Source organism: Haliotis rubra, unplaced genomic scaffold (genome assembly GCF_003918875.1).
Source record: "Haliotis rubra isolate DU_JTF1 unplaced genomic scaffold, ASM391887v1 Scf1, whole genome shotgun sequence".
NCBI classification, from domain to species: domain Eukaryota; kingdom Metazoa; phylum Mollusca; class Gastropoda; order Lepetellida; family Haliotidae; genus Haliotis; species Haliotis rubra.
In genome coordinates this window covers 10138957-10283135 of record NW_025764891.1, presented here as the reverse complement: position 1 = coordinate 10283135, position 144179 = coordinate 10138957, and the positions used below count along the sequence as shown (strand labels likewise).

At 41.2% G+C, this 144179-nt stretch overlaps 4 protein-coding genes and 1 long non-coding RNA gene across 7 annotated transcripts; 4 read left to right on the top strand and 1 right to left on the bottom strand.

Annotated features, from left to right (window-relative positions):
* Window positions 1-32835: 32835 nt before the first annotated feature.
* On the bottom strand, window positions 32836-51231 carry LOC124283487 (alpha-N-acetylgalactosaminidase-like). 3 transcript variants are annotated; one of them, XM_046719604.1, is made up of 8 exons: window positions 51126-51231; window positions 48143-48312; window positions 46122-46296; window positions 44123-44297; window positions 42750-42841; window positions 38387-38548; window positions 36912-37109; window positions 32836-35481 (listed from the first exon to the last, which is right to left on the bottom strand). In XM_046719604.1, exons 2-8 carry the CDS (start codon window positions 48304-48306, stop codon window positions 35197-35199), a joined length of 1251 nt encoding a protein of 416 aa, XP_046575560.1. In that variant the 5' UTR covers window positions 48307-48312; window positions 51126-51231; the 3' UTR covers window positions 32836-35196. The 3 variants fall into 3 exon arrangements, with proteins under 3 accessions (XP_046575560.1, XP_046575631.1, XP_046575522.1); XM_046719675.1 differs by having other exon boundaries at window positions 48143-48307; window positions 51126-51228; XM_046719566.1 differs by lacking the exon at window positions 51126-51231 and adding an exon at window positions 51041-51105.
* An 84-nt stretch (window positions 51232-51315) lies between these two features.
* Window positions 51316-97158, top strand: LOC124283728 (oral-facial-digital syndrome 1 protein-like). The gene is given in 31 exon segments (XM_046719784.1): window positions 51316-51578; window positions 52873-53073; window positions 53822-53890; window positions 54106-54136; window positions 54452-54559; window positions 55290-55432; window positions 55955-56044; window positions 63196-63279; window positions 64982-65088; window positions 66143-66262; window positions 66486-66559; window positions 66851-66942; window positions 69485-69562; window positions 69808-69875; window positions 71695-71738; window positions 73235-73386; window positions 75649-75760; window positions 76662-76710; window positions 77219-77495; window positions 77905-78007; window positions 78668-78781; window positions 79110-79215; window positions 80548-80588; window positions 80591-80668; window positions 81302-81415; window positions 82131-82258; window positions 83293-83427; window positions 85189-85200; window positions 93865-93906; window positions 94141-94202; window positions 95280-97158. Coding segments are annotated over 31 exon segments (2964 nt in total). The 5' UTR covers window positions 51316-51482; the 3' UTR covers window positions 95314-97158.
* Window positions 97159-99811: 2653 nt separating this feature from the next.
* On the top strand, window positions 99812-105525 carry LOC124286114 (beta-N-acetyl-D-glucosaminide beta-1,4-N-acetylglucosaminyl-transferase-like). The gene is made up of 7 exons (XM_046722491.1): window positions 99812-100048; window positions 101201-101430; window positions 102049-102236; window positions 102720-102839; window positions 104160-104264; window positions 104400-104537; window positions 105384-105525. Exons 2-7 carry the CDS (start codon window positions 101206-101208, stop codon window positions 105427-105429), a joined length of 822 nt encoding a protein of 273 aa, XP_046578447.1. The 5' UTR covers window positions 99812-100048; window positions 101201-101205; the 3' UTR covers window positions 105430-105525.
* A 1126-nt stretch (window positions 105526-106651) lies between these two features.
* Window positions 106652-112292, top strand: LOC124252644 (beta-N-acetyl-D-glucosaminide beta-1,4-N-acetylglucosaminyl-transferase-like). The gene is made up of 5 exons (XM_046689668.1): window positions 106652-106703; window positions 108368-108594; window positions 109607-109797; window positions 110815-110934; window positions 112154-112292. The coding sequence occupies exons 1-5, from the start codon at window positions 106652-106654 to the stop codon at window positions 112290-112292; spliced, it is 729 nt and encodes a 242-aa protein (XP_046545624.1).
* Window positions 112293-118660: 6368 nt separating this feature from the next.
* On the top strand, window positions 118661-128123 carry LOC124286058. The gene is made up of 2 exons (XR_006900946.1): window positions 118661-118892; window positions 126675-128123. It is a non-coding gene; the product is annotated as an uncharacterized LOC124286058 (long non-coding RNA).
* The last annotated feature ends 16056 nt before the right edge of the window (window positions 128124-144179 follow it).

The following is a 144179-nucleotide window of genomic DNA, read 5'->3' as shown; positions in this document are numbered from 1 at the left end:
GCTATCTGGGGGGCAGCGGTTAAGGCGTTCGCTCGTCACGCTGAAGACCCTGGTTCAATTCCCCACATGGGCACAATGTGTGAAGCCCATTTCTGGTGTCCCCGCCTTGATATTGCTGAATATCGCCAATAGCGGCAAAAAACCAAACTCACTCACTCACTCCAGCTATCTGGAAATACACACACAAAAAACATTAAATAACAGTTCAGTATAAGGTGATCTTATACCCATTGAGCGTTTAAAAACTCAGGAATTAAGTTATCCTCACCGGAAAATTTAGAACAAATTAATTTAGAGATTTCCTCTTTAGTGACTGGTGAGACTAAAATATTACAAGTCATTTCATCAATAACAAACTTAAAATCATCACCAGACAGTTCATCAGAAAGATCATCAGTAGTGTCACAATTTTCGAACAAATTGTTAAAATGAGAAAACACTCATGTGAGGGTAAAAGTTTTTCATGTGTTTTAACGACGATATACTTCTTAAACGTATTCCAGAAAAATATTTCGCAATCTAATATATTTCTTAATTAATTCACTGTTGATGAAAATGTTATAAAGTCTTTGCTTTCGCGTAATCAACATATAAATCAAGTGACGCACCGTCCTTCATTTTTATAAGTACTTTAAACAATCGCAGTTAATAATTAAACTGTTAGAGTGAAATTATCAGATAATCATTATTGGGTAAACATACACTGCTTTAATAATGAATTTACTCTCTTCTCTATCTGTGTGTGAATACAATATATCAATTCACTAATTACTGTAACTGTTTGCATGTGATGATATATAAATACAGCTGGAAATATTTAAAACCATACCAGGTGGGCTGAATTGGATCAAAGGGTTTGCTGTTTAACGCGGAACAGGATCAAAGGGAGGTACCTTGATCTGGAGAAGTAGCAGGAAGGTTTTGGGGAAACTCAGATAATTGTAAGTATAAGAAAATACATTCCCAACAAATATATTCAGATTTTGGATAAGGATGCATTAATGATGTTTTAAGAAATAAGGATTCATATAAATTACATTTGTAAACACATAATGAAGTATACCAAATTTCACGGATTGAAAAATGAAAAATGCCAAAAATTTACGTTCGTGGATTGATAGGTGGGTGTGAACAATTGGGCTTTTTAAAATCATATTTATTGTTTAAGTTCATTATTCATGCATATATAACAGGCATCACTCATAGTAAAGCTTAATTATTTTTTAACATTTAACAGTTAATCAATTATTCCTTATTCACGATGGACCCGTGAAGATCCGGGTTAGAGTTTGTCTTCAGTAACCCATGCTTGTCGTAAGAAGTGACTAACGGGATCGGGTGGTCAGGCTCGCTGACTTTACTGACACATGTCATGATCATCGTATCCCAATTGCGTAGATTGATGTTCATGCTCTTGACCACTGGATTGTCGGCGCAGTGGGGTAGCCTAGTGGTTAAAGCGTTCGCTCGTCATACCGCAGACGGGTTCGATTTCCCTCATGGGTACAATATGTGAAGCCCTTTGCTGGTGTCCCCCGCCGTGATATTGCTGGAATATTGCTAAAAGCGGCGTACAACCATACTCACTCACTCACTCACTGAATAGCAGCATTTCAGCTATATGACGGCGGTCTGTAAAAATTCGAGTCTGGACCAGACAATCAAGTGAATCAACAGCACTATGCAGTAATTATGTCCAGTTAGCCCCTCAACATATACAAGTATCTGAATTCATGCCCAGATCATATCATTATACCAATATCTTTATAAAATAATACTGGATATATCTTCGCATATCAAAATAAATCACAATAGCAACCTATGAACAAACATAGTAATGCAAATGCGGCATAATGTCCAGTCAGTCCCCAAGACTATACACTAGTATCTAAAATCATGTCAAGATAATATACCCAAATTCTTAAAATCGGTTTGTTCATATTCTACATCAAATAAAACCTAACTCAGTATTCCAGGGGTATTGCTACTATTTTGTGAACCTTTAGTAGTATCTGAGAAAGGACAGCATTATCTACAAACAATAAATAATGTAGTCTTTCGGGATGCAGCAGAATACATCCGTCTTATGAGGTTAATATTGTGTGCTTAAAAACACATGTCGCAATCCATTCCATATTCACGAGAGAGCTCTGCAAAATCTGGAGTCAATTGTTTAAAGGTCACATGCAACGTAAAACACAACTTTGCAGATTCTGATACCTTTCGGTATGGACTTACCGAAACAAAGCGTCAAAAAATGCAAATTCAACTTATAAAGTTGAAAAATAACGCGATGAAAAAAAACGCGCGAAATCGGAGTTCAAACGTTTCACTAAATTTCCCCAGAGTTTTCTGGGGAAAATGGGTTTCAACAGCTGGGCTGCGCTTATAGCATGTGCGCAGTGAAATAGGTTCGCGCAGGTTGGAAGCGGGTTGTCCGGTGAATACTCGGTGAAGGCTTTGGTGTGAGCTATTTTTCTAATGTTTTGTTGATATCTCACAGGCGCGAGCTTTTTTATATGTTATGACAGTAAATTAACTGTTGATATAATTTCATTTGTCTATTTCACCACACGTTCTTCTTACCGAGTCACTTTCTCAGTTCGATACTTAAAAGCAATGTCATTATTTAGCGTTGACAGAATTTCTAACTGTGATATAGATATGTCGTTGTCACAGACAAAACTCAATGTCTTGTTTTATAGACACCTGTGTGTCTGCCTGCCTGTCTGCTAATGACAATATTCAATACACAGCTGCTATCACTGACCACATGCAATTTGAACTTAACACCAATCAGGCTATACACCATAAACAAAACGCATTGATTTATGGCCCGAGTTCGGTCTCTGTCACATTATGTAATTACACAGACAGGCAGGTGTGATACTTGAACACATGACATGTTATGATGTCTGTTGATTGCAAAATGTTATACACAAAAAATGAGCATGTATTTACAAAACCCAACATCTCTATATATACACACACAATGAGCATCTGCAAATGAACCAGCCGTTACACTTGAGTGCACACCCACCCGCTCTGACTGGGTTCGGTATCCCGGCTGCTTCGTTTCTTGGGAAGTAAACCGAAGTACACAATATTGCACTTTTGATTTGCGATTGTACGCTTATAATTTTGTTTATATGTTTTTTCATAACCAGCAATGTATATTATATGTCATGAATAAGTGATAATTGTGTTTTAATTATGTTTGATTTTTTGGTTGCATGTGACCTTTAATGGGCGAACTGTTTGCTCCGAGGGGCGACAACTTTCCTTTTGAAATGATGTAAGCGAGAGTCCGGGTTACACAAATCCAAATGTCTTCCCATAGACTTCTATAGTAACGTTATATATTTTTCATATCATCCAGGCTGTCAACAGCCATTCCATGTACACACTGGTATTTTCCGAGCACAGGAAGCGGAACACATCAACCACAGTTACGCAGCAAATGTCACCTACTTGAAAATATATTTGCACACATTCAGCATAAGTCATCGTGTTAAAACAAGGCAGCACTAGATTTTTAAAATGTGGTCAGTTTTAATTACTGGATGGATGTACATTTAAAAACCATAATAATTTTACACAATATCATCCAATCACAGCTGTCAAATGCCTCCATCAGAACTTAAGTTTACTTTACTACATACTCGCTCAGGGAAAATCTGATATTTATTTAGTGCAGCAGAATCTCTATCTGCTCGCTTCCTGTCTGGTTCCCGACTCAATGTGCGCTGCGACAACCTTCGACATGTAAAGAGAAGACCAAGCTCAAGCGTTGCTCTGCTGTACCTCATTGAGAAACTTTCAACGAATACCATTAAGTGACACGTGATCCGGTGATTGTCAGTTCAGAACAGCATCGTTCGTTTAATCTCCAAGTGCAACACGAACTGACACAATGGTAGATAACGGGAAAATGCCATGAAAATTCGTTATATTGTCACGGCATTTCCAGCTTCGGAACACGAAGGCGGTGTAAGCCTTGAGTAATATAGCACCGATGAAATAATGAAAACTCACTTGATACATCAGCCCTTATATTACTGGTGCATTCAAATGTAACATGGCTCACATACTACCTTTGACCTCAATGTAATAAAGACCCGTGAAGATTCGGGTTAGAATTGATCTTCAGTAACCCATGCTCGTCGTAAGAGGCGACTAACGGGATTGGGTGGTCAGCCTCGCTGACATGTCATTGGTTCACAATTGCGTAGATCGATGCTCATGCTGTTGATCACTGGATTGTCTGGTCCAGACTCGATTATTTACAGACTGCCGCCATATAGTTGGAATATTTGAGTGCGGCGTAAAACTAAACTCACTCACTTGATCGGAGACACGCCTACATCTGCAGACAACAGATATCCTCTTTTTTGGCAGGCCTTTATTGCCAATTTATAATTATTATACATCCGTGACTTTACTTATAATTGAAAAACCGTGCAGAATTAAACAGTTGATTATACATATAAATGTTACGTTTTGATAAGCAGTTCCTCACACATCTGATTTTTCATTTTGCTTTTAAATTCTGAAACTATATTTTCAAAGTATACCTAATGTACCATATCATCTAAGCAGTTAGTGGTTTGCAGCAGAGATACCAGTCATCATAGATTGAAATGTAAGATTTACCCACAACATTCTATCTATCCCTTATAAAATGTGTCCATCAGTCAGTGCTATGAGTCGCTATATATGTTAATTTATAGTGCTGAATTTGTGTGCTAGGGCATATTAACTATTGAAATGGATCGAATGAAATATTTTCAGTTTATATAAATGATCAAATATAATATAATACACACCATGAGTCATTTAATGGAAAAATTTGAACAACTTAAATGACTCAAAAGCGATTATTGCATCTCATCAAACTGTTTATCTATGGCACTCTTAATGTCACAGTTTAACATGGGCGTGGCCATTTTGAATGCCAGTGAGCATAACAGGAAGGCCGTGTTGGATGATAACATAGTTTATGGGTTAGTTTATGGGACCGGGACAAATGAAGCTGAACTATTCTTGCAGTCATGATATCCAGCACTCAAGTTTACAGGTTAGTCTAACGCTTACACTCTGAATATTTCTAAATTTGATAGTAACAAAAAATCCCGTTTTCATTTCAGCTCCATTAAGTTGAGAGAATCAAAACCTGATGGAATCTAGACTTGCTTCATTAAGGGCTTTAGCATCGCAGAAAGGGCTGGGCGTAAGGGACAATAATGTGGTTCAGGGACTGTGAAACATACTAGTTTGCAGGTTTACATGATGTTTACTGACTTATTGATAATAACTTGAAATGGCAATGTTGTTGTGATGTTTCAGGCTTAACTGGATCATCATAAGGTATGAACACGCTTATTTTCACATATTTAAGGTGTACATAAATTATCTGACTGGTGTGCCCTATGGCCACCGTAACAAAATTTGCATTTCTATCCCTGCATTTATAGTTCTTAAAATAAGTAGCAAATTACAGACATTTGTCTCAACTAACAACAGACCCCACTGACTACCCAGGAGGATGTATATGATACTAACAGAATTATATGACATATTTATCTTCTTGCTTTGGTAATGTTATGTTGACAATATATTTTCCCTTACATGCATCTACTATCTAGCTGTAGCTTTATATCCTGATCTTCATTCAACTGTACTTAAAGGCAACTGTAGCATTATGTATGTTTGTTATGAATCAGTATGGGAAAGAAAATTTGTTTAAATCAAATATTGTTATGATGACATGAATTCGAATTTTACCCAATTATTGTTATGATGACATGAATTCGAATTTTACCCAAATATTGTTATGATGACATGAATTCGAATTTTACCCAAATATTGTTATGATGACATGAATTCGAATTTTACCCAAATATTGTTATGATGACATGAATTCGAATTTTACCCAAATATTGTTATGATGACATGACTTCGACATGATGATTCGAATTTTACCCAAATATTGTTATGATGACATGAATTCGAATTTTACCCAAATATTGTTATGATGACATGAATTCGAATTTTACCCAAATATTGTTATGATGACATGAATTCGAATTTTACCCAATTATTGTTATGATGACATGAATTCGAATTTTACCCAAATATTGTTATGATGACATGAATTCGAATTTTACCCAAATATTGTTATGATGACATGAATTCGAATTTAACCCCTTCGTCATTCCATGTAGATATGTGTTAACATTTATTTATATTTTGCAACTTATACAACAGATCATACTTATGTTTAATGACTGGCAAAAGTCATACCTGTGCAATGTAATATTAAAGTACACAGTCTACAATGCAGATATCTATTGATGTAAAGAGCGAAATATGGTCGACAATATTTCTTTTTGTGTTTGTGAGAAAACAATGATTGTCATTAATTATTATTTGTGTGTGAGAAAAATATATTTAAAAACTGAAATATGAGCTTTGTCATGAATATTATAATCTTTTGATCATTGTTGAGGGGAATGTAGACACTGCAAGTCAGTAAAATGTAAACTATTTGATATTTGTAGCACCTGACAGTGTCATAATAGAGATTGAAATTTAGTATGAATATATTGTTTTTGATTTATAAGATGAAAAATGGAAGCTGGAAAGTACCCTTAAATATGTAGTTAAACTAGTATAGCCTCTTTTGTCTCAAAATATATCATTGTCTTCTATTCAATTTCTTTAAAATGTCATTTTGATATATAATCTAAACTAAAATGCAGTCATTGTAGAACTTTGCAACATATCTCCACCAGTCATCTTTTCAACCATTTTATACGCCATAAACCCTTACACATACCAAAAAGATTTCAGTGATCACCACTCCATTTTTGAATAGTATGTGAGCTGAACATTGTATTATGATATGTAGGTGATGATTGACATACTTCCTCCATGAGTGTTTGTTTTACAATTACTTGTACATTGTTTCTCACTTCTCTCAGTTATAGGGGCGGTGGGGTAGCCTAGTGGTTAAGGCGTTCGCTCGTCACGCCGAAGACCCGGGTTCGATTCCCCACATGGGTACAATGTGTTAAGCCCATTTCTGGTGTCCCCCGCCGTGATATTGCTGGAATATTGCTAAAAGCGGCGTAAAACCAAACTCACTCACTCACTCTCTCAGTTATATACCTGCTTGATACTTGTGTTGTCAAAAAATCCAAATAGTAACAGGGCGACGAAATGGAAACGTTGCATACAAGACCTTCACATTTCGTGTACCGCATCAGCTACCCGCCGTACTGAATTGCATGCATATAGCCTCATCAGCCATAATGTTTTACAATTAGTTTGTTTTTGCAAATAAATTCTTCATGTTGCCGAGTTTGATGGAACTGAATTTGGTGTCCATCGTGGGTTTAAACATTAGCTGTCTCTCTACAGCTAAGAGTGAGTGAGTGAGTTTAGTTTTACGCCGCACTCAGCAATATTCCAGCTATATGGCGGCGGTCTGTAAATAATCGAGTCTGGACCAGACAATCCAGTGATCAACAGCATGAGCATCGATCTGCGCAATTTGGAACCGATGGCACGTGTTAACCAAGTCAGCGAACCTGACCACCCGATCCCGTTAGTCGCCTCTTACGACAAGCATGGGTTACTGAAGATCAATATTCTAACCCGGACCTTCACGGGTATCTACAACTAAGACTAACGTGCGCTAGCCTTTGCGTGTGTTTAAGCCAAGGATGGGGCAGGATACGCTGACATTTTTGCGAACACTGGCATCACTATTTCATAGTGATAAATAAACACACGCTCTGTCATTGTATTTGATAGAGCCTCTCACTTGATTGTCTGGTCCAGACTCGATTGTTTACAGACCACGTCGTACAGCTGTAATACTGCTGAATGCGGTGTCAAACAAACACTGGCTCATGATATAGCCAGAAGTGTACAATCGATTCTGCTTTTAGCAGAGTGAGTGAGTGAGTTTAGTTTTACGCCGCTTTTAGCAATATTCCAGCAATATCACGGCGGGGGACACCAGAAATGGGCTTCACATATTGTACCCATGTGGGGAATCGAACCCGGGTCTTCGGCGTGACGAACGAACGCTTTAACCACTACGCTACACCACCACCCCGCTTTTAGCAGAGACTTCTTACAGATGTGGATTCTTTGTTTGTCGTTTCTATTGTATGGAACAAAACACATCCTGTTACATATCTGTAACGCGTATGACAAATACAGTAATCAATAGTGTGTGAAGAACATCACAACGGTTGGTTATCTTTCGAAACTTTGATGTAATATCCTTAAAAATAGCACATTGATTGAGGATGATAAACCCGTCTGTGTTAGAATATCATAGTCTGTAACACAGGTGATGGTGAGTAGGTTATTCCTTTTACATGGTTGTCACGAGAGGCTTTTTGGAACATGAACATTGGACACACAAACGGATGTAATTGCCAATTTTCTGCTCAGGGGTTTAACCGTTGTAATTTCTTATCCTGTCAAAACCATATAGAATTAATTATGTTAATGCTAGCCCCAGTGTTCATGCTGTCAGCTGTTGATTGTTTTCATGTTTGTAGTTATTTAAGATACAAAGATGGCGCGTGTGGCTTTTGGCATCGCGTCAGTGGATCTTCTAGAATCAAATTATGATCGCTCCAAACACATGCTTCTAGTTCTCACCGGAATTCACTGCGGCCTCAAAATCCGGGTTAGACTTGATCTTCATCACCTCATGTTTGTAGTAAGAGGCGACTAACGGGATCGGGTGGTCAGGCTCGCTTGGTTTACATTGTATCTCAATCGATGCGTAGGTCGTTGCTCGTGTTGTTGATATCTGGATTGTCTGGTCCAGATTTGATTATTTACAGACCGTCACCATATAGCTGGAATATTGCTGAGTGTAGCGTTAATCAACAAACAAACAAACAAACAAACACACTGCGTCCTCAAGGTTTACGTTTACGTGGAAAAAACACACTGCGATATAACACATTTACACCATTCCAAACAGCGTTAAGGGGCGGTGAGGTAGCCTAGTGGTTAAAGCGTTCGCTCGTCACGCCGAAGGCCCGGGTTCGATTCCCCACATGGGTACAACTTGTGAAGCCCATTTCTGGTGTCCCCCGCCGTGATATTGCTGGAATATTGCTAAAAACGGCGCAAAACCATACTCAGCCAGTCAGCCAGCCAAACAGCGTTAAGCTAACAAAGTGAATTAAGTCTGATTATAACGATTCTATTTATCGACAGATACATAATTGTTACCAAGATGTTTCTGATACAACTGATGAAAAATGTTTTCAGCATATGAAAATGAATAAATTTCGCCATACTATTCTAACCAAATACAAATTAAATAGACATGGACATGTTGCAACTGATTTTTGTTAATGCTATACCTCCCTGTCTAATATCAAACAAGACCAGTGTTAATGTACAGTGAAGTTATACACGTAACGGTTTAAGAATGTCAAGCGATTGTTTGGCTGGTCAAGGCAGGCCACCATAGCCCTTATTTGGCTTATGCCAGGCTGCGTCACTAAATTAAAAAAAAATATTACTGTTAACACTTGATGAAAGATTTCGTTCGATCCTTTTTTGCTGCTGGAAAAAATCAAAGTTGTTTGGAAAACTGTGTCTACAACATCATTAATTGAATCAGTCTAAATATTATCGATTTCCAAGCATGTCGTCTTCAGTCACTATGTATACTGAAAATTCGATGAGTTCATATTGGTCTTTATACTTTGTTTAAATACTTTCCTTATTAATTCTATACTCGTTATCAGAAGATCCAAACCTTTGATATTTCGAAAATAGTTTGAACGTTTACTTTGTATACACAGTAGCACCTGTTCCGGTCTTGATAAATCACGGTTTTTTACAGGACATGTTCTGAACAAATCAATGCCGAAGAAAATATCTCGAGGAATCAAACAATTTGTCTTGCATTTTCTTCAGACGCAAAAAATCAGCTGTTAAGCACGTGGAAGGACTGAAAGTTAAGAACCCTTCAACCGTATCATTTCAATATACTTCCATAACGAGAGAATAATGCTCACGGGCGATATAATGTGATGTGTTTTAAGACGGAAATATAAGCAAACAATCTTAAACGCAAATTTGTAAACTTGGACCATCAATAACTCAGTACTTTTAACTCCTAAGTAATTGACACATGCGACGCACGCACAGGCACGAACACAACATACGCAAGCACACACGCACACGCACGCACACACACACACTTATAGTGTATAACATATGAAAAAGCAACTGCTTTATCCAAAGACAGCCATGACGTAACAAACACGAACATTGTGTACTGGTCTGACCTAAAACACATGCCGTTTTTTCCCATGCTTCTAGTATTTGTCTTTCGCGAAGGACGCTGAAAGAGTCATCTCAGTGATAGATTGTTGGAGTAATACCACCACTTATTCGAACGGAGGGATGTTGACACGCTATTTCAGTCTGTGAACGTCGCATTCTGGGAGAGTAATAATTTACTGCTTCCGACACGAATCTCTAATAGGGTGACGGCTTTGGTACCATTGATTGAAATGGAATGAGCCAGACAGTATATATTGCCAGCATTGCCTTCACAGGATCTTTGAGGGTATCTTACCTAGTGGATATATACTCTAAAAAAGTAGGGAAACTTTATTTTTAATCTACGGTTGAAACAATTGGGAGATATACAGGTGTCAGTCAATGTTGATATGATAACAATGAATGTTTGGAGAGAATGTTTGAGAGTTGTTTGTACAGTAATCGCTCTTTAAAGATGATCGGTGTATGACGTGAAATTTTCATGTGTACGATTTTCATTTTCAAACAAATAAAAACCGGCGAGAAACAAACACTAAGTACTGTGTGATGCAAGATGATTGTCAAAATTAATGGTCTACAGTGATTTATCGACCTTCTTGAAAACCGTCAAAATCAATACTGCGTTGTGCACGTGCATCCCATGCGTTGTGCTTAGGGGTGTTGATAAAGAGGAATAATGGTGCGTTCATAAATGTCTGTCTTTGAAAAGTTTGTTAACGCTTATACTTCCTATCCAAATTGAAAGTTCAGGATCCTCTAGTTTGTTTTCAAGAGTATATATTACTGATTGTCTTAAACAGGATACCAATCAAAGACCTGCATGATCAGAAGAACTGTAGAAAATAACACAATCCTGATAGCTGCAATAAAGTAATGTACTTGATGCCATACGACCAACTAATCCCATTTACTGCAACATAGGAAATATGCATTATTCATAGGGTAAAGTTTGTTGTAAAACGCCGCATTCTGAAATATTCCATCAACATGACAGTGGTCCTAAAACAATAGTGTCTTGATCAGACAATCTAGTGAGTGATATTGTGAGGAGCGATCACGCCGACGCACGATCCACCGAGTTACCCAGCCTGACCAACCGTTCCACATGGTAACCTTTTCACAACCTTCCACAACAAGCAAAGGTTGCTGAGACCTATTCAAACCCGGAATTACATCAAGGCAGACTCGTTCAGTGAAAGCGGCCATCGTCCTTCTGCAATTAGTGAGTTTAGTTTTACGCCGCACTTAACAATATTCCAGCTATATGGCGGCGGTCGGTAGATAATCGGGTCTGGACCAAACGGTTATATTGAGGTATGATGTTATGCAGTCAGATATTTAAAAAAATATTCAACATTGACACAGACACTCATTCACACTAAGATTCACTCACAGATGCAATTCTTTATGGGGTACTGGTAAAGCGAAATGTTCATGTTTGTCCGGGTGCGTGGCCGAATGGCAATCACTTTGATCTGTGAACACATAGACTGCCAAATGACAATTTAAATCTTCTAGCAAAGGGACAACCCATGATTGGATCACTATTATCTTATCGTCTGCTACAAACTGTTCAATCCCATTAAATGAGTAACCATAATCAGATCTGGATCATAACATTAACTGATAGAATCACAGTTCTGTTTGGGCGTGCTCGCTATTATCTTCATTCCATTTTGCTACCCTGGACCAATCTGCACAAAGCGATCTTAGTGATCCGATTATCGAACGTCTCTGCTAATGTATCGGAACAACGATCAACGTAGCACTGTAATTAGGCCAGTAGAAACTGCACTGAACCTAGACATTTCTGATAACAGGCCAAATTTGTGTTTAACCTGACCAGAAGGGTGTTATTGGTCACCATAAAAAAACCAAAGAAAATCAAGGTTGGGGAAATATATTTTTTGTGCATGAATTTGGGGGTGGGGTCTGTTGTCTTTTGACCCACATTTCAGCAGGAATGCACTTGTCATGGCTACATAGTTCATAACAAACTTCTGGTTTATTTCATACTGGTTTGTATTTTCATTTATAAAGAAGTCTACTTTTAATCAAAATTTTAAATATTTAAATTATTCACTGATGTCGGCCATCTTGAATTCAAGATGGCCGCCATTTTGAATTCAAGATGACCGCCATATCTAATTCAAGAGGATCAGTTTCTATTGACTCTACTGTATATACTGAGGTCATGAATCTCAAGGTTTATGGTTTCATTTTTTTCTATTTTATTTCATGAACTTGCTCTTTTTATTGCCTCACTTCAATAAGAAACATTCATTGTCTTTTGCAATGTCGAATGAGTTTTGGATCAAAACTCTAAATGAAGGAAATGGAATGAGGTGCAAAAACTGTTTGCCTCTCTTGACATCAGTTTGCCTCTGGTTAAACTTGTCTCACTACAATGTTATGCCTGACTGATGCTATGGGCAATATCAAAATATACTGAATATTTTTTGCCAGTATCATTCTATATAATAAGTAATAACCTCAAAATGTGAATTTTTGTGAATTTCTGAACTCTATCTAACAAACTCTTAAAAATGTAAATTTGTGTTTTAATGCTGTACACTTGGGAACATTCCTACAGTAAATCTTTTTCATAGCATCAGAACATGCATAGTCATCAGAACATGCATACTAGCAATTGAAGATATACAGAGATGAAATAACAAAACAGCAATGCAAAATCTATGCAAGCGTCCAAGGCAGTCCATATTAATCTCAACACAAGGCAGTGGTGTTGGTTTTCTTAGCAGTAACCCTTACACTTGCAATGAACGCTACAGGGAATCCCCTTCTTAGAACAACTGCAGTTGGTACATAGTCTTGAAGTTGAGCAATCACAACTAATGTCCTTGAGAAGATTGTCAGGAGCAGCAGGCTTATCTGTGATTGTTGCAACGATGGTGCCATTCACAGTTTGGAATCCATATTCATGCATGTCCAATACACTTTTCAGGTGAATCCATGTAGACACCTGGTGATAAACACGAAGAGAGTGGAAGTAACATGCTCTGCCCGTTGGTGGCATTCTCTCCACAGGTACACATTTCTGGGCCGCAGAGACAAACAACTACAGACTGTCCACAACCTCTACATACTCAATCTGGCTATAGCAGATCTCTTCCTTGGAGCCATCAGCATGATCTTCTATGCGGATTTTATGCTCAAATCCTGGAATTGGGTGTTTGGTCGAGTGTTCTGCAAGATATGGTGCCTTAACGATTATACTATGTGCTTGATGTCTGTGCTGCTAATTCTCCTTCTGAGTCTTGACAGAGTCATCCTTCTTAGAAATGGAGCAGAGTATATTGCCAAAGAAACCAAGAAGGTGGCAATGGTGAAGATAAGTATTGCCTGGGTCATAGCTTTTGGGATATATGGACCTTGTGTGATCTTCTGGGACATCGCAAGAGGGCACAGTATCGTTGAAGATGGATTCTGTGAAGCCGAGTTCTTCGAAGATATCTACTTCAGTGCCATCTCGACTGTGTGCGAGCTTGTTATCCCCTTTATTACACTCTGCGCACTAAACATTCTAGTGTTTCTTGCAATTAGAAAAAGACTGAAGTTATTTGACAAGAGCAAAAAGGCTAAAGTAGCCCCTATCAACGAAACCAAAGGGGTCAAAAAAGAAGTCACCACCATTTCAACAACAGAGTTAGAAAGGTCAGCACTTCAAGAATCGCCCCACATGGAACCAAAAATCTCCGGACACAGAAAGGAAAATAAGCTGCCTCATGCTAAACATACGTCTGATAGAAAGGACATTAAAGCAGCTAAGTCTTTGGCGGTTTTGGTTGCAGCGTTCCTTCTAACTTGGGCCCCATACACAATAGCTAATTTCATCTCCTCCCAGTGTGACGACTGTATCAACGATCATCTGTACGAGTTCTTCACCTGGCTCTTGTGGGCAAAGTCCTCCATCAATCCATTTCTGTATGCTTCGCAGAGTAGGCGGTTCAAGGACAACTTCTACAAGATCCTACCTTTCCTCAAATTTTGCAGCAAGAGAAAATAGAATGTGCAGGGGAAAAATCAGTATGTGTTGCAGGGTTTTACACGACGGGCAAATGTGTGTCCAGTACACATACATGTAGAGAATGGACGCAGAAAAATAATTCACTGCGTTCAGAGGGACACACAATGTTATTCACTGTACCACAACACATCTTTAACTTAGTGTTTGGTTGTTTCTCTCAGAGCAGTTACGTGCATCATTTCACCCATCAGGTCACACGATCAATGATTCATTCCAAACATACAGTATTCCAAACAGACATTATCAAAACATACAGTTCTCTACACTGTTAGTTCACAGGACCCTCGTAATGCCTGCAAGGACCCTTAAAACCTGTAATTAGGGATCCCGGTTTGTGAGTCGAGGTAATCACATAATGACATAATCTACAGTTAATATACTGATGGAATATAGAAGGTCAATGCAAAGGATACCCAGTCCTGACTATCCTCAGAAGCAAATTCCGTTTGGTGCAGAGGTGAAAATAGTTATTTCTTTCACAGGTGACCTGCATGGTTACATGTAACATTTGGATGAGGCGCTTTGTGGTCCAGTTTGCCACGTGTTTTACCCATGATGTTTTCGAATCACGAATTCCAATAGACTCTGATGAGTCTTTCAAAATATGTTACATATATACGTTAGTGCAAACGAATACGCAGTACTGACTGTCATTAGAATCAAATTCTGTTTGATATAAAGGAAAAAATAGGTATGAAAATTACATGAATGGATCATGAATAACCTTGATGACACCAGGTGTTTCTGAAAAGGGTCAGCATGTCCTTCCCTACCGGTAGCATACCTACCAACTACCTACAAAACTGTCCGTGAACGTGGGTAGTACAGCAGCTTAATTAGCAATTCTGAAGTGGGTATCTCTCGCATGAATACTGTCTATATCGAACTTCACCATTATGACGTCACACCGATCATTGTGCCATCACAAAACATATGTGACTTAGTACAGTCAGACAGAGAAAAGCACAAATTTCAGACACGCTTCCAGTAGCCCCTGAAACTTAACACACTATGTTATTCGATTCTTATCACGTGTTTCTTGGCCCAAAATGTATTGGTACATGTAAATGTAACCACAAATGACAGTGGTCATTTTTCCAGTGTTCATAGCGAACAGCAAATACTAAAAGCATCGGAAAACATTCGTTATGCTATCATCACATGATAAGTGTTTTAACTCTGAACAAATACAACGTTATATTTTGAAAACCAACGTGGTTCATTTACAAATATGCAATCTATATTATCTCACGCGTTACACTGTGTGCATCCATTGTATTTAGTGGTTATCTTCGTTTACTGTATACATTATCTGTTGTATATCGCATGTGGGGGGGATTAACGTTATGTGTGTTCAGTATACCACTAGGTAATCTGATTGAATTTAGTCGATTTGTTGGAATATGTGTTTGATTCCAGGAACACCGATAATAATCTTTAAGGAATAATGACGCTTTATGTCCTTGAATAATATTTCTGTCAGTAAGCTTTCCTCTCATACATGCAAAGTGTGTAGCAAAGCTAATTGCCAATTAGAGAGGAAGCGAGACTTGGTTCTACACACATCGCAGAAATAGTTGATGTAACAGCAGCTGTAGAAAAACACACACTTAGTGTCGGCTGTCTCTGACCAAAAATTCCAGTACACGCTCTTAATTGTCACGCGGGTTGTTCCCGTATCACACATACCTTGAAAAGCTCAGTAACCAAACATGTCCGTTTAATAGCCTATCCAAATTTTAATGGATACAACTAAGTACTTTATAATGCCTAACTACCAGTGACTGCGTCTCAGTTTTTTTCTATAAATATATATTGGCCATATTGACTCTGATACTTATTAAAGACCAATCAGAACCGCTTACAAAACAGCAATGATGGTATTGACAGAAAGGGTATTTGTTTTCATGACATATATCACACGTTCGGGTAAATGTCCGATCGGAATCGCGTGATTTTAAAATTGACAATACAGCTAATATCAATTAATTAATTTGAGTAAATCGATAAAAAGGGGATCAGTAGATGGGAAGTACATTTTCTCGTCATTTTTATTTATTGATTATGACTGACAATGACCTTTGGTACTGAAAGGAGAATGTGCAAGAAAACACTTATACATTTCAGTCAATCCTTTGGAAAATGTGTCAATACGTTTCGTGGGTGGTGTTTGATCACTTCTTGTTGATGCCTCGAGTGAAAATGAAAATAAACAGAATCAAGCCAAGGAATACAGTCCTTTCTTGCTTTGTTTTATTTCTAACGAAACAATTACAGAGCAATTTCTGAACACATTGGACACACGACGGGATGTAGTTTACCAACTTTTGGAAATAGAAAATGATCATTTCAATACTTGTGATCTTTTGAGGCAGAAAATTGTATATTTGATCACTCAGGAGATAAACCTTGTACTTTCTATATTTTGAGGTGGTTAATCGCCGATAATATAATGCTAGTTATAATGACTAAAATGACTTTTTTCCAGCGCACGTACTCAGTGTTCAGTGATCTGGTCAAAATCGGTCTTCGTTCATTCGACCATGGCATCGAAGAATGCTTGATTCCCATTGTCCAAATCTGTTATCTAACCTGATTTAACCATGCCGTTGGGTGTGTGTTTTAAACAACTGGTACAACAGCTGTGCAAAGCTACTGATTTTTTCTAAAGGGGAACAAGTTTCAAGCATCTCACAATAGCAAGACGCTTGAAACGAAAGGATACGACCTCCAAACAAACAATTTTATTGATTACGGAAACCCGTATCCAAATATATATCACGGTAGACCGTTGTTTAGCAAAGCATTCTCTTGCGTTACAAATGATCCTCATCAAACAACGACACCCTGCCATAATAGCACAACCTGATGCATTACCTGCGTGACGTAAAAAATGCCAGGCGGCTGATATCTGCCCACGTCAATCACCTGAAGCCGTATAACTGACTCAGCATCTAAACGCTACACAAGGACGCATGTGTGTACATGTTATAAGCGTGTAACCCCACTTGGTGTCACAGACCAGGAATTGTGAGAGATGAAAGCTGGTTCTCATTCTTATAGACAACGAAACCACGGTGATCGGAAAGGCTGAGTGAATATTGTCTAACGCCGCAATGATCGGATAGGAACAATCATCCAGGGAAGAGCGAGGAGCGATTTTGGTATTTACTTTTCTTCCATTTCTAACTTTATTTTACCTCTCTTACTTCAGAGAGTGGGGGAATGTTGTTTCGGTCAAATGTATATCGCAACGGTCTGTTAGGTCATTCATAGATATTTGTGTGTTTCATATCTCTATCCTCGACCAGCAATAGAGCGGGTTGGCGATAATATTTCAAATTATATAAAGGAAACACTATCAAGGAAAGACTTTCTCGATAATCACAGAAATTGTTTGAGACAAGCGGAATTAATACCATGTGGTTTCTCAAAAACTCAAAAGATTAGCTTACATTTTTAGAATCTCAGAAACGGACCGAGTTCCGTTCTGTCAAAACATTTATTTTTCAAAATTGTATACCACTCTCCCACATAACAAACTTAAGGATAAACTTTATTCCTTGATCAATGGGGCTCTTGTAAACAAACGCGGTGAACAAAGATATACCTACATATCTATCTTCAGAGGTTCAGGACAATTTGTCAACAATGAAAGCAAATGTCATTTGAACTTCATCGAGAAAACAATATGTGCAATGCTGGACTTTATCAGTGATAACATCTTTGTGAAATTTTTAGTAAAACATTTCGCCAAGAAGTAGGCATCACCATGGGCACCAGGTGTGCTCCCCTCCTTGCAGATCTGTTTCTGTATGTATATGAATCAGGATTTGTGCATGGGTTGGGAAAATCAAAACAAGGTAATTTGGCCAAGACGTTTAACTTAAGCTTCCGATACATTGATGATTAAATATCGTTCAATAACCATCAAATCGCCAATTACCTTCAACCGATTTACCGACCTGAACTTGGAATTAAGAAAGAGTCAAGTGAGACCGCCTCAACTGTTTCACATTTAGATATATGTATAAAGATACAGGGTGACAACAAACTCTCCACTTGGTTGCATGACACAAAGGATGATTTCAACATTCCAATAGTCAACTTCCCTTTCATGTCGAGCAATATTCCAACAGCTCCAGCCTTTGGTGTTAACATTTCACAACTTTTGAGGTACAGTCGAACGTGCTCTTTTTATCAGGATTTCAAAGCGCGTCGTGCCATTCTTGCTCAGAAGTTGTTTGATCAAGGTTACAACATTCAAGGCCTCAGTAAAGCTTTCAAGAAGTTTTATGGTAGACATGTGGAGGGAATTTCCCAATTTGATGCATCAGCGACAAAAGTCATGTCCGATGCAATTCCCTATTTTGGCTTAGACCATACGTTCCCGAATTATTTCAGGTGAACAAATGACTAGACTTAGCATATGTTTATGACGGGTACCACCGGTGTGGCTGGATACGCTCATCTTTTCGCGAACACCTGGTATCATCACTATTCCATAAAGACATGCTCTGTCATCGTATCGCTGGATTGTCTGGTTCAGACCCAATTTGTTTACAAACAACATCATACAGCTGTACCTTCGAAGGAGAACCAAGTACGCCCTTCCTACCAAAACTTGAACTCGATTGCGACTCTTGCTAAACATTGGGTTGATCAAGGTTACAAAATTGACAGCTTGAACGGAGCCATCAAAGAGAATTTCTGTGACATGTGATGGACATTACTAAAGTTGGTCCATCGACGCCCAAATTTACGACCGATCAATTCCTTATTTTCAAGTGCAAGTATTTGTGATGGTGCCACGAGAGGTATACTCTCGGCACTGTTTTATAGTGATTCATAAACTTTCATTAACATAAACATTAAAATCGCTACGCCCTTTGATTATGCCAAATGATATTAAAATGTGTTTAAATGGCAATACAGAAGAGTGAGTGAGTTCAAAATTCATCGTTGCATCAGCTTTATTTTATCCACATAGCGACTTCAGTCTTCATGTAAACTCTGTGGGTTATATAATTATATAAATGCACATGGTCTTAAGAATGTAACATATTGTTATATTTTAGTTTGCAAAATATTTGAGGGAACGTAATTCTAACTCTTTTGGGGAGTCCCACGTGGGACAATGTTAGAGTTAACAGAAGCAACAAAACCCTTTCCACATTCAAAAGAAATCTCTGCCAAAAGTAGAGTCAATTGTACAATTGAAAGTCATTCCTCTTGTCATGGTATTGTAGGTGTTTTTCTTTTATACTGAACTAATACTGTACATAATAAATTAATCTCTTTTTCCGACTTCATTCATGTTCAGAGGAACGGAAGTGGCCAGTTAAGATAATATAAGATCATCGACTAGATGCTTAAGTTAAACTGGTTAGCCAAACTGCATTATTTACATTAACAAATTCACTAGTATATTTCAGAAATAGCTGAACTAATGATTCCTGTATCCCGAGTCCCTGCTTATATGTATTAAAATCAACAGTATTGGATGATTCGACAAAATTCTTTGATAACCACCTACTCTAAATCCTCCCTTCACGATAGATATAAACGTCTGGAATCGGTAACATTTCAGGCTTTCGCACGATATTAAAGGGGCACGTGGTGACAAAACGGGAACATTGGTCAAGGCGGTTGTAACCCTTTTACGCTCTTGACTGCAGAATAAAGTTATTTGTTTTGATGTCGAACACCTTGACACCATTATGTATCTAGTTTGGTCCAATGATTACCTGTCGCGCGTGCTAGGTATACAATGAAAGTCACTTGAAATGGATATTGGGTGACAAGGGCAAAACACTCTAATGTGGCCCCAAACCACAATCCTGTTATTTTCTTTGCAGCTCAATGGAAATCTATACTGTACAAACAGAAGCCAAGGTTATGTATTCCTAACAAGTGGAAATCCATCACTACTTATGATAATCAATAAATTGTATTGATGAAGCGGGTGTAACGGGTACTATGCATTAAGAGGTAGCATTATGTGGGATACTGTTACATCAGAGTGTTTACCTTTGATAGATAGTATCTCTCCGGATGCGTGTCTCTCCGGATGCTTTAGTGAGCTAGGCCCTTCCGAACAGTAAGGTAAGATTTCTATTTGGGTTTTATGTTTGAGATTCACCAACCTGGGACATTGTTAAAAATGTCGCTTGACAACGGACGTTATGACATAGTGTGGTTTCGTATTTCGACATTACAACAACATACTAAAAGTAAACATTGACATATGATCGGTCATATATTCATTGCATCTTGTGTTTAAGTTCGTATCTTGCTTTACAGCATTTCTTTTTAATTTCCAAGTTAAATTTTCTACCAGTATAAACAGAATTTGCTTATATATTCCTGTTTAAAAGTAGTAAAATGCCGGCATTCCGTTATCTTTGGACTACTCAGTTTTGTATCATTCAAAAGTTTGCATTTTTAAAATTACAATTTCACCCGAAAAGGATCAAAGGAAATTTTGAAAACTCTCTATTTCACAGCATATCTTTTATGTGCAGCTTTATACACATACCTGAGGCATAAATGGGGTGGTGGTGTAGCCTAGTGGTTTTTTTAAAGCTTCGCTAGTCACGCTGAAGATCCGGGTTCGATTCCCCACATGGGCATAATGTGTGAAGCTCATTTCTGGTGTCCCCGAGCAGTGATATTGCTGGAATATTGCTATGAGCGGCGTAAAACTAAACTCACGCGGTATGTCACTGTTGGATCATGTCGTGCCCTTTGAAAATCCCTCAGCCATACCTCCCCAACACGTATCTGCTTCGTTTATGTACGTCAGGATTATAAAGTGTTAAAAGTGGGTCTCAACACACACAGAACATTTGTTTGTTAGTGTGAAGCAATTATTACATTTTGAAAATAATATGTTTTGCAGGCAAAACCACATGCATCTAACCTTTTTTTTATTTGCTAAGGGATTTGTTGTAGTCTCGAGTTAGGCAAAGCCGCATCAGAATTCCAAAATCTCCAGTATATGATCAGGGTGTACGTGACAACATCACGGAGATTTCTTCTGTAGCGAGCAAGGAGCCAAGAAAGAAATCTTTGTTCTAATCACTGCCTACTATTACATTTCACAAGCGTCGAATACAATGCAGCCGTTACTGGCAAAACTACAGAAGACCGACGGACACATTCATTTTCTCAGATGCAATTTTCAAGTAACATAGGCAATGCCTGTCTAATGTGAATCGTGACCTTTCAACTGTACCAGGAACAATTCTGTCATGAGTCCTAACTAATGTGTGTGATAATATCAGTGTTCTGGTTTCCCATGTTATCTCATAGCATATTAGAAACCATTTCCCGTGTCCTTTGGGAATAACAGACATTATATTAACAAACCTTTAGCACACGGAAAATGCATCTTGATATCTTTAAACAGTGAAGTATGTTCTATCGTTCTGTTATTGCATTTATTAATTTATTTAAGCTGTCATTTTCATCAAATAATATATACGAAAAACTTGGCTTTAGCTGCTGTGTTCAGAAAACAAGTGAACGATTGCCATTCAAACCGGCAATTTATTTCTTAATGCATGCATGATGCACGTGCATCTCGATTTCAATCATGTGTTTGTGCGAACTCTTCCCTTTCCCCAAACAAAAACATTTCAAACCTCAATCTCACACAATACAATGTACGCCATTGGGCAATACAGGCTATACGACCACGATTCATGCTTTCCTCAAACTTGACTTCCGGTGTATATTTAACAACAAATAGGTTCAAATACTCCATTGATATTTAAATGTCATTTCCAGTATTACGACGTTTCCTTTGCCTTTTAGTATATAAGTAACTCAAACCTAACTGCTGAATACGGATTAATTCAAATTTCACGCCACAGCCAGTAACATTCATAATAAGGAATTTCGAATATATTAGGTGTTTTCATATGTGCTGATTGTTTTTCTTCCTCTTCAAGGATTACTTTGGTTAAATTATTGCCCGAGGAACCTTTAAAGATCATCATGACAATGCCTCAAGCGTTCTCCACTCCAGACAATCCCAGCATAGCGACATCAACTGAAGCTACTGTTGGTGAAGATAATGAATGGTACATCCCTCTCTGGGCACTTGGAGTAGGGGGAGTTGGAATGTGTGTTCTGATACTGCTTGCTGTGGTTGGCAACCTCCTCGTCATCATCTCCTACTTCAGAGACAAACAACTACAGACTGTCCACAACCTCTACATACTCAATCTGGCTATAGCAGATCTCTTCCTTGGAGCCATCAGCATGATCTTCTATGCGGATTTCACGCTCAAATCCTGGAATTGGGTGTTTGGACGAGTGTTCTGCAAGATATGGTGCCTTAACGATTATTCTATGTGCTTGATGTCTGTGCTGCTAATTCTCCTACTGAGTCTTGACAGAGTCATCCTTCTTAGAAATGGAGCAGAGTATATTGCCAAAGAAACCAAGAAGGTGGCAATGGTGAAGATAAGTATTGCCTGGGTCATAGCGTTTGGGATATATGGACCTTGTGTGATCTTCTGGGACATCGTGACCGGATACAGTGTCATTGAAGATGGAGATTGTGAAGCTGAGTTCATTCTGAATGTCAATTTTACTCTTATCACGGCAGTATTCGAACTGACTCTTCCTTTCATTGCTCTAAGCTGCCTCAATTTATTGGTGTTTCTAGCTATAAGAAAAAGGCTACAAATCTTCCCCAAAGGGAATCGTTCCATGGATGTACACGCAAATCATTTGCACGACAGTGAATCATCAACGAATCAAAATACAAATATTCCTAGTGAAAAGCTAAATGAAGGGGAACTTTCTCCGCATTCAGAAAAAAGAGGATCCGTCAGTGTGATCTGTGTACCCAATGAACAAATAGGTTTTAAAGTTCAACACGAAACAAAAAAGAATGCAATCACATCGAAACAAACGACAGCCAGAAAGGATCTGAAGGCAGCTAAGTCTTTATCAGTTCTGGTCATCACCTTCTTCATCTGTTGGGCACCATATACCATCGCTACGGTCGTACTCGCACAATGTGACGACTGTCTAAACAAGCACGTGTATGAATTCTTCACTTGGCTCTTGTGGGCTAAATCGTCTATCAACCCCTTTCTTTATGCGTCCCAGAGTAAGAAATTTCAGAAGAATTTCATCCGACTTTTCCCCTTTCTGAAAATCTGTGTCAAAAATGACCCTGAATGACTGCACTTCGGGCTAAAATATGTGCTTCAGAAACGGAGACCTGACATGGTAAATATAAGCGACAGAATTATTACCATAATCTAGAGAATCTATAAGCAGTCCATTGTCCGATTTCAACTTTATCAGACTCGCCGGCCTCCGTTACAAACACAATCAAAGGCAATGCTGTGTACACAATTCTTTGGGTTTTTTTCTACAAAAGGAATTATTTGTTTATTTTATTCATTGTACATTGTTGTCTTTTGTAAATACAAGCTTCTCTCGACAATATTCAAGTATATTGATGACGGCCTATACATAATCGAATCTGGACCAGATAATCCAGTGATAGACATCATGAGGTTCGATCTACGGAATTGGTAGAAACCAAATCGGTGATCCAGCCCACCCGATCTTGTTGCAGGTATAGGTGTAATATACCTCATTTATATGCATCAGTAGACACATCGATGGGGAAGTGTTTCGTTTACTATCCCAGATGAAGGTGAAACATTGCATGTTATTGTCAAACGAATACGATTTTTGCATCTTCCTTGCTGGCACATTCTCCCTCACTGTCGTACACAGCGTCGTACTTTGTGAATTATTGTAATGTAGCTTTAAACTTAACACGTTGATGAAAACTAAGAGCAAGGATTTGGTGCTGCTAAACCAAACCACTCTTGACCCGTGAAGATCTGGGATAGAATTGGTCTTCAGCAAACCATGTTTGTCGTAAGAGACGACTAACCTAATTGGGTGGTCAGATTCGCTGACTTGGTTGACACATGTCATCGTATCCAAATCGCGTAGATCGATGCTCATGATGTTGAGCACTGGATGGTCTGGTCCAGATTTGATTATTTACAGACCGCCGCCATATAACTGGAATATTGTTGAGTGCGGCGTTAAACAACAACAAAACAAACGTAAAACAACACTCTTAGTCATTGCGTTTGTCATTTTGTCACTAACGTCGTATGATTGTCTTAGTGTGCATGTATTTAGATATCAGTGACTTATTACACCACATGGAAGTGTCTTCTGTCTTCTGTCACACAATAATTATGTTTCTTGGATTGTATTTGGAAAATCAGGTTGTTTCGACATTTGTTTTGAACATTGACAGTTTGCAATGGAGGTGTCACATATCGTGTTACTTGTGAGTGAATCAGTTGCAATTAAGCAACGTTGGGCGCGGAGTGTCCTTTAGTCGGTCTCACAGTCCCTGAACCACATTATTTTCCCTACTGCCAAGCCCCATCTGCAGTGCTAAAGCCCTAAATAAAGCAAGGCTAGATTTCCCCAGGTTCTGAATCTCTGGTCTCCCTGGGGCTCCTTTTCAACTTAAATGGGCTTGTATATTACTATCAAAACTGTATATATCCAGACACTAAGAGTTAGTCTAAGGGTCCTTGGATGGGTGACTGTGTTTGGCAGCTTCATTCCTGAGAGTTTCTAGTCCTGCCCAACAACGAAGCACATCTGATACATGTTGTCTCACCTTAGGCAAGTGAGTTTGTTCAAAATTGCCTCTGTTCACCAAGCAGAAGATGGGTACCCGATGGGATAAGTCATGTAACTATTAACCTTCTAGCGCCTCACAGGCTGCTTGGCTTATCAGGGGCAATAATTACAGTGCTTCTGACCAGTGCTACATTGGAAATAAGCGCTATAAAAATGAATAGCATTACATAACATTACATTTACCCGTGACGATCCGGGTTAGAACTGGTCTTCAGTAACCCATGCTTGTCGTAAGAGGCGACTAACGGGATCGGGTGGTCAGGCTCGCTGACTTGGTTGACACATGTCATCGTGACCCAATTGTAAATTTATGCTCATGATGTTGTACAGCGCTAAACATCAAACAAAAACTTACAAAATGAGACATTACACTGTTAGCTAGAAACACAAATAAAGACAGTTGTCTTCTCGCCCGCGAAAAAGATGAATTGACCCATTTCAAAATTTCGCCATCATGGAAATATCAACTTTTCTCTCCCTCTCTCCTTTTCTCTCTTCCCACTTTCGCTACCTCTGTGCCCCCTTCCCTGTCTCTCTGCAATGATGAATATGTCCTTGAATGCAATAGTACACCATGAATGTCTGAATTGCTCACAAGCAAAGATTGATTATTTAGTTTGCGTGCTTGACAATATCCTACAAGCTCGTCAAAATAAACTTCAAAAGAGCATCGCGTTGAATTTGTTGAGTGAATACACATTGATGTACTTAAGCGAATGAAATTATTCTCTGAGTGCATACCCATGTCAGTTTCCTTACATTTGTGCCTGCTTTCACTGTTAATCTGCCACAACGATGTGTCTTAATCCATAAAGAGATCATATACGAAGAGCATTCGAAGTAAGAGGCAAATACACAACATTTGTTGGTACACAGAGCGGTGTTTACATTACTTTAAAACAAACAAAACATCGAGTCTTCCAAATGATTTCCGCTCTTTAGACGTGTCATATCACTGATACAAGGTCCAGGTACGAGGAACATTATACGAGTCGTATATACTCAAACTCAAAAGTAGCTGCTCATAAGGTGAGTCAGTGAGTTTGGTTTTACGCCATTTTTAGCAATATTCCAGCAATATGACGTAGGGGCACACCAGAAATGGGCTTCACACATTGTACCTATGTGGGGAATCGGAGGTGGGTCTTCGGTTTGACGAGCGAGTGAGTGAGTGAGTATGGTTTTACGCCGCTTTTAGCAATATTCCAGCAATATGGACGCTTTAACCACCAGGCTACCCCACCGCCCCGTTTGACGAGCGAACGCATTAACCACTAAGTCAGGCTCGCTGACTTGGTCGACACATGTCATTGTATCCAAATTGCGAAGATCGAATCTCATGATGTTGATCACTAGATTGTCTGCTCCAGACTCGATTATTTACACACCGCCGCCATATGACTGGGATATTGCTGAGTGCGGCGTAAAAATAAACTCAATCACTCATTACACCAAAATGTCGCTCTATGCAACAAAGAAGTTGTTATCCATAAAGTCGTATGCTTTATTATTGACTCACCAACTTCTAGAATATGACGATCAAATAAGTACTAGGGCAGGATGAGATTGTCTTGAATGGAAACGCTTGAAAATCTTCAATAAACAGTAGTTTAGAATGAATCATGTTCATCTAAAAATTCAGCTAAACTATACTTAAGTTTAGACTCACTTAAAACACTCACTATATGTAAATAAGTGACTTCTTCAGGTGTATAAGCAATAAATATATAAAATGTGAGTCCGGATATTTATTCTTGCCAAATCTCCTTTATATCAGGATATGTATTATATATATATCTGAATTGCACGAGGATCATGCATCAAATTGCTGAAAAGCATATGCAAATATAGTGCATGTGAACAGCGGCGTTTTGGTGTAAAGTTTAGTTAAGAATTCGCCAATTTTCACTGATAATTATCATTTATTGAACGCATTACATACTCTTTTCAACGTTACGAATGTATTTTACAATACATCAGTTTCAAACAGTATGGAATATTTTGCAAAATTTAGTTTAGAACTGTTGCCTGAAGTAAGTGGCTATATTTACACTAGTGATTCTAAACCTTTCAATAGAAGTATATATCATGATCATAACATTTTTTGGTTTTTGAGTATATATCTTGATGGGTAAAAGAAAGTTCATACTTGAAACATTGACCAAAACATCATAAACGTTGTCAAAACGTTACTATCAGACAACGGTCGCGGAACCACCTCAAACTTCACTCCAAGTCATAACGACACTAACCAAATCAAATACAAAACCGCCCAAAAACATTTCTCCTTTGTTTCATGTTCTTGACACCTTGAAACTTGAGTGTGGCCCTCCTTTTGCCGGGCACTTTATTTATCGGCCGGACAATTGGGTTTTATATTTTCTTATTAAAGACACGCTCACGTTGACCTCAAACATGATTGATATACTTACGACAGGTTGGTTGGTTGGTTGGTTTAACGCCGCACTCAGCAATATATATGGCAGCGCTCTGTAAATAATCGAGTCTGGACCAGACAACCCAGTGATCAACAGCATGAGCATTGATCTACGCAATTGGGATACGATGACATGTGTCAACCAGGTCCAGTTAGTCGACAAGAATGGGTTACTGAAGACCAATTTTAACCCGGATCCTCACGGGGACTTACGACAGATGATTCATGAGGCATTTATCAAGACTCCAACAGTCAGTGCAAACAGTAACTAAGAAAAATGTCTATGACGCAGATTGCTTTTGTGGCATCAAGTGACTCAGAGTCACAGTTAATCGATATATTCACCATATAGTCGTGCTAGTTCTGGTCTTAAATCTTCGTCTCAGCGATAAAAATATTTCTTTTTTCAAGAACTGTGGGACTCTAGAAGGATGCAGATTGTCTGGTCAAGACTCCATTATTTACAGACCATCATCATGCAGATGTTATATTGCTAGGTGCGGCGTTCAACAACAAACAAACACGGGTTTATGTCCGAGGGGCATTATGTTTCAGAGGAAGGTAGAAACTGACGGTAAATAGAAGAGAATAGTTGGACACATTTCAACAATAAAAAGAAATGTAAGTCCACAGTGACGGGAAGGGTCTGCAGCCTGGTAACAGTACTGAAAACAGAAAGAAATGCCAGCAATACGTAAAACCAATATGGATTACCGGCGTAAGGCAGCCATATTCTGACGTCGTCATGGTAATAAAAACATGCAACCGTATTGATTTTGTAAAAAGGCTTTATATTGGAAATAAGAAATAATAAAGATAAATATTTCACAGAAAGACAGCATTTACTGGGCCAGATGATGACGCTCAGTCGGATGTTTTGTACGTCTACTTAAGGGTACAAAGAACAAGGACGTGTTATTTTGCTTAGCTAATGGCCCAAGATGTATGTGTACAGTTCTAAGTTGTTTGAGTATCCGTGCGCTGCTGATTCGATATTTCAAAACTCGGTGTTGATCTCAAGCTGTCGTTCACATTACGTCAACATTCTGTTTGTATTCCAGAAAATTCCTCATAGTTTTTTTTTGGTTTATATTAACAGTGTCTGGGTTTGTTTGACACGAAACTCAAGTCAGTCAGTGTATCTCTAAAAGTATGCCTCATGGTATGACAAATTAAACACGTTAATCCACTTGAGAGTGAGTTGGGTTTTACGCCGCTTTTAGCAATATTCCAGCAACATCACGGCGGGGGACACCAGAATGGGCTTCACACATTGTACCCATGGGGGCAATCGAACCAGGGTCTTCGGCGTGACGAGCGAACGCTTTAACAACTAGGCTAACAACCCCCACCCACCCCACACACACAATACACACACTAAAGGGACTTATAGACTTTGATAGAGTGAGTGAGGTAGATTCGCCTTTACTGCTGAACTCCACACTCGACAATATCGCAAATGTAATACGACGTTAAGCACTTGGTGACCATGGGCGTGAACAATGCTGGAAAGCATAAAACGTCTTTGTTGTTTCTCTGGAATATTCCCGTTCTGTGACGGCAGTGTGTAAATAATCTGGACCAGACATTTTTATATCATTTGGCGAATTCAAACGGCGCAACGTACTCAATATAAGTGACAATAAAGAATTGCATCAGACATACAGTTTCGCTTTGATGCATCAAATTCCAACTATTTATAAATAATCTGTACCAGACCATCCAGCGTGTGACCTCATGAGTGAGTGAGTGGGTGAGTTTAGTTTCACGCCACTTTCAGCAATATTCCAGTTATATGGCGGCGCTGTTAATAATCGAGTCTTGACCTGACAATCCAGTGATCAACAACATAAGCAACGATCAACGCAATTGTTAGTCGCCTCTTACGACAAGCATGGGTTACATAAGATCAATTCTAACCCGGATCTTCACGGGTCTGTGACCTCATGAGGTGAGGTGAGGTGAAATTGGGTTTAACGTCGTGCTTGAGAATATTTCGCTCATACACTCTCTCAAAAAAAAGAAACGCAACCCCTATCTAAATATCTGACATCATTTCTAGAATAAAGATGGTGAATTTAAATTAGAATTTTCTTCAAATACTGTTAATACGTTCCCATCTGATCAGTATAAGCTCCCAAACGGAACCATTTTCACACATGATGACCTTTGTATCTGTGTTATTTGAGAAAGTGCGAAATTGTCATGTACAAAATGCTAAAAGCCTGTTGCACGTGCAAATCGTTGAAAACACAGTTCATGTAGAGGGTTTTAAAAGCACGCGTAGTTTGTAATTTTTCTCTCATAATTTGCTCTGCAAATCAAGTTCGAAAATGCCCCGTTTGAGTACAGCAAATCGAAATATTGCCATTGGTCGCATTGAGGCCGGGGAAAGCTTTGGAACAGTTGCCCGTCATCTAAACGTACACAAAACAACAATCTCACGACTTTGGAATCGTTACACACAGTTCCATGCAATTGAAGATCGTCCCAGGAGCGGTAGACCTAGGATCACCACACCGGCTCAGGATCGCTTTATTCGACTCAGCCACCTACGTAATCGGCATGCCACACCCACCATCACTGCAACACAGGTGCCAGGTTTGAGGAGAGTATCGGCCCAAACCATCAGGAACCGTTTACATGAGGCAAATTTACGTGCAAGAAGACCAGTTGTTGGGCCCGTCTTGAAACGCCAACATCGACGCCAACGTCTCAGGTGGTGTACTAACGTAAGGAGATGGACCCTCAGAAACTGGAGAAGAGTCTGGTTTAGTGACGAGTCTCGTTTTCTTCTTCAACGACGTGACGGTAGACAACGTGTCTATAGACGAGCAAATGAACGTTTTGCACCGAACTGCGTTCGACAGGTCGACAGATTTGGAGGAGGAAGCATCATGGTATGGGGAGCCATGTCTTACAACCAACGGTCAGACTTGGTCATCATTCGTGGCAATTTGACGGCACAACGGTACATTGATGACGTCTTACAGCCACATCTTCTGCCGATAATCGACCAACAGAGGGAGTTGTTTCAACATGACAATGCCCGCCCTCATACAGCTCGTGCAACAGTGGCATTCCTACAGAATTCAAACGTCAACGTGATGCCGTGGCCCTCCAGATCGCCAGACATCAATCCTATCGAACATCTGTGGGACCAGCTGGATCGTCGTGTTCGTGCACGTACACCACAACCGCACACGTTGGTTGAACTGGCCGCAGCACTCCAGGAAGAGTGGAGAGCAATCCCCCAGGAAAACATCCGCCGTCTGATTCGTTCTGTTCCGAGGAGGTGCACTGCTGTGATTAGAGCTCGTGGCTCTACAACGAGATACTGAAGACAACGCCCCCCCTAGCCGAAATTGAGAGTTCGATACTGACCTGCATTAACTGTTACCTTATACCGTGCTGACCTAAGGTTCACCATGTCAAATTTCATGGCATTATCTTTAAAAATACAAATGTAATAACCAGTTAAAATTGATATAAACATTACAAAATAAAACAGGGGTTGCGTTTCTTTTTTGAGAGAGTGTATGACGACGTGCATGCGTGTGTATGTGTATGTGCGGCTGCTTGTACTAGCCCACACTTAAGCTGGTTTTATAGTGCTAGTCCACTGAGATACCAGGCCGCAGTGAAGCATGAATACCCCACTCAGACACATTATACTGACTCCGAGCCGACCAGTCCTTGTTGTACCCATTAATGCCGAGCGCCAGGCAGACACCAACAAGTACCATATTTTAACGTCTTTTGGTATGACGCGGTCGGGGACCGAACCCGCGACCTTCCGCTCTCCGGGCGGACGCTCTAACCACTACACCACGGAGGCGGGCGTGACCTCATGAGCATCTATCTACGCCAATTAGGATACGATGGCATCTATGACCACCCGATCCCAAACGGGTCCATAACGACAACTGTATATTAGATATGTACTGGCGTGTTAGTTTAATGTTGGAGAATATCCCAAAGAGTTGATATAGCCATTTTACTTTGGTCAAACCTACGTGTACATACATGCATGATGCTGACGAACACTGAAACGAAATAAGATCGAATCTGGGACTTCGACCCACGATCTCAGGATCCTGGTATGTTAAAGGGACACAATTATCAGTGCGCTAATTCATAATGACAACTGTTAGGTAAACGCATTAGAAAATATGTTGAGTGAATTTTTAATCCTGCAGTGAGAAACTTTAATCAAAGCTAGCATTAATCTTGTATGGGTCTGACAAACAAGGGGTTTATTGCATGAGCCAAGATTCAGTCCCCCACATGTTGTGACCAGTTGATTCTCAGTCCAGTCAGCTCTTACGATTCCCATAGGGAACCTTTGTACATATTCTGCCCAAGATTTTTCAAGGCAGTGGGTCCCATTTACACATACAGCACTATTGCATATGGAAATACAAAACATGGGATTCAGCAATTTCTATAGATTATGGGAATCATATCATATCACCATCCCCCCAAAAAACCAAACCAACCATTTTTTGTTTGTTTCATTTTCTTCCCACCTTAAAACTTGAGTGTGGCCCTCCTTTGGCCTGGCATACAATTGGGTTTTATATTTTCCAAGGTCTCACTGAAGACATGTCCAAGTTGACCTCAAACATGATTGGTATATTTACTACCGATAATTAGTGAGGCATATCTATAGTGCAAACAGTAGCCAAGGACGATGTCCATGGCGCAGATTGATTTTGTGGCATCAAGTGACTCAGAGTCTCAGTTAATCGATATATTCACTAGTTCTGGTCGTAAGTCTTCGTCTCAACTATAAAAGCAGAACCTGGGCGCTTTGAATGGCTACTGAGCACCTTCATTACCCGACCACCATTAGGTGAGGTGAGGTGAAATTGGGTTTAACGTTGCGCTGGAGAATATTTCGCTCATATGACGTGTGTGTATGTGCGGCAGCTTGTACTAGCCCAGACTTAAGCTGGTTTTATAGTGCTAACCCACTGAGATACCATGCCGCAGTGAAGCATGAATACCCCACTCAGACACATTATACTGATTCCAAGCCGACCAGTCCTTGTTGTACCCATTAATGCCGAACGCCAGGCAGGGACCAAGTACCATATTTTAACGTCTTTTGGTATGACGCGGTCGGGGATTGAACCCGCGATCTTCCGCTCTCCGGGCGGACGCTCTAACCACTACACCACGGAGGCGCCCTGACCACCATTAAATTTCATAACAGTTGGTTAACATACATCAAAGTGGCCATTCAGTTTGAAGATGCTGACTCTTTTCCACATTTAAAAAAAATGACAATAACGATGAATAAAGATATATTTCACACATTTATTTACGAAAGATACCCACCCCAGCAGATGTAGTAAAAGAGTTCACAGTATAAATTCTGCTAGGCAAGTGTGAGTCAGGTTTAATGCCATATATATTCTTTGAGTGAGTTTAGTTTTACCTGCTTTTACCAATATTCCAGCAATATCATGGCAGTGTACACCAGAAATTGGCTTCACATACTCTACCCATGTGGGGAATCGAACCCAGGTCTTCGAGTAATGCGTGAACACTTTAAACACTAGGCTACCCCTATATTCTTTGTAGAGTTGAGCAGAATAATGAGGTATGTTAGACAGATCATTTTGCCCTTGCATCCACACATATATCAGTTTCCATACATAAGGCCTTGAACCAAGCAATTGTCATGTTGATCTCGATGCAATGTGGTCTTGGAGTTATTCTACTAAGAGATATGACTGAACATCTAATCATGTCATGTATGTATGTCAATTTGCATAACTTTAACATTAAATAAATAAAAAAACAAAAACTAACAACCCCCAAAATGTGGTCTTGGAGTTATTCTACTAAGAGATATGACTGAACATCTGATCATGTCATGTATGTCAATTTGCATAACTTTAACATTAAATAAATATAAAAACAAAAACTAACAACCCCCAAAATGTGGTCTTGGAGTTATTCTACTAAGAGATATGACTGAACATCTGATCATGTCATGTGTGTGTGTCAATGTGCATTACTTGGGATGGAATGGTTCAGGTTTGTGGGCTGTCCTGTGTTTACAGTTTGTCAAGACTTCAGAATTTAGGACCATGAGGTGTCTGAAAATCCATCTTTCATTCTGTCGCATACAGGTACCCCATTAATGATTAAGTACAACTGTGCTAAAACTGTAGTGAGTAAGTGGGTTTAGTTCTACGCCGAACTCAGCAATATTACAGCTATATGGCGGCGGTCTGTAAATAACTGAGTCTGGAACAGACAATCCAGTCATCAACAGCATGAGCATCGCTCTGCGCAATTGGGAACCGATGACATGTGTCAACCAAGTCAGCGAGCCTGACCACGTGATCCTGTTAGTCGCCTCTTACGACAAGCATGGGTTACTGAAGATCAATATTCTAACCCGGACCTTCACGGGTCTGCTAAAACTGTACCAGCCAAAGAATACAAAAAATGTCCAAAAGTTTCAAACATAAACATTCCATTCCATATGTTTCAGGTATTCTTTGTCATGTCGTATGCATAAAGTATCGCATGACAAGTGCCTGAATTGGCACATATTGCAATTTGCAATACAATTTACTTGCCAGTACATAGCCCCTATCATCTAGGAAGTATAATTTAAACTGGTCCTCAGTCTACAGCAGTAGCTCTCTTGGATAAGTAGTCAATAGCTTAAAATATCACCAGACAGCCACGGATCAAAAGATGCCGTCTGCTGTTATTCAAATATTTACAGCATAAAAAGTACCCCTGACTGACATGAACAAGGTGTGACGACATGATAAGGAGACAAGTACAAGCTCAGCTCCCTCAATTGGGAAATTTTGGAGGTCAGAGAGACAAATATTCATTTTGGGAAAATATGCAGTTAAAAGATGAAAATATCACAAATAATAGTAGATATAAGATGAGGCCTCCACTGACGACACATTCACCAAGTCATTACATTGTTAACATAAATGACTGAGTATTGGCATTAAAGGGACTCAAACCTCCTGAACAAGAAAACATGTTTCCTATTTAAAATTTCAACTTCATTGGTCCAGTGGTTTCAAATGAGAAGATGGCGGATGGATGACAAGCATGACGAAAGGTTACTTGCCGTTTAGTCGGGTGATCAGAAAATGCCTCAGTACTAACCCATTACTGGCAAACAAGGATATGTTGGACCGGCGCAGCGAACGCGTTTATGAGAAGTAGGCGCTGCATGGCAAATGAGCAAACTCAAAGGTAGACTGACTGACTGACTGAGTTTGGTTTTATGCCGCTTTTAGCAATATTTCAGCAACATCACGGCGGGGGACACCAGAAATGGGCTTCAGACATTGTACCCATGTGGGGATTCGAACCCGGGTCTTCAGCGTGACGAGCCAACGCTTTAACCACTAGGCTACCCCACCACCGCTGTGAAAGGTAGAGCAGATGTAGGCTAGTGCACTAGTCACACTACACTTGATCGCAGACATCTTGGGTCCCCTTCGCTAACATTGGCAGGCGCCAGTGGGCGGCACTCATACATGCTAATATGGGTCATTTGTCAGGTCGGTGCTCAACTTATCCTTGTTTGCCAGTAATAACTATCCCTAACTAACTATCCACAACGTTACTCCAGATGATCTATCCAATCACAGTCGATGGGTGAAGCATACTTTGTTCATGGATACTCCACATCTTTCTTAGACACAGGGACAGCAACAGCTAAGAAAATTCCAGTTGGATTTATCATAACTTGCAGTTTGTCTTTTGCTGCGAATGTTCCGAGAGGCTTCCCATCAAATGCTTCCGTGACATTGTAAGCAGAGACTCCATTGAAGTCGAACTTGGTTTCTCCAAATGTCACATTTACTTCTGAAGGTGTTCCCCTAAAGTTTCCGTTAAGCACTGCAAGAGCGTATGATTTGTTCTGCAAGGGCCTTGTCCACACATCAATTTTGTTAAGCTGTAGAATAAAGGAAACTGATGAGATAAACTTCAAAGATTGTTATGTGCGATGAAAAATAATTTGGTCCATTTCTTGAAATGCACAGTAAATAAGTCCTTGTAATAAATGGGGACACACTACCCAAGTCAATAAACTATTGTGTGATTTCTGGAGTGTCTGTAATGTGTTGAGCCTGGAGGGTCTGGAATGTGTCTGTGGTGTCTAGAGGGCCTGAAGTGTGTCTAGAGGGTCTGGAATGTGTCTGTTGAGTCTGGAATGTGTCTGTAGTGTCTAGAGGGTCTGAAATGTGTCTGTAGTGTCTGGAATGTGTCTGTAGTGTCTGGAATGTGTCTGTAGGGTCTCGAATGTGTCTGTAGTGTCTGGAATGTGTCTGTAGTGTCTGGAATGTGTCTGTAGTGTCTGGAATGTGTCTGGAGGGTCTCGAATGTGTCTGTAGTGTCTGGAATGTGTCTGTTGAGTCTGGAATGTGTCTGTAGTGTCTGTAGAGGGTGTGTCTGTTGAGTGTGTCTGTAGTGTCTAGAGGGTGTGTCTGTAGTGTCTGGAATGTGTCTGTTGAGTCTGGAATGTGTCTAGTGTCTGGAATGTGTCTGTAGTGTCTGGAATGTCTCTGGAGGGTCTCGAATGTGTCTGGAGGGTCTCGAATGTGTCTGTTGAGTCTGGAATGTGTCTGTAGTGTCTAGAGGGTTTAGAATGTGTCTGTAGTGTCTGGAATGTGTCTAGAGGGTCTGGAATGTGCCTGTTGAGTCTGGAGGGTGTCTGTTGAGTCTGGAATGTGCCTGTTGAGTCTGGAGGGTGTCTGTTGAGTCTGGAATGTGTCTGTAGTGTCTAGAGGGTGTGGAATGTGTCTGTAGTGTCTGGAATGTGTCTGGGGGGTCTGGAATATGTCTAGAGGGTCTGGAATGTGTCTGTTGAGTCTGGAATGTGTCTGTTGAGTCTGGAATGTGTCTGTAGTGTCTAGAGGGTGTAGAATGTGTCTGTAGTGTCTGGAATGTGTCTAGAGGGTCTGGAATGTGCCTGTTGAGTCTGGAGGGTGTGGAATGTGCCTGTAGTGTCTGGAATGTGTCTGTAGAGTCTGGAATGTGCCTGTTGAGTCCGGAGTGTGTCTGTAGTGTCTAGAGGGTCCAAAATGTGTCTGGAGTGTCTAGAATGTGTCTACAGGGTCTGAAATGTGTTTGTTGAGTTTGGAGGGTCTGGAATAAATCTGGAATGTCTAGAGGGTCTGGAATGTGTCTACAGGGTCTGAAATGTGTTTGTTGAGTTTGGAGGGTCTGGAATAAGTCTGGAATGTTTCTGGAGTGTCTATATGTGTGTGTATATTGTGTATAATGTCTGTAATGTGAATCTGTAACGTTTGTCTGGAATGTGTGCTTGGTTAGTAGTATCCGTAATGTTTGGAGAGTCTGTGTAGTCACTCTATTGTATCTCACCTGATATAACCTACTGCCCTGTATACCGAGGGGATCCTGGTTGATGGCGATGACACGCTTGTTGAGCAGCAGGCCCCGGGACTCGGGATTGATGGTGCGCAGGTCAACAGACATGAAGAGGGGGGAAGCCATAATAGCCCACATCCCCATCTGAACACGTTGCTGTTCCCAGCTCAGTCCAAAGTCGCCGATAATCAACTAGAAAAATTACAACATCAGACCTTGTATTTTCTTGTTACAAAGAACTTTGAAAAAATGAAGAAAAAGAATTCAAACAAACTAAACATCAAACTTTACGTTGCTTATTGAAAACAATATGACAGGGTGTAAAATAATTGCAGCATAATTCAGCTATTACTGTAAACGTATTATATTTCGCGCAGGTTTTATTTTTGCGCTTTTTGCTCAAAACATTTTAGCGCGAAAATTTATACACCGCGAATAAACCTGTCATTCATTCAGTCTTGCCACGCTCGCCCCTGAGTTGTTACCATCATACATCAAGTTTGAAGACAGAAATCTACGGGAATCTTAAAATGACGACTGATAGTAGCATAACGAATCATACTTAACTGTCGCTGTAATGGATTTCCCAAAACATAATTAAATAATGCGCCAAATCCCATTGCCGAATTAGCGAAAACAGCAATGTGTGTTGTGGCCGCCATGGAAATTGGTCACATGTTCTATTTCGGCCAATCGTAGTGACAGATGGTTTGATACAAAACAGATTACCATGAAACGACTCGGGGGTAGGTGCTTTCTTTAACCACATTCGCAATGCCATCGTCAGATCGTCAGAATTCGGAACATAAGACTGATGAGTTTTTCATCTCTTTATATACTGGTACTTGCATCACGATATCTCACTTCCTAAGCACTTAATACTTCCGTGAGTAAACGGATTACTGTGTACTAGTATATCGCACAGATAGGGATTTCCTGTGAGTAAGCAATAAACGCTGCCTGACAGGTTAAGCCACTCTGTTTGTTTTCACTGCTATAAGTGGCGGCCACAGAGACAGCTGGCAGTTCCGGCAATTACTGATTGCACGAATAATTGACCGTGCGATGTAGTCTAAACTGTCAATTCCGCAAAAATTGCACCACGTGAAAATAAGTACGTTTACAGTATTAGTTTCCATTCAGAACTGCATGACCATGTCTGTCCACAACATAGAGAAATCGGTTATGCTGCAACTAATGCTTACTTGCTTCATCACTAGAAACTTCACCTAACATCACATAATTCCTGTAATGTGTTTGTCTGATAAAATAAGTGGCAGTGGGGTAGCCTAGTGGTTAAAACGTTTGCTCTTCATGCCAAAGACCCTGTTTAATTCTGTCCAATGTGTGAAGCCCATTTCTGGTGTCCCCAACGTGATACTGCTGGAATATTGCTAAAAGCGGTGTAAAACGACACTCACTCACTGATTATCAAATATTTCCCATTAAGTCACACAGCAATATTCTACCTGATCAGGATCATTCCAGTTGCCAGGTCCAGCCACAGCGGCGAAGTTGTCGGGGTTTTTGCCGTAGTACTGTATAATACTATAGATACTGTCCCAGGAGTCTTCCACATCATCAAAGTTCCGCCACATGTTGCAGTTCTTGGCGATCAGCTTGTAGTCAGTCTACATGGAGAGAAGAGGCTGTAAAATCTACACCTTACATCCATAACACATTCTGACAAATTTCCCTTCATAGCCTCGAAGTAAATAGCTTCGACCCATCATTTCAATGTGTTCAAAACCACAGGGGCTTGTAATGCATAAAACTGGCATCAAGGTATATAATTATCACTGACGAGTTCTTTGTACAATGCCAGTTGTTTTTGTTATGACAGGGATGGAAATAACTTTAAAATTGCTAATGTACTCCGGTACAGTGGCACATGTGAAATCACTTGCCCTGATAATTTTTCCACTATACCGACCGTTTTCTTGTAGGATTTTTTAAATAAACAACATAATTAACATTGGAAAGTCAACTGGATGCCGGTACAGTGTGATATACAAATTTGCTTGCCCGACAGAAAAAACACTGGACTCGGACGTCGGGCAATGGGTTATTTCCAACCCTGTATGAGTCCCTGGGTTTAAAACAGTCCAAGTAACAAGAATTCCATAATATGATATTGACCTGTCTGGGTGTTCCTTGGCAAACCAGTGGATGACTGCATGAGCAGCAAGCCATGTCATCAGGTACAAGGACACACAACCAACTGACCCCCATAGTCGGTTGTAACACAAAGCATGGGATCCTGGGGATCTACTCTTTCCAGAATTCACATCCAGGTGCTCTTTTTACATTTCCATGACATTTAATCACATCACAAATGCAAACTGTCCTCTGGAATTCATTTTGAAAGTTCTTATTAATATCTTTCAAAACAAAAATGAGTTGACATCAACGTAATATCAATGTGTTTTCTTATCCCACTACAGCACTATACCTCGTGTCTCTATATGGTGGTCATCTGACATCCCCATACTACAGCAGTGTATGAAATAAGCCAAAACCCCAGACAGAAATCAGGGCGGGTAACTTCAAAATGTTACCTGTCCAAAATAGATTTAACCAGACCAGACTCTAAGATATGACTCGGATGTATATAACATCTCAGTTTTTTAACATACCATCGGGCTGGCTTGCTGTAAATCTAGACTGTCTGTCTGAAATCTAACCCGTCTCGGGTGGTTGGACGGACCTTATATTCATACACTGACTACAGCACCAGATCTGGGTGCCATGACCTTTGTATGCCAGCCAACTTATACCCCTCTACTACAGCACCAGATCTGGGTGCCATGACCTTTGTATGCCAGCCAACCTATACCCCTACACTACAGCACCAGATCTGGGTGACATGACCTTTGTATGCCAGCCAACTTATACCTCTATACTACAGCACCAGATCTGGGTGCCATGACCTTTGTATGCCAGCCAACTTATACCTCTACACTACAGCACCAGATCTGGGTGCCATGACCTTTGTATGCCAGCCAACCTATACCCCTATACTACAGCACCAGATCTGGGTGCCATGACCTTTGTATGCCAGCCAACCTCTATACCTCTACACTACAGCACCAGATCTGGGTGCCATGACCTTTGTATGCCAGCCAACTTATACCTCTATACTACAGCACCAGATCTGGGTGCCATGACCTTTGTATGCCAGCCAACTTATATCCCTATACTACAGCACCAGATCTGGGTGCCATGACCTTTGTATGCCAGCCAACTTATACCTCTACACTACAGCACCAGATCTGGGTGCCATGACCTTTGTATGCCAGCCAACCTTATACCCTATACTACAGCACCAGATCTGGGTGCCATGACCTTTGTATGCCAGCCAACTTATACCCCTATACTACAGCACCAGATCTGGGTGCCATGACCTTTGTATGCCAGCCAACTTATACCTCTATACTACAGCACCAGATCTGCTGAGGTGCCATGACCTTTGTATGCCAGCCAACCTATACCCCTATACTACAGCACCAGATCTGGGCCATGACCTTTGTGACCTTTGTATGCCAGCCAACTTATACATGGCCTTGCCATGACCTGCCAGCCAACTTATACCTCTACACTACAGCACCAGATCTGGGTGCCATGACCTTTGTATGCCAGCCAACCTATACCCCTATACTACAGCACCAGATCTGGGTGCCATGACCTTTGTATGCCAGCCAACTTATACCACCAGATCTATACTACAGCACCAGATCTGGGTGCCATGACCTTTGTATGCCAGCCAACTTATACCTCTATACTACAGCACCAGATCTGGTTGCCATGACCTTTGTATGCCAGCCAACTTATACCTTTGTATCCCTATACTACAGCACCAGATCTGGGTGCCATGACCTTTGTATGCCAGCCAACTTATACCCCTATGCCAGCCACAGCACCAGATCTGGGTGCCATGACCTTTGTATGCCAGCCAACCTTATATACCCCAGATCTGGGTGCCATGACTTTGTACAGCCACCAGATCCTGGGTACAGCACCAGATCTGCCATGACCTTTGTATGCCAGCCAACTTATACCTCTACACTACAGCACCAGATCTGGGTGCCATGACCTTTGTATGCCAGCCAACCTATACCTCTATACTACAGCACCAGATCTGGGTGCCATGACCTTTGTATGCCAGCCAACTTATACCTCTATACTACAGCAGCAGATCAGATCTGGGTGCCATGACCTTTGTATGCCAGCCAACCAATATACCCTATACTACAGCACCAGATCTGGGTGCCATGACCTTTGTATGCCAGCCAACTTATACCCCTATACTACAGCACCAGATCTGGGTGCCATGACCTTTGTATGCCAGCCAACTTATACCTCTACACTACAGCACCAGATCTGGGTGCCATGACCTTTATGCCAGCCATGCCAGCCAACTGGGTGCCATGACCCTAACACCAGATCTGGGTGCCGCTCTACTACAGCACCAGATCTGGGTGCCATGACCTTTGTATGCCAGCCAACTTATACCCTATACTACAGCACTACTGGGTGCAGCACCAGATCTGGGTGCCATGACCTTTGTATGCCAGCCAACTTATACCTCTATACTACAGCACCAGATCTGGGTGCCATGACCTTTGTATGCCAGCCAACTTATACCTCTACTACTACAGCACCAGATCTGGGTGCCTTTATTATGACCAACTTGTATGCCAGCCAATCTGGGTATACCTTTATGCTATGCCAACTACCTTAGCACCAGATCTGGTATGCCATGACCTTTGTATGCCAGCCAACTTATACCCAACTATACTACAGCACCAGATCTGGGTTTGCCATGACCTTTGTATGCCAGCCAACTTATACCCTATGACTACAGCACCAGATCTGGTTGCCATGACCTTTGTATGCCAGCCCAACTTTGCTACTGCAGGCGCCAGATCTGCCAATGGTGCCATGAACTTGCCATATGCCCTACTACGGCACCAGATCTGGGTGCCATGACCTTTAATGCCAGCCAACTTATACCCTATACTACAGCACCAGATCTGGTTGCCAACTTACCTTTGTATGCCAGCCAACTTATATCCCTATACTATACACAGCACCAGATCTGGTTGCCATGACCTTTATTATGCCAGCCAACTTATACCTATACTACAGCACCAGATCTGGGTAGCATGAACTTATACCCCTATACTACAGCACCAGATCTGGGTGCCATGACCTTTGTATGCCAGCCAACTTATACCCCTATACTACAGCACCAGATCTGGGTGCCATGACCTTTGTATGCCAGCCAACCTATACCCCTATACTACAGCACCAGATCTGGGTGCCATGACCTTTGTATGCCAGCCAACTTATACCCTCTATACTACAGCACCAGATCTGGGTGCCATGACCTTTGTATGCCAGCCAACTTATACCCAACTATACTACAGCACCAGATCTGGGTGCCATGACCTTTGTATGCCAGCCAACCTATACCCTATACTACAGCACCAGATCTGGGTGCCATGACCTTTGTATGCCAGCCAACTTATACCCCTATACTACAGCACCAGATCTGGGTGCCATGACCTTTGTATGCCAGCCAACTTATATCCCTATACTACAGCACCAGATCTGGGTGCCATGACCTTTGTATGCCAGCCAACTTATACCCCTCTACTACAGCACCAGATCTGGGTGCCATGACCTTTGTATGCCAGCCAACTTATACCCCTATACTACAGCAGTTGAGATGTATCCCAGCCACCCTATACCATGGCACTGTAACTTAGTGCCTAAGGGTGAGTATACCAACCAACCAACTCCTAAAACATGCCTACAACAGTACTGTACCTTGTTTCCAGAGCCTGTGTATGCAGGCCAGCTGCATGAGTAAAGCATTGGTCGTCCTGTCTTGTTTAAGAAAAATCCCATGGTTGGATAACCTGAAAAATGTCATGAATGAGGTTGAATGAACCAATGTCTATTGATGACAAGGTAAATGTCAGCTGACAAAAAGATACATCAGGATTACATACACCTGAACAATAGCCAGTGTGTGAGTGAGTGAAGTTTACACACAACTGCTCTCACTACAGTCAGCAATATGACAGTGGGGAACACCAAGACCATTCACGGCACTTATACCCTCAGTGGGATTAAACCCAAGTGACAGGCAGCAACCTTTTCCTCTGGGGAATCCCATCTTTGCAAACAGTTATGGTTCTTTGCCAAATTGTTTGGACCATATTTGGTAATGAGTTTTGATTAGTTTCTGCTTAGGCCAGACCAATTTTATTTTATTTCTTGTTTTACGGATCTGCCGGTCGTATTTTATCAAGAATAAGAAAAAACATAAAAATAAATTTTCCCTGATGTAAAAATAAAATCCTAATGTTTTTATTGGCGAAAAATGTAAACTCACAACAACAACAAAATTTTGATTGTTTTTTGCCCCATATTCACTTCATAAAATGCCAAAAGTAAAACACTCTTAGTATTTAAAAGTAATATTACTTTGACTGGTGATTTTTATTTTTATTTTTTTCCCTCCTGCCTCTAGGTTTTCTGAGGACAAAAATCCATAAAACAAGAAATTAAATTGGTCTGGCCTTACTAAGAAAGGAAATCATAGACAAAACTACATCATCAACTGTGATAGTCTTGCCAGGTGATCAGACATGCCAGTACTGAGAACTACGGTTGTAACAAACTCTGTAATAAAATACTGCAGAACAGACATCCTGCTAAATGCATGATTCCAAACTTGGAGGCCTGGGTTGGCAAAGAACAAAAACAGTAATGATGTAGTTCAAATTCTAAATTCTCACTCTCTCGAACTCTTCTCACGAAAACATTCAATAAAAACTCAGTCACTTCAGTTCACTACTGTTGTCAGTGAAATGCTGGACACTTCTACAAAATCATATTACCTGAAAAACAGTCTAAATTCCAAAATTACACAATTTGGGGGAATTTTTAACTGACATTTGCAGCAGATGTGGGAACAAATATTGGCCTCTAAAAACATGTAGATAAATTCCTGCAAAAGCCAAACTTGTGCATAGATTTTAGTCTTAAAAGCATAAGATCTAACAAGTTAAAGAAATAAATTGTCACTAAAATATCTTCAATCAATGGAGTAGATAGCAACTAAATATTTATTTGCCATTCCAAATCCAGATTTTGCTGTTGTTTCTCACTCTACACGTTTTGAGTATACATACCGATGCTCATATCAGCTCGGTCGGCATGGCAACCATCAAGCTTCAACATGTCCACGCCCCAGTCAGCAAATGTCTGGGCATCATCGGACAAGTAGAACTCGCTGCCTGGGTAACCACCACAGGTTTCTGTTCCGAAGTCTTCATAGATACCTAACAACAGGCTTTTGTTGTGCATCTGCAACAGATATTCAGAGTGCATAAAACATTACAATCCATACCATGTAAAAACTTCGTTGCATACGCTCATGTTGTTACAATTTGTGTTCATTTTCATATCAGTCATGGCTTTAGAGACATATATGTGTATTTGCACAAACATACCAAAAATATATAGGTCACTAAAGTGAAAATGTGAATGTTTAAAATTCTTGTATTGGCTGTTTGCCTACGGGTGGCAGTGATGTGGCAGTGATGATATCAGTATGATAACCATGGTGTATACCCTGGGAAGGAGCTTGCTCCTGTTGTGTCAAGGGAGGTAATCATTTCTGCAATACATAAATTGGCACACTCTAGATTCAATGACCGTTACAGCTACTGCTACATGCGTTACAGTCTGATAGAGAAACTTAATGTCAATTCACACAACTTTCATACCATATCGGGGAGGTGATGTAGCCTAGTGGTAAAAGCGTTCGCTCGACCCCGGTTCGATTCCCCACATGGGTACAATATGTGAAGCCAATTTCGTGTGTCCCCGCCATGATATTGCTGGAATATTGCTAAAAGCGGCGTAAAGACATACTCACTCATACCCTCTCAGAAATTTCAGACTTCCCTAACTTAATGGATCTGCACAGTGTTATCCATTGTGTAACTATCTTCCAAGTATAATATTTTGTATAAGGGGCTGTTCATAATTTATGGCTGGGGGGATGGGGTGTGTGATGATGATTATTATGGAGAAGAAAGTACAATGTGAATGACCCCCCCCAAAAAAATGTATGTACAAAGTAAGTGACCCCCTCCCTGCATGTCATGTACAAATTCAATGACACCCCTCCTCTCATATATTTTTCATATTTTTATGCACAAAATTGCTGACACCCCTCCCCCAGTACATGTGTACAAAATTGATCACCCCCCCACACACCTAACTCCCAAGAACAAAATGGGTGAAACACCCCCACCCCCCACCCCTTAAAATCATCATCATCCGTCCTAGCAATAAATTTGGATTACGAACGGTCCCTAAGTGGCTAATCAGCAATCCAAGCCAGTGTGCTATAGTGAGACTTGTGCTATATTTGGATGTGTAATAGATTGAGGGAACTAAAACCCTATGGTTTTGTGCCTTTTTCTTTTGTATATAAGGGGAGCTAGCTTTGCCCTTCATCACACATGACATCACACATGGCATCTCAAGTTACTAGAAGACCCGCATTGTGTGTGATGCTCATTACACCGTGGTTGGTTGGTTTGTTGTTTAACGCCGCACTCAGCAATATTCCAGTATATGGTAGAGGCCTATAAAAATCGAGTCCTTACCAGACACTCCAGTGATCAACATCATAAGCATCGATCTATGCAATTGGGATATGATGACATGTGTCAACCAAGTCAGCGAGCCTGATCACCCAATCAAGTTAGTCGCCTCTTACGACAAGCATGGGTCACTAAAGACCAATTCTAACCAGGATCTTCATAGGTCCATTATACCCTGGTAACAATGCATAGGAAAGTTGGCCGACTATTGCTGATAGGAGAATATTACATCACTGTCTTCTTTACTATACTCACTGCTCTTATACTTGTACTGCCACATTTTTGCCTTCTTGTCACATATGGACATACAGTATATGGCTCATGACATTGTTATCTCTTTCTTGGTTCTTGATTGAAAATTCAAAGCTACAAGCTCAGGAGAAAACTTTAAGCCTTGGTCTTATCCCTGCACAAGGTTTTACATTTTCAATGAAAATCGAGCAGGACTCCTTATCTTTACTAACAAACACACACACTAACCATGAACATCTTTGCTGATTAGAGCCCAACTTACATAATCTGCCAGGAATTTGATCCCTCTTGGGAAGCGGTCCGGATCGGCTTGCAGTTTCCCATTAGCATCTCTCTGTTTGGCCATCCAGCAGTCGTCGATAGACACGTAACGGTATCCTACGTCACGGTAACCATCAGCAGCCAATCGGTCAGCAGTGTCCATCAACAGTTTCTCTCTGAAGATAACACACCCAAACTAAAACAACAATGAGTGAGTGAGTTTGGTTTTACGCAGCTTTTAGCAATTTTCCTGCAATATCACGGTGGGGGACTCCCGAATTGGCTTCACACATTGTACCCATGTGGGGAACACAACACGAGTCTTCGGCCTGACAAGCGAATGCTTTAAGTTTAACCACTAGGCTACCCCGACGTCCCAGTACAAAAATGAGTGAGTGCCGTTTTTACCAATATTCCAGCAATATCACAGCAGAGGACACCAGAAATGGGCTTCACACATTGTACCCATGTGAGGAATTGAACCAGTGTATTCAGCATGATGAGAGGACGCTTTAACCACTAGGCTACTCCGTCACTCATATACAACAAACAACAAACTGAGGTGAGGTGAGGTGAAATTGGGTTTAACGTGGTGCTTGAGAATATTTCGCTCATATGACGACGTGCATGCGTGTGTATGTGTATGTGCGGCTGCTTGTACTAGCCCAGACTTAAGCTGGTTTTATAGTGCTAGCTCACTGAGATACCATGCCGCAGTGAAGCATGAATACCCCACTCAGACACATTATACTGACTCCAAGCCGACCAGTCCTTGTTGTACCCATTAATGCCGAGCTCCAGGCAGGGACCAACAAGTACCATATTTTTTAACGGCTTTCGGTATGACGAGTCGGGATCGAACCATTCCATCTCGGTGGGCGGCTCTAACCACTACACCATGGAGGCGGTCCACTACATACTAAAGACTATATTCATGGTCTCCACACATCGCAAATAACGTGATAACAAGAAGACAAAGTCATCAATATCCCCCGCAATGGCAAAAAACTCTTCATGATTATGTCTACGAGTTATGATTATGTCAAATATTTAGGTGTGTATATAGAAAAGTGGAAGGAGAGTATTGAAAGGTTTTTAAAGTTCTGCTCCAGAAAGCAGCAGCACTACATACAATTTCAGCTAAAAAGAGCAAACTTTCAGGCTAAGTCAAACTTGCCATGGAAACACCAAAAACATTTTATTCAGAATTCCAAAACTACCAAAAGGCACCAGTACACCACCAGATCTATCTATGTGCCAAGTTTGGTGAAGAAATAGTGAACAGTTTTAGAGTTCTGCTCCGGAAAAGAGCACTACCACCTATTTCAGGCTAAGTCAAACTTGTTGCCATGGAAAAGTCAAAAATATTTAATTCAGAATTCCAAAACTACCAAAAGGCACCAGTACACCACCAGATCCATGTATGTGCCAAGTTTGGTGAAGAAATATTGAACGGTTTTAGAGTTCTGCTCCGGAAAAGACAAATGTGCACGGACGGACGGACGCACGCACGCACGGACGGAGTCCATTTTAATACCCCCCGCAAAACGCGTTGCGGGGGATAATTAGGGAAGGTTGACAGCTACAAAGTTAGTTGTTTAACGCTGTATTCAGAATTATACTAGCATTATGATGGTGGTCGGTGAATAATAAAGTCTAGACCAGACAATCCAGTGATTAACATCATGAGTATCAATCTCTGCAACTGGGACATAATGACATGTGTCAACCAAGTCAGCCTGATGACCTGATCCAGTTAGTCAACAAGCATGGGTTGCTGAAGACAAAGTCTGGATCTTCACCAGTCAGCAGCTAAATGAGTATACAGAATATATATGAGTATATGTTCAGTCAACTTCAGACTATGCATGACCAGATTTTTTCATACATGTATTTTAATAGATTTTGTCAGGTAAAACAATTCCCATATAACAGACATTTTGCACCCAATTCAAGATCTGCAGTAGTTGCCAAGGTAGGAAGCCATATCAGTCAAGCTGGTAACATAATCGGCCAACTTACCCAATGCAGTTATCTGGGTCATTCTTGCAGTCAATGTTACACCGGAACCTCTCCCAGTCCATCCAGCCCATTGGGGGTGTCCTTGCAAGGCCATTGTCCAGACTGTGGACCACCCCTAGCAGCATACAGCTGACCAGCCATATCAGATTACTTGCATGAAGCATCCTGTTCTAGAAAACATCAACAGTTGTCTGAGTTTTATCTTTACCTGTGAAATTACTTATCCAGAGGACCTACAATCACTATTTCAAAGGTCCTTCATGGAAATATGAGAATACTGTAAAATAATGAAATGGTGTAGATTGCTGTTAGGTTTGATAAACTTTAATTGCAGGAATAAAGAAATGTAAGTAAAGACAGTGAGTGAGTGAGTGAGTGAGTGAGTTTAGTTTTATGCTGCACTCAGCAATATTCCAGTTATGTGGTGGCGGTCTGTAAATAATCGAGTCTGGACCAGATAATCCAGTGATCAACAGCATGAGCATCAATCTGCGCAATTGGAAACCGATGACATGTGTCAACTAGTCAGCGAGCCTGACCACCCGATCCCGTTAGTCGCCTCTTACAACAAGCATGGGTTACTGAAGGCACATTCTAACCCGGATCTTCATGGGTCGAGTAAAGACAGAAGAATAAAGGAAAAAGAGTGTAGACAGGAATAAGATGGGTAAAGACAGGAGTAAAGAGAAATCAGTCAACTGCTCTTGTGTAAAAATTACTGTTGACAATTTCTGTTGATCCCTGCCCTTTTAAGATGGATAAATCGTATAATTACTTTGCCAGTAGTTTGGATCCTTGTTTATCAAAATCCTAGATCCACTTGTATTTCAAAAAGTATATGACATGTAAATGGTTTTAAACTAAGTTCTTCTAAGCTTATTTCAGTAGCCACACATCAAACATCTTTATCCACATTTATTTAATATACTAAATAACAACATACTTTCTTGGCATGTTGAATTTTTATATGGGTTGCCATTTTAAAAACAGGTAAAAAAAATTCACATTTAACGTCTTGCTGCTGAGAATGAAATATTGACAATAATTCTTGTACCAGGGCTCGAAAATTTCAAAAATCTGCACTCGCCCTATACAGCGAATAATATGAACTTTCCACTCGTCCTTCTAAACTTGTACTTTCCCTATAGATCATGCATCACAATGATTATAAATTTATTTTATTTCAAAATGTTTGCTTGGAATAAAACTACAATAAACATTACTTACTTTGCCTTCTGTACAAAATCTTTGACAAAATTGAATTCGTTCACCATTTAAGATAGCTGAAGGAAAAAGAAAAATCTTACTTTTGGGTCAGAAAACATACTCATCCTCTAGGACGAACAAATTATGTTTTTCAATTGCCCCGAAACAAATTTTACTCATCAATTCGAGCGGACGAGTGGAATGTTCGAGCCCTGATTGTAGTACAGAGTGAAGATCTTGACCTTGGCAAGAGAATACCACCAGTATTGATCGTCATGATAAGACACTAATAGTGAGTGACATCTGTTATTTGTGTCAGGTCTGAGTAATCACCTTCACTTTGACTGCAGGAGATAAAATAGTTTTATCAGCAAAATGTCAGCGAGTAAAAACGGCAACAATTTGCAAACATGTAACCTCTCACAGAGCAAAAATGGCTGCTCTTGCCACGTGAAAACTTTACTTGTTTTACATTGGTTTCTTAACACAGGAAATAACTAAAATTAATTAACACAGATTCATATACAAACACAAATAAAAGTGAGATTTTAATCGACTTTAAAGGCATTTCCATTAGAAATAATTTAGCATCTTTTCAAATTTACTTCCATGACACAGATTGTGAGGCGCAAGTAAAAGTACACTACATACTTTAAAGTTGAGGTATCTGTGCACAATTTAACTCAATTGTTTTATTGTGTTGTATTTAAGATACATGACAGGGTGCTGTCAGATCCCAATTCTTCACTATAGATGTGGTGTATGCATTTGTGAGTACAAATGACATTACAACAGATGACTAAACCACAAAATGAAACAATCATTTTAACCTAAGTTAAGCTAAATATACTTCCTCAATAGCAGAATGCACCAGTTCTGCACTTGCCTGATACAAATTTAAAGACAAAATTCCTGAACACCTGCAGGAACCAGTGTATGCCTGGCGTACATACAAAGTTGCATGATGAGGAAATGAAAAGTTAATGAGTTATGCTCCAGAAAGGAAACCTGAGGGATAAACCCTGTTTCAACATTTCCTGGAAAAAAGTTTGGGCCGGGCGGGTCTGAAAAAAACACCTTTAGTTAATGCGTACATGTAAGTATTTTCATAAGTATACATCAGATGACAGTGATGTATTATTTTTGCAACTATGAAGTTCTGTTCATATTGAATATTCTCAAAACAGGAACCTGACATAATTTTTGGGCAATAAAGTTTCGGTTTCATATTCCTTGTCCATGTTTGGTGTTATGAACCTACACCTGTCGCTGACATTGACTCAGTTAATGAATTTGCAGCTGCTAATATGTCATCATGCCATAATTGCTGTTAGAGAGTTTGGTTGAAACCCGAGTTTACTACCCCTCAATTTTTTTTTAAGCTCTCCCTCGCTAAACCAATGAGCTGCTATTTATTATGGTCTCTGGTTTCAGCGTTGTAAAGAGTGTGTAGCATTGTGACAAAGAAACATGACACGGAGAACACCAAACCAATGGATAAAGCACTCCAGATAGTGAGACAAATATCACATTGATATCAGTGGATAATCAAACATGACAATGATAGGAAATGGAACGCAAACGAATGAATAAATCGCGATGCAGGTCATGTCTTGATCTACAAATTACAATATCAGTTTTGAATGCCGTTATAATCAGTTTGAAGTGCCGTGAAAGGGGTGCCATTTTCACCAGATGAAACTGGTGACGTTTTGCTGTGGTTCCGTTTAATGCCACATCCATATAACTGACTATGATCACAAGAAGATTAACAAACCTCCAAAATCACGCCTCTTCCACCGTACAAAGTTTGGTCACATGATGTTCCACATCACGTGACGATCGATGGGCTACAAAAATAAATAAGAGACTGATATTATATGCATAACCTTTATGATTTGTTTATTTTGGACAAACATCTTTTTAAGAACCATTAATATTGACAACACATAATGGGGAAATATATTTGCTGCGGATTCACCCCGCGACTTTCAACTATGGCCGCTTCCGGAAAAAATGTTCGTAAAATGTAAACAAAAGGAAATATTCAACGAAAAATGCTCAACCCTCTTGTGTTTATCAGCTCTGTGTAATGGATACATAAGTGGAAGGGAAGTTAAACATCTATAACACAATGGAAGCTGCACCAACCGAATATCTCTCAGCGGAAGAGCTTCGCAACAGACTATATCACAGTTTACGGAATCGTGGACTTGTTGATTCTGTCAAGGTATTTTTATACGTCTTAATTGTGCAATTGATGTGAAGTAACCGATTTCATGAAACCATCTTTGCAAATTCATGACAGATTGTCAAATGCTATCCTTTGTTTTCCATTAAACGTGGTAATTTGCCGTTTCTTTCCATGAGTTTTATTTTGAATAACATGTCAGCACATGTTTTCTATGTAAGAATGTTTACGAACCAGATGGAATGGCTTATATCACATATATGGACGTTTTTACACTGCAGTTAGTGACTTATAATACCAACATTGGCAGTATAATTTTACTTGATAACCTGCCATTCTGTCCCTTTGATCCAATTTGATAACGTTAACTTTACTTTGAGTCAATTTAATTGACTTTTTGATGTAGTAGTAGTAGTACTAGTAAGGGATCGTTCATAATTTATGGCTGAGGGGTGGGGGTGATGATGATGTTAAGGCGGGTGATGTGGGGGTGGAGGAGATGGGGGGTGGTGGGTTGTCACCCATTTTGTTTTGGGGAGGCTGTCCACTTCAGATCAGAAGGTCCGTGGTTCAAATCCCAGCATGCAGAATTTTATGGCCACTACATTCACATATACTATTAGAGCGTCCGCCCGGAGAGCGGAAGGTCGCGGGTTCTATCCCTGACCGGGTCATACAAAAGACGTTAAAATATGGTACTTGTTGGTCCCTGCCTGGCTCTCGGCATTAATGGGTACAACAAGGACTGGTCGGCTTGGAGTCAGTATAATGTGTCTGAGTGGGGTATTCATGCTTCACTGCGGCATGGTATCTCAGTGGACTAGCACTTTAAAACCAGCTTCAGTCTGGGCTAGTACAAGCAGCAGCACATACACACGCATGCACGTCGTCATATGAGCGTAATATTCTCAAGCGCAACGTTAAACCCAATTTCACCTCACCTCACACATATACTAGGGAAGGTCATCAATTTTGTACATGACACGCAGGGTGGGGGGTGTAACTTACCTTATGCATAAATTGTAAGGGGGGGGAGTCATTCACATTGTACACGCTTCTCCATACAAATCATCATCATCACCCAACTGACTAGTTGCATCATCATCATGACCAGTTGCATTATGTCAATCTCCGAGGATTATAGCTGATTACAATGAAGTCATTCATGGATAAAATGTTTACTGATAGCACTGAAGAGTTTTTGAAATCACACACGTCAAGATGCTCAAAACAAACCAATACTTAAGCATGTAGATAATTGCAAGAAGAGCTTCCAATTCAGTATTCATTCAATATATCATCTTGATTATTTACTTTTGAATTTATTTTACAGTCTCAGTTGAGGAACAGTATTGTAACAGAGCTACAGACTTCCTTGCGAGGACAGCTTTCACTGCGGGACCTGAATGTACCAGATGAAGGCACTCTTATCCATCGTGCAGCTAACAGTCTTGTTGCTGATCATTTTAAGGCCTGTCAGTATGACTACTCTCTCAGTGTGTTTCTGCCTGAAAGTGGCCTCTCCCAAGACAAGGTAATGATTTTTGTATCTGTTTCCTAAGGTTTTCATCATGTTCATTGTGTTCTTAAGAGTAAAAGTGACAGGGCTCCAGATAATTTTTCAACATCAGTCGTATATACTCCTTACTTATTCAATACAGGAGCACTGGAAAACCTTAAGAGTACATTTAGAGTACTGAATGGAATTTAATAGCGTACCAGTAATCTTGTATTCTATTTCATATAAGCACCACAACATTGCTACTCTTGTGTAAACAGGCCAATAATAAATAAAACAATACTTTAGAGAAATACGTCTGTAAATGATTCTAAGACCGTACACCATTGTTGTGGCGTCGTATCTGCTACGTTTTCTACATTTTTTCCTACCATATCGTGCATATTTTTTATCCGTACGCCAATACGGCCCTTATCTGGAGCCCTGAGTGAATATGATATTTTGAAAATTACATCATAGTCCATGCTTGTTGTAAAAAGTGACTAACAGGATCGTGTGGTCAGACTCGCTGACTTGACACATGTCATCATATCCCAATTGCATAGATCGATGTTCATGGTGTTGATCACTGGATTGTCTGGTCCAGACTCGATTATTTACAGACCTCCACCATGTAGCTGTAATATTGCTGAGTGTGGTGTTAAACATCCATCTATCCATCCATCCATCCAGTAATCCATCCAGTAGTCCAGTAATCCATCCATCCATCCATCCAGTAATGTCAGTGACCCTTGTATAGTGTTCATGTGGACTCTTCTTGCAGGTGTTCAGCATCCCAGACATCCTCCAGCTGCTCCACATCAGCCCTCAGTCCAGACTCTACACCAGACTGGTACGTTGGCAGCTGTCTCATCCAGTGATACACTTATCTTATTCACATGATTACACTGGATCAAGTGGTGATCATGATAAACTAACTGTATTTTGTGCAGTTCAAAATGTCCAACTTAACAGAACCTTTAATAAAACAAACCTTGTATGTCACTTTCGAGCATGCCTGTGATATGCTATTTGTAATTAATAATGTCCTAACTTTGTTTTTTGCAGACCTCCGCCATGAACTCAAGGTCATCAAAAGGTATTATTCAACATGAAATCTTGAATTTGCAGGATTAAATGATCAATGTCCTAGTATCCTAGTAATCAAACATAATCAATCACATATAACAAGTATAAATGCCTGAGCTGACAAAGGAGGGTGGGTGGCCCATCTTGTCAGGCTGAAGCCTGGATCTCTTCTCTCTACATGGCTTCCATGACTGAAGCCTAGCTTTGGTGTCTCCCTGTTGTGCTATTGCTGGAACAGCTAAAAGTGGCATAAAATCCCAACTCCCTTGTATTTTCAGTTTCTAAAAATATTTCATTTGAAATCAAATGCATGTTGTTTTTGAAGGGTTCTTGTGGCAGTTCCTGAATGAGATGTCAGCTCTTCACGCTGGTGCTACACATGAGTTTGGGGTTCAGACTGATCTGATCAGAGTTGGTCCTCTAACTTCATTGGGTAAGTCATCATCAACTGATCCTCCATCATCTACTGTGTCAACTTCAGTGAAATATATATTCATTCTTGTTCAAGGTGCATCATGTATGTATGGTAGTCTGCCTGTGATGTTGAAGGTTCTCCTTTGAGTGAAACATTTGTGACCTGATGTAAAATGAGAATGAACTCTCTTTTTGCCTGCGTGATACATATGGGTTGTATCTGTCAAACAACCAGTTTGGTTTCTTGATACTCTTTGACTTTTAGGCTATGATTTGTTGCTTTAGTGTATATATTGGCAATAGGTATACTTAAGACATGTTGTTAAAGACTTCCTGATCCAAGATAGTTGCGGAGGGTTGTGGAAGCTGCAGTAGTTGAGGTGGCTAGGCAGCTTATTTTGTGTGCTGGCGATTAGGTGATTGACTCTTAGGGTGTGGGTTCGAATCTCAGATAGGACTCAACCCAACAAAAGTACTAGAATCATTTATTTACTGAGAAAGTGTAATCTCAAATATAACGTGTTACATTTGACCACTTTCTAAATGGCATTGTGTATTCATAGGATTATAAGATGTTTTTTGAAAAGGACCTTTTCTGCTTCTTGATGCCTAAAATGTTTACGAATGATCTCAACGTAAGCAAGATATGTGATGTCATATCTGTTAATTGGACATAACTCAGTTCTACTAGGTTCAGTTTCATTGTTTAATGCTGTTTATTTTCAATACTACTGTGTTACTTGGTGTAGATGACAAGCTGCAGAGCCTAGAGGACCTGTATTCCTCTCGTCGAGATGAACACATGCGGACTGGTGTGGTGGCGGTGGAAGACAGGCTCTTGTCCTATCAGAGGCAGCTGGAAGACAGATACAACTCTGAGCTTAAACGGGAGGTAAGAACTACCAGTGTTTGAACTTTTTGTGTGAAGTCAATCTTCCTCTTATTAACCCAATGCTAACAGTAAGAGATATTGGAGGTTCCAAGATTTAAACAGTAAAGGATCAAATCTCAAGGAGCGCGGGAGGCCCATTAATCTTGTATACTGATTAGTAAGAATCTTAATTAGACTGTTGTACAGTCTGTTTTAATCTCACATCCAGTTTATCAAGTGCTGTATACATCTTGTTACAAAATGTTTTTGGCCTGTCTGATTGTATACATGAAAACAGGAGGTGGTTAGTGTGTGGCATGGGATGCTGGACATGTTGAAGGCGAGATTGAATTGTCCATGTGAGAACAATGTGTGAAGGCCATTTCTTGGTATTCTCTGAGAGGGGTGTTAAAGTCACTCATGCTTCCATGAACCAGAACTTCCATGAACTTGAATAAGTCCCTCCTTACATACTCTGTAAAGTGGTCTCTGAACCAGCATAGGATGTTTCAGTCATAGGCATATGTTGTTGTTGCTATTCAGCTTGCCAGGATGAAGGACACAGAGATAGCCCGGATACGGCTTGAGGAGAAGGAAGAATGTCGACGCCAGATGGACCAGCAGCGCAGAGAGGTATATTGAAAACAAATAAATGGGGCTGAGTAGGGAAGTATCACAAAGGGGCCTCCAAACCATAAACTTTGCAGACTGAAATTAACTTTGGTGGTATTGGTGGTCACAATTGCAGGCAGCCAACTGCCTTTAAAGGAAACAGTGAGTGAGTGAGTTTATTCTTTCATTTTAAAAGCCTACGACAGTTTTAACAATATTTCAATAAAATATTTTACCAAACAAAAAACTCGTTATGTGTGGTGAGACCACCCCTACAGGGCCCCGTAGAGGGCCCCCTAGAGCCAAGAGCAGGTAACTCTGGCTGTGTAGCTCGTACCTCACTTTTCATGCTGTCGTCGGCCGTGTAGGAAAAAGGGAATAAGAGAGCGATGAGTGAGATAGAGTCAAATCCTGTATGTATGGTTCCTTTTTATCGCACGGGCGCTAGTTGGAATCCTTGTATGACTTTTTTCATTCATGATTTGTTGTAACCTTACCGGCGTGTTCGCTGTCTCCAACCACGTGGCAGGCAAGATGGCGGACCGCGGGGTCCCGTTTCCGTTCCTTCTCCTGGTTTTAGAAAGCCTTGTAGCCTTGTTTCATTTTGTGGATTATACTTGCCTTAATTCCTTTTTTGCAGGTTTTAGGTAAGTTTTGCTTGAGTGATTTCGTGACGCGTTTACGTGTCGCTCACACATGTTGCTCTTTGTCACCTATGTACGCAATTACGCTTCGCTATTATGGCCTTGCGCTAGTATTTAATAGCTTTGCTGTAGCAGTTAAAATATCGCCCATGCGTTGTATTTTGTTCTGTTGTTGTGTGCATATTATATTATATTATGTCATACAGTCCTTGCTATTATCATAGCGTGGTTCTGTTTTTTGCAGCCCAAGGGGTGTGTTACCTGTAGCGGCAGTTTGTCGCCTCAGGATCGGCACCTTGTTTGCTTGCGTTGTTTGACGGAGGAAGCCCATGACGAACAAGGTTGTTCTATGTGTCAGGCTTTCTCCCCCCGCACCATCAAGTCCAGACGTGCAGATTTCATGTTCTACACGTCCTTACTTCAGGTGGGGGGGGGACATTTGGGGTCAGGAGCCTCCTAAAGATAGCAAAGATAAAAAAACAAAGAAAAAGAAGGCTTCGGCTTCTTCTCTTTTGGGGGATGCTGCTCCTAAACGGGCGAAGGGTGCGGGTCCTTCGGCTCCTTCACCTTCCATCCCCTCCACATCACAGGCACCTTCCCCCCCTCATGTCCCGGTTTCTAACCAGCTAACAATTGAATTACTTTCTGATTTATTGCAGAAGCAGATGGATTCGGTCCACACTCTAGTGTCTGATGCGATGGCTGGCCTCCGTCAGGAGATTGGCGTCCGGCCAGGTACGGGGGGATGTTCCGGATCTATGACGGGCAGTACTCCCTACCATAGCTTAGGCTCTGGTGTGGGGGTTTCTGTCGGGGGTGTGTCGGCTCCGAGTCTTGTCTCGGTTGCTGGCCATCCCTCCGCTGTAGTAACTACTACCAGCCCGAGCCATGGCTCTGGGTCTGGTTCAGTAGTTCGTGCCGGGTTTGCAGGCTCAGTCCCTGTAGTTGCCGCTACTTCGCATTTGGTCCCACCGCTTGCGCCAGCGTTGCCGGGCCATTCGGTGTCGGGATCAGTTTGCCTACCATTGAGGAATCCCAGCACGGGCTCTTCCTCGTCACGCTGCCACGACTCAGTGTCGAGTCTTGGGTCAGGTGTGCCGGGTAACTCTGCTCTGCTCGAGCCTTTGTCCCCTCGGATGATCCCTCAGAGCTCTCTCTGGTAGATACAGAGACCTCACTCATTGAGGATCGATTCGAGGAGGCTATGGAGGAGAAATAGGGTCGGGAGGAGTTGGGTATGCCTTTGGTGTCGCTCGGTGCGTCCCTGAGGCAGGTACGTGAGCGTATTGCGTCTGTCCTACCCCAGGTAGTGGTCAGTACTGGCGCACCCGACCCTCAGGAGTTTCGCCTCCCAGGGGAGGCTTTTGCTCCCACCAAGGTGGGTGACACAAGGCTGCGTATATTACCCTCTGTCTTGTCTGAGGTAATCAACCCCCTCCTCTGTGGTACCAGGTCCAGGTTCGATTTGCCAGAACTTGACCATCGGTACCTCATGGGGGAGGCTTGCCTTTATAATCCCCCAGTGGTTGACGATTGTGTTTACGGATCCGTCGCCCTGGGGGGTTCGTCGGGTAGCTCTTTGGCTTCAGCCAAGCAAGGTCGCCGGCTTCCGCCGTTCACGACTAACGCTACAGCGCTTAAATCCGCCTATCGGTCCTTTGAAGAGCAATACCGCAATGCGGTTCAATGCCTCAAAGTGACGATCCATTTCGCCTACATCTCAGTGTTGCAGAGGCAACTACTGGATGTGGGTGGGGTGGAGGAAGATTCGTCTCCCTCCACCTTGGCTAAGCAATTAGCGGAGGTACAGTCACATCTGGCGCTAGCGATTCTATCAGGTCGTCGGCTTGCCAAATGATGTCGGGCGGTGATGGGCCTCCGTAAGCCTGTGGCTTTCCGTGGCGAGGTATTAAGCCTGCCACGCAACAGGCTCTGCTGGCTGCCATTCGGATGGGTTCTACCCTGTTCCCCGGGGCAGCTACAGTAGTCTGGGAGGCCGCGGAGGCTGTCTCAACCTTCAAGGACTCTAAGCCCTTGCTGGAACAGCCTCACACGTCTCAAGCGCGACCTCCGGTTGCCTCCTCCGCATATCCTTCTGCCACGGCGAAGGAATCTGTTAAATGGGCTCAGCCCTTGCAGTCGCGGAGGGGTAAGGGCAGAGGCAGGGGCAAGGACAAGGCCACGGCGCCCCACCAGCCTTTTCAGAGGCAGGGGAAGTCAGCCCCGGCTTCCCAGCTATAATTCCTCCGGAGCCCTTGTTGGTACCAGACCAAGCAGTCGATTACTGCGAAGTCAGGTATTCAATGTCTCCGCCACATATCCCTGTGGGTGGCCGACTTTCACTCTTCCTGCCGGAATGGGAAAAAGTCACGTCCAATCCCTGGGTCCTGTCCACGCTCAGGGAAGGCCACATGCCACAGTGGAAGCGAGACCCGCCTCCCTTCTCCGGGATCCGTTGCACTGCAGTGCCGGTTGCCCTAGAGAAGGCGGAAGTGCTCGATGCGTCGAGGTCTAGTCGATTTGCTGGACAAGGCAGCCATAGAGGTGGTTCCTGTGGGACAAGAAATGTTGGGTTTTTACTCAACTTATTTCCTTGTCACCAAAAAGGACGGAGGGTTCAGACCTATTCTTAACCTCAAAGGTCTGAACGACATGTTAGAGGCACCATCCTTCAAGATGGAAACACTGCGTTCGGTGATTTCGTCTGTGGAGAAGGGAGATTGGCTCACGTCAATCGACCTCAAAGACAGCGTACTTCCATGTCCCTATGCACCGCGAAGTTCAGGAAATACCTAAGGTTTTCCTTCGGACGGGAGGTGCTATCAGTTCGGTACTCCCCTTGGCATCTCCACAGCCACGGTGTTCACCAAACTCATGCTAATTCCAGCTCAGGTAGCCAGGTCACAGGGCAGGTGCTGTCACCTGTACCTAGGCGATTGGCTCCTTCATGCGCTGCAGCTCACTTGAGTCGAAGTTCGCGACACTTTCTGTGATGAGTATTCTCACCAAGTTGGGTTGGATTATCAACCTCAAGAAATCAGAACTGGTTCCCCACCCAGGATCTGGTGTTCTTGGGAGCGAGATTCGAGACAGCGAGGGATAGTCTCCCTGTCTCCGGACCGCGTCACCAAAGTCCAGAGAGTTGTGTTACAATTTCTCGAGTTCCCCAGGGCCTCAGCTCGGACTTGGCTCCAGTTGCTAGGCAACATGGCGGCAACGGTGGATATCGTTTGGCGAGTGCGGTTGAGGATGCGTCCCATTCAGCAGGCTTTAGCTCAAATGTGGGTCCACACCCAGGGTTACGAGTTGATTCTCCACACTCCAGGGTGGCTAATTCCTCATTTACGGTGGTGGACACTGGCAGGGAATTTATCCAGGGGGCTCCCTTTGGACATCCTATCGCCAGATCTCTCAATTCAGACAGACGCTTCCCTTGTTTGTTTGTTTTAAACATATTTTATTCATGAGAAAAGGATTGGGTACAAGTTATACAACTTAGAACACCCTCTCCGTAGTATTTACATAGTATTATTTACATTCATTCTACAAGATGGACAGAGAAGAACAGAGCAGAAATATGGGAAAAAGAGGAACAATTGCAACAATTAAGAAAATCGTTTTGAATGACAAATATATGTTTGAACAATTTTAAATATGTTTTGATTTATGTGAACAGTCAGATCTGCATTGCCATGTAATAGTAACTCATAGGTTATATCCACATTTGTAATACTGCGTAAATTAGTCATCATGATAGTTCTCTGTACTGTATATAATTGACAGTCAAATAAGTAATGATAAGAATTTTCACAAACATTTCCACAAGAACAACTTGGGTTATCTCTTAAACCAGCACGGAATAGATCATAATTCAACTGACTACAGATGTAACGTATTTTTGTAAGGATGATGTTAGTGATTCTCGGTCCAGAATCAAAGTATCGAGGAGCAGTTTTATGTTTTATAACAATATTCACAGGGTGGGGGGGCGTGCTGGGCGCCCTGTCGGTCTCAGGCCTGTGGTCACAGAGCGAGGCGCAACTGCACATCAATGTGCTAGAATTGAGAGCAATCAGGTTGGTGTTCAAACGACTTCGGGAGCAGGTTCAAGGCCGTGTGGTCCGTCTCGAGATGGACAACCAGACGGCAATGACCTATATCCTGAAGCAGGGCGGTACGGTTTCCCCGTCTCTTCTGCAGGAGACATGGCAGTTTCTGCTCTGGTGCGACCGGTTCGACATACGGGTAATGCCTGTTTATCTCCCCAGGGGCGGACAAGCGTTCGAGCAGATGCACTCTCTGTCAGTCCTGGCCCCACACGAGTGGATGCTCCATCGGGGATATTCGGGGCTATCTCCCAGTTGTTGAGGTCGTTCCAGGTGGATCTGTTTGCATCTGGGGGACGAACCAGATTCGGTGTTTTGCTCGGATACGGATCGAGAACCATCGCCCAGGGCGCTTCCAGCTCGATTGGACGGACAGGGTTCTGTGGGTTTCCGCCACTACCCCTGATTCCCAAAGTCCTCTCGAAGCTGGCCACCCAACCAGCTCGACTTCTTGTGCTCCTTGCACCCCTTTGAGTCGGCTCAAAGCTGGTTTCGGTACTACTCAGGTTTCTGGCTCAGCCTCCTGTACTATTACCCTTTCGACCGGACTTACTATCCCAGAGCGGGCCGCACCCGAATCCCAGGATTCAGTGGGTGGCCTGGCCTCTGTCGGAATCGCCTCCACGCTGGCCCGGAATTCCTGCACCAGTTGCAGACACAATTCTGGCTTAATTGCTGAGGGATTCGACAAGCGTTCAGTATGAGGATAGATGGGCCTGTTATGCGCGGCGCTGGTGTGTCGGCAGAGGGATTCTTGATCCCTTTTCTTCAACTGTAATTGAAGTACTGGAGTTCTTGCAGTCTTGGTTAGGAGCGGTTTAGCAGCGTCTACTATCGGGGCTACTCCGCGGCAATCTCTGCCTTCCATATCCCCTGCCGACGGTGCTCTCTTGGGGCAGCACCCTCTAGTACAGCACTTTTAGCAGGCGTGGACAGAATCCGTCCGACTGTCCGGGCGGATTAGTCCCCGTGGGACTTGTCAATCGTTCTTGATTGGATGTCGGGTCCTCTTTTCACGATCTGTCGTCTCTTTCACTCCAGCTGTTAAGTTGGAAGGCTGCCTTTCTTGTGGCGGTAACGTCTGGCAGGCTGGTGGCGATAGCCATCGCGATGTCAGCGGATCCTGCTCTGACTGTCTTTCACAAAGACAGAGTCAGTATTCGGTTGCCAGACTCTTACCGTCCCATCAAGATAGTCGAAGCCTTTCATATAGCGGCGCTGTCGAACTCGCCAGCTTTCCTCAGCCTCCATCGTCCGGTTACTCTCTTCGGTGCTCCGCGTCTTAGATGTCCGTAAGACTCTCAGGCTTATATCAAGCGGACAGTTGCTGTCAGGAAAGATAAGCAGCTGTTCTGTTGTTATGGCGGTGGCAAGGCTGGTCTTCGGCGAACAAGCAGACCATATCTAGGTGGCTTGTCTCTGCCATTTGTAATGAGTTACTCTTCCAAAGGATTAACCATCCCTCAGGATTGAAGGCTCATTCGATTAGGGCAGTGGCTGACATCAAAGCATCGCGCGGCACTGCCCATTGAGGAGATCTGCTCAGCGGCTATCTGGAGCCGACCCGAGTCACGTTCATCCGCCACTATCAGCTGGACAAACACTCACCGGGGGCGTGCTCGGTTTGGCCAGACAGTTCTCACCAGTGGGCAGTGTCGTGATTCTCTAACCGATTGAGCCTTAGAAAACACGTTTGCTTTTCTCATGGTGTAGGTGTTAATAAATTCCTCAATTTTTATCGGTGGTGGTATCACATTGGTGGTGGTTTTTTCCGTACGTAGCGATTATCACTTTCGCTACAGTCACTGTTTCACCCTGCACCAGCAGCTGGTTTGGGTTGCTGAGGAATATATATTGGACTCGCCCATACTTTCCCTCCCATTTTGATGGTTGGGGGGTGGGACTTCGTCGGCTTTACAAATTACACCAATAGCCTATCGGCTCCTTTTCCCCACCTTTGCCCGCCTGATTGACATCAGCGGTCAGGTGACTATATTTTATTGCCGCACTCAGCAATATTCGAAAATGTTATATATGGCGGTGATCTGTAAATAATCGAGCCTGGATCAGAATATTCGGAGTTATCCAGTGATCAACAGCATGAGCATCGATTTATTGATATTGGGAACCGATGACATGTGTCAATCAAGTTAGCAAGACTGACCACCTGATCCTGTAAGTCGCCTCTTACGACAAGCATGGGTTACTGAAGATAAATTCTAACATGGATCTTCACGGTTCTGATTGTGGATGTAATTCTGACACTCATCCCCATGATGATCCTTGGTTACATATTTAAAAATTGGTGGGGATTATGTTGTTGGTAGTCTGACATGTGCATCATATATATCAATTTCGTCAATATGAATAAATGGAAGATTATTTCTCATGCTCAAGTATTTGTTTCTTTCCTTCTCTGTAGCTGGAGCGGACATACCAGTCCAAGTATGATGCCTTGGTGGAAAGAGAGAGGAATTCTATAGAGAGGCTTCAGCGTGAACAAGAGGTAAGTGGTAGACAATTTCTGATGTTTCTGGCAATGTTCCTAGCAATATGTCTGGTAAGGTGTTCTTGGTAATAAGTTTGATCTAAATGGTGATGTTTCTGGTGATGTTCCTAGCAATATGTCTGGTAAGGTGTTCTTGGTAATAAGTTTGATCTAAATGGTGATGTTTCTGGTGATGGTCATGGCAGTTTGTGAGGTGATTTTATTAGTGATGTTGATGATGTTTCTGGTGATGGTCATGGCAGATATGTCTGGTGATGTTTCTGGTAATGGTCATTGGTGATGTATTCAGGTGATGTTTCTGGTAATGTTGGTGATGTTTCTGAGTAGTGTCATTGGTGATGTTACATGATGTTTGGTGATGTTTGCTGATGATGTCATTGGTGATGTTACTGATGATGTCATTGGTGATGTTACTGATGATGTCATTGGTGATGTTTCTTGGCAGCGATGTGTCACTAGTAATGTTACTGATGATGTCATTGGTGATCTTGCTGATGATGTCTGGTAATGGTGATGTTACTGATGATGTCATTGTCAAATGTGATGTATGTCTGGTAATGTTACTGATGTCATTGGTGATGTTGCTGATGATGTCATTGGTGATGTTTCTTTTGATGTTTCTGGCAATGGTCTTGGCAGTATGTCTGGTAATGTTACTGATGATGTCATTGGTGATGTTGCTGATGATGTCATTGGTGATGTTGCTGATGATGTCATTGGTGATGTTGCTGATGATGTCATTGGTGATGTTGCTGATGATGTCATTGGTGATGTTTCTTTGATGGTCTGGCTAGCATGTCTAGTAATGTTACTGATGATGTCATTGGTGATGTTTACTGATGATGTCATTGGTGATGTTGCTGATGATGATCATTGGTGATGGTTTCAGCAGATGTCTCATAATGTTGATGTTGCTGATGATGTCATTGGTGATGTTACTGATGATGTCATTGGTGATGTTTCTTTTGATGTTTCTAGCAATGGTCTTGGCAGTATGTCTGGTAATGTTACTGATGATGTCATTGGTGATGTTGCTGATGATGTCATTGGTGATGTTTCTTTTGATGTTTCTAGCAATGGTCTTGGCAGTATGTCTGGTAATGTTACTGATGATGTCATTGGTGATGTTGCTGATGATGTCATTGGTGATGTTGCTGATGATGTCATTGGTGATGTTGCTGATGATGTCATTGGTGATGTTTCTTTTGATGCTTCTAGCAATGGTCTTGGCAGTATGTCTGGTAATGTTACTGATGATGTCATTGGTGATGTTGCTGATGATGTCATTGGTGATGTTTCTTTTGATGTTTCTAGCAATGGTCTTGGCAGTATGTCTGGTAATGTTACTGATGATGTCATTGGTGATGTTGCTGATGATGTCATTGGTGATGTTACTGATGATGTCATTGGTGATGTTTCTGATGATGTCATTAATGTTGCTGATGATGTGATTTGATGCTGGTGATGTTACTGATGTTACTGATGATGTCATTGGTGATGTTACTGATGATGTGGTGATGTTGCTGATGATGTCATTGGTGATGTGGCTGATGATGTCATTGGTGATGTTGCTGATGATGTCATTGGTGATGTTACTGATGATGTCATTGGTGATGTTACTGATGATGTCATTGGTGATGTTACTGATGATGTCATTGGTGATGGAGCTGGTGATGTTACTAGTGATGCTGTCTTGTAGATTCAGGAGAAGGAGATCTATGCCCAGAGACAGACTCTACTGGAGGAGATGGAGGTCATGAGGCAGAGAGAGGTTGAGGTCAAGAGGGAAAGAGAACTCACACACAGGTAAGTGCAAGGTTGCCTGAGGAGTAAGATAGGTCCTCTCCAAATGAATGAGATCAAGTGATTTGTAAGCAGTTTGCTGTCATTGTAAATTTCAAGCGAATAGTTTTCTTTGTGAGTACTTACTTCCATTTGATTTAGTGGTAATTTTTTATACATCTGTAATTTTGATATGTTGCTATGTTTTGTAATATTTTGACATGCTTGAACATGTATACAGAGATCGACTACCAAATATTTGAAATTGATGAACAGTAATCTTTCTAAACGCATTGAGTTAGAATGTCAAGTCACATCTAGATGCATGATCATATGTAAAGGATACAGTGATGGGAGGATTGTAAGTAACCTTGAATAAGCAATCGTGGTCATCCTGAACCTCTTCAAATGTGTCATCACTTTTAGATGTCATTACATCAGTCATCAGCAAGATACTTGTGAGTTCTCCATGTTGTGCCAGGAGGGAGATTTACTTTTTCAGCTTTAGGGACCGTTCATAATTTATGGCTGGGGATGATGATGATTTTAAGGAGGGGTCACCCATTTTGTTGGAGGGGGGATCAGTTTTGTACACATTTGTAGGGGGGTCAGCAATTTTGTACATAATAATATTTAAAAATATGGAAAGGGGAGGGGGTACTTACTATGTACATATTTTATTTTATTTTATTTTTTTATTTATTTAATTTTTTGGGGGTTATTGGACAAATCTGACCAGGGATAATGTACATGCTTCTCCATAAAAGTCCCTCATCAACATTCTAGCCATAACTTATGACGGTCCCTCATATATGGACAAAAATCTGACCATGGATAATCTGCTGAAACAGGATAACATTCTGTATGTCTGTGTGGACAAATCTGACCAGGGATAATATGCTGAAGAAGGATAATATTCTATATGTCTGTGTGGACAAATCTGACCAGGGATAATGTGCTGAAACAGGATAACTGCCGCCATATAGCTGAAATATTGCTGAGTGCAGCGTAAAACAAAAGTCACTCACTCTGTATGTGTCTGTGTATTGACAGTCGATTCTGTATATTTGCCATGTAGGGAGAAGGACCTGCAAGGGGAACGTAACCGCGCCAAGGAGGATGAGATTCGACGGAGGGAGATGGAGGTGAAGAGACAGAACACAGAGTTCACACAGAGGCTCCACAACGAGATGGCACAGTATGTACCTCTTTACTTCTGCAGCACAGTTGAAAGTACTCAGGGTGGTAGTTTCCTTTCTTTCTGAAGAGCATGGGTACAACAGGTCCCTTTTGGAGTACTTTATCTAAGTATCTTTCCATATGTGAAATTGACAATGTATTATGTCTGTTGACAGTTGTGTTAATTTGGAAATTATTTCAAATGTGTCTGACAGATTGTCATGTGTGACATTTACTTGCAGGTTCAAGCTGGACACACAGGCTCGTTTCATTGACCGGACACAGAATATTGAAATCAGAGAAACTAAGGTCAAAGGTAAGACTGTTCGTTTGTATGAAGACACAATCTCTGTATATATCTGTGGTGCAAAAATAGTTTCATGTATTGAGATATTCAAATGTGTTTGATTATTTTTGTTTCCAAGAATATAGAATATCCTCAAGGCATGACCTCTTCCTTAATGTATATTCCAGTTGAAGATGTTGACCAATTGAGGATATTAAGGGTTAAATTCCTTGCCTTGAATTATCTGCAGCAACAGTGGTATGATGTCATCCTAATGGTTTAAGCTTTTAGGATTACTTTTAATGCATATTCTTCTGTCAGAGATGGAAAGGATTGTTTCGGAAGAGAAGAGTAATCTGCAGTCCTACAAGGATGATCTGAGAGACAAGACTCACAGGGTCAATGAACTGGAGGTGAGTTTCTTTTTATAATTCATAATGTAAAAGAATAAAGCTTTAGCATGCAATGAAAAATGTTAATGCGAGAGATACTTGTGCCTTTTCTAGATTTCCTAACTGAAAGCCCTTGGAAAGCAAATTAGAGGAAATCCAACCACTGATGCTTGAAAGTAGAGGAAGCCATAACCGGATGTGTTTGATGTAATGTTATGGGATCAATGCTTAAAGGTCACATGCAACCAAAAAATCAAACAATTAAAACACAGTTATCACTTATTCATGACATATAATATACATGCTGGTTATGAAAAAAACATATAAACAAAATTATAAGCGTACAATCGCAAATCAAAAGTGCAATATTGTGTACTTGGGTTTACTTCCCAAGAAACGAAGCAGCCGGGATACCGAACCCAGTCAGAGCGGGTGGGTGTGCACTCAAGTGTAACGTCTGGTTCATTTGCAGATGCCCTCAAAGCTCATTGTGTGTGTATATATAGAGATGTTGGGTTTTGTAAATACATGCTCATTTTTTGTGTATAACATTTTGCAATCAACAGACATCATAACATGTCATGTGTTCAAGCATCACACCTGCCTGTCTGTGTAATTACATAATGTGACAGAGACCGAACTCGGGCCATAAATCAATGCATTTTGTTTATGGTGTATAGGATGATTGGTGTTAAGTTCAAATTGCATGTAGTCAGCTGTGTATTGAATAGTGTTATTAACAGACAGGCAGGCAGACACACAGGTGTCAATAAAACAAGACATTGAGTTTTGTCTGTGACAACGACATATCTATATCACAGTTAGAAATTCTGTCAACGCTCAAATAATGACATTGCTTTTAAGTATCGAACTGAGAAAGTGACTCGGTAAGAAGAACGTGTGGTGAAATAGACAAATGAAATTATATAAACAGTTAATTTACTGTCATAACATATAAAAAGCTCGCACCTGTGAGATATCAACAAAACATTAGAAAAATAGCTCACACCAAAGCCTTCACCGAGCATTCACCGGACAACCCGCTTCCAAGCTGCGCGAACCTATTTCACTGCGCACATGCTATGAGCGCAGCCCAGCTGTTGAAACCAGTTTTCCCCCGAAAAGTCGGGGGAAAATTATTGAAACGTTTGAACTCCGATTTCACGTGTTTTTTTCATCGTGTTATTTTTCAACTTTATATGTTGAATTTGCATTTTTGACGATTTGTTTCGATAAGTCCATACCGAAAGGTATCAGAACCTGCAAAGTTGTGTTTTACGTTGCATGTGACCTTTAACTCACATACGCTGGCACCACTCAGTAGTCTACAGTAATGCTGGCCCAAAATGGTGTGATTGTTTGTACATTATCACAGCCCTCCTAGGAGGGTGACAACTGGAAAAAATATTACCCACTGCCACGGTAACCGCCAAGCTCTCCGCAGAGAAGCTGAAGCGCTAACAATGGTATGACATCATAATATGACGTATGCCTTGCCGGGAGTTCGAAAATCGTTCGATCAGCTGTTTTTGTGTTCACTTTGTACAGATTTATTTTACCAACTTTTACTGCTTTATTTAAGCTATTTTATACATTGAGTGGTTTGCACACTCAGCTTAAACATAATTAACAATTTGTATAGCAGTTTTATGCTTGTCAGAATATGTTTCACTGATGTTAAAAATCCAGTCGAGAGGCAGACGCCATTTTGCGTTTGCATGACATATAGTCGGTAGTGATCTTTAAAATAAAATAAATAAATAAATGATGAACGCCTCTAGCAGAGTCATCCCTCGCCTACCGGCTCGGCTAACACTGCCACAAAGAGGCATACATAAGACCGTATTACCCTCGAGAGAAGCATACAACTTATAGTGACAAGCGGTGGGCGAGCTGGCTAAGGTGCCAGGCTAGTGGTCCAACGAGGTTAAGGTGTCGGGCTCGAGCCCACCTGTGACTGGGTGTAAACACCTTGGAGTCAACTTTGTGTGCAGACTCTTTCAGTGTTGTCACAACCCCTAGTGTACAGTACACAACCCTGTGCACTTAAAAGAACCCATGAATCCGTTGGTATATGACCAGATGGTGGCCACATGAATACATGCAAACACCTAGTTGTGGGTACAGCAATGTGCAGTGAACTTGGACAAAGTACTGTGACTATGTGTCCCAGTCGACCCAGCTGTGAATGGGTACCTCGTTAGGATGAAAAGCCACAATAACTCGGTGCGCCTAGTGGCTGCAAGAGCTGTATATACTCCCCAGGGAGTTGAGATTGATGATACGATGTGCCGTTTATATTGACATCCAGTAATCGAGGGAGTAAGTACCAGTGCCTTGAGCATGCACTTCAGTTGCCTGGATATGTGCTATATAAATATCCCATAATAATCTCATCGTACAGACCCAAGTATTAATATGTGTTGCAAAATATCTCATGGTAGTACAGACCCAAGTATCGACATATGTTGCAATAAAAATGGTCCAGATTATTCAGCATCACAAAAGGAGATAGTAAGATAGCCGGAAAGAGGGGCATTCAGTTGTTCACATTATATTTCAGACACTCCTTCAGGAATCCCGACACTCAGAAGTATCAGCCACCAGGCAGAATGAATACATCAACTCCAAACTCCGAGATGTAAGTGCAGATTATATTCTGAATTTATGATTTTAGATGTTCATTGTCTTTAAGGGCATACAGCCTATGATGCAAAGGTTTATTATAATGTATTACTTGGGACACATTGGTTTACGTGGTGTATGATGGTATAAAATCATCCATGTCACCAAGTGTTTGAATTGTAATATCTGGTGAGATATATGGCAATATTTGTGTACTGATGTTTACATTTTAGATTTTGAGATTGTGTTGTTCCTTTACAGATGGCTGATTACAAGACTGTCAAAGAACACAATTCTGTTCTTCGTAATGAAATGGAGACACTCAGGACGTAAGTATATCCAATACATGGATCGAAACTGTTCATTGGGTGTATATATATTCTCAAATTTCTATCCGATAGCGTCCTCCTTTTACATAATCATAATACTCACACTTTATAGGGACTGTTAATGATGGTCAGTATTATATTATTTGTAAATGATGTGCCTAGGTGACCTAGTCATCTAAGGCCCAATAATTCTCCATGATGTGCCTAGGTGACCTAGTCATCTAAGGCCCTCCAATTCTCCAAGATGTGCCTAGGTTGCCTAGTCATCTAAGGCCAAACAATTCTCCATGATGTGCCTAGGTGACCTAGTCATCTAAGGCCCTCCAATTCTCCATGATGTGCCTAGGTGACCTAGTCATCTAAGGCCCTCCAATTCTCCATGATGTGCCTAGGTGACCTAGTCATCTAAGGCCAAACAATTCTCCATGATGTGCCTAGGTGACCTAGTCATCTAAGGCCCAACAATTCTCCATGATGTGCCTAGGTGACCTAGTCATCTAAGGCCCTCCAATTCTCCAAGATGTGCCTAGGTTGCCTAGTCATCTAAGGCCAAACAATTCTCCATGATGTGCCTAGGTGACCTAGTCATCTAAGGCCCTACAATTCTCCATGATGTGCCTAGGTGACCTTGTCATCTAAGGCCCAACAATTCTCCATGATGTGCCTGTGTGACCTAGTCATCTAAGGCCCTCCAATTCTCCATGATGTGACTAGGTGACCTTGTCATCTAAGACCCTCCAATTATCCATGATGTGGGGGCCGTGGGGTAGCCTAGTGGTTAAAGCGTTGGCTCGTCACGCCATAAACCCAGGCTCGAATCCCCACATGGGTACAATGTGTGAAGCCCATTTCTGGTGTCCCCCTCCATGATGTTGCTGGAATATTGCTAAAAGCGGCGTAAAACCAAAACTCAGTCAGTCAGTCCATGATGTGGCTAGGTCGCCTAGTCATCTAAGGCCAAACAATTCTCCATGATGTGCCTAGGTGACCTAGTCATCTAAGGCCCTCCAATTCTCCATGATGTGCCTAGGTGACCTAGTCATCTAAGGCCCTCCAATTCTCCATGATGTGCCTAGGTGACCTTGTCATCTAAGGCCCAACAATTCTCCATGATGTGCCTTGGTGACCTTGTCATCTAAGGCCCAACAATTCTCCATGATGTGCCTAGGTGACCTTGTCATCTAAGGCCCTCCAATTCTCCATGATGTGCCTGTGTGACCTAGTCATCTAAGGCCCAACAATTCTCCATGATGTGTCTAGGTGACCTAGTCATCTAAGGCCCTCCAATTCTCCATGATGTGCCTGTGTGACCTAGTCATCTAAGGCCCAACAATTCTCCATGATGTGCCTAGGTGACCTTGTCATCTAAGGCCCTCCAATTCTCCCTGATGTGCCTGGGTGACCTAGTCATCTAAGGCCCTCCAATTCTCCATGATGTGTCTAGGTGACCTAGTCATCTAAGGCCCTCCACTCTCCCCTGATGTGCCTAGGGTGACCTTGTCATCTAAGGCCCTCCACTTCTCCATGATGTGTCTAGGTGACCTAGTCATCTAAGGCCCTCCAATTCTCCATGCACAGTTGTGTCCCTCAAGCATCAAAGAAACCTGTGCCCATTGGTTCAAATCCCTGTTTTCCCAGATTGTTTTTAGCATTGTCAGCAATATAGGTTTCACAAAATGGTAAAGATCTGCTTCACAGGGGTTCCCCTAAGGTTACATGCCTATATATAATTGAAATACTGCCTATGATACTGAAATGCATTGAACAGAACAAAAATGTAGTCCAATTCTGTTTCTGTCAGTTAATATTTCTATTTCAGGAGATTGTCTGAAGTTCTCACCATGAACGAAAGAGAAAGGGGAAGTAAGTTGACATTACTGTGTTTTGCATTAAGAGTTATCACACAAATGACATGCTGTACTATAGTGTGTTATGTAATTAGTTTTTGTAATTGGGATACTTATTTTCAGACTGATACTTCAGGGTTTGTAATGAGCACAATTACTAGTAACACCAAGGAAGTGCAAGTTACATGTCTTCGTTGACTACCACCTTTACCATGTGGTAGACTGCATCTCTGTTGCAGATCGTTATTGCATACAAATGAAAATTACAACTAATTACTGACCCTGATTTGACACTTGGAATCTGCACCACTGCCGGGTTGTTTTGACTGCACATGAAATTCTCCATGATGTGCCTAGGTGACCTTGTCATCTAAGGCCCTCCAATTCTCCATGATGTGCCTAGGTGACCTTGTCATCTAAGGCCCTCCAATTCTCCCTGATGTGCCTAGGTGACCTTGTCATCTAAGGCCCTCCAATTCTCCATGATGTGCCTAGGTGACCTAGTCATCTAAGGCCCTCCAATTCTCCCTGATGTGCCTAGGTGACCTAGTCATCTAAGGCCCTCCAATTCTCCCTGATGTGCCTAGGTGACCTTGTCATCTAAGGCCCTCCAATTCTCCATGATGTGTCTAGGTGACCTAGTCATCTAAGGCCCTCCAATTCTCCATGCACAGTTGTGTCCCTCAAGCATCAAAGAAACCTGTGCCCATTGGTTCAAATCCCTGTTTTCCCAGATTGTTTTTAGCATTGTCAGCAATATAGGTTTCACAAAATGGTAAAGATCTGCTTCACAGGGGTTCCCCTAAGGTTACATGCCTATATATAATTGAAATACTGCCTATGATACTGAAATGCATTGAACAGAACAAAAATGTAGTCCAATTCTGTTTCTGTCAGTTAATATTTCTATTTCAGGAGATTGTCTGAAGTTCTCACCATGAACGAAAGAGAAAGGGGAAGTAAGTTGACATTACTGTGTTTTGCATTAAGAGTTATCACACAAATGACATGCTGTACTATAGTGTGTTATGTAATTAGTTTTTGTAATTGGGATACTTATTTTCAGACTGATACTTCAGGGTTTGTAATGAGCACAATTACTAGTAACACCAAGGAAGTGCAAGTTACATGTCTTCGTTGACTACCACCTTTACCATGTGGTAGACTGCATCTCTGTTGCAGATCGTTATTGCATACAAATGAAAATTACAACTAATTACTGATTTGACACTTGGAGTCTGCAGTTAAAGGGGTGTTTTGACTACACATAGCAGCCTTGCTGGAAAACAAAAATCAGGTGTCTAATCTACTTTAAGATTCTTCAGGAGCAGTCACTTTGAGTACAACCTGATATGTTTTGACTTTACTCTGTCATGTTTTTGTAATGAATAGAAATGGCAATGCATTGTTAGCACTGCATCAATCAGTTTAGTTGTGTGAGAAAGGTAGAACCTGCAGACTTGTAGTCATCTTGTCATGAGGACCTTGCATGATGTTTATGTTGATTTTCAGGACAAGAAGAGCTGTTCCGAGAGCTCCGACGTCCAAGTCCCGAGACGCTGCTGATGCAGAGGGACTTGGAACGGGCTCGGGAGAACCTTCGACAGGAACAGGTGTTGTTTGAACAACAGAAACAGCAACTTGAGACACGGTTGAAGGATGAGGTATGTTACATTGTTGATGTGGTATGCCTTTTCATGGAGGAAGACCCTCGAGTATGCTTTATTGTGTTTCATGGGGAATATGTTTTCCGACAGTGTTTTCTGGTTGTTATTTCTATTAGCTGTTTATATTGGTCATTTCCTGCATTAGGGATCTGTGGTTTCTGGATTATTGCAGATGCAGTTGTTGGTGTGGGTGAAGTTGTGGTGATGAGTGCTGTTGTGATTGGTGTTGATGTAGAGGTAGATATGGTTGTTGATGTATGTATGAATGTAATATGAGAGTGTAGTGTTGATGTGGTTCTGGATGTTGATGTTGTGGATGTTGATGTGGTTCTGGATGTTGATGTTGTGGGTGTTGATGTGGTTCTGAATGTTGATGTTGTGGGTGTTGATGTGGTTCTGGATGTTGATGTTGTGGGTGTTGATGTGGTTCTTGATGTTGATGTTGTGGGTGTTGATGTGGTTCTTGATATTGATGTTGTGGGTGTTGATGTGGTTCTTGATGTTGATGTTGTGGGTGTTGATGTGGTTCTTGATGTTGATGTTGTGGGTGTTGATGTGGTTCTTGATGTTGATGTTGTGGGTGTTGATGTGGTTCTTGATGTTGATGTTGTGGGTGTTGATGTGGTTCTGAATGTTGATGTTGTGGGTGTTGATGTGGTTCTTGATATTGATGTTGTGGGTGTTGATGTGGTTCTTGATATTGATGTTGTGGGTGTTGATGTGGTTCTTGATGTTGATGTTGTGGGTGTTGATGTGGTTCTTGATGTTGATGTTGTGGGTGTTGATGTGGTTCTGAATGTTGATGTTGTGGGTGTTGATGTGGTTCTTGATGTTGATGTTGTGGGTGTTGATGTGGTTTTGATGTTGATGTTGTGGATGTTGATGTGGTTCTGGATGTTGATGTTGTGGGTGTTGATGTGGTTCTTGATGTTGATGTTGTGGGTGTTGATGTGGTTCTTGATGTTGATGTTGTGGGTGTTGATGTGGTTCTTGATATTGATGTTGTGGGTGTTGATGTGGTTCTTGATGTTGATGTGGGTGTTGATGCAGTTCTTGATATTGATGTTGTGGGTGTTGATGTGGTTCTTGATGTTGATGTTGTGGGTGTTGATGTGGTTCTTGATGTTGATGTTGTGGGTGTTGATGTGGTTCTTGATATTGATGTTGTGGGTGTTGATGTGGTTCTTGATGTTGATGTGGGTGTTGATGCAGTTCTTGATATTGATGTTGTGGGTGTTGATGCAGTTCTTGATGTTGATGTTGTGGGTGTTGATGTGTTGATGTTGATGTTGTGGGTGTTGATGTGGTTCTGATGTTGTGGGTGTTGATGTGGTTCTTGATGTTGATGTTGTGGGTGTTGATGTGGTTCTTGATGTTGATGTTGTGGGTGTTGATGTGGTTCTTGATGTTGATGTGGATGTTGATGCAGTTCTTGATATTGATGTTGTGGGTGTTGATGTGGTTCTTGATGTTGATGTTGTGGGTGTTGATGTGGTTCTTGATGTTGATGTTGTGGGTGTTGATGTGGTTCTTGATGTTGATGTTGTGGGTGTTGATGTGGTTCTTGATGTTGATGTTGTGGGTGTTGATGCAGTTCTTGATATTGATGTTGTGGGTGTTGATGCGGTTCTTGATATTGATGTTGTGGGTGTTGATGTGGTTCTTGATATTGATGTTGTGGGTGTTGATGTGGTTCTTGATGTTGATGTTGTGGGTGTTGATGTGGTTCTTGATGTTGATGTTGTGGATGTTGATGTGGTTGTGGATGCTGATGTTGTGGGTGTTGATGTTGTTGGTGATGATGTACTTCTTGATGTCTATGTAGTTGTTGATTTCAGTGAAGTTGTTAGTGTTCATGTAGTTGTGATATGGTTTTGGATGTTGATGTTGTTGGTGTTGATGTGGTTTGGGATGTTGATGCTGTGGGTGTTGATGTAGTTGTGATGTGGTTTTGGATGTTGATGCTGTGGGGTGATGTGGTTTTGGATGTTGATGTTGTTGGTGTTGATGGGGTTCTGGAAGTTGATGTTGTGGGTGTTGATGTAGTATTGATGTTGTTTTGGATGTTGATGTTGTGGGTGTTGATGTAGTTGTGATGTGGTTTTGGATGTTGATGTTGTTGGTGTTGATATAGTTGTGTAGTTGTTTTTTATGTTGATGCTGTGGGTATTGATGTACTTCTAGATGTTGATGTAGTTGTGGATTCGAGTGAAGTTGTTGTTGGAGGCTGTGGAGGCTGATGTATTTGGTTGTCTTCAGATTGACCGGAACCGAGAGCTGGTCCGACACTACGAGGAGCAGACACTACAGATGAAGGAGATGAACAGAGAGGTGATTGACCTACGCCAGCATCTCGCCATGACACACCAGGGTAGGTCAGGATACATGGATCATGCATTTCAAAGCACTTCTTTACAATGTTAACATTTTTTATCTTGCCTCACACATAAATGTCATTTTCTGATTGGCTGAGCGCTCTTCTATTATTTTCAATTTACCCTGCTTACAAGCGATTAACATTTTCTATATACCCCGCTGGGAATGCCAAACTCATTTGGTACTTTGTAGCAGTAATTCTTTATCTCGAATAATATTGAATCACGTATGATGTACGGAAATTACCGATGTTTTGCAAATGCAAATCGATGAAAGGGAGATAACTCTAAATTTGTTTTTCTTGTCGTCTTGTCGTCTGGTACTCCATACTATTATCCGATACCCGTCCTTCAAACAGTTCAAAATTACCATTGAGGTGTTCGGTAAGATAAATACGTTGTTCACTGGTCCCTCAGGACCCATGGGTTGATGTACCCTCGATGTTTCTTTATGTTCCCCTCTCCCTTCGGGCTCAGGGAACATAAACAAACATCGAGGGTACACCAGCCCATGTCCCCCTTGAGACCAGTGAACAATGTATAATGTCAGTTTTATTAAGTTCCAATTTGTAGCAAACTTGAAGCAATGAGACATGGTTAAGAATTATGGCCCTAAAATGCCACAATCAGTCAGTGAGGACAACCTTGACTGGAATTTTGCTTGCCATCACCACAGTATGATAGAGCTGGGTTTGCATGATTTTCACAGGCAGAGTTTGTGAGGAAGAGTAATTGTGTAAGTGTGGAAAAAGTGTAAAAATCTGACGGAGCCACAGATCATTTGAAGAAACAGCATTGTCTTTGTAATGCTGTACAGCCAAGTTCTTTGTGTGTCCTCCTGTAGCATTTTCATTTATGTACTCTTCATCTCTTATGTTGTTTATTTCAACTCCACAGCTCTCAACAATGAGGTGTACAGAAAGCCGCACACAGAGGAAGGTGGAGTGTAAGTCTGCATAGCTTCGTGTATGATATGTGGGTCTTAGGGGCCATAGTTTGCTGGGCAGAGTTGTGTCCCCTTGGAATTCCAGGAATCTATTGTTCCTAATTTAATCAGGTCAGGCTCGCTGACTTGGTTGACACATATCATCATATCCCAATTGCGTAGATTGATGGTTGTGATGTTGATCACTGGATTGCCTGGTCCAGACTTGATTATTTAATGATCACCACCATATAACTGGAATATTGCTAAGTGTGGCATTAAAACAAACACAGCACTCTGATCCACTCAGTGACCAAAACATGAGCATAAAGATATCTAAACTGTTCTACTTGTGTGAAGCAGGCAATTCTTACTGTTTTCAAGCCACATTGTAAATATCATGTAGTGATGCAGAAATAATTTTTACAAACATTTATGGAGATTTATTTGCGATGGATGCAAGACAAAATCAAACTTCAACTTTAAGTCAGACATACATCAATAAACTGTCATGTTTTCATGATTTCAGACTTCCAAGTGCATCTCACATATCAGTAGGCCAGGAATCAAGACTTCGAGACACGTCTAATGTACGACTGTCGAGTAGTTTAGGTCGTCTCTCCAGCAGTCAAGGTCATCCTGGTCGATATGACGCCCGGGATGTGTACAATGATATTGATGTTGACCTTGACTTTGGTGGTGGTCGTCATGGAGAGATATCCGAGGAGGAGGTGTCGTCAGCAGCATCAGCTGATGTTGTAGCGGAGGCTAAGTATCGACTAAAGAGTCTGGAGAAGGAAGCTCAGGTGAGAGACAGTTCTCGGGTTCCTCATAAAAGACAGGTGTGAGCTGTTTGGAATAAAAACAGGGGAAATAAACTTGTTGCTTGGGAGGATCTCTTAGAAATGTGGATTTTCAGTTTCTAGTACAAAAACCGCCTTTCGCATGTTGGACAAAGTCACTGCTCCAGTAGCATTTGATTCATTCCTGGCCTTCTTTTCTGCTTCGAGAGTAACTTAATACAAGCATAATAAGTGTAAATACTGGTTATGTCTTTCTTTATAAGATTTTCCTCTTCTTTGTCAGCAAGAAGTGATGAAACATGCAAAACAGCCTGATATTAATTCCTAAACAAAGTTATGGAAATTGAAAAGCAGAGGTCTTAGTAACTGATAATGGGTGGAGATTCATGTGGTGTATCCTGTATTGTTACAGAATTTAGAGCGAGCATATACCGACTTCCACTACCAGATGACCAACGTAGCTTCTGTCCCGGACAGACTGTCCCCCACACGGGTCAGCCAGGGAGCATCCCGAGGTAGGAGACACTGTCACACGGCAGCAGCAATAATGGTGATTGATTGATTGATTGATTGAGTAATATTACAGCTGTATGGCAGCTGTAAATACCTGAGTCTGGACCAGAGAATCCAGTGATCAACATCATGAACATCGATCTGTGCAGTTGGGATACAATGACATGTGTCAACCAAGTCAGCTAGCCTGACCATTCGATCCTGTTAGTCGCCTCTTACAATAAGCGTGGGTTGCTAAAGAAAAATCTAACCCGGATCTTCATGGGTCGGAGATTTAATTAATGATGTTACATTGTCTGTAAAGAACATATCTGATGTCATCACCAGACTGGTAAGATCATAGAACATGGTAACAATGGTAAAATTATGAAACACTTTCGGAAAATAATTGTGCTGATTTCCTGTTAATTTGCATTTAATATCGCTTTTGGTTTCGTTGGGCGGTGAGGTAGCCTAGTGGTTGATGGGTTCCCTTGTCATGTGAAAGGTCCCCTTATGGATAAAATAAGTGAATCTGATTTCAGGTGTCACCTGCCTGGATTTTAGTGGAATATTGCGACAGAGTAATATAATAATCAGTCACTTACACTTCAGATTTTGGAAATGATTGATCAGATTTGAGTATGTTCTTAAGTCTCTACAGCATCCTCTCTGTTGCCTAGGTTCCCATCATGCTGAGTCCCCTGCTCAGAGTCCCATCATGCAAATTCGACCCATGTCTTCCACTCCATACCAGCAGGCCAGCAAGAAGTCGTCATCGGCTGAATATGACAATGGTAACTGCACTTAAACTAAAAGTACCTTTCTGTTTCTATAATAAGCATAAAACATAACTCTTTCTGTTGTATTTGCTTTTGTTTAGTGGTGATCCCAAAATAGTTTCAAAGCTTCAACGATTAAACTGCAAGTTCAACGATTAAACTCCTAGTTTCTACACGCAACATGAAGCACGACTACCATGATCTACCTTGTCATGACTCTTATCCTCACAGAACTTGTTCCTAGTTAGGATAGAAAACAGAGACACACTGAACTGAAAAATACATGTAAAACAATGCATAAATTTCTGAGTTTTTCAGTCATGCATTCATGTTGTATTTGCAGATAGTTTTGAGGAGTTGAGTGTAGGTCGAGACAAGGGCCGGGGATCGGTGGAGCCTGTGCCGAGGTTCGACATCTCCAACATGTCTGATGATGGGCAAGACAAGGGGTAGGTGGGGACAGGCTTACTTTGACTTATGAACAATGTGTTCTGCTGATGTGCTGTTAAAAATCACACAGAGCTGGAACTTATTTTGTTTTGTGTGAAAGGTGGTGAATTTAAGTCAATTTTCTCATTAGTCCAAATAAAACCATCTTTAATTTAGTTCTTGTCAAATCAGACCAAGAGTAAAGGTAATCCCAGTGGATTGAGGTGTTTGCTCAAGCTGCTGTAAACTTGAATTCCAACTCAGGTACAGTTTTGTTGCTGTCCGTTGTCATGGCGTTTCTGCAATACTTGATCAGGTGTCATGACCTTGCTAGCATGTAAAAGGTAGGCTGAAGTTCCACAGTGCTGTTACATAACTCCAACACTAACAATCTTTATGATCTTACCCATTATGGATGTCTATTTCCAGAAGCCTTTGCACTGTATACATGTGAACAATGAAATGGCCAACACAACCTGCTCAGATTAGGAATTGAACAAAACTTTCTGAAATTGTTTAAAGTGATTGTATACAGTTAACTACGGTTATAACAAATTCAAAGGAACCAACAATATTATTTCATTTGTACCTGCAGTTTGTTGTGCACATTTTGATGGAAGTATACCGCAAGTGGGAGGGACAGTTCGCAATATCTGTCTGTTCACTATGAGCGTGTTTGTTATAAACATAGTTTACTGTATGTTCAGATGAATGATAGCTTAACATTGTTCATTTTAACAGTTGCATCAGGGGTGGAAATAACTTTAAAATTGCTAGTGTACTCTGGTACAGTATCACATGTAAACTCACTTGCCCCGATAAGTTTTCCACTATACCGGCCGTCGTCTTGTTGATTTCTTAAATAAACAACATAATTAACATTAGAAAGTCAACTGGACACCGATACTGTGTGATATACAAATTGGCTTGCCCGACAGAAAAAAACACTGGACTCGGACGTCGGGCAATGTGTTATTTCCACCCCTGTGCATCTCTGGGACTGTAACACAACAACATAACCACATTGTAGTTTGAAGAATGAACCTTTTCACTCCCCTTAGCCTATTGTACGTATTCAATAATGTCGGAAGTCAAAATTTCAAGTGTAACTCCGCAAAAATCTCCACGTTAGCCATTTGTGTATGTCTGGTAACTGTTACATTTATGTTTCAAAGTTTTATGCAACTTTCCCATAAGTTTGACATTTCAAGTGGTACAATGAAAGATCTTTTTGTGAATTACCCTTTTGGAGAAAAGGCTCTTTAACATAACAAATATGACTTGTTAAATATGGAGCTGTTTAGGATGATGTGAGATTGATGTGTTGAAGGGAGACAACTCTGTATTTTCAGAAAGGAGATGCGAGTGAAGCACCGTCCGATCACAGTATCAGACCTGAGGCGAGACCAGGGTCTCCTGGCATCATGGTGGTAGCTGCATCTGAGTCAAGCGATGGACATAGTCCGGGTGATGGTGAGTGATTCACAGTACTCAGTCCTTAGCCTGTCACCTGCAGTTTAAGCTATTTGACAAAGTTGGCCTAAACTCATCACATGCAGTCTTAGCTATTTCATGGTGTTGTTCTTAACCTGTCACCAACGCCTTGAGCATGTAGTAGGTGTGCGGATATGTGTCCTATATAAATATCTTATAATAAAAAAAGAAAAAAAAATATTAACATGTAGTCTATGCTATTTCACAAAATATACTGTGCGCTACTTTTAGATGAATAACTTTGCAGATATAAACAGAGACCCTTGAAGTATTGTAGTTCCAACACAGTTGCCTGTCAATCGTGGCTGGTAAAATGAGCTGTATGGAGTTTAAACCTCTGAATGTTTTGGGAGGTGGGGTAGCCGAGTGGTTAAAGCATTCGCTCATCACGCCGAAGACCTGGGTTCGATTCCCCACATGGGTAGAATGTGTGAAGCCCATTTCTGGTGTCCCCTGCCGTGATATTGCTGGAATATTGCTAAAAGCGGCGTAAAACTAAACTCACTCACTCACTCTGAATGTTTTTAACTGACATCTTGCCAAAGTCTAAACCCACCAGTTCGTATTGATCATCCATAAGCTAGTTCTTCAAGCCATTCTTGATTTTCCCAGACCGTTTACACCGAGTTGAAACACAGGGTGAACGTCATCAGAGGGAGGATCTAACAACACCAGTTCTTCCTCCCCCAAGTCTTCCTCCAGTCTCCCTGGACGCTGCATGGAAAGGTAGGTAACTCCTGACACTTTCAGACAAGACAGAATGTCACTTGTTGGAAAGTCCCCAAAGTTCCTGAATAATTCATCCAAATCAGATCAAGAGATAATCATCACATATATAAATGCCAAAATTTATAGAAGCCAATTCCTATTGATAAGTATGATGAAATAAAGAACTGCCCAGACTGCTTAGTGAAACAGGGGCCCCAAAGCCTAGTGGTAGAATAGTCTGGCTCGTCAGTCTGAAGACCAGGGTTCGATTCCCCATGGTGCACAATGTGTTAACCAGCCATTTCTATTATCCCCAGCCAGGATATTGCTGGAATATTGCTAAAAGCAGGGGTGGAAAAACTAAAAATTCTAGTCAGTCAGTCAGTAAATCTTGCCCTGAAAACATTTTCCACTCAAAATAAACTCTGTAGAATAGTCTGAAATCAGGGATATCATTCAGTGCAATATTGGAACACCAGCAAACACCAGCAATTCTATTATCACCCAATCAGGAAAAAGTCCATTAGTGGAAGAGGCCTTATAATGTTTTGGGCTTAGTGAAGACATGAATGTAAAAATATTTCCCTGGTTAACCAGTCTAATGCTACAAAATCACCTGTAGTATATTTATAGGACCTGATTATTGAACCCTATACTTTTGTGTGGAGTCCAGTGTGTTCACATATAGGGTTTATGTTAAGAATATGTTACTTCATAAGCCTCGTGTCCCTAGGTGGGGAGGTAGATTTAGAGGAAGAGCGGAGGAAGTTGGAGGAGGAGCATGAACGTCGTGATGAAGAGAGACGCAGGATAGAAGAAGAAGCTTTTGAAAAGGAACAAGAAGAACTCGATCGACTAGAAGTAGGTTTCTTATTCCCAAAATGAGTGCTGATGCAGTGTCAAGTAATACTCACTCACTCACTCACTCACTCACTCCTCCTCCTCCTTTGACTCACTCACTCATCTTGAAGCAAAATGAAATTCCATCATCTTCATTAGAGGCGTCACAATTGCCAGGGAGTCTCTGTTTTATTTAATGTGAAAGGGCAGAGAATCTTGAATGAGGACAGGCCCCCAGTAACCTAAACTGTCTGTAGGAGTCAACTATGTGAATAGAGTGGTCAGGATTGGTGACATGGTTTATTCCATCTTATCATACCTTGATGGCATGGATTGTTGCTCCTAATGTTAATCACTGGATTGTCTGGTCAGGATTGGTGACATGGTTTATTCCATCTTATCATACCTTGATGGCATGGATTGTTGCTCCTAATGTTAATCACTGGATGTTAATCACTGGATTGTCTGGTCAGGATTGGTGACATGGTTTATTCCATCTTATCATACCTTGATGGCATGGATTGTTACTCATAATGTTAATCACTGGATTGTCTGGTCAGGATTGGTGACATGGTTTATTCCATCTTATCATACCTTGATGGCATGGATTGTTACTCATAATGTTAATCACTGGATTGTCTGGTCAGGATTGGTGACATGGTTTATTCCATCTTATCATACCTTGATGGCATGGATTGTTACTCATAATGTTAATCACTGGATTGTCTGGTCAGGATTGGTGACATGGTTTATTCCATCTTATCATACCTTGATGGCATGGATTGTTACTCATAATGTTAATCACTGGATTGTCTGGTCAGGATTGGTGACATGGTTTATTCCATCTTATCATACCTTGATGGCATGGATTGTTACTCATAATGTTAATCACTGGATTGTCTGGTCAGGATTGGTGACATGGTTTATTCCATCTCATCATACCTTGATGGCATGAATTGTTACTCATAACGTTAATCACTGGATTGTCTGGTCAGGATTGGGTTATTTAGAGGCTGCTGTTATAAAGTGATGGAGTTCTTCATTGGTTGCTTCAGGGGCGAGATCCACCCAAGGCACACAGTAGTGCAGGAAGAGGAGAGACGCAGGAGAAGTCAGATGATGACGGGATAGACCCAGTGATGAAGCAGTACATGGCCATGGTGCAGAAAAACAAGGAACATGAGAAACAGGTGAGTGATGAGTAACAGGTTCTTGATGGGAAACATAGGGTTGATAAGCAGTGAATAGGAATGGGAGGAGGATGAGAAATGGGAAGTGATGTGCAGGTGGGTGATGAGGAATAGACAGTTAATGAGGAACAGAGGGGTGATGAGCTGTGAATAGGAATACGTCGGTTATGAGAAACAGGAAGATGATGAGGAACAGGTAGTTGATGTGGGACAGAGGGGTGATGAGGGACAGAGGGGTGATGAGCTGTGAATAGGAATAGGTCGGTTATGAGAAACAGGAAGATGATGAGGAACAGATAGTTGATGTGGGACAGAGGGGTGATGAGGGACAGAGGGGTGATGAGCTGTGAATAGGAATAGGTCGGTTATGAGAAACAGGAAGATGATGAGGAACAGATAGTTGATGTGGGACAGAGGAGTGATGAGGGACAGAGGGGTGATGAGCTGTGAATAGGAACAGGAGGGTGATGAGGGACAGGAGGTGATGAGGAACTGATGGGTGATGTGGGACAGAGGAGTGATGAGGGACAGAGGGGTGATGAGCTGTGAATAGGAATAGGTCGGTTATGAGAAACAGGAAGATGATGAGGAACAGATAGTTGATGTGGGACAGAGGAGTGATGAGGGACAGAGGGGTGATGAGCTGTGAATAGGAATAGGTCGGTTATGAGAAACAGGAAGATGATGAGGAACAGATAGTTGATGTGGGACAGAGGAGTGATGAGGGACAGAGGGGTGATGAGCTGTGAATAGGAACAGGAGGGTGATGAGGGACAGGAGGTGATGAGGAACTGATGGGTGATGAGGATGAGACAGTTGATGGGGAACAGAAGGGTGTTGAGCTGTGAATAGGAGCAGGAGGGTGATGAGGGACAGGAGGTGTTGAGGAGGAGAGGGGCTATGATCAAGTACTGTAAACGTATTATATATCGCGCAGGTTTTATTTTCACACAAAATATGTTCCTGCGGAAATTTATACACAGCGAATAAACCTTTCATTCATTCAATGTATTATTTGCAGGGATTAAGATTACCGTGTATTTGAGCCGGAAATTGCAATCAGCTGTGCACACATATCCCGGCGATCAAGTTCAAACATGCACAATTCCTAAGGTTTTCATCATGTTCATTGTGTTCTTAAGGGGGCGGTGGGGTAGCCTAGTGGTTAAAGCGTTCGCTCGTCACGCCGAAGACCCGGGTTCGATTCCCCACATGGGCACAATGTGTTAAGCCCATTTCTGGTGTCCCCCGCCGTGATATTGCTGGAATATTGCTAAAAGCGGCATAAAACCAAACTCAGTCAGTCAGTGTTCTTAAGAGTAGAAGTGACAGGGCTCCAGATCATTTTTCAACATCAGTCGTACATACGCCTTACTTTTTCAATACAGGAGTACTGGAAAACCTTAAGAGTACAGTTAGAGTACTGAATGGAATTTAATGGCGTATCAGTAATCTTGTGTTTCATTTCATATATGCACCACAACATTGCTACTCTTGTGTAAACAGGTCAATAAACAATAAAACAATATTTTTTCTGATAAATACGTCTGTAAATGATTCTAAGACCGTACACCATTCCTGTGGTGCGTATCGGCTACGTTTTCTAAATTATTACCTACCGTATCATGCATATTTTTTATCCGTACATACGCCGAAACAGCCCTTATCTGGAGCCCTGAACAATGATACTTTAAAGTTTAATTTCTCTTCATTTGAAAACGGATGGTGATAGATTGTATGACCTTATTTGCTTTGTTCCAGGAGAGCTCCAAGGTTTGTATAGAAGCTATGGTTGTTGCTTGCATGTAGTCAGTCTTACTGGGGTCAGGTGGTCAGATGCATGTTAATCCCAGAGACTAGAACAGATCTAACCTATACCATTGCAAAGGGTTTACAATGTCTGTAGTTCTAACTTGTAGTTGGAGGTAGAACTAAATTTGATGTACATTACCTATGATATTGCCATGATTGCATGTTGGCGGAGGTACTGACTCAGCACAATCACCAGGGCCTAGATTTTCGAAGCTCTCTTAGCGTTAAGATAGTCGTAATTGCCATTCATTAACATTAACTTATGAATATCTTAGCACTAAGAGAGTTTCGAAAATCTAGGCTCAGGACTAGATGTTGGAATGCTGGTCAATGTTGTATTGTATTTTCAGTGTAAAATACAATTGTTGTTTAATCCTTGTTCGTGCACATACAGAATCACAATCTGATAACATCTATATGATCCTTTGTTAGAAGTACAAGGACCAATGTCCAGTCTCATTTATATCTGATTGTTTACCTGTTACTGTTACTAGGGTGAAGATCAAATGTTCACCTCCATCCTGAATCAAGGATGATTGAATTCTTTATCAACCAGATAACTACAGCTTTTAAAAAAATGAGTTGGTCTCATAATATTATTCTTACTACTTCAAATCAGAAATATTTGTTGTAGCAACAGAAAACTCCAACAAACACAATATAGGTTCAATCGCTCTCCATTGTGGGTGTAGATTCCTTGGTGCTCAGAAATGACAGTATGTATAAAATATTCACATCAATATAATATAAAGAGCAATTGTCTTTTTTGTACCCAAAACACTGAGTCAGTATTTCTTTTCAAGATGAAGAAATCAGATATATCGTAATCTGAATGCTTCACCCTTTTTCAATAGTGAAGTTGTTTGATCTTCACACAGCAATCTGTTGTATTGGAGTAAAAGATCTTATTTTTCCTTATCCTGACTCATGCTCTTTTGCTTGTCCCCTTCCTCTTGCGAACATAGTGGAACACTTGTATCTCCTTAATTGAAGCTCCCTTCAATGTAAAATCACTAATTGGTACTCACCCACGAGTTACCTCCCCTGCCGTAAGCTCGGGAACAGGTGTCGCCACCCTCTGGCCTCATGCTTCACTCTCTCCTTCTTCGCCCAGTGAGCAGGATGTGAGAGCTTCTGTGTCTCCTTACACACTATATCCTTTGGTTTTTCTTAGTTAGTTACCTTTATAGTTTACTATAAAGGTATAGCTAGTATCCTTCAGTTATTTGCGCTAATAATTAATCGTATTTCTACTGTTTATTCACGGAGTTCGCGATTGTTCAGCTAGTTTTACATTGATGAAAACTGTACTATTTGTAGATTACGCTTTTCCGCCATGGGATCCGCATGTGGTATGCCCTAGTTGTACTACTTTGTGCGCACTCACTCTTGCAGTTACTGCATAAATTTAACCAATTCTGCCTTTGATAAATACCATCTTTATGCCTTGAGACGGTTGCAGATAGGTCACGCAAAACTAGGTGTAGACATGGCCGATACGCCGGATTGCCCATCCAGTCAACTGCTGTCGAGTGATCCCCTCCCGCCTGGTGTTCTGCTTGAGACCCCATCGGAAGAGGGACGGGGATGCAGTCCGTCACCTCTAAGAAGCGACCGCCTCTCCAGACATCCAGTCATCGCAGACAAAGTCCAAGAGGGCCTCAACGTCTTCTCAACGCAGACTTCGTACTTCCAGGGCAGCGCCTTCCTCCAAAGGAAATTCCACGGTCATCGAACTTTCTCAGACGATCGCTCCAGCAGCAGAATTGGGCCTCTACGATGACCAGCCGATCATCATACCCGACATACGCCACAAGAAGCTTACCAGTGACAGCGACAGTGACGCCAGCAGAGATCAACAAGCAGCCTGATGCCTCTACACTGATGTCAGACGAGATCGCTGAGGGCCCCACCGCTTAACACAGCAGAAAGGGCACCATCTACTACGCCGCAGATCATCCCAAACGATCTTATGAAACAGATCATGATTATGATGGAAGGCCACTATAGACTGGAGAAGCAGCCATCCCAGGGTCCGAAGCTCGCTGGAAGGCTCCAACGAGACAGCACCCCAGGGCACCATCTGTCAACGTAGCAGCCACTGACAATGCAGCCTTCGCTAAGGAAGTCACAGACCACCTCGAAGGACCCAGATGTACAGCTCTTCGCTGGCTCGGCTAAGGCGGAAGAATCATCACCTTCTTCGGCGTCATACTCAGATATGGAATCTGATCACCAGACCACACGCAAAGCCTTCGCTGGTCATATCATCGCTCCCCAGGACCGACGATATCGAAGCTTCGCTGGCTACGTCACGAAGGACACCTGAACCCAGATCGCTCTTCATCTAAAAGATCAGCAAGGGACTACACAAGAGCTTCGCTGCTTATCAGTCCCCTCATAGATCGCCAAGAAGGTCAACCTATCGATATAGATCACCAAGACGATCACCTCACGGCCATCACCACGCCGATCACCTCACAGGTCTGCACATAAGCCTACAACTAGATCTCCACAAGCGCCAAACGATATAGAGATAGAGCCACACAGCCCTACATCAGAAGAGCAACAACCTCTTATCTATGATGATGGAATGGAAGATGATGGAGGAATTATTTTCAGATGCAGAGATAAGATATTGATGGTCAATAATCTAGATCTTCATCACCTTCCAAGAGTGGCAATAAGGCGCAGACTTATCTGATGAAAGAAGATGACGCGAGATGCTATTACACTACCCCCAATCGACCCGATTATGCAGTACCTCAGAACCTAGATACAGCATTTAACAAAGCCACAAAGGTTCAGACGCCACATCTGCCAAATTTCAGCCAAGAAGTTCTCCACGCATAATATGGAACCCTTCTTCAAAGCACAAGACATCGATGAGAACTATAAGCTGATCTCCGATGCCAAGAACAAGTACTACAAGATTGATGATCGGAAATTGGTTCAGATAGAAACCATGATTTGTATGCGATGTTCTTCGGTCTAAATAGATCTAGAACAATAATGAGACACTTATCTCCAGATTTCGAACACCTACACTCTGAAGATGACAGAATGATTTACTCGGCCCTACTGATGCAAAAGAAGGACCAGCAGTTTTAACAGATCATCTGACGCCTGTCTCAGCAGCACTGACCTTAGCTCGTCGTCAAGGCCTTCCTAGCTTCCTGCAACTGGGGTGAGAACTTTACAGCTCCACTATATACAGCCCGTGGTCTTCCCCATCCATATTTGACGGAGGAATAGACACAGTCTCCAAAGAAGTCACCAAGGATTCTAGAGAAGTCCTGATGATTAAATCGATGGACACGCTTAGCCAGTGTCATTCGACAGACTTCACAAAGATACTCAGGGAGATCTAAATTCACGGGCCTACAAAGAGCTAGAGACAGGAAGATTGCCAGTTCCAGGGGAAGAGATTCTTTCGGCTTCATATGGCAACTATAGAGGAGGGTCAGGACGCAGGCAGGACACCCAGAGGTTCCCGCGAACTATAAACGCTGAAAGACAGGTTCGAACGACTGGAGTCTTCCACCCCCAGCCGCTCCAGTACAACCGCCACAAGTGGGTGGACGCCTTCAACTACACTGGGAAAACTGGGAATACTTCAAGACACCTATGTCTCCAACATTCTTCAACGCTGATTTCGTGATCCCACTACAGACCAAGCCTCCACTAACAGTCAACCCTCACAAGTTCGAGGTAGAGGCACAACAACTACTAAAGTTAAGAGAGGCGGTTACATTACTCCTAACCAAGCAGGCCATAGAAGTAATAGAGCAAGGAAACATCGAACCAGGTTTCTACTCCCCAGTTTTCCTAGTACCCAAGAAGAACTCCAAGGAGAAATACAGACTCATTTACAACATGAGCTTCTTCAACAAGACTTACTTAAACAAACCACCCAGGTTCACTATGCTACATCTACCGCAGCTACGGTAAATGATTCGCCCCATGGACTACATGGGCAGTATAGATCTACAAGATGCTTATCTGCACATCCCAATACATCCCTAATCCAGGAAATACCTTCGGTTTACGCTTAGACGGGTTACATTACCAGTGGAAAGTACTCCCATTCGAATAGCATCAGCCCCATGGTTATTCACGAGGATAACTAAACCGATTGTTATCTATCTACATCGCCAAGGGCTACGCAGTGCTCTTCCTCGACGACGGGATACAAGTAGATCAAGATCCACAGCATCTCAAACTACAGTTAAACTACATCATAAAGCTACTAACACAGCTGGGATGGTTAGTAAACCACACAAGTCGGACCTAGTACCATCGCAAGATCTGCAATTCCTAGGAACCGATTTATCACCAATCTCAACCGTGATAGTCGTATTCAGAAGACCGCTGGCTCAAGATCCAACAGATCATTCCACCAGCTCTACTGTCACCGCTACCACTTCGACAATGGCAGAGCTTACTAGGTCTTCTAACATCAGCCCAAGACTTGACAGTCATAGGCAGATTACAGTTACGCCCGCTACAGGTCTTCGCCAATACACATCTCGACGCACCTACAACCATTCAGTCTACCGATACATCTCAGACCTCATCTATTATGGTGGACAAAGAAATCGAATGTCTGGCGAAGGGATTTGTTTAGCAGAGCAGGAATTCAAAACCCATCTATATGTAGACGCTGCCGCCCAAGGTTGGGGAGCTCATCTCTCCAACCGACGGCATCAGGGTTATGGACTCAGCTAGAAAGCAACTCCACATAAACGATTAGAGATGAAAGCTGTAATCAACGCCATAAGACATTGGAGCAACATTCTACAGAATGCGCACCTGATGATACATACCGACAACTCGACAGTGGCGCTTTATGTGAACAGACAAGGCTCAACGAGATCGCTGGTAACCTTTTGAATTTAACCTTTCAACTGTTCGAATTAATCCAAGATCTAAATCTACATGTCAAAGCATGCCACATTCCCCGAGCCAGGAATATACTAGCAGACGACTCTCTCGCCACATCTACCGTCACGACAGAATGGATGCTCAATACAGAGATATTTGCACAGATAATCAAGTAAAATAGGAGCCGCTAGTAGATCTATTCGGCCACAAGGTTCAACAATCAACTACGACATTCGTGGTCACCAGTGCCAGACCCACAAGCATGGGCAACAGACTTAAGCATTTCATGGAAGGCCTCAATGCGTACGCAGCGTTGCTCGCTTCAGCAATAATACCTCTAGTATTACAGAAAATCAACCAAACGCAGAGCCTACAACTCACTTTGGTCGCTACTATTGGTCGGGCCAGAACGCAGTTTCCCGCCTTAATACAAGATATCGGGTCAACCGGCACTAGAACTACCTGCCGCGAAACCTGTTAATACATCCTCACACCAAACAGGTGCACAGAAACCCAGAAGTATTCAAACTTCACGAGTGGACTGTATTAAAATGTGTTTAAACAAGAGAGATATTTCTACCAGGGCGGCAAAGCGTCACGCTTGCCTTTACGATACTAACGCTTAGACTTGTACGATGACAAGTGGCAAAGTTTCAAAAATTATGCAACAAACAAGGGTTTTACAGCTTAGAGATGCTACGCGATCCTCAAGTGGCAGACTATTTGTGTTACTTACGGCAAAACAAACATTTAAAAGGCTCGGACATTGTCAACATATCTTGCCGCTTTAGTTCTGTGATTTCTATGAGAACGGGTGTTAAATTAACAAGAACACCAGAGTTACTGGCCTTACTACTTGCTTTCCTCGGATTGAGGACCAAAAGCTGAAATTCCACTTCCAGCTTGGGATCTGAATGTAGGTTTTACCTACACCCTCACAAGTGAGGATTACTTAACCATTGAATCGCATAACGCTTGAATTTCTCTCACAGAAAACAGTCTTCCTGTTATCGCTAGCCACGGCAGCCAGAATATCTGAAATTCATGCTCTAGATTATGAGAGGATACAGTTTGATGAAAATCAAAAGACAGCGCACCTGGGATTAAGATGGGATTTCATCGCTAAAATCAACTACCAGGTCAACCAGACAGGTTATTTCCACATCCCTGCGCTTATCCTCAATTCTTGATCTCAAGATACATTGACTTATCTCTATGCCCAGTACGAGCCTCATAATCTATTTACGCCGTTTCCAAAACAAGGCTAAGATCGCCAGAAGATTGTTCATCCCGCTATCGCCTACAAATCAGACAGAAGTCTCTCGCACCACCATATCAATATGGATAAGAACTGTCATTTTACGCCACTCTATAAGGCAGCAGGATTGACCCTCCAACAGCATCAAATCCTCATGAAATCAGGGCATTGGCATCCACCCTTTCATGGTAACTGTTCATTGAATACAATTATGGAAGGATGCTTTTGGAAATCTAACATGGTGTTTGCTAATCACTATCTCAGAGACATCACCACCGAGGACGCCTCTGGCATTCATCATTTCGGTCCTTTGGTCCTCGCCAGCAATTGATAGTCCCTCGAGAGGCTTAATATTCACCCCCACTGCAGATTATTAGATATATGATACATATATTCACTAGCTTATAACCCATGGAGTTCTAGGGCTATGTACATATTTAGCTTAGGTTATTCAACCTTAAGCTCATACTGAGTTATATTCAGTGTACAGCCACGTTAGAGTAGCAGTTTAGATATATATATTGATATATCAGTATATTAGTAAGGTAATACCCCACTTATAGTGTATATATCTATGGCTTATTATAAGGAAATATCCTAAGTCTCAATGCCTTATGAAGTTCCCGCAGGGGGGCTATTACAATATCACTTACTTAAATCACTAATTAATCCAAAGTATTCTGTTTACCCACCACCTCCCGTGGATTCTACAAGTTAAAGATATGAGTCAGGATAAGGAAAAATATGTAATTTTCTGAGTAAAATTGATATTTTATACTTATCCTGACTCATGAGGTTAGTTCTCCCATCCTCCCCACATAACACTTTTTGGATTTCCTGTAAATTCAAGTGTTGGGCTCGCAAAATCAGGAGAGAGTGAAGCATGAGGCCAGAGGGTGGCGACACCTGTTCCCGCGCTTACGGCAGGGGAGGTAACTCGTGGGTGAGTACCAATTAGTGATTTTACATTGAAGGGAGCTTCAATTAAGGAGATACAAGTGTTCCACTATGTTCGCAAGAGGAAGGGGACAAGCAAAAGAGCATGAGTCAGGATAAGTATAAAATATCAATTTTACTCAGAAAATTACATATTTGTTATGACATTGGACTGATGACAAGCAATATTTTGTTACGTTATGTTCACAATCTACATTCTTTTTGGATTTCGACATAGCTTCAAGCTGCTATAAATGCGGCTTATGTATATGATGCTGTTTCATGAATTGTATGCTTACATGATGTTGGCGGTCAACTGTTAAGATTGTTTTTCACAATATTTTCTTCCAATGGATCTCCAGGCCAGATTAAGTTCCCAGTACATCATTATTGTCAGAAAATGCTGCTAAAATGTGGCTAAGCATGTTAGGCTCTGTAACGAGATGCTTGTTTTTGTAACCTGATTCTTTCACAGATCTAAACATGATCAAACACATTTTAGCCAGAATATTGCTGACTGTTGCTCTCAGAGTGATATTTTAGCTGCAGAGATGCAGGAAGTAACTTCAAGAGGGTATTTCTCCATATTATCTCTCCCACTAGAAATATTGACATGTGAGATTGCTTCCCTGAGTGACGTTGTTGTGTCAAAAGTGCTATGGTTGGACAGTCAGATAAGTGACCATCCATAATGTATGGCTAGGGTGGGCTTATGATGAGTTTAAGGGGTAAGGGGGGAATTTCACCCGTTTTGTTCAGGGGTTGGGGTGGGGTGACTTCAATTTTATACACATGTACTAGGGGTGGGAGGATAATTGATTTTGTACATAACAGGGGGGACTTACTTTGTATGTAAAATTTAGGATGGGGGGGGGTGGCTTTCACATTGTACATGCTTCTCCACATAAATCATCATCATCCCCCTAGCCATAAATTTTGAACAGTCCCTAAGGTGCCATTATTTTCAGTACTGAGGTATGTCCCTGAGACATGTGCCAGACATCTATTGTGGGTTTGAATCCTTGTTTGCACTGATTATGTTTCTTGGTTTGTCTGTACCATACTTAAGCTCTTACGTAAATCTATAAACATCCACTGCCTGCAACACATGTTTCCCTCCCACATCAAGATGACATGTGGTATTATGGAATTACTGTTAAGTTCAGCTTTGACCCAACTTGCATGAGTAAACTTGTAAATTTGTACATTATTCTGAAGAATTTGTTAGATATCATCAGTGATAGGAATGATCTAGTCAGAGATCAGTGCCAGTCCTGAAGGATGTGAAACAGAGACACTTTGTAACCCCTCTCTTCATCATCAGGATCAGTGTCAGATGGTGTGGGGCGGTGGGGTAGCCTAATGGTTAAAGCGTTGGCTCGTCACGCCGAAGGCCCGGGTTCGAATCCCCACATGGGCACAATGTGTGAAGCCCATTTCTGGTGTCCCGCCATGATGTTGCTGGAATATTTCCTGAAAGCGGCGTAAAACCAAACTCAGTCAGTCAGTCAGTCAGCAGTGTCAGATGTTTGGTGTTCATGTTGCAGGTTGCTCAGAAGACTGTTGACACATGGTCACAGGGTCACAAGGTGAGTTCTCAAAGAATGATAAGCATCGCTAGGTATAATATCGCCAAAAGGCCTGCTGCATTAGTTATCCATATGTAGTGCTGAAATCGCTTACTGATCATAAAGTGAATTATTTTGCCAGATGTTAAGAAATTGTTACGATTTTAAAACATTTTTGCCTGTATCTGTATACATTGGTGCGCTGCCTGCCTTGTGATTCACCCTAAGCCAACTGTGTTACATGTCAACTTTCAGCAGCAGGAAGGATCTCCATTGCATACAGATAATGACATCTCCATTGCTGATGACCACCACAGGTAAGGGGTGTTCATAGTCGTCCATGCTGAGGGATTCCGGGTTAGAGTAGATCCCCAGCAGTCTATGGTTGTCATACAAGAACTAAATTGAATGGATGATCAGGTCATCTTTTGCTCATTATGTTACTCATTGATCATTTGATCCATTTTCTACACCTATTAGATCAGACACAGGTTCACATCTACCCGGTACTTGTCAATCTACTCCTGTGTATGTCTTGTAAAAGATACATTATAAAGCAAAGCCCACTAGAAATGCACTTTTAAGAAAGCCTTCATTCATCCATTAATATTATAAGAGGTGATGAATGGGATCAGGTTTTCAGCCTTACAGCCTTGCTTGTAGTGTTGCAGGGGCGGATACAGCTTTTTGAGAAAGGGGGTGCACACATCATTTTCACCCGAGTTTCAATGGTCATTTAACAAACTTTCAGCACAAAAGGGTGTGTGTGCACCCCTGCACCCCCCATCAGGATCCGCCTATGTGTTGACACATGTCATCGGTTCCCAATTGCACAGATCAATGCTCATGTTGTTGATCACTGGATTGTCTGGTCCAGACTCGATTATTTACAGACCGCCGCCATATAGCTGGAATATTGCTGAGTGCAGCATAAAACTAAACTCACTCACTCATTTGCTTGTGGCATGTCCTTCTATACTAGTATCATCGATTGATGAGCATGACCACCTTTTATTCACATTTTATATTCTTTCCAATATTTATTGTCAGTTGATATGACTAACTCCCTGTAGTGTGAATTGGTCCCCAGCAATCTGTGCTGGTCGTCAGAGGGGAACAAATGGATTTGGTCAATTGTAGTGACTTGGTTCCTGTGGTAGACCCACTGTACTGTGATAGTATGGGCCATTGTCTTCAATATTGAAAGTGGAGTCCAGAATTGACTACACTGTGACTGCTGGCATTAGCTGGAATATTGCTGAATGCAGTGTCAAACAACAAAGAAACATTGGAGTGAGTTTAGTTTTATGCCACACTCAGCAATATTCCAGCTATATAGCGGAAAGAAACATTGGAAGCAGAAGCCTTAACTTTGTACTGTCTTGTTTTCACAGCCCAAAGGGATCTGATGATGATTTTGAATGGTGAGAGGCACTCGGTACCAATACTACCTCCAGTGAAGACTGTCAACATCCCATCAAGTATTATTCTACAAGGCCAAACCATTCCCTCAGACTCAGGAACCACCTTGACTCCTGTGTCGTCTCTATATGATGAATATACAACTCTGCCTTAATGTCTGTCCACAAACTCTTTTATTGATCACAATAGTTCACAAATAACAAGGAAAGTAAATGAAATGACAATTCTAAATGTGGGATGCTTTGGGATATTAATTCCATCCCTCAGGTTCTGCTGAAGGCTCACACACCCAGAATTATGACTTTAACCTGACATTTTCTCATCATACACACAGCGTTATCAGACCTGCTCACATGCTGTTTTTTGGCCCAGATGTAAAGCAAATGTCGTAGCAACTTCCTAAATAGGCATTATGCTGTTATGCTGTTCTAGTTTATTGACCATCAGTGTTCATTCAAGCATTTCCAAAAAGTGAGCCCAGAGTCCACCAGCCCTCAGTTCTGTGGGTCATTTAGAAAATATTGTGGGTCATGTCAAATTGCTGTGACTTTTTAGCCATACACTACTAGTTACTAGTATGAGGTCAGTTCCTTTTTCAAACTTCCAATCAAGGTGAGGTCAACAAGAGAAAGCAAAAATGTACTTGTGTTTTGCTTGAGTTGCCAAGCGAAATGATGCATTTCAGGCATTTATTGATGCGCCGACAACAACAACCCACTCGTACCTGTAAAAAAAAATTTTGTTTGTTATTTTATTTTATTTTATTTTATTAATAAATGGCACAAGCACACGACCTAGATTGAACACTGGATCATTGCCATGTAATTTGATGAGGAAGCAACTGTAACTCGATTTTCAGTGCTGTTTTACCAATTATGCTAAATGGACACTCTTTCAGGTTGTTATTGAGACTGGTTATTGGCAGGCATTGATGTTTTATATTTTACTAATAAGAGGAGAAAGAGGTGTAAATGTTTATTTCTACAACTGTGCAACATTCAAAGTAAAGACACTGCATTTTTAAAGAAATTATATTTTAGAAATCACAATTTTAAAAAAAACACCCCATTTCCCCAAAATTTGCTTACCAGAGGCACATAATTTGGAATCCCAACATAAAGCCCCAAAAGATGGCTTGGATATATTTACATCTACAGATTGCTGAGAGTGGCAAAACCCCAATACTCCTCCCTCTCTCATAAGACAAGTTACCACTGATAAACTGTCTAATCAGCATGTTAACATGCTCAATCATGTGCTCAGTTTCTATTGCAGTAATTAAATACTTTTGTTGTGTGTATGAATTCAGTTGTATAGAAAGTGAATATGTATAATGACTGTTAGTGGATTGCTTTGTGTGATCTCTGTATATAGTGGTAAGTTATTTATGCCTATGTCCAAAGTTATTGTCATGGATGTATGCAAAGATTGGAATGATGAAGGTCTGATATTTTACCTTGTATATAACATTTGCATATTTTTCTTAAAAATTGAAAATAAAATGTGTTTGTGTGTTGTAATGAATTTATGTCAATAAATTATGTCTGTTATACCTGTAATAGGTTTTTAGATAGAATACAATGTGGAATCTTGAATGAAGTAATTTGCTTCCACCCTTACCCACTTGGGATGACATAAATGTATTCAAATCTCATACTTTAGAACTTTTTCAATAATCATGACCTAAAATGTATTACTGTGTTTAACTGTATGTTTTATTACTTTTCACTGAATGATTTATATATGAATTACAACAGAAGAATTTCAAGTCCGTCCATTTATTGTTCATGTTAGTATCTGTCAATCAGTTATGTGAACATGCAGCCTGTATAAATATATAATTTCTGTAAATTGATGTGTTGTTTGTTTGTATGATAACATGGCACACATTTTGTATGATTTTGTGAATTGGTTGAGAGTGTTTCTTTGAGAATAGCGCCACTCTAAGTCACCTAACAATAACTACTCGTATCGTTCAACAGTTCGTAATTAACAATGCATGGTTGTTTTCTACAACTGCCAGGATCTGCTGATATTCGGGATTTGAACCCAGAATTAACCTGGAAATGATACTTGATATGTCAGCACTTTGCCCATGCTAAAAATATAGGGTAATGCTGGTGTGCCCACGAAAGGAACCGCAGTCGTGACAAGAAGATGATTTATTCATTAGACTACTCCAGCGCCATCTACTCATGTGTGATATTGTGATTATATATAGATTACAAAACAAGTGGATGTTGAATATGGAAAATATTCTCATGAGTTCTTTTTAAAGGTTTTGATTTATTCAGGAACGAAAGCGATTAAAAATATTGTGTTGGAATATTTTCCATATTCAAAATGCATTAGTTTCGTGATCTATTTACTACAAACAAGACAGGAAAACAGTGTGATCCATAATGACAAATCAAACAGACGATGCTGGATGTAAAGAAAACGAAAGGGAGGTGACTCTGTCACAACTACTTTATAGATGAAAATAAACAATTAAAAATACACATTTGAAAAACGCTACTAATCCCAAGGACACCGAAATTGAAGTTTAGTTGTCCACAAACCTAATATTTTGTTTTGTTTGCTTGACAGTTTTGGTCAAAAACTGCTTGAATGGAGTTAAAATGTTAATTTAAAATATCGTGGTGGCAACAGAAAGTTCGGCATTATGACGTCACTATCGTTCAATAACCTAGTTTGGTTACACAACACTGGTTGGACTTTCAGCTGGTTACACAACACCAGTTTCAAATAACCAAAATTATCTCATAAAGATATTCCGAGGGAATCTAAGGTACTTTCCCAGTACCACAAAATATACACGTTACGCATATTAAGAAATACAGTTCGCTCTACCACCATGTATAGTGTATTCTAAGATGCCTAGCGGTTAGAACAATCGAAAAAATAAGACATTAGCAGACAATAAAAGTATAGTTTTTTTATGACGTTACAGTTGAATGACGTTATCCCGTCACTGCGCCATTCTAGTGTTCCCCGTCGTAATCGAACCATTTTACATTACGTCACAATATAAACGACGTCACGATGCATGTCAGTTGTCATCGCCTCGTACGGCCTCCTACAGTAAACTACTCCGTTGCATCCCGTTTCTTGGTTTGCAGTTGCTTCACGCAGCTAACATCACTGGTTGAAACATTACGCTTATGTTTTACGATGGTTAAAATGTGTCAACTCGACTCACAAGTTTTCAGCGACACGGTAACGTTCGCGATGTTTACATTCCCACGATGCAATCGTGGAATGTCGCTTGACTACTCAGCTTCATCTGGATGTACTGATCTAAACTTACGTTGGTAGTAGAAATGCGACGTTCATATTGCCCCATATGGTTTACGTTAATGACAGATGTAATTAAAATAATTCAGAGAAGATATTTAATCTGAACGTAAACCGTCATCAATTGTTTTGTTTTTCTGGTAACGTTCGTCTTTAACGTAAAGGGGTCGCAGACAAATCAATAGAACAGCGAGCCAGTTCGCCCTGTGCGAGGATTCTTAACTTAGGTCACCGACACCGTCGTTTGTTTTCTGCCATAAATTAATCGTAATTATCCTTAGAAAGTATTAAATTTGGCATCTTAGAAAAGAAATACAGTTCGCTCTACCACCATGCATAGTGTAATAAAACACACTTTCGCCCTGAACTATTATAGTTAAAGTACGAGGACGCTTAGGTTCAGTATTATTCGTTTCACTGCTACACTGAGTATAAGCAGTGTAGTAATGATATTGAGCCAAAGTTAACTTAGACTGTCATGTTTCGGTCTTGTATGTTATGTTGTCGTGTTTGATATTTCAAACTGAACACCGGCTTGCCTTTGCATGTGTTTGTGACTGATGGACGCACCTGTTTGCTAACACATATCACCACCATTTGATAGTGACTCATAACCACATGCTGTTGATACACAGTAGGAATCGTACAATCGAGAGATTGTTTGTTGCTATGGGAAGGTTTTTTTTCTCTTTTATTAATTAACGGATTGCTAAGGTGAGAACACGGAGAAGAAGATATATACAATGAAATCCATCCTCTATATTATGCATACACGTCACAAAATGGACTTACTCTTGAACTCACCTCTCTCCGTTCATGCCTTCTAGTGATGACAGTCCAGTGTGTGAGTTGGGTTTTACGCCAGTTATAGCAATATTCCAGCAGTATCATGGTGGGGGACACCTTAAATGGTACATTGTGTGAAGTCCATTTCTGGTGTCCCCCGTCGTGATATTGCTGGAGTATTGCTAAAAGGTGCACAAAACTAAACTTAGTCAGTCAGTCGACATAAAGGTGTTTGTCTAAATGACGTCAGAGCAAACAGTCACCTCTGTAACCGAGCATCAGCTGTCGTGACCACCAACAATGGAGATGGTATCTAGCAATGCCGGGCTGTGGGTAATGAAGTCCTATCTTTAGATACAATCGGCCACATCAACAGTTGGACATAGTTCCATGTGCAGCTTGTAGATGTTCCGTACATGCGCAGTATATTGTTCCACATTAGGACACCATGTTGAAGAAAGCGATTCGGATGGTGATTGTCGTAAGTGGAGTTTTGAATTGTATCATCCTTATTGGAAATGTTTTCGACGGTATCAATATGTCACTAAATCCCGAAGCGGCGACTCTTGGGATGAATTTGATCGAGTCCTGAAAAGGAACTACTCCAACCACCAGCTTCTCCATTTACCACGTTGTCCAGATCTTCCAGCGCAGACAGGTAGGTAGTTAGGTAGGTAGTATGTATGTGTGTGTGTGTGTGTGTGTGCGTGCGTGCGTGCGTGCGTGTGACATGGTGACACATTTTGTCGTCAGTGTATTCAACGTTATTACAGAGACGCGAGTGGCCCGTTCATCTGAGGCGCCGCAATTTGCTGTACAGAGTTGTGACCCTTTAGCACTTCAGGAGCCTGGGATTGTGGGCTGGAATCCGCCATTATATTTCCCGGTTCTCATAAGCATACCACGTGCTCGTTCGTTTCACCAAAGTGGTAGACGCGGCTAAGAACGACATCACTTCACACTTTCATTGTGGGGGACACCCGTGATCTAAATAGTGAGTGAGTTTAGTTTTACGCCGCTTTTAGCAATACTCCAGCAATATCACGGCGGGGTACACCAGAAATGGGCGTGATCTATATAACGTACTGGGCTATGGCTAAAAGCGGCGTACAACAAAACTCACTCAAAGCGATAACAATGTTGACCATATCACAAACATTGAAAACACTTATTCTGAGCTTTTACCCGAGATTCAGACATGTTTGCTCTTAATAAAATGTCAAATGGTATATTTCAAGTGTTTGTTGTTCGATTATATTTTCTTACTTTCGATTCTCTTTCCACTTTTATTCAAGATTCAAGATTTTATTCTAGTTTATTTTTCTTACATTTTACTTGACCAGAAAGACATCGTAATTTCCAGCGAGAATCTGATTGAAAATGAAGGAAATTTCGATATAAGAGAGAAAATTATGCGGCGCCATTAGTATTTCGTATTAGCACCATAAGCATGATCTCTTCTGATGCGGAACTGAAGAGGTTGACTTTGGCATGGATATTTCTTCTTGTGGTTACATGTTTGTTTAAATCTTTTGTTTGTATCATAATATTATTTTTGTCAAACATGTCTACAAGACTGACAGACATTCCATATTATTGTCAACTACCTAAAGGGGGCGGTGGGGTAGCCCAGTAGTTAAAGCGTTCGCTCGTGACGCCGAAGACCCGGGTTCGATTCCCCACGTTGGCAGAATGTGTGAAGCCAATTTCTGGTGCCCCCCGCCGTGATAGTGTTGGAATATTGCTAAAAGCGGCGTAAAACTAAACTCACTCACTCACTAAAATACCTAAAGACAGGTTATTTTCACAGAGTGGATGCGAATCCCTAATATATCCGAAATCAGCCATGACGCTTTGAAGAAGAAATACTTGGGTGGAGTAGATGGACACTTTTCACCGCCCACATGTGTGTCGGAAGAAAGGACGGCCGTTATCATTCCGTCCGATGATAACCCTGACAACATCAGAATCCTTCTCAACAACCTCATTCCCGTCCTCAGAAACCAAAACAAGGACTTCACCCTCTTTGTCGTTGAACAGGTAACGTAAAAGTGGAACATTTCAGTTACATCAGTGAGTGAGTTTAGATTTACGCCGCACCCAGCAATATTCCAGCTATATGGCGGCGGTCTGTATTTAATCGATTCTGGACAATCCAGTGATCCACAGCACGAGCATCGATCTACGCAACTGGGATACGATGTGCCAACCAAGTCATGTGTGTGTGTGTGTGCGTGCGTGTGTGCGTGTGTGTGACATGGTGACACGTTTTGTCGTCAGTATGTTCAACGTTATTACAGAGACGCGAGTGGCCCGTTCCTCTGAGGCGCCGCAATTTGCTGTACAGAGTTGTGACCCTTTAGCACTCCAGGAGCCTGTGGTTTTGGGCTGGAATCCGCCATTATAAATCCCGGTTCTCATAAGCATACCACGTGCTCGTTCGTTTCACCAAAGTGGTAGACGCGGTTAAGAACGACATCACTTCACACTTTCATCGTGCATCGATCTACGCAACTGGGATACGATGTGTCAACCAAGTCAGCGAGTCTGATCACCCGATCTCGTTAGTCGCCTCTTACAACAAGCATGGGTTACTGAAGACCAATTCAGTTTTTTTCCAGATGATGAACTGAGAGCGTGTTTCTTAACTTTCTTCAGACTCCCGACACACCATTCAACAAAGCGTTGCTGATGAACGCCGGTTTTGTGGAGGCTGTTAGACAAGACGTCTTCACTTGTGTCATCTTTCATGACGTTGACCTCATTCCTGTAACCTACACCGTTCCATACGGGTGCCTGAAGAACCATCCCCACTATCTCTCCGTGACGACGTCAAACTACAGCACGTAAGACGTTTCTACAGAGATATCCTTTCCTATCTACCTTGCGGCGATCCACCATGTCCTCTTATATCTCTATTCTATGAAGATTAAATGCACTTGATCCAACCTCCATCATAGCTTCGTTGAGAGACCGATTTGATTGACTTGATGCTCAAAATAGCCATCAATTAAACAAGGAACGTCAGCGTCAGTACTAATAACAGATTCTCTGCAGTATCAATCTCAGTCAATCAAAATATGCACTCATATCATATGTCAAATCCACTCATATCCAACAATAGATCGGATAGCCTAGTGGTTAAAACGTTCGCTCGTCACGCCGAAGACCCGGGTTCGATTCCTTACATGGGTACAGTGAGTGAAAGCCCAGTTTTGGTGTCCCCCGCTGAAATATTACTAAAAGCGGCGTAAAACTAAAGTCACCCACTCACTCTTTAGGATTTTGTCTGAACTGACACGTGAAGTCGTCGTATACTTTGTCCACAGAGCCAAGGAGCACCGGCTGGGTGTTGTGGTGGCCATGACACCTCAACTCTTCAAGTCTGTTAATGGATTCTCAAACTTGTACTTTGGAAACGGATATGAAGACACGGATATGTTTCAGAGGTAGGAACCTTTCTTTAGCGGATGAGGAGAAACAGAACATATCTCATCTGAAGTTGGAACTGTTGGATGTATAATATTTGATAAGATACTTCATCATGTATGTGTATGTGAGTGTGTGTGCATCCTTGTATGTGTTGTTTCATATGTTGATGTAATATTCTTAAGAGCCTCATTTTTACAGCTGTTGCATCTGTAAAAACGGTTTCTATATTTTTTCGATATAACGTTCAGCTAGAGGTGCCAATAATTTAGACAGATAATGAGTGAGTATGGTTTTACACCGCTATTTTAAATATTCCAGCAATATCGCGGCAGGGGGCACCAGAAATGGGCTTTACATATTGTATCCATGTGGGTAATCGAACCCGGGCCTTCGGCCTGACGAGCAAAGGCTTTAACCACTAGGCTACCGCACCGCCCCCTTAGATAGATGAGAAGCCAGTAGGAAGCATTCCAGGAACTTTTGCGGTGTTTGCCTCAGTACACTGTGTTGCTCATCTGTCAAATAATAGAGCTTAGGTGTTGAAGAAGTGTGGTTTAACAACATTGCAAGTAGTATGACGGCGGGGGACATCGGAAATGTCCTTCACACATTTTACCCATTTGGAGAATCCACCCAGGACTTGACGAACTATAAAACATCGCCCCAACGACTTGGATTAAATATGTTAAATATGAATGCTGTAAGAACATAGAGGTCTGGTGCAAAAGTTAAATCGTGAACATTGGCTGCATGTAAACATGAAATGTATATAAAGGTTTATAAATGCTGGTTTCATGGAATATATAATCAAGTTAGCAGTCAGCAGTTATATCAGACCGGCTGTGGTTGCGAATAGGCCCGGTACTTATCACTAACTTTTCTGTTGCCGACCTTCAGTAGTGATGTATAGGTTGTAATAAATATATTCCACAAGCTGAATTGTTGCTTGGAGGGGCGCTGGGTAGCCTAGTGGTTAAAGCGTTCGCTCGTCACACCTAAGGCCCGGGTTTGATTCCTCACATGTGTACAATGTGTGAAGTCCATTTGTGGTGTCTCCCATCTCAAAACACACACACACACACACACACACACACACCCGCCATGATATTGCTGGATTGTTGCGCTAAAAGCGGCGTAAAACCATACTCACTCACTGTTGCTGAAAACCAATGTCTTACTGAACCTAGTATTCTCAGTGTTGAAAGCGGAGGTCATCAAAACACAAAGCCTTGGAAATAAATATTTTTGTTTTTAAGACGTAAGCTGGTTACGTCACACCTTTCATCGGATCGTGTTCGACGAAGTCAACTTCCTTTTGATGATTTTATACTTTAAAGGTTGAAGGATCTCAATATTTCGACGGTAGACGCAGGGAGAAGGGATGGGATATTTCTTCCTCGAGGAAACGCAGAAAGAAGAACAAATAGCCAAGATGAAGATGGGTAGATATTTGCAAACATCTGTTAAATATACTGTACTAGCGTGGAGTCACAGACCGAAGGGATGTAGTTAGAATGTTTCATAAATCATCATTTACTCTTCCATGGTCGTGCTCAAAGGCGTTTCCTTTATTGCAGACTAGAACTTCTTGAGGCAGCCTCCAGGCGAGCTGAACACGAAGGTCTTAACACGCTGAAGGCTTCCGTACAAAGGATAACGGGACTGCTGCAAGTGTTTACGAAATTTCACGTATCATTTGATGCCGACTATTACATGTAAGTAACAATCTACTGCTGTCGTGACCTCAACTTCTACTGTTACTACTACTGCTCCTACTATTAATACTACTACGACTACTACTACTGACTGACTGACTGAGTTTGGTTTTACGCCGCTTTTAGCAATATTCCAGCAACATCACAACGGGGGACACCAGAAATGGGACTACTACTACTACTACGAGGACGACTACGACTACGACTACTACTACTACTACTACTGTTAATACTACTACTGCTCCTACTATTACCACTGCCCGCCGTCGTGGTGTAGTGGTTAGAGCGTCCGCCCAGAGAGCGGAAGGTCGCGGGTTCGATCCCCGACAGCGTCATACCAAAAGACGTTAAAATATGGTACTTGTTGGTCCCTGCCTGGCGTTCGGCATTAATGGGTACAATAAGGACTGGTCGGCTCGGAGTCAGTATAATGTGTCTGAGTGGGGTATTCATGCTTCACTGCGGCATGGTATCTCAGTGGGCTAGCACTATAAACCCAGCTTAAGTCTGGGCTAGTACAAGCAGCCGCACATACACATACACACGCATGCACGCCGTCATATGAGCGATATATTCTCAAGCACGACGTTAAACCCACTTTCACCTCACCTCACCTGTTACCACTCGTATCACTCGTATCACTACTCCCTCTTCTGTTACCACTGCCGCTACAGCTACCTTTTGTTTAATACTACTACTGTTACGACTACTGCTACTACTACTACTTCTGCTACTATAAACAGAAAGTTTAGAAAACTGTAGGAGTAAAAAATCCCCAGCGATCTTTGCACTCACTAAATACAATACCATGGTGGCCTTAAAGTTTCCAAATACGTCTTTTTACAGAAAACAGATAGACACGATCTTAAAAGAAGAAGTCCTTTCTACTTAGTAACATCGGTCTGGAGGAATCGTAGAGGTTGCCCAGCAAGGGGGATAATGATGTTTTACACTATTTGTTCGTGTGTCTTGTACAGTCTATAGTCATCTTTAGAAATAAACCTTTTGTGACATACATGTTCGTTTGTTCACTCTATACTTTAGATAGGGCGCTGGGGTGGCCTTGTGGTTAAAGCGTTCGCTCGTCACGCTGAAGACCCGGGTTCGATTTCCCACATGGGAACAATGTCCGAAGCCCATTTCTGGTGTTCCCCTGATGTGATATTGCTGGAATATTGCTAAAAGCGGCGAAAACTAAACTCACTCACTTCAGTTTAGATATCTCTTACTCTTTCTCAGCCAATGAGACATCACTCCGATCCGAAACGTTCGATGAATGAAGGAAGGAAAGAAAGAAGGAATGACATGATAAAGACAACTGCGACATCCAAACGAGATAATGGTGGTTGGAGAAATTAAACATTTAAGATTAATTCAATGTCAAGGTCGCTGACAGATAAGTGAGATACCCTTTATATATTTGCTAAAAAAGGTGATGGGAATAGAGAGTTATTTGTTTTTTACATTTAAGTTTGTGTTTGTGAAAGGCCTTCGTAACGGATACCATCACGTTAACAGTGCACTGTGCACTTCCTCAGCATTCACCAGATGAAGAATTAACTCGTATAAAGAATAAAAATAAGTTGGTATCCATAAAAACGCGTCTTCATGTTAACAGTCATTCATAAATGATACTGTGAGTGAGTGAGTTTAGTTTTACGCCGCGCTCAGAAATATTCCAGCTATATGGCGGCGGTCTGAAAATAATCGAGTCTGGACCAGACAATCCAGGGATCAACAGCATGAACATCGATCTACGCAATTGGGATGCGATGACATGTTTCAACCCAGTCAGCAAGCCTGACCAGCCGATCCCGTTAGTGGCCTCTTACGACAAGCATGGGTTACTGAAGATTAATTGGTTGACACATGTCATCATATCCCATATGCATAGATCGATGTTGTTGATTAATGTTTTTGATCACTGGATTGTCTAGTCCAGACTCGATTATTTACAGACCGCCGCCATATAGCTGGAATTTTGCTGAGTGCGGCGTAAAACTAAACTCACGTATGCGTACGCATTGTAAACGAAAGGAGTACACCGGTTAAGAAGACGAGTATTTGAGATCAACATGAAGGTGTAATTGCAGCTGTTGTGAATGCCTCGCCCAATGACAGCCGCTTTGAGAGGTGACGAAACTTCATCCCGCCTTATCCCTGAACGTGAGTAATTGAGAGCCATGTCGAGATGTTATCACCCCCGTAACATATGGTGATTCTGAGCGATACAAATCTAGCTTCATATACAGAAGACATACCCAAGAAGTATATCAATACACCCAGTATAACCATTCGATAGTAAACTTACCCGATCATGCATCTGAACAAGAAGCTGTTTCTCTTGTCCATTCCTGGCATGTTGAATTTGATTATAATGATGAAATTTAACTTTGTCGGAACCGGCGTTCAAAAAACGAGCTGTCTTGAGAAGGATACCACGTGGACTGACTTTTTACATAGGCACATAGGGAACACCACGAGACAAGGAAACCTGCCACTCTGCCCTAATCCAGCCTTTTCCTTTGGTAAGTATTCTTTTATTGCATTAAAGCGAGTGACGGAGTGAGTGAGTTTAGTTTTACCCCACTTTGAGCAATATTGTGGCAATATCATGGCGCGGGACACCAGAAATGGGCTTCACACTTATTGAATTAAAAATATATTTACTCGGTTTTCTCCATGCAAGTAAGCTGTATTTCTTTTGTAAGTACTGTACATTTCTTGTGTAAGTACTCCTTTTCCCTGTTGTACGTATTTAAACTCCCTATGGGAGTACTCGTTATTCGAACCGAAATGAGTTTCAGTTAGAACTCTGTTTTTGATTGACTGATATTTCCACTTGCGCTTTGTCCTGAGTGATGACCTTTTCTCGTTTGACCTCATGGTAGATAGTCCACTGTGAAGCCACCTTCAGCATCTCAGAACAAAAATTGCCTTCTTCGGTGATGGTCATGTCATATGCATCAGCTGTTTTCTTGAGTTTTGTCATTAGTCAAAAATCGTTGCAAGAATCTTTCTGGATCAGCATAACACAGTGCTAGATCATCAGGAAGCATGTTGTACGTTTTGCGTCTTTTTAGCCGATGTCAGATGCTTTGTAGTCCAACAAACTGATACTTCATTGAAAATGTTTCTGAAATATACTGGACAAAATAAGTTAGGGAAATTGGTATTTTTAAGAATGATATTTTATCAGTGTATCAATGAATGAATAAATCTTTATTCATAATTTCAAAATTTACATATATCCCTAACTATTTTTGTCCAGTATACTTGAATGATCTCTCATGGGTAATGACAACTTGAATTAACATTATAACGCTGTCATTTTCGTCGGTCGGTGTGTCCGATCTTGATATTGACCTCACAGGTGTTGAAGAACGTGGGTCGTCTTCGGTGATATCCCTGTTTCTTTTCAAACACACTCTATACAGTAACATCCTTCCCTTACATACTACCCTGTCGCCATTGATAGCTTGTCGGTGGATGGCCATGACTCCATCGATGACTGTTCTCTAAAAGTACTTGATCATGATCACTTCGCACTACACAGGTTTGTTCATTTCTTAAAGGCAACAGACCTTAGCTTGTTTCACTGACCTGTTACAACTGTTAGAACCTACACCGAAACGTCTCTCTCACAGCAATAAAGAAGTTGTTCATCCATATATTGTTATCCTTCCTTGTTACAACTGTGAAGAAAAGAAAAAAGTGAAATGAACCAAAACCCCCAAAAAGATAATTACTTTTTACAAAAGTAAGTTTTTTAAATAGCACCTGGTGTTTGGTACTGTCGAATGCTTATAACTTGTACGTGTTTATTACAGATAAGACAGGAGTCAAATTGACAAATATAACCTTCGCACAGCTGAATGCAAAATACAGAAATGGCATCGATGGGCACTACACACCGCAGGGCTGTGCTGGAAGAGACAAGACGGCCATTATCATTCCATTCCGTGATCGACATCAGAACCTCACCGTCCTCATCAACAACCTTATTCCGATCCTAAAATACCGGAACAAGGATTTCACCATCTTTGTCATCGAACAAGTAGGACATGTGACTTATGTGTCTATATTTTATATTTGTTTTCGCATGAATTTTCGATGGGCTGTGTGAGAAGTTTCTAAACCACGCTTAACACTGCATCGCAAGGCTCAGACTAACGCTTAGTCTCTGTATATGTATAATTTTGACAAAAACAAACAATTCTTTTTAAATTGAAAAGGAGCGCCAGTGAGAAGGGAGATTCAGAGTAAATTTAGACATGTTTCATTTTGGGCGGTGGGGTAGCCTAGTGGTGAAAGCGTTTGCTCGTCACGCCGAAGACCCGGATTCGATTCCCCACATGGGTACAATGTGTAAAGCCCATTTCTGGTGTTCCCCGCCGTGATATTGTTGGAATATTGCTAAAAGCGGCGTAAAACCATACTCATTCACTTGTTTCATTTAGGGCTGTAACGTTGCCAAAGGGCAACCAGTCGCAAGCAAAGAACTCATAGGCTTCGTACAAAGCTGAAATGATGGTTCTGAGGATTGTCACAAGTATGCCTAACGACATGAAGGAAAGTATAGATATGTCATGGCAGCGACGCTGATTTGATAACATTTTGATATTTAAGATATCGACAGCTATTTCAATAAAAACCTTTTCGTAGTAAAGCTGACTGTACACTTCCGATTATATCATGAGCTGGAAAACCTAGTATTGACACCAGGTGTTCGCTAAAAGGTGAGGGTATCCTGTCCCACAAATGTCTTAGATTTAGTTCATGATGGCTATCAGTTTCTCAACCGTTGGTAACTGCGACAAACGGATCTACTGTTAGATATTCGGGGGACTGGGGAAACCAAATACATTTTCCAAAAATTATTTAAAAATATATGTAATAGTTTAGATTAAATGAAATGACTCATTTTGAAGCTGCTGCTGAAAAAGAAAATCTAGCCACTTACAAATTACCTTCTCCCATCTCCCACCAATCTTCCCCGGCATATTCGTGTATAAGATGGTGGTCACGAAGTAAATACATGTATGTAAAACATTTTCTTTCCTCAACAGGATCTTGATACAACGTTTAACAAGGCAATTCTGATGAACGCTGGTTTTATGGAAGCAATGAAACAAGATTACTTTACGTGCTTTATCTTTCACGACGTTGACTATATTCCTGAAACTCAAAACGTTCCGTACGAATGCCTCCTCAACCGCTCCTACCATCTCGCAGCAGCCGTGTCCGCCTTCAACTATACGTAAGTCATGACGTACCTGTGTAATACGTTGTTTAGAGTTATGTCCATTGGTCGTATCCGGATACGTGGCTTGGATCAGAGATGTGCCTTGATTATCATCCTTGTTTATTCTGCACCATACAAGACTGTTGGGTGCTCTGCGTCACTTTAAGGGCGGTGGGGTAGCCTGGGCCCCGTTTCACAAAGCTCTCGTAAGCTAAAGATCTCGTAACTTTCCTCGTAGCATTCCTACCTCCTATAGGATGTACTGTAACATTCACTTGCGATAGTCGTAGTGCTACGAGAGCTTTGTGAAACGGGGCCCTGGTGGTTAAAGCGTTCGCTCGTCACGCCAAGAACCCGGGTTCGATTCTCCACATGGGTACAAAGTGTGAAGCAATATTTCTGGTGTCCCCTGCCGTGATATTGCTGGAATATTGCTAAAGCGGCGTAAAACTAAACCCACTCACTCTGCGTCACTTTAGCATTGCAGTTCGATTCCGAACTCCTGATTATTATCAGCTTCATATCAGCCATGTTCGCGAGAATCACTGAAATCATTACTGTCGAAGACCTGTATCACTGGAGGCGTTCCTCCATCACCAGTCAGACGCAATGTCATATAACTGGAATACTGTGAAAGGGGTGATGCACTAAGTTCTCTCACCTACAGGGGCGGTGGGGTAGCCTAGTGGTTAAAGCGTTCGCTCGTCACGCCGAAGGCCTGGGTTCGATTCCCCACGTGGGTACAATGTGTGGTGTCCCCGCCGTGATATTGCTGGAATATTGCTAAAAGTGGCGTAAAACCACACTACCTTGTTTACTCAGTCGTACGTACTGATAAACAATAGTAATACTGTGCCTTGTCTATTTAACTACGAAAAACCATAGACAAGACATTAGTATTCTATGTGTTCAGAGACGTGCATAAAATAGATACAATATTTTTTATCGTGATTAACCGAATTACACAGCGACAAAAATATTCTATTTTTAACCCAAGACGAGAGTAAAAACCATTTTTGTTTATTTTGTCAGCGACCGCCTGAAATTTGCAGGAGGAGTAATGACCATGGCACCACATCTTTTCCAAGCTATCAACGGCTATTCCAACTTATATTTTGGATGGGGATTTGAAGATAACGACATGTATAGAAGGTATTTCTTGGCACTATAACTTCTCGGTCAAACTAATGCTTGTCGTAAGCTGGTAGTTATGTTCTTGCTAGTGGACCTGGATAGACACATGTGTCGTATGAATTTAACTGATCCCATTTTGATTTACATCTTTTAAATAGAGCTGATTACACTCTGAGCGAGATCTCGCGTGATTCTGTTGCTGATCACGTGATTCTGGATACGATGACCTTACCAAAGTGCACGCGTTCTACAGAATACCTAGAGAAACCGGCCAGCAACACCAGAACTAGCCAGAATATTAATGACACCACGACTCCCAATCAGTTAGCAAGCAGCTGACAAGTCAGGAGATGAAGACTCAAACTTATCGAGACGTCATCATGTGACACCGGAGTCTAGCAGAAGCCATTTTGTCCCTCGTTTTGTCACGTGATCACTACATCTCTATCAAGGCGGAGCTTTTGCGTTATTTTAATTCAATGATAATTTAATTTTCATTCCAGGCTATGTGTCTTAAATAATACACCAATAAAGGCTCGACTAGCTGATGGAAAATTCTTTTCCTTGACACACAGCAGAGATGAAGGAAATCCAAGGAATGGAGATGGGTAAATATTGAGTGTTGAGTGTTATCATAATGTTCTATCAGGGAGACTATATAAGGTTGTAGAGTATCCCTGGTTCTATGTAAAGGGGCCTTCACACAACAACACGTGTTGTCAGAATTAAAAAAGTTGTCAACCTTGCGTTTTCACACGTCAAACACATGTTGTCAAAGTGTCATTGGAGCGATTTCATTCTGTAGGTCGAGTTGACCAGACGACTAAAACGTCACGTGACAAGTTCGTTGACTGCGATTGGTTGTTTCTGAACAACACGAGTTTGACAACACTTCGCACGTCAAACGAGTTTGACAACACCGAACGTTTTATGGAACAGTTCATGAGAATAGAGACCGATCATTGTTCTCGACAACAGTTTGACAACTCTGAATTTGGTGTTGGTGGCGAGTTGTTGGAATGTTCACACTCACTTTGTTATCAAACTTTAGTTTGCCGTATGAAGGCCGCTATTATATATCTGATATGGTAATACAATGTATATGCAGCAGTGATGTGATAATTGATTTGAATGTGCACAAAATGCATACTCACAAACGTGCAGTCACTCTCACTCACCTACACACACACACACACTCATAAACGGTTAAATTATTAACACGATTGACAATTTTCAGGCAGCGTCTTTACTGGAAAGGCATAGAGCGGGCTGGATACGATGGTCTCAACAGTCTGAAATACACCGTTGTCAAAACGACAACCATGCCAATATGTACGTGGAAACGAATATCATTTAACGCCAGTTACTACGTGTAAGTATAAAACTATTTTACATAAACAATTATTAAATTAACTACATTTACAAATCAAAGAGAATCACTGCAAAGTAATTACATTGTCAGTACGCAATAGGATGGCAGGTCAAAATACATTCGCAGTACAATCTTCTATAGAAAGTATCAGTGAGTGAATTTAGTTTTATACCGCGTTTAGTAATATTCCAGCTGGTGGGGACACCAGAAATGGCCTTTACACATTGTACATATGTGGGGAATCGAACCCGGATCTCGGGCGTGACGAGCAAACGCTTTAACCACTAGGCTACCCCAGTATAGCAGTATGAAAAATATTAGCAGTGGCAACAGCAATAACTATACATATATTCACCTAGCAGCAACAGTGGTCAAGCTTATGAAATAGGTCCAGGTGAATGTCAAGGATGAAAATATGATCTTCACACAACCGCTGGTTTTGATGAAATGTGAGATACTGTAAACGTATTATATTTCGCGCAGGTTTTATTTTCGAGCTTTTCGCGCAAAACATTTTAGCGCGAAAATTTATACACCGCGAATAAACCTGTCATTCATTCAGTCTAGCCACGCTCGCCCCTGAATTGTTACCATAACACATCAAGTTTGAAGACAGAAATCTACGGGAATCTTAAAAAGACGACTGATAGTAGCATAAAGAATCATACTTATCTGTCGCTGTAATGGAATTCCCAAAAACAATGAGCCAAATTCCATCGCCGAATTAGCGAAAACAGCAATGTGTGTTGTGGCCGCCATGGAAATTGGTCACATGACAGATGGTTTGATACAAAACAGATTACCATGAAACGACTTGGAAAGAAATAATACAGCAGTATTTTATTTATTCATTAAGATTTTATTTACCAGTACATCATGAAGCAAATAGTCACTTAACACTCAATCATCTCATTCACAACAACCCGGCTTGTTTGAAATCACAAAGAGCTTCATATACAGTAGAAGTCAATTCGTCAGATCGTCAGAATTCGGAACATAAGACTGATGTGTTTTTCATCTCTTCCGTGAGTAAACGGATTACTGTGTACTAGTATATCGCACAGATAGGGATTTCCCGTGAGTAAGCAATAAACGCCGCCTGACAGGTTAAGCCACTCTGTTTGTTTTCACTGCTATTAGTGGCGGCCAAAGAGACAGCTGGCAGTTCTGGCAATTACTGATTGCGCGAATAATTGACCGCGCGATGTAGTAATAGCAGCGTGCGCTCGCCAACTTATGTAGTCTAACTGTCTGAATGCATCGTGGTGTAACAATACACTACACTGCCAAGTAACAGCTTATACGTATCTGGAATATTCCCCGTCGTGAAATGTTATGATTAGCATAAGCTCAAGATTCACTCACCCACTTCGGGGTAGTCTAGTGCTTAAAACGTTCGCTCGTCACGCAGATGACCCAGGTTTGATTCCCCACAAAGGTACAATGTGTGAAACCCATTTCTGGGGCCCACCGCCGTGATTACTTACTGTCATATTGCTAAAAGCGGCGTAAACCCTTACTCATTCACTCACTCACTCATTCCTTCCAGAGAAGAAATTGTTAAATTGTTGGAGACTAAATAGATGCCTACTATTTTCAGGAACCAAATGGATGCTATCCTAAAACAGTGAAGATACCCAGAAGGAAAGGGAGCTTGCTGTGTACGTGTATGTCATACTTAAATCAGAAATCGGAAAATGAAGTATTGACAAAGAATCCTTCATCAGCCAGTCCATTCGGAAGGCCCTGTCTGCACATATAGTTCTTACTATAGTTCTTACTGTTTTGTGACGCTGCCAGCTTGTATATAACCAAGTATGGGGACAACAAACCAATGGTTGACGTAATGAACAACGTCCCACGCCATCGGTGTACGGTAACACATTTAGGCCGTTCCCTGTGTCGCCTCTAATCTCTGGCTTTGAGTGACGAGTTCTGTTCGGAGACAGAATTACCCGCCCTTGGTGGTTATACGTGTGTATTGACGCCCTCTGGAAAATTCTCTTGATGTTCAGTTGTATTTTATAATTAACACCTGTGATATCACTGAAGACGCGACAGTGCTTGAAATAGCACAAGTGATCTTTCCACAGCAAGAAATGGTGTCGATTAATATCTACTGAATTGGACTGTTTACTCAACCCAAGGTCACCCGACAAACATGGCCAGTATTCACCTATTGTCGTTGGCACAGATAGACTTTCAGACTTGATTTGTGGGGAATGATATTTCCGTGTGTGTGTGTGTGTGTGTGTGTGTGTGTGTGGAAAAGAGTGTCCTTCAATCGAATGGTAAAACTCGCAAACGTTGTTGCATTGTATTCCATTGTGTGGATGGATGCTCATGAAGTTAATCACTGGATTGTCTTTTCCAGAAGCGTTATTGACAGACCACCGGAATTTAGCCTAGAATATGGCGTTAAATAGTATGACCAGAAATTATTGAGAATTTTGGGAGTATGTTTAATTGGATTTCTAGTATAAACAACCTTGACCAGCTATCAAGTGCTTGGTTTCATTCAAGAGAGACAACTCCGTTAATCCTTTTTCATTAGTTTGTGAAGAGTTATCCCCCTTTGTTTACTTGCTAGCAGACGACATTTTCAGTGATCCTCAGTATGAATGATTTAGAGAAGAGGAAGTTGATTGTAGAGTATTATAACAAGGACATCAGAACAGCTAAAGTGATTTCAAGTAGAACAGGCATCCCTTTGTCCACTGTTTATCGTGCTTTGAAAAATATTGCAAACGGATATGGCATTGAGCACCAGGGAGGCGCAGGTAGGACCAGAAAATTGACTGTCGGTGACAGGAGGCGGCTTGGTATTCTTGTTTCTAAAAACAAACGAAGGAGTTTAGAAAACTTAAGGCTGGATATGATTGATAGAGGAACTGTGGCTGTCTGCAAGGAGACAATTAGAACTGAGCTGCATGCAATGGGTTGGCAGAAAAGTCGAGGAATTCCATCAGCGATCATGAAACCTGAACAAAAGGAGCGAAGGTTGAACTGGTGCTTACAGCATAGAAATTTTAACTGGGACAATGTGATTTTCTCAGATGAAAGTTCTGTGTGGCTGTTTCCTAATACACTGAAATTCTGGACCAAACAAACTGAAAAACCTTTGTATCAGCGCCCAAAGTACAGTCCGAAATTTAACGTGTGGGGTGGCATATCTGTGTTAGGGGCAACGCCTCTCTGAGTATTTTAAGGGAATATATGCAGTGAGCGGTACACACATATTCTCGAGGGACATTTACTTCCATCTGCTCACGTGTTCTATGGAAATGTTTGGATTTTCCAGAAGGACAACGATCCAAAACATCGTTCAAAGCATTCACAGACCTGGTTTCGGACCCAAAATATGACATTATTAGATTGGCCAAGCTATAGCCCTGACCTAAATCCAATAGAAAATGTTTGGGGACTTATGAAGGAAAGTGTCAATAAGAAACATCTGACAAATATTGCTGAAATGAAAGAAGAGGTGGTCCGATATTGGGACAGCATGGACCACGACTTTCTAACTTCTTTGATCAGTAGTATGCCCCGCCGCATTGAAGCCTACATTGCTGCCCATGGTGACTTGACAAAATACTAACTGTTCACCTGTGTTTGAATCTGGAGTTATGTTCTGCTAATATTCACATTTAATACGTGAGTAATGAGTGAAAAAAATATAAAAACTTACAATCTTTAAATTCTCAATATTTTCTGACTGTACTGTACGTGAAACAGTTAAACAAACATTTGAACACATTACAACATGCCTACGTCTTTGCCGGAACAATAGCCCAACTGTAAATGTCCTCTCTTAGCTGTGTAAATACTCCATCGAACCCGCAATGGTACGTAGCATTGGTTTGATGACAGTATTGATTGAAACATTGTATAAGATTTTCACGTGGTGTGTTCTTTGAGAGAAAATACATCCGTCATGTGAAACTTGCATTTCTGAATAACAAAGACGTGTTTGTCTTACAGGTATCTGAGTGGCAGGCAAATATTACGTCTCCACAAACCATTAACAATTCGGGTGTGTGTTTTCATATTTAAACGGGGCCTATTTATAGCTATAGATATAAAACTGCACGATCTTATATGGATAATGCATTTTGGAATTGTATTCTTTACAGCAGAATTCGAACAAAACCTTTGTCTTCAGTTGAAACACATCAGCATCGTGTGTGGCGATACAAACCAAACACTTTACACGGATATAACGGTGCTTGATAATAGTGAGTGAGTGAGTTTGGTTTTACGCCGCTTTTAGCAATCTTCCAGCAATATCACGGCGGGGGACACCAGAAATGGGCTTCACACATTGTACCCATGTGGGTGGTTGATAATAGGTGATTGAACGAGTGTTGTTTGATGCCGCAATCCGTGTAATCCAAGCCATCTGGGAAAGATGACACATTATCACAGAGCCTGGTCATTGGATGTTCATTTTGGTCAGATTAAAGACTATGAATAGACCGAAAGGGGATACCTTTTCTGAACAGAACATCCAAAACGTCATAAGTGAGTGTGAGCGTGCGTTTTTATGTTTAACAATATTCCAGCAAAATCACAGCACAAGACAACAGAAAATCTGCTTCACACATTGTACTTATGTGGGGAATCGAAACCCGGGTCTTCGGCGTGACGAGCCAACGCTATAACCACTAGACTACCCCACCGCCCCATGTGAAATATATTTATTACAACCTATACATCACTACTGAAGGTCGGCAACAGAAGAGTTAGTGATAAGAACTCGGGTCAATTCGCATCCACAGCCGGTCTGATATAACTGCGTCTCATCATCATGAGTGAGTGAGTTTAGTTTTACGCCGCACTCAGCAATATTACAACTATATGACGGAGGTCTATAAATAATCGAGTCTGGACCAGACTATTCAGTGATCAACAGCATCTCCTCATCATGATGCACTTCCTGTACATGATACACAAAACATACACAATTCGATACAGAAAAACATTCAATTTCATGCTCTATGTTTCCTTCTGTCAATTTATATCGCTGTTTCTGTCAAAATGTATTTCCCCACAAACTTCTATGTTAATGTCCTCAAATATTTCAGTAACCTCAGCGCTGTACTTTGTAACATATACATTTACATTTTTTCATTTCTGCTTTTGTATCTACAACGACGGTCACATGAGTACAGCAGCTTTTCCATAAATCAGCGATGAGGCCGTCAGATCAGCAGGTTGAATCAATGATTAGCTTGATATGAAATCTCTGATTGGCCAATCAGAATTGCTTGTTCCAAATTAAGAGAAGAAGATCATCAACAATCACGTCAATGGCGTATTTACGACAAAAGAGTCATCTGTCAAGGATCCGTTAGAGATTTCCGGAATGACATCTGCTAACTTTATAAACTTTACGTTATTTTATGAAGTCAGTGAAGATTTGTTTTTGCAGCAGTCACCAATTTTACAGACCTATGACGGTTATCAGTAATTAAATCAGTGCATGTCAGCAGGATGATTGATTGAGTTTAGTTTTACGCCGCTTTTAGCAATATTCCAGCAATATCACGGAGGGGACGCCAGAAATGGGCTTCACACATTGTGCCCACGTGGGGAATCGAACCCGGTTCTCCGGCGTGACGAGCGAACGCTTTTTACCACTAAGCTACCCCACCGCCCCAGGTCAGCAGGAACAGTGGTCGTTAGAGGTATATATCTCGGGCCCCTTAAATTTACGGTAAGGATTGGTCTTCGAAGCCCATACCTGTAAGAGGCGACTAACTAGATCGTACGGGCAGGGCCGCTGTCTTGGCTGATGTCCAGTCTCCATATTGCAATTGCATAGATCGATGCTCATGATGTCAATCACATGTTTGTCTGGTATAGCCTTGGTTATGTAGAGACAACCGTTATATAGCTGGAATACTGAGGTAAACAACAAACGATGGAATGCCAAAGGGGTAAATACACAGCGAGTGTCCTTCATGAACATGTGGAAATGTATCCGTCATGCCTTTAAGAGAGAAAATAATAATATTGGTTATAGAATTCGACGAAGCAATCTTGGGGAACAAACACTGACATCCAATGACGAGAAACAGGACTTATTTATATATTTGCCAATTGTCAAAGCTCTTCAAAGAGTAAAATAGATATATTTGTTAAAAGCTTCAACATTTGTATTCAAAGAGTCCACGAACAGCTTTTGCCAATTACTTCGGCGATGTAGCCGCTATTCTAAACAATATGTCCACGAAGCTTATAGATTTCTAGTCTGGGATATTCGATCTGTCGATGTGGCTGTGCTTCAACTGAGTCCAGATGACAGACAGTACTAGGTCTGCGCCAATGAAGTGTTCTTCCTTACGTTCGTTTTGTATTGTGTTGCCACATATAATGAATCGATTCCAAACGGGGCTCTAACACCAGCTTATACATACACACAACACCAGAGCACATAGAAACGATCGATCATTTCAGTTTTTCTACGACAACACGAGTCGTCTCATACGCATGATGTCTTTTTGGTGTAAGTGTAGCATCAGGATGGATGGAGAACACTAGTAGGAGTCTGGAACCACACGGATCCATGCAGATGGATTGTGGATAACAACGTTCTTGAGTAGTATGTATGCGTTTTCTATTAGTTTATTGACAAATACTATATACTAGTAACTATTCATAAAATGTAAAGTTCTTATTAAGTGTGCTGGAATCTTGTGATCGTGGGTTTCAATCTCAGATTCGCCCTGATTAACGTATCATAATTTGAATCCAAGTGGTGAAATTCTAAAACCTGTATTATTTTGGGTTTGCCACCCATATTAAGCGAACATGTTGTCATATAATTCATATATGGATATGGAAACTGGTTTTGTCGCTTTTATGTGTTATTATAAACAACAATAAATATATAACTCCGAAAAGATATTTAACACGTGTGATGCTTAAGCATTGTTTATTAGAGAAAACAATAACTTACGAGTTAAAGAATGACACGATAAAATATATAGTAATGAGAATATTTATAACGAGCCTTTTCCTGGCAAGATATCCTGCTCAAAACACAATCTGATCATTATTATCCCAGATAACCCAAGCCGCCTGTTAGGTGCTAGAAGGTTAATAGTCTCACGACTTATTTCACCGGGTACCCATTTTCTGCTGGGTGAACAGCGGCAATTTTGAACAAACTCACTGGCTTAAGGTGAGACCACATGTATCACGATTGCTTCCGCGTGGGACAGGACAGAAGTCCTAGAAACTCTCAGGAGTTAAGCTGCCAAACACGGTCACTCATCCAAAGACTCTTCGCGCCCAACGTTGCTTAACTTCAACAGATTGTGACCTGAGCGATATGCATAGGACCACACGGCACAACACAACTCCTTAAAGGAGTTATCCTGGCTGTATTAAGATGGTAAACAGCATGTATTAGGATAAACACTATCCTAATGCATGGTATTTCTCATCCAAAAACGCACTCCCGTGCTTAAAATAAAACATCTTCTTTAACCTTTTGCTTTAATAGATGGGATGCCTTTACAGAAACACTTGTACAACTATAATTGTATTGTCAGTTTAAAGAGGGCGTTCCATGGTCAGCGCTTATCTTCAGTCAAGACCATGGCTTTGTACATACACTGAGGGAAAAGAAAGTTTCCTTTTTATGTAACTGTTCTTAAATTTGACTATGTCTATTAAACCACACCTCATTCCTGCAACAGTTCTATACTGGTGTTAGAAAGGAACCTGTAACCAACCCGTGAAGGTCCGGGTTAGAATATTGGCCTTCAGTAACCCATGCTTGTCGTAAGAGGCGACTAACGGGATCGGGTGGTCAGGGTGCTGACTTGGTTGACACACGTCATCGGTTCCCAATTGCGCAGATCAATGCTGATGCTGTTGATCACTGGATTGTCTGGTCCAGATTATTTACAGACCACCGCCATATAGCTGGAATTTTGCTGAGTGCGGCGTAAAACTAAACTCACTCACTCACTCACTGAACTTGTAACTACATGTTCAAAGATAAGATGTCACATATATCTTTTGGTTTGCGATGTTTAAAATTGTTTTGATATAACTATGCATTTAAAGTTTAACTTTTCTTTCAGAATTGTTAGTTGTATTTGCAAGCTTATAAATAGCCAGTACAGCACAGTTTTGGATATAAAACCACCGTTAACTTTCGATAAATAACTATTAAATGATAAAATGAGCTGAGAGTTCCTTTGCTCCTTCCTTCACCTCAATGTTAAATAAAGATATATAAAGAGGTGCAATTCATCAGCGTACGGTAGTGCATATATAAAGAAATCTACAAAAATAATGACACAACACAAAATTCCCTCCTAAACGTTTGAAGTTTATCTTCAGAGAAAGATCACAGTTAAAGATCATACTGTGACGTAACTTTATAAACACACAGCTGACACTTTGCAGTGTAAAACTAAGGAAAACTATTTCATTAAAGAATTGCGTCCATCCTTGAACAGGTAAACATGTATTTGAACTTTGTGCTTATCATTGTCATTGTAAGCCGCTAATGTGACGTCATGGCAACGGGGCGTCACAGTGTGGACATTACATTGTGATATATTTATACCATTTCTTGACTCTATATCTATTTCCTGAGCCAAGCACCTCTTTAAGTTTGTATCACGGAAAGCCTTCAACTTATCTCAAAGTAAACTGATTGTATGTAACATTGATATCAACCTACGCGTAACAGATAACTCAGCGGACAAAGGACTTGCAGTATATAGGTCGGAGCCCAAGCCAGTTGAAGTGTTTCACTCAGTCGGAACACTGAATAAATGATCGATCCTAACATTATTCTCATGGCCTCTATAATGATTATGTCAAAACGTTTTACAGCCTTGTACAAGTCTCTCGGGATCTGTGTTTCTTTTCACTGTCAGTTGCAGCTAAAAGGGGTTCTTTATATTTTATCACGTATTTTGCGCAGCAATCGTTCCATTACGATACGAATGGATGGCTGATTCTATTTCTAACGGGATCTTCACGGGTAGTTGATGTTGTGAGTGAGTGAGTGAGTGGGTGGGTGGGTATGGGTTTAAGACGACATATTCCCGCAATTCTGATATTAGAAGGACACCAGAAATGGATTTCCGGTTCGGGCGAACGGACGCTTAAGTCATCAGCCTATCCCCACAGCCTATCTCTCCCACACCTCCTCCTCCTCCTCCTCTCCTGAGTATACTGGAACGCACCTCGTTATCAGATCATGTCAAAACACATCATCAAGGTAATCGAAAAAAACTGATATGCTACATCACATGGAACGCAATTAAATTATTCAAACCCTGGTTTTGTGTTCCATCGATTCAGAGCCCTCTTTTTAAACTGAATTTAGAGGGAAGAAATAAATTAAACATAAACATTGAACAGTTCATACAGCAGACGGAGAAAGGTAAGTACTACATGTTCCTTGTGTGATCACAAACGCCGAAATCTGATCGTGAAACCTGAAATATTGATGAGCAGGCACAAGAAGGTTCCTTGTCAACTCGTAAAACCACTTTCAGAAATGTGTTATGTCCAATTTAACCTTATACTGAGTCAAAAAAACTTCACAAAATGTAATTTGAAAAATAATGAATAATTTTTCTCTGATGATACATCTATGTATCGAAATGGGATCCTATCTTTCGACTCTAGAAAAACGTTAGCAAAACCCTCAAACCCATCCATTCGTCGTGCAAATGACGTTGAGTGCCAAATCAGGTTTTGCACGTGCAGTCGATCACGTGATCTTCGCATCGAAGTTTTCTTCATATGCACGTGTTTGCATTGGCCTCAAAATTGAAAAACACTTTTAAACCACAGTTCTAACGGTACTTGAAATGCCACGATTGTCAAATGTGCAACGTGAACGTGCCGTTGGCATGTTGCAAGCGGGAAGATCAGTTATTGACGTCGCAAGAGCAATGGGATGCAGCCGTCGTACTGTGTATGACTTGCGAGGTCGTCTACAACAAACTGGCACCACTTCTGATCGCCCAAGGTCGGGTCGTCCACGTGTGACGTCACGAGCAGAAGACCGTCAAATCGTCCTACGTCACCTACGTGACAGATTTCTGCCGGCTACACGAACCAGGGCTGAGATGTTTAGAGGTCGACTGTCCTCACAGACCATTCGAAATCGGTTGCGGGCTGCCAATCTCCATTCTCGACGTCCATATCGTGGGCCAATATTGACGCCGTTTCATCAACGTCAACGTCTGCTGTGGGCCCAACGTCACCTCCGATGGACCCAGAGACTGGAATCGAGTCGTCTTTAGCGATGAATCAGGTTTACCCTCAGATTCGCGGACGGCAGGCATAGAGTCTGGAGACGACGTCGTGAACGGTATGCCCAATGTTGTGTACAGGAAGTCGACAGATTCGGGGGCGGAAGTTGCATGGTGTGGGGTGCTTTCTGTGGGAACAACCGTTCCCGACTTCTGGTCATCCGTGGAAACCTCACAGCTGCTGCTTACCGCGACCAGGTGCTCACCCCTGAACTCGTTCCTTTCATGGCGGCTCATGGCCCAGGTCTACAGTTCCAGCATGATAATGCTCGGCCGCATACCGCGATGTTGACACGAAATTTCCTTCAAAACGCTGGAATCAACGTCATGGACTGGCCATCGAGGTCCCCTGACCTTAATCAATAGAGCACGTTTGGGATGCACTTGGGAGAAGGCTTCGTGGTCTTAGGAACCAACCTCAGAATTTGCAGGAACTTGGCGCTGCCTTGCAAGAGCAATGGCGCAGAATCTAACCACGTGTTCACAAGCATCAGGCAGTCGATGAGGAGACGGTGTTTGGCAGTGGTGAATGCGCGGGGCGGCCATACACGATATTGAACTGAGAAATTTCGCATTTTTATTCTTGTGACTTGACATTCTGTATACCCATGTTTTGGAACGGCGGTGTAGCCTAATGGAACTGATTATGGCACTGTCAGTGTATCGAGTACATCACACAGATCTCAGCAATGAAATAATAACAATTTAACCATCTTACCATCTCTTGTTCTTTTATAGTGCCCTGAAGAAAGAATGTGAAGGTTTTTTTTTGACTCAGTATTATATTTAGTCGAGGGCTGTTTTTCAAGGACACCCCCATTTCAATCTTCCTAAAACATTGTCCAGATATGCAAGCTGGTACTGTTTACAATATATTGTGAGCTGACACTTATGTGACCATTCAGTATTTAGTTTGAACCCTTGACATCATGTATGCATAAGTGAAAACATTAGAATAAGCTATGCCCTTATGATTACATCATCTGAAAGGAGGGTGGGTAGTGTCTCCAAAACAAGCTCTTTCAGTCAACATAAAGGGGGGAGTCATTTTAACAAGCGATTGTAATTTCAAATTGCTTTTTTATGAACTTTAATATCTAAGTGTGATTCTAGGGGACTTCTATCAATCTCAAACACACAAAATATTTCTTGCATATTTTGTTTCGTGAAGTTTTTGATGCATGTATTGTAGATTTTGCGTTTTTTGAGGGTACCAAGATAAAAGGTCAAACAAAATGGGGATCGTGAGACTGGAACATATAGCAAAACCAAATTGCTTTAGCTTGACAGATAATATGTCGAAAAATAAAACATAAAAATAACTGCATTTGTATCGTTTTCTTGGTGATTATACATACTTTTTGATCGCCCCTCGTATATTAGGTTATTGGTTAAAGTTGCACGCGCTAAGTAAACAGTGCATCCTGGTATGTGTGAGGTATATTGTGTCACTCCACATATAAGGTTATTGTTTAACCTTGCACGCGTTAAATAAATAGTGCAACATTTGACTTGTGAATTGTGTAACTGTGCACTTGTTAGGTAAGTGTTTAACCTTGCACGCGTTAAATAAATAGTGCAACATTTGACTTGTGTAACTGTGCACTTTTACGTGTAAGGTAAATTAAGAAACCTGAGTAACCTTTTACGAACTGTAAGGTAAATTCTGTAACTGTTCATATATTAGGTGAATGTTTAACCTTGCACGATCTAAAGATCTGTACAACCGTGTATTGGCAAATGTGTAACCTATGTGTTATGAAAACTGTGCATTCACGTGTTCCACGTGTTAGGTGGACTGTGTAACTTTGTACATGTTAGGTGACTGTACAGATTAGGTAAATCCATAAACTTGCACGTATCATTTCCATATAAACATACACATGTTAGTTAAACTGGGTAACATTGCTCGTGTATCATATAGTGTGTAACCTTGTATCTTTCAGGCTTGACTATGCCACCTTGCACGTGTTTGGTGCACCATGTAATCTTGCACGTGTTGGGAAAATTGTGAAACTATAAATGTGTGGGGAACATCGATATGATATTTTTAGAGTTAATGAATGGAAATATTGAAGATGTTACGCTCTGGAGGCAACAATAGGTTATTCTGAAGTTGTTGTGACTGGTCAACAAACTCATTTCTTATTTTACAGCTAATGCCCACGCTTGTATCATTTGTTGTTATTGAGCAGAGAAGATACCATATCGATCGTATTGGAGATGTGGGCAGATATCAGCTTGGCATAGAAGTGAAGCAGTAGAGTTATTGATTGGGACATGTTTACCACCTGTATGTGCTGTCATGCATGAATTTAGTTGCAACGGTTGTTAATTATGATAGGTACGGTTTGAGGTGTTTGTGGGCGAGAACAAAACATCGATGGTTTGTTTTTGTTGTGATTGATTCAATAGTTCAATAAAGGATGCGCAATATAATATTTATGAACGAATTATAAAATAAATTGTAAAACAAACACGGGAGTCAATACACTGATGTAACAAAGAGATTGAAGTCTGGAATCTTAGAAGAACCATTGTTGTCGCACTGCAGCCTACATGTTAAAGAAGAAAAATATTTGTCAAGGCGCGAGAATGAGACAATTATGAGACAAATATTTGTCAGCAGAACAATAATGCGAAAATGCGTTAAATGCCCAAATTGTCGCTTGGTCTCAATGTCGCAATTTTGACACATTCATATATTTTATATATTGTCGTCCCTAAAATATTTATACATATATTGTCGCAATATCACCACTAAAACAATCGAAAAGTGTCAAATTGGACAAAGCATGAATTCGAAATGGCGACAGCGCGACATTTTGACATGCACATATGGTCATTATTTGTATCTTGGAATCTTTTCAAATGACTACAAATGAAGCATTATTCAAGTTACGTATGTGGCACCAAACTCAACTGTCCGATATAGATCAGTTGAAGAGCTAGGATATATAGAGAATCCCACCCAAGTGTCTTCTGATATCAAGTTGATCAAGTTGATAAAGTCGAGGCTTGCCGAGGATATTTTAACTATTATCAACGAGTGTTGATATATTTGATATCAGAAGACACGAGGGTGAGATTCTATTCAACATCCAAAATCACTCTTCGTTAATTTTCAATGAAAAATGTACATCTCTGAACACGGTACTGTCATTAGACTGCGGCGATGTCATAGCATTGTGACGTCATCAAGTACATGACGTCATAGCATTGTCAGGGCATTGTGCAAAATCTACTGTCAAAACGTTTGATCTCACACTAGCGATATCTCCTGTGGAACACAGTTTTGGGTGATAAATACTTTTTTCATAAAGAATACACCGAACGTTGTATTAAATATTCTTTGTTCTTAAATATACATTGAGAAAACCGACATATTCTTCAATAATTTTTTTTTTATAATTTGTCTGCACACCATGGAATATTGCATATTTGTTGGTTGAATAACGGCGACCTCAGCAATATTACAACTGAATGACGGATCCATACCAGACAATCCTGTGAATTGCACTACGACCCAACGGTCTGTGCAAGACATTATTAAGACATGCATCAACTATGTCAGCAAGTCTTACCCTGTCCCGCCTGTAACCTGTTACAAGCCTCGGTGACGACCAATACTTAGTCTGATATTAATGGTGCTGTTTCGTTATTATGTAATGTAATATATTAATCAAATAACGGGTCAATAATCTTGTATATTTTCCCAAATCATTAAAATTTATTGTTATGTAAGATTTAATCCTTATGAAACTTATGTCTTTCATCTTGCTTTATAAAGGAGACCAAAGCGGAGGAGAACAGTTTTATGTGTACTTATAAGATGCATTTAAAGGGATATACGAAGACGTGATTTCGGGGTAAACAATGTTTTTCACTTCTATATGTTACCCCGCCGCATGAAGAACTGAGGATACTTCCATCTAAATGAAGACATTATTCTATAGGCTAAAACCTTAAAGCAACTGTTAAAGTTTGATGTATCCATCCATATTTCACATATCAACACATTCCTCTATCAGGTGCGTCACCTGCAAACTTAAATTCTCATTAAACATTTATTTGAACATTTTTCCTTTCAGAGGTTGAATCATGGGAAGCGAGTACTGGTCTCACTACCGAAGCCTCCCTTCGATATTACCGTATCTACCAGATCGCCAGGACACCTTCCATAACGATGGCGACGACGAACGGCGTGTGGTATCAGAAGCCACCGGTTTGATCAGAGAAAATCCTGAAGATGTATGTCCAAATCATGGCTGGATCCTCCCTGACCACAGGAGAACGGAGTTTTACGTCCCTCCACCATTTTCGTACGTTCCTCCTCGTCTTGCCCAGGAGCAACATACCACGCAGGCAGACACAGTGACAGCTAAGCAATCTCTGGAAGAAGATGATCTCCCGCAGTCAGGCAGTCCCAAATCACTTCCAGAACAATTGTGCTGTTCACATAAATCACGAAAGCAATCGTTAATACCTGTTCCTGTAAGAAAGTTTTCTTCGCCATCGAGTTTACCTTCAGTTAAAACGGGACAACCTGTTTCTGAGAATGGCTCACAGAATCAAAGGCACACTGCTGACGGGAAACAATTTATCCCACATCAAGTTTCTTCTGGGCTGACTTTTATTCCTCTTGCTACTAAACGAAAATATTTGTCACCAGAACTGTCACGGAAACACTTTGTACCGCCACTTGCTGTTTCAAGGCGTACCTCGTCGCCCATGGTATTCCAAAGAAGTTCCTACAAGCCAATCCGTACAGGATTGGATGTATGGGCAACTCCTCGCTATCCTTTGAAGAAGAGGAGGAGCCTTAAGAATGAACCAAGGCCAATTTGGCGAATCTGATTATGTCATACATCTTCAGCTTTTATTGACCAATTTAGCACTCTATGCAATAGGCAGTTCTGTGATCATCATTTTGTTTTTTGCATGGAATACTTTGTTAAACGGTGCTATGTAACTGAATTGATGCAAATGATGCTGCTTCGAGCTCCTAAAGACATCGTCTACGATTTCAAAATCCGTCCACACTTGGAGTCAACTGTTGTAAAGAAGAGGTGTATGATATAGTTGATTATTTATCATTGCCAAGCGAAAGCAAGATAAACCAATTTAGGATTCTTGGTTAGAATATGTTCAAGGCAACCAAATAGCATGCTGGTGGTAAGATGATCTGTGGCAAGGCTCGTGATCTGGTTCATTGCGTACTGAACGACCTGGATTGATGCTCACAATGTTGACCTCTTCAATGTTCTGGCCCAGATGCGGTTATTCAGAGGTCGAATTTGTAAATATTGTACCATCTGCTTCTACAAGAGATTTCTTATGAATGTGGAAAGGGTTTTGTCGCTTCTATTTATGTCATTATTATCTAATTGATGATTGCAGAAATACATATCTGGCACCATTTATGACTGTTTTTATTGATGTCATTGTTATTTGTACCTGCTGTTAGTATGACTGTGTAAACTTTAATATAGAAATATGCATTTGGCATCATCTATTACAATTAAACATCGTTTGTGTGATGCGGTTATTGGGTAGTTTTAATGCCTCAAAATCATTTACCGAAGTGTATAATTATGCAGTATTATAGTTGTTCAACATTATTGCCGCAGCTTATCAAGGCGGTTCTTACATATATCTTCTTTTAATAATTATGCAGTCAGCGCATGGTGAATGCGTTGAATTCGTTCATTGAACGAGAGCGAGCGTGCATGCCAGCGCGCGTGATCTTTACGTTGTGTTCAGCAATTTTCAGCAACACAGCGGTGCCGGGATTACATGATACAGCGACTTGTATCGCATTTGCAAGTGATGGCTGCAAGACACGACTACTTTGAACAGGAGTATGGCCATTCCATGTACCAGTCCCCCAGGAAATACGATGACATCATTGGAATTCAATATTTTAGAAAGATATCTGTGTGACATATAGATGACAAAATGAGGTGAGGTGAAAGTGTGTTTACCGTCGTGCTTGGGAATATTTCGCTCATATGACGAAGTGCATGCGTGTGTATGTGTAGGTGCGGCTGCTTGTACTAGCCCAGACTGAAGCTGGTTTTATAGTGCTATCCCACTGAGATACCATGCCGCAGTGAAGCATGAATATCCCACTCAGACACATTATACTGACTCCGAGCCGACCAGTCCTTGTTGTACCCATTAATGCCGAGCGCCAGGCAGGGACCAACAAGTACCATATTTTAACGTCTTTTGGTATGACGCGGTCGGGGATCGAACCTGCGACCTTCCGCTCTCCGGGCGGACGCTCTAAGCACTACACCACGGAGGCGGTCAGATGACAAAATGAAACAAAACACTTCTTGTAAACAGGTGCATGGAAATATAAAGAAAATGTCCTTGAAAACATCTCTTTAAAATATGTTGAAAGCAACAATATCATGAGGACGAAACCTTCTCTTTATTGCTCAGAGAACATTTTCAGGTACAATATTTAAAAGGTAAGCATTTTCGACGTCTATCACTTGAGGTGTAATTTAAAAACCGGATATCGCTTGCGAAAGGAACATGTTTTCACCTATTTTTATAAACAGATTTATGATCTGTATTCTACTCCAAGGTTATTGTCAGACACAAACAACACACAGAATCAGTGTTGAACTTTTACTACCGCGCATGAAATGTTTTACATGGATAGACAAACGTTTCAAGGTATGGTAACAAGTAAAGAGCACCGCAACTGGCATGTGCAAATAAGCCACAATACAAGAGGTGTCCACAAGTAAATTCATACGGTCAGTATCGAGTATGTCCACCTTGTGCATTGATGCAGTCCTGGCAGCATTGCCTGGGGAGATCATTCTATACCCGAGGAAGGATTTGTTATTATTGCAGCGTTGTTGGATTATTCTGATGACGTCACTCCAGACGTATTCAAGGGGTGATAAATCAGGGATGTTGCGAGCTCTGGTAGCACATTATCATTGTTCCGATTACGATACTGCTCTACAAGTCGAGCAACGGCGTCTATGCTTGTCGTAAGAGGCGACTAACGGGATCGGGTGGTCAGGCTCGTTGACACATGTCATCGATTCCCAATTGCGCAGATCGATGCTCATGCTGTTGGTCACTGGATTGTCTGGTCCAGACTCGATTATTTACAGACCGCCGCCATATAGCTGGAATATTGCTGAGTGAGGCGTAAAACTAAACTCACTCACTCACTCGAGCAACGTGTTGTCGGGCGTTATCGTGTTGAAACGTCACTCCTGGACCGTTCAGTTGCAAAAACGTTAAAGCGGCCATTTGCAAAATCTCATACCTCACAGCATTCAAGTTCCTCTCAATCACAATTATTAGCGTCCTTGCTAAAGCTGTTATCCCTCGGGAGATCAAAACGTTCGACCCCCAAAACGATCTCCTGCCTCATGTAACGTTTACCTGCGCGTCTGTAGACACGTGACCTGCCGTCGGGTCGGTGAAGAAGGAAACGTGACTCATCAGTGAGGTGAACTCATCTCCATACATCTCCATCTCCATGCTTATCATCGCGATATTATGGTATCAGAATGGACTTTAAGGTCCGCCAGCTGGAACCTGCAGGAGGTGAGTTGTTCGAATCTATCGACGTGGGGTCGTTATTTGTGGGCAACCACCGGGATGGTCTTTAACTCCATTGTTTTGTTGAAAACGTCGGCATAAGTGCCAAAGTGCTTATAAGGAAGCATCACGGGCACCGTCACTGCCAGGTACCATACTGAAGCATACCTTTAGGTCTTCAGCAGTCAGTTGTCTGACCTTTTGATGTGAATATTTCTGGCCATTTTTTTAATATGTCATTCTTCTTGCTGTGCTGTTCGAACAACAACTATTAATATTCGTTTCTTCGACCACCTTAGCACACTCGTTCTCTGGTTCAAATCCAGACATTCATTTACAAGCTTATCAATGAAATAAATCCACGTCACAATTTTCGCGTCCGAGTATATTATGCAGATGAAGAACAAACGCTATCCTCATCCACCATAAATACATAATGAATACCTATTGCAAACTGCGAGCATGTGAGTATTGTGACGAAATTTATGTTCTGATTTATTATTATTATTTATTTATATATAATTCCTCTTCATGCTTGTCACAAGAGATCGTAAGCGGCTCGCTGATTTGTTTGATTGATGTCTTGAGATTTGATGCTCCTGATATTAACCACTGGGTTGTCTTTCCAGACTAAATGATTACAGACCGCCTTCATATACCTGGAATAGTGCTGAACGCAGCGTTAAACAACAAATAAACTAACAAAAATACCAATCTATATAACGCAATTATTTATATCTATTCCCCCACCTCATCCCATTGATGACATCGCAAACGTATTACCGCTAGACGTTTACCCTTAAGGCTAAACTAAAAAATCAAAAGAAGTCGCTCAATGCAGGGGCTGTCATAGCAGAACGTAACCAACAACAAACAGTCCATGGCGTTTGCTTCAGACTTCGAGGTTTCGTCGTACAGAAAGGACTTGCGATTAATCCACATTAAAATTGCATCAGAACCATTAACGTAATGAAAGTTTGTGGAAATCAATACCTTTCCCGACAACCGGCTTACTTATTATGGCTCTTAATGTAATGTTGATTTCCATATCTTAGCGTGTGTCACCATCACGCTTCTACGTTCTGAGGTTCTGTTAGCGTTAATGGCCGACGGTTTTATGTTTAGTAGGACAGAAATATTTTTGTCCTTCGTGATGATGGGAGTTCAATCAAGTTTAGGCTACTTTCCACAGAGTTGCAAGAAATATTTGCATCATGTTTTCGATCACTCAGTAGTTTGGGGTCACAGAGAGTTTCAGATCAAAATGGACAATTATTTGGAGAGATCTGTGGAAGGTAACGATTTCGTATTCAGGACTTCTGTACAGTCAAAGGGAAACATTATGATCATGTATTGAGCAGATGGGACTTATTGTAAATGTCCGTTGTCATTGGGTGAATGAATTTACCCTAAATCACATCACAGAATGTCAGAATATCCGAGAGTACACATATTTTGCATGTTTGTCCTAAGAGGCGACTAACAGGATCGGGTGTCAGCTTCTCTGACATGTTTAATGCCTGTCAACGTATCCAAATCCGATGCTCATGATATCAATCACTGGGTTGTGTTGCAAAAAATGGATTTTAAACACACACACACACACACACACACACACACACAACAAAGAAAGAAAGAAAGAAATGAAAAACAAACCTGCAAAAAATAAGTAGATAAAATTAAAAGATGAATCAAACAATCAACAAAGGCAAACATTAAAAAAATTCCCCAGACAATCAAACAGAATTCAACAAACAAACAAACAAATGAAATAGCAATCGTTGGTATTTGTGGGGGGAGCAAGAAGCAATAGCAATATAATCGCCCATACTGCCAAAACGTGATTTCGACTCGCAGTGCTGTTATCATTTAGATCTTGACATGTAGACACGTCTCTGCTTATCGACGCTCAACATAACGACATTGTTCTCAAAACGTCTCCAGAAGCTGACATAACACACCCTTCCGAGATCACTTGACATAAGACATTGTGTTGTAATGATTGTAACCCTTTTTGCCTTAAAGGCATTACCGTGTCTCGGAATCACATCTCGAGTAACCGTGTATCAAAGACGAATATATTGAGAATCGAAACGAGTGTCTTTAGATGGGAAAAACACGAGTCGATAAAAAACCATGCTCATTAAGACGTTTTAAACATTTATCGACAAGACTTATATATGTGGAACAAAATGATACACGCGTGAGATTCAATTTATCATCCAGAATCATTCTTTCAACTCATTCATTTTGTAAAAAATTTTTTATTCGAGGTAACATACATCGGCAACACAGCATCGGGTCTTTATTAGAATGTTAGATACATATAATGTACAATACAATAGTTGTCACAAAATGTTGAATTAACACAAGTAAATTTAGAAAAACGTAAACAATACTGGTTTCAGTTCATTCCCTGTCTTACACCTTCATCCAGTTTGTGACATTTTTTACATACTGAAAAAGGTAAATACGCAAGCTCCACTGTACATGAACGTATAGTAGCCTCGTCAGGCCACACGGTCGCCGCTGAAACGCTTAAACAAACTGTAACGAACTTTCATCTAAACACCTCCTGTAATTGTTGTAAACTTTTAACAAAAGGCACATATGTATATGTTTAAACAATACAAAGATTGAACAAAAACATGTTTTTGGAATTTGTAGACCAAATAAGACATGTTTCAAGCAATAGTTTCAAAGAAGTGCATATGCTTTATGTTCTATCACATAGAAGTTCCACAGATTTTGCAGAACACGTCTTCGAACAAGCCCGAAAATTGTGTTTATTCAAATTTAGAAAAGAAAATACAGTGGCAAGTTATTCATTATGTTATATCAACACACTAGACACATTTAGAGGGAGAAGTGTTTTGCTGGCTGGCTGACACAGGCCAAGCTGCATTTCTCACGTACATACTATTTCAGTGGCTCACTTGCTCCACTATTGTTTGGTTCCTTTTACTTCCCTTAACGAGTACAACAATAACGTTAACCTAATGGAATATGCACAGTAGACCATCTCATTTACATTGTTGTGACAAATTGTCAAACACATATAATGTATAAGGGGTTCGTTAAAACAGATCTAAACGATGAATATCATAATGGTAATGTTCCAAACACATAAATCAAAATTTAGTTGTCCCAGACAATTGTAGATCAAATTTGAAATGCATGAATTTCCTACACCATGTGCCCACATGTTATATAGAACTAGCAGCAGACCGATGTCTGAGGTGGGAAGAATTACAAATGACCAGTTTCAGTGGCAAGGAGATACCTGATGTCATTTATTTGTCATCACTGTAACCGATGGCGTTACGATGATCTGCAGACCCGTCTTCAGCAACCCATGCTTGTCGTAAGCAGTTACTACCGGGATCGGGTGGTCAGGCTCGCTGACTTGTTTGACAAATGTCATCGTATCCCAGTTGCGTAGAAAGATGTTCATGCTGTTGATCACTGGATTGTCTGGGCCAGACTCGATTATTTACAGACCGCCACTCTATAGCTTGAATATTACAGGGTGCGGCATCAACAACAAACGTACCAAACTATGATCTGCAAATCATTGTTACCCAATTTCTTTCTTGGTGTGATGTCTCCTAGGAGATATCGCTTGATCTCTTAGGCAATACGTCTTGTGGATGTCAGTTTGGGATAAAAAGCTTTTGTACGCTTGTATAATATTTGCAATAATAAAAGCCTTCGTCTTCAAATATTATCATCATAAATGCTTAATGCTTGTTGGAACGACTCATGTGATTCGCGGAGGAGGTAATCTGCTTCCTAGCAACAACATTGCTCGTGGATGAAGTATTGGATCTCCTCATAGATGAACGCATCCTCTTCCAGAGAGTAGAAGTGAGTACAACCCATTCACGGCACCAGGAAGTTCACGTTTCTGCACTCACTGTAGCCACTCAATGTGTATTCATGCAAAGACAAGAGATAAAGTATACAAAAGGATTGAACATCCTGATGAAATACTAGTATCCATACAAGTATATATCAATATAACAAAGTTTAGCGATGGTTCTTTCCTTCACAAGAAGGCTTCAGTAGTGAATGACGTGTGCAACCGATATGGCAGGACATACTGACCCTTTTCTTGAACTCATGGTGTCAGGGGCGGTGGGGTAGCCTTGTGGTTAAGGCGTACGCTCGTCACGCCGAAGACCCGGGTTCGATTCCCCACGTGGGTACAATGTGTCAAGGCCATTTCTGGTGTCCCCAGCCGTGATATTGTTGGAATATTGCTAAAAGCGGCCTAAAATTAAACTTACTCACTCATGGTGTCATCACTGATTTTCAGTGATCTATTGACATATACTTTTCACAGCTATTTTTCCCTTTACACCAACGGAATTTGTTTCTGAGGGTAGTCAAGACTGGGTATTCAATTGCACTGACGTTACACATTTACCATATTCACGATTCGTATGAAGCATGTATTGAATAAGTGAGTTTTGTTTTACACCGCTTTGGTAATATACCGGGGCGGTGGGGTAGCCTAGTGGTTAAAGCGTTGGCTCGTCACGCCGAAGACCCGGGTTCGAATCCCCACATGAGTACAAATTGTGAAGCCCATTTCTGGTGTCCCCCGCCGTGATGTTGCTGGAATATTGCTTAAAGCGGCGTAAAACCATATTCAGCAGTCAGTCAGTGGTAATATACCTGTAATGCAACGACGGGTAGGCATTATCTTGACCCTAATTGGGATATCTGCGTTTCTGTAAATTGTTTTGCATAAAGGCAATAAGTTGCATTAGGTTTAATGAGTTTTGGTGTTTTGTAAAGGTCCCAATCGAATTTGAACGTCGAAGCTGTGAAAGAATATTTTCGATCAATAAATTCTACATCCGCTACATAGACTGTGTTAAACAAGGCTTGGAAAGTGTTCCCGATAATCGCATAGCCATAACGAAGCAGGTGAACAGTTTCAAAAGGGAACACTCAAATGGAACTGTTTCTGACACCTGTACCATTAGAGCGGAGAACTGAAACGTGTTCCTTACAAGTGCACATGTCTAACTAGATTGTAAGGCTGTTACTGTTTCTGTACAGAAAGAGTGAGCGAGTTTTACTCAGCTTTTAGCAATATTCCAACAATATCACGGCGGGGGACGCTAGAAATGGGCTTCACACATTGTACCCATGTGGGGAATAGAACCCGGGTCTTCGGCGTGACGAGCGAACGCTTTAACCACTAGGCTACCCCAGCGCCTCTGTACAGCAAGAACAAACCAGGACAGGACAACTTTTTTTATTCGGATGTCCAAAATTATGGACAGATCATCAGAGTTGGTCTGTGGATTTTATGAGACTGTGCAAAATTTGGTTTTGTTGCTATAATTAGATTTTGTGTTAGTGAGCGATTCATCGGTCTCAAATGAAGTCAAACGGACCGTACATAATATTATTGACCAGCAATTAGTATTCTACTTCATCAATAATAACTAGACTGAGAATAATTCACAAAAAGTTATGAAACCATGAAATGTTAACTAATATTGTCCTGGGCCTAGATTTTCGAAGGTCTCTTAGCGCTAAGATAGTCGTAAGTGTCATGCATTAACATTAACTTACGACAATCTTAGCTCTAAGAGAGCTTCGAAAATCTAAGCCCTGGTTCGTGACCCTTACAGGATACCACTGTCTTAGGAGATCAAATGCCTGATTAGGCCATTGACCTGATATATTTTCTATATACGTATCCTACGTAAACAAGGCCCAGAATCGATGCCAGGTCAAATATGTGTATATGCCCTCAGTCACAAATACCACATTTATTTGTTGCGCTTCGATCGCGTTATTTTTTCTATATATATTCGGAATGTATATTGTATTAGTATCCTAATCGGTATCCACCAGCAATCTTTGTTGTAGTGCTGCATCTTGGGATATCCTGCCCTATATATTCTTCTTGTTTTCGACTCAATCAGGTGGTCTGTAAAAGGAGATTCTGGAACAATATGGGACATTGATTCTGTTTGAATACGATGTAGTGCTGATCATTCCATCCATCTTGATATCGGATATCCTGAATTGATATATAAGACATCTATATATTCTTCATACGTGCTTGTTGATCGAGTCTCAATCATACGAGTCTGATCATGCGATTGGTCTGTAAAAGGAGATTCTGGAACACACACTCCAGTCATTGACATCATGGACATTGATTCATGTAGCTTGAATACGATAAGCCGATCATACGATCCATACGAGTCTGATCATACGATCCATACGAGTCTGATCATACGATATATACGAGTCTGATCATACGATTCATACGAGTCTGATCATACGATTCATACGAGTCTGATCATACGATTCATACGAGTCTGATCAATTAATACGATTCATACGAGTCTGATCATACGATTCATACGAGTCTGATCATGCGATTCATACGAGTCTGATCATACGATTCATACGAGTCTGATCATACGATTCATACGAGTCTGATCATACGATTTATACGAGTCTGATCATACGATTCATACGAGTCTGATCATACGATTCATACGAGTCTGATCATACGATTCATACGAGTCTGATCATACGATCGATTTACATAGTCTGATCATACGATCCATACGAGTCTGATCATATGATTTATACGAGTCTGATCATACGATTTATACGAGTCTGATCATACGATTCATACGAGTCTGATCATACGATTCATCAAGTCGCCTCTTTCAACATGCTCATCAATTATTATCCTGAATATAACCATCCTGATACCATATAAGTATTTGGCTGAAATATGTTTTTGACTCACTGATATCAAATCTCTGTAGTGTTCGGACGTCACCATGGATAAGGATTCGGAAATGATTTTACCATGCATTCATAAAGCCTTTCGATGTGTGGAGTTGGCTAATTTCTACGTTATGAAGTAATTGTTAGTTTGAAGATTGGTTACTGATCTTCGAGTTAACCGGAGTTACATCTCACAGCAAACTACTTTCACCATCGGTATTTTGAACGACTCATGGCGTTGTTTAGAGGCGTCGTTAACGTATGTATAATGGTTATCATTTATTATATTCCCGCCGTGATATTGCTGGAATATTGCTAAACGCTGCGTAAAACTAAACTCACTCACTCTAACCACCTGGGATAACCATTTCACCCCCGACCATAGCACACATTTTTCTCTGTACATAAATCAGAAATCGAAATAATAAAAAGTTTGTATTATCTAATCGCAGCTATGCCTTGAGCGCATTTGTTTTCTGTTCATGTCATAACGCGGGATTAAATATTAACACACTATCTGTATTCCTGCTTTAACAAACACAGTTGCTAACATGTTACTACCAACAAAGGCAAAGATGTTATTCCAGCTTCAAACGCTCCATCAATCGTGAAAGTGTTATTTTTCGCATTAAAAATGTATTTGCCTCGTTAATGAGGCAATCAATAACCGCTACAACACAATGATTTACGAAAGTATTGATTTTATCGACTTGATTTGTTTCATCTGGTTTTATGTTCATTAAGGCGAAGTTTTCTCTGAAACTGAAGTGTTTCCTGAACTGACACAGTGATAACAAGGAGGATTTGAAGCTGTTTATTTCATATGCGGAATCACTTTGCACCTATGTTAACATCAGACGAAATAAAATATTCCTTTGGGCGAAAGATACAATTCTGAATGTTTCATGGGGCTTCAATTATGTGAGATATTTGTTTATCCAGTGAGTGAGTGAGCGTTTGTGAGCACTAATTAAAACGACCTAGGTACAGGCTGACGTGTTACAAGAACAGTGAGATTATTTCTGGAATATTAAACGCCGTTTTAAACATTATTAAAATTATATCAGGGTGTGAATTGATGTACAGAAATCCCAAAGTGATGCAAGTTTAAGACGTTTTCAATATTGGTGATACAAAGAGTGAGTGAGTGAGTATGGTTTTACGCCGCTTTTAGCAATATCCAGCAATGTCACGGCGGGGGACACCAGAAATGGGCTTCACACATTGTACCCATGTGGGGAATCGAACCCGGGCCTTCAGCGTGACGAGCCAACGCTTTAACCACTAGGCTACCCCATCGCCCCAGTGTGATACAAAGAGCACGGGCTAGTATATTCACAAGCATCATTATGTATTCGAACCCAAGAAGATAGCTTTCTGACGTGCCCAAAGGACGCAACTCTGCACAACTTTAGAAGACAGGGAACCCGCGTCACCGTTTCCTGAATAAGCCAATGAGATCTAGTTATAAAGGCATTTTTATTGTTTTGTTTCTGTTTGTTGTGGCGTCTAGTATTCCCGCTAGATGGCGGCGGTATACGAATAGTCAAGTTTAAGACGGGCAAACTAGTGGATGGTATTATAAGCAATGACCCCTGCCGTTTTGGAATGCTGACACATCGATGTGACTGGCCGATCCGTTTAGTCTCTTAAACGACCAGAGGCGGCAGGGTAGCCGAGTGGTTCAAGCGTTCGCTCGTCACGCCGAAGACCCGGGTTCGATTCCCCACATGGGTACAATATGTGAAGCCCATTTCTGGTGTCCCCGCCGTATTATTGCTGGGATATTGTTGAAAGCGGCGTAAAACTACACTCACTCACAGGACAGCGTGGAATGTGGGTAAATATTTCAAACACTGGTTTGTGTGGCAAATCTATTATTGATTGTACAACTCGACGTTATACGGCCAGAATATTCACTCTTCGGCATCAGACAATCAGCAAACGTATTTCTTAGCATCTGTTGCTCTCTGGCGATAAATCTGCATAAAAAACGTCTGACCTGAAATGTAGATCATAGATATGTAAAGTAAGTCACCTTGAGCAATATTCTACTTGTACAATCCGCAAACTGCCACAAAGCGAAGCAAACGGCTTGTGTTTTTATGTTGCGGTAAACTTGTGTATATTATACGGCGCTTCATTTGGGTTCTCTGTCATGCCACTCGTTCAGCGACTCGGTTGATGTCGGTATAGTCTCGTTGTTTCATTTTAACTGTGTGAGGTAGTTAAAAGTGGCAAAAGGCAAAGGAATATTATAGGGATGGAGTCTGAACCCAAGACCGGTGAATGTTGTCACATGAAAAAGTCAATCAATTCAACACCATGTCAGCAGCAGGTGAGTTTATGATTTTTGTGGTAATTGTAACAGAACCAACACCTGGACATTTCTACTTATCGGCTCCAACTGATGCTTACAAAATGAAATCAAATGAATATACGCGATAGGAATCCCATCGCTGAATGTTACCATTAAAATGGGTCTTCAGGTTATCAGGCTCGCTGTCTTGGTTGACACATGTCATCGTATCCCGACCCGTGAAGGTCCGGGTTAGAATATTGATCTTCAGTAACGCATGCTTGTCGTAAGAGGCGACTAACGGGATCGGGTGGTCAGGCTCGCTGACTTGGTTGACACCTGTCATCTGTTCCCATTTGCGCTGATCGATGTTCATACTGTTGATCACTGGATTGTCTAGTACAGACTCGATAATTTACAGACCGCCGCCATATAGCTGGAATATTGCTGAATGCGGCGTAAAACTAAACTCACTCACTCATCGTATCCCAATTACGTAGATCACTGTTCATGTTAATCACTGGATTGTCTGGTCCAGACTTGATTATTTACAGACCGCCGCCATATAGCTGGAATTTTGCTGAATGCGGCGTAAAACTAAACTCACTCACTCATCGTATCCCAATAACGTAGATCACTGTTCGTGTTAATCACTGGATGGTCTGGTCCAGAATCCATATTTACAGACAGTCGCCATATAGCTGGAATATGGCTGAGTGCGGCGTAAAACTAAACTCACTCACTCACTCATCGTATACCAACTGCGTAGATCACTGTTCATGTTAATCACTGGATGGTCTGGTCCAGAATCCATATTTACAGACCGCCGCCATATAGCTGAAATACTGGCGTTAAACAACAAACAAACAGAGACACCATTTACAGCTTGTTACTGCAAAATACACCACCATTCAATGTAAACCATGACAGCAGTACTCAGTCATATAATAACTAACGATATAGCAATTTGAACAACAGAGTACACACTATGAATCATATTTGATGTAACTAAATAAGTGGAATGCAAACAGCTATAGCAAAATTCATCTCTCCGGAACTAATAAATATGATGTGTTTCAATAGATTTTCTGAACTTACACAGTATGCTACACACCAGTTCCCCTAGTAACAGCACTGGATAAACTAATATTAGCCAAGAAACAGATCGATGAGTTTATTATGATGCTTCAATAACGTAAAGAGGCTCTTGGCAACCGTTAGTATGTTCCGGGGTTGCTCTGCCTGATTAACAAAAGGATGTTCCATACCGTGGCTAAATGATGGTCCACGGAACCGAATTATGTAACTTAAGGCTGCTGAATTGTTTTGGACTATGAACTATAGGTTCCAAACAGGAGCCGACGTGTAGACTTTGAAATTTTCTCAGTGCCATCAAATATGCATTGTAAAAACTGAGTGTATCATTGAAGGATTATTAAAAATGGCTTAGTACATTTCACAAAGCGATCATAGCGTTTACGGGTCGTAACTCCGATGCTTGACACTTACGACAATTGTTTGTTGGACACTTGTTCGCGAAAAGCTAAACATGTGCTCTCCTCAAGGTACCCATTACTCACACACTTTGCATACAAAAACTTAAGTTTTTGCCTGACAGCCCTGTTGTATATCTGCCATACGATTTCCAAGCAAATGCCACACCCACTATTCACGAAATATTTACTGTTCGAAATACACAAATCTTCAGTGAATGGGTACCCGGTAGGAAGAGCTGGTAACGTGAATGTTAACATTCTAACATTTCACAAGCAGCCTGGATTGCACATTCCCCTATCAGCCATGCAGTGTGAGTGAGCGAGTGTGGTTTTACGCAGCTTTTAGCAATATTCCTGCAATATCACGGCGGGGGACACCAGGCATGGGCTTCACACATTGTACCCATGTGGAGAATCGAACACTGGTCTTCAGCGTGACGAGCAAACGCTTGAACCACTAGAATACCCCACCGCCCCCACTAATCACAAGGCAGATGTACATAGCATGGAAGAATGCACCCTGTGCATTACATATGTACTCTCAGTGCATTATTGGTCATTTAATAGAAGCGAACACCTGTTCTGTATTCACAATATGGCCTAGCTAAATGTAGAGTCAGTTATACGATGCCACTTACATCATGAACCCGGCAGTAGCATCCGACTGTATCAAATAGTGATGATAACAAGCGCGAGCAAAAGGTGAGCGTATCCCGCTGGTGGCAAACGGCACACAGCCATGTGACCCCAGTAAAGTTTATGAAGTTACTGTGTTGTGTGTGTCGACGTTAATGTTGTAACGAACGGGGCGGTGGGGTAGCCTAATGGTTAAAGCGTTGGCTCGTCACGCCGAAGACCCGGGTTCGAATCCCCACATGGGTACAATGTGTGAAGCCCATTTTTGGTGTCCCCCGCCGTGATGTTGCTGGAATATTGCTAGAAGCGGCGTAAAACCAAACTCAGTCAGTCAGTCAGTTATAACGAACATATGCTTGACTTCGCTGTGCTGTGTGTGTGGACCTGGTTGTTAGAACAAACACATGCTTGATTTGATTGCGTTGTGTGTATGGACTTGGGTAGTTTAATAGCAAACATATGTTGTCTTTGTGTTGTGTGTGGACTTGGACTATATAAACTGGTTTTGATTTTGACCAAAGTAAGACACACGTAAATTGTTATTTCAGTTTCGGTGGGTGTGTCTATCCTACAATGTTACATGTGGAGTTTGACTTTGGTATTACCGACTCCCAGATCAATACAGCCATTAGTGCTGGTATTGGCATACAGCCTGCGATACAATGTATCAAGATACTAAAATTGTAGTAACGACGATATATCGCCAAAGTATTGTGCACTGAAACTGCCATACGATACGACTCCCGATATAAGGGTGGCGATACGATATGTATCGCGATACTAAGATCTTTAATTCTAACATAAACTATACGACACCTTCAGATCAAAACAAAACCAATTTTGTAGTATTTCGTCAAATTCCGCCCGCGTTGTTCAATGTTCATTCGGTAACTAGATGATAAGTATATACCCGGACCTTGTGAATGTTTTAACATGCCAGCGCTCTGTCTGACACAGTTCTTGGTGCAAGAATTTCCGAGAAAACGAAAAGTAAGCATATATTTTAATCCTCTAACAAAAGTAAGGTTGTTTTTTCTTGACAGATATCCCGATTCGGCAATATTCAAAGTTAAACATCGATGTATCGTGATTCATTTGAAGTATCGTATCGGGATATACAACAACGTAAAACTTTGTATCGATTCACTGTATCAGCGGTCCATGGATCGATGCATCGATGCGTATCGATGAATCATCAAACCACTAACAGCCATATCTATATTCGTTGGTTTCGCATTACTTTTCAACTCGCTGTGCGCATGCGCAGAGCGTGTGAAAAATATCCACTGTATGCTTCCGGTTTGGTCGTATGTTTATCGATAGTGCAAATGCACGCTAAATAAAAGTTGTTTTGAAAATTATTTATGTTGTGACAACTGTTCATAGCTGAGTACATACTTCCATTTGCCTCTGCTTTTCAATAATTGATGTCCTATTTTGGTTGCAACTCCATCAGAGATGTGTTTGTTTAGTTGTGAGCAGGGGATGTGCGGGAACGGTGGTGGTGAGATGTCTTTATACAAGAGCTTGTTAACATAACTTAAGCTATTTATTTAACTAATCCCGGCCTCTGTTTCATAAATCACCTGGGGTCAGTTGTATTCGACATAAAACTATATATTTGTTTTGGTTTTTGTTTTCTTTGGAGTGTTTACGCTATCGATAAAAATACGACCAAACCGGAAGCATGCAGTGGATAGTTTTCACACGCTCTGCGCATGCGCACAGCGAGTTGAAAAGCAATGTGAAACCAACGAATATCGGACAGCGTCCTCAGTGCAAGACGACCCAGTGGAAATATAATTGACATTTATGTACGATAATGACAACAAGATTACATATACTGATGACATGGACGACCAGTATGTGCAGCACCCCAGGGTAATAGAGACGATGTGTATAATAAGTCAAAGAATGTAATGAATACATGAAGGAGCTTATCGACCTGTGTGAGCTTCACATGCTGAAAAGACATTGGCGACCAAGACGGACTATTTCCGTGTCTTACGGAAGAAGGAGCTTGTCTCCTTGAGCACTGCCTCTGTCGTGGGTAGTTGTGCATCAGGAACTTGGGTTTAGTGTACAAACAAGCTAATCAGATCTGATCTTTAAGGAGCCTTTTTAGTATTATTAGGATATTTATATAGCGCACATATTTATATAGGCGCTGGATTGTTCCCTTGATCAACGGATTTTTCTGGCATTCTTTTAACCAACTCATGCAGCCTGTTAGGCGCAACGAGTTATCACACAACCTCATCCTCACAAGGTACCCATTTGCATCTGGGTGGACTGGGACACATAGTCACAGTAGTTTGTCCAGCGATACTGCACGTTTCTATACCCGCAACTAGGTGTCTGCATGTGTTCGTGTGTCCACCATCTGGTCACCTACCATCGGATGAGTGGGTTCTTGTAAGTGCCCAGGGTTGTGTACTGCACACTAGGGGCTGTGACAACACTGAAAGAGCATGCAAGTAATGTTAGCTCCAAGGTTTTTACACTCGGTGACAACTAGAGATAGATCCAGGCACCTTTCGCCTTCTTGTGCGGTGCCTTAGACCGCTCGCCCACCATGCCCCATCTGCTCGGAGTGATGTCTCTTCCCCATCGCTATGTCAGTGAGACCTGATGCAGAACACCTGACCCACTCCACCCACATGTTAACGACAACCAACACATCTTAGTCTACGTTGAAGGGATGCTTCAGCGAATCGGTAGCACGACTATTGTCTAAGACTTGCCATTGTTGTAAGGTAAAAATGCATCTTCTAAACAAGAAACGTAAAACAAACCCATTATTGAGAAATGCG

Bases quoted from the DNA above. Each gene is read 5' to 3' on its own strand.
- LOC124283487 (XM_046719566.1), bottom strand. From the start codon at position 51,091: ATGGATGTGGCATTAAACGGAACCACAGCAAAACGTCACCAGTTTCAT. The intron at 48,313-51,040 runs GTGAAAATGGCA...GATGTTTTCTAG, and splicing joins AACGTCACCAGTTTCATCTG to AACAGGATGCTTCATGCAAG. The intron at 38,549-42,749 runs GTACAGTACTGT...CTCTCCATGTAG, and splicing joins ACACAGGCTCTGGAAACAAG to ACTGACTACAAGCTGATCGC.
- LOC124286114 (XM_046722491.1), top strand. From the start codon at position 101,206: ATGCGAATCCCTAATATATCCGAAATCAGCCATGACGCTTTGAAGAAG. The intron at 101,431-102,048 runs GTAACGTAAAAG...AACTTTCTTCAG, and splicing joins CCCTCTTTGTCGTTGAACAG to ACTCCCGACACACCATTCAA. The intron at 104,265-104,399 runs GTAGATATTTGC...CCTTTATTGCAG, and splicing joins AATAGCCAAGATGAAGATGG to ACTAGAACTTCTTGAGGCAG.
- LOC124252644 (XM_046689668.1), top strand. From the start codon at position 106,652: ATGACAGCCGCTTTGAGAGGTGACGAAACTTCATCCCGCCTTATCCCT. The intron at 108,595-109,606 runs GTAGGACATGTG...TTTCCTCAACAG, and splicing joins CCATCTTTGTCATCGAACAA to GATCTTGATACAACGTTTAA. The intron at 110,935-112,153 runs GTATTTCTTGGC...GACAATTTTCAG, and splicing joins GATAACGACATGTATAGAAG to GCAGCGTCTTTACTGGAAAG.